Consider the following 144,179-nt stretch of genomic DNA (forward strand, 5'->3'; position numbering starts at 1 on the left):
ATTTTAGCTCTATCCACTTCAATTCCTTCTTTTGAAATTTTATGTCCAAGAACGATGCCTTCTTTAACCATAAAATGGCATTTTTCCCAATTAAGTACTAGATTTGATTTTTCGCATCTAATTAGCATTCGTTCCAGATTAACTAGACATGATTTAAATGTATCACCGAAGACTGAAAAGTCATCCATGAATACTTCCATGCATTCTTCTATCATGTCGTGAAAAATCGCCATCATACACCTTTGAAAGGTTGCAGGGGCGTTACAAAGTCCAAATGGCATGCGTTTGTAAGCAAAAGTACCATAAGGGCACGTGAATGTGGTTTTCTCTTGGTCCTCGGGTGCTATTGGAATTTGAAAATATCCGGAAAATCCATCTAGAAAACAATAGTAACTATTTCCGGCTAATCTTTCCAACATTTGATCTATGAAAGGTAAGGGAAAGTGATCTTTTCTGGTGGCGTCATTTAATTTTCTATAATCAATACATACACGCCATCCTGTTACAGTCCTAGTAGGAATAAGCTCATTTTTCTCATTTGTGATGACAGTCATGCCACCCTTCTTAGGTACGCATTGAACCGGGCTTACCCATGGACTATCAGAGATTGGATATATCAAACCTGCATCTAGCAGTTTAATAATCTCTTTCTTAACTACATCTTGCATATTAGGATTTAGTCTTCGTTGGCGTTGCACATACGTTTTATGACCTTCTTCCATAAGGATTTTATGTGTGCAATACGAAGGACTTATTCCTTTAATATCATGAATCTTCCATGCAATGGCTGGTTTATGAGCTTTCAACACAGAAATGAGTTGTGATTTCTCATTTTCAGTAAGAGAAGACGATATTATTACAGGTAATTCAGATTCACCATGTAAATAAGCGTATTCCAAATGATTTGGAAGTGGCTTTAACTCTAATTTCGGAGGTTCTTCTATCGATGATTTATATCGATATCTGTCTTCTTCTTTTAGCATTTGAATTTCTTCTGTTGTTGGTTCATATCCATTAGCTATAAGTGTAGCTAACATTTCAGCTTCATCAATTGGTTCATTACCTTCTCCTAAAGAACATTCTCCTGTTCCTTGTAATTCTGGAAATTCTTCTAATAATTCTGCATGTGCATCTATAGTTTGAATATAATAACATGTATCATCTGCAGATTGTGGTTGTTGCATTGCTCTATCAACTGAAAAGGTAACACTCTCATCCTCTATACTTAGGGTCAGTTTCTTACCGAACACGTCTATCATTGCTTTAGCCGTGTTTAAGAATGGTCTTCCTAATATGAGAGGAACTTGAGAATCTTCTTCCATGTCCAAAACAACAAAATCTACTGGGAATACTAAAGTACCAACTTTAACTAGCATGTTCTCCATTATCCCTCTAGGATATTTTATTGATCTATCGGCTAGTTGTATGCTTATTCTGGTTGGTTTCAATTCTCCAAGGTCTAGTTTAGCGTATAGTGAATACGGCATTAGATTTATACTAGCACCTAAGTCTGCCAATGCTTCTATTGAACTAAGACTACCCAGAAAACATGGAATTGTGAAACTTCCTGGATCAGATAGTTTTTCTGGTATCTTATTCAACAGCACTGCTGAACAATTAGCATTCATAGTAACAGCCGAGAGTTCTTCCATTTTCTTTCTATTCGTAATCAGATCTTTCAAGAATTTAGCATATCTTGGCATTCCTGAAATCACATCAATGAAAGGAAGATTTACATTTATCTGTTTAAACATATCCAAGAATTTGGATTGCTCGGCTTCAAGTTTCTCTTTCTTCATTTTACTCGGGTAAGGAAGTGGTGGTTGGTATGGTTTAACATAAGGTTTATCCTTAACTGTGTTATCTTTATTAACCTTTTCAACTACCGGTTCTTTTTCCTTATCTTGATCAGGTTGTGGTTCTTGTGGAGTAGGGATAGTTTCATCAGAAGTTACAGGTATTTCAGGTGGTTTAAGTGTTGTACCACTTCTTGTGGTAATAGCTTTAGCTGTTTCATTCCGGGGGTTAGCATTTGTATCACTAGGTAAACTTCCCGGTTTTCTTTCACCTATTAACCTTGCTAGGTTACTTACTTCTTGTTCCAGATTTTGAATAGAAGCTTGTTGATTTCTAAATGCTTGAGCATTTTGTTCATTGGTTTGTTTTTGAGATGTGAAAAACTGCGTTTGAGTTTCAACTAGCTTCGTCATCATATCTTCTAAATTTGGCTTTTTATCATCGGTTTGTTGTGGTGGTTTGTTTTGAAAATTCGGTCTTTGCTGATTATAAGTATTATTGGATACTTGTTGATTGCTAGGACCTTGTTGGTTGTTGTAAGGAATATTTCGGTTATAATTCTGGTTTTGATTGTAAATCGGTCTTGGCGGTTGATAATTATTCTGATAATTATTTCCAGGCCTTTGGTTTATGTATGAAATATTCTCTCTTTGTTCCATTGTTAATTCAATACTGAGACAATCTTTTGTCAAATGTGGTCCTCCACACTGCTCACAACTAATTCGTATAGCATGAATATCTTTAGTCATCTTTTCCATTCGTCTCTCGAAAGCATCTATCTTTGCTGAAATGGAATCTAAGTCATGGCTAGAATCGGCTCTAGCTGCTTTAGATGATCTAATGATATCTTTTTCTTGGTGCCACTCATGTGAGTGGGAAGCAGTGTTATCAATAATTTTGTAAGCATCAGTTTCGGTTTTCTTCATAATAGAACCACCAGCTGCTATATCTATGTCTTTCCTTGTAGTGATGTCGCATCCTTGGTAGAATATTTGTACTATTTGACAGGTGTCTAAACCATGTTGCGGACATCCTCTTAACAACTTTCCATATCTTGTCCACGCCTCATATAGAGTTTCATTTGGCTTCTGTGTGAACGTAACAATTTCTGCTTGAAGTCTTACGGCTTTAGATGCAGGAAAGAATTGTTTAAGAAATTTATCAATTAAAACGTCCCATGTATCGATCGCCCCTTCAGGTAACGATTCCAACCAATCTTTGGCTTCTCCCTTTAAAGTCCAGGGAAATAACATGAGATATATCTGTTCATCCTCCACTTCTCGGATTTTAAATAGTGTGCAGATCCTATTAAAGGTACGTAGATGTTCATTTGGATCTTCCTTCGGCGCACCACTAAATTGGCATTGATTAGTCACCATGTGTAGAATTTGTCCTTTGATTTCATAATCTGGCGCATTAATGTCTGGATGAGTAATTGCGTGACCTTGGCCAGTGCGTTTAGCTCTCATTCGGTCTTCCATACTTAAAGGTTCCAGATTCTCCATAATTGAATTTGTTGACTCGGTATCACTAGATGCTTCAGATTTAATGGTTCGTTCCTCAACAATCTCTGTTTGAATGATTGGTGGTTCCGGAGGAAAGTTTAATGGTTCAGGATCTATGAACCGTTCCTGAATATTTTCTGGATTCTCAATTGTGAGGTTTGTTTCAAAAACTGGATTATCGGAAATTTGAGCTGAAGTACTTGGTCGACTGGATGACGATTCTAAAGAAAAATCAACGGCGGTTATATTTGTTAAACGATGTCTTGATCGAGTTACAGGTGGTGAACGTACAAAAGGTGATGAACGTCTTGCTCGGTGCATTCACTGAATATCTTATTAGTTTTAAAAAGGAAAGAAAAATTATAATAAGTTATCCAATCAATAGACTTTTCTGATTTTGCCCACGTTTCGAATAGCCAAAAGATGCAGCAGAGGGGCAGGATTCGTTTGGTCTCAATATAATTGAGGACTGTTTGGCTCCAATAACCCGGTCCACGTACAAATCCAACTATTACTACGAACCAGAAAATTTTGATGTCTATCAATTTAACCACTTAAAATAAATTTTCGTAATTTTAAGAAATTTAGATAAGAAGTAGAAAAAAATTCTAAGTCCTAAAACTAGAATAGCGAGAAATAAGAGAGAAAAAGAGTTTGTCGATAAAGGTTGAAAAAGAAAAAATGGTTGAAAAATAAAAGATGACGGAAAAATAAAAGAAACTTATAAAAACTTAAAAATACTTAACTAACCTAACCTTATTACTACAACTAACTTAAAATTATAATCGCAAATTGAAATTACTAATTGTAATGATAATTGGTACATAGTAAAAGGTGTAAAAATATTAAAGCTTACAGGAAAAACTAAATCCCAAATGGAAATAACTTAAAAAGAAACTAAAACTTAAAAAGGCGTCGCAAAATTCTAAAGCACCTAAATCTTAGTCTAAAGAAAAAGCACTTAAGGAATTCTACGGCAAAGCCTAAAAATCTAGGATTAAAAATAACTATAGCAAAAACTAAGTTTAAAATTAAATATGAGCTAAAAAATACAAATATTACACTACAACGATTAAAAAGGTACAAAATATAAAAATATACAAAAAGTTGTAAAAAGTACAATTTTTATAAAAATATTATTTTTATATTATTTATTTTATAAAACTATTAATTTTACAATTTTATAAAACTAATTTAACTAAAATATATAAATAAAAAGTAAAAGTAAAATTAAAACTAATAATAATAATAATAATAATTAGGTTTTAATAATAATAATTAAAAATTAATAATATCCCGTAATTAATGCTCGATTAGGGCTTCCTTGTCGCCTGTCAGAAACCCTCCGCGAGTCGCGGCAAATAAAGAAGAAAACCCCGCAAGTCGCGGGGTTCAGGAATTCAGTTGACAGCTTTATCTTTTTACGCGTTTTTCTTTTTATTATTATTTTTTTTTATTTTATGTTTTCTGTTTTTAATTTAAATAAACGATTTTAAAATAAAACTTATATTTTTATAAACTAAAATAGAAATAAAGAAATTTATAAAACTTAAATATTTACAAAATCTTAAAAATACTTATATTTTTGTTTTTATTTTTTATATTTTTCAATAATTAAAACGTATTTTTACAAAAACGAATTTTAATAAAAGTAGATAAAAATCTTTTTTTTTTTTATATTAGCGTTGCGCTTCCGGCTTTTAAGATAGATCCCCGGCAGCGGCGCCAAAAATACTTGATGTGCAGCGGGGTAGTATATAAAATAGCTTATAATTTTACTAGGAAAATACTATTAAATACGATACAATTTTACACAAGATATTTATTTATTTATAGAATGGATATACTTAAACCTTGCTACAACACTTATAGGCAGTGTACCTAATCGTACAGTAGTGTAGTTTTTAGTAAGTCCGGTTCGTTCCACAGGGAAATATTTAAACAAAGCTCAACGCTATATTAGTTTACTTTTATAAAAATACAAATTTATATATAAGTAATATTATTATTATAAAGGGGGTTTTTACCGTTTAATGACCGGTTTGTCGATTTTAAAACTTTAGTCGCAGTTAAAACCTAATGTAAAATATAAAATAAATACAAGACTTTAAATTAAAGCGTAAAGTAAATAACGATAATGAAATTGCGAATAATAAAAATGCGATAAAATTAAATTGCGATAATTAAAAGTACGATAATTAAAAGTGCGATTAAATAACAATAAAAGTGCGATAATTAGAAGTGCAATTAAATATAAAATAAAGGAAATAAAATATGAAATAAAAGAATTATGCTTATTTAAACTTCCGTAATCATGATGTTTGACGTGTTGATTTTAGTTTTATGCCCATGGGTTAATTGTCCTTTGTCCTGGATTATTCAATATGTCCGTCTGGTTTTTGTCCATAACAGTCCATCAGTCATAAATATAAATTGCAAGTGTCCTTGTCAAATTATTATTATACCCGAAGATAAATATTCCAACTAATTGGGGATTCGAATTGTAACAAGGTTTTAATACTTTGTTTAATGAATACACCAGGTTATCGACTGCGTGTAAACCAAGGTTTTACTACTTTGTTAACAATTACACCAATTACCCTTGAATGTAATTTCACCCCTGTTTTAATTATTCTAGTGGCTATTAATCCATTCCCGTGTCCGGTTAAATGAACGATTATTCGTACATATAAATACCCCGCCCATCGTGTCCGATCGAGTGTATATGGTAATTTATAGGGACGCCCAATTGTAAATCTTTATATTAACATTAACAAACTTTCATTTAGTTAAACAAATATAAAGCCCATTAATAGCCCATAGTCTAGTTTCCACAAGTGTCGTTCTTTTATCCAAACCCTAATTATGGTACAAAGCCCAATTACCCAATTTTAGTAATTAGCCCAACATCATGATTACTTCGTTTTAAACAAGCATAATAATTACTTAGCTACGAGACATTAATATAAAAAGGTTGAACATAACTTACAATGATTAAAAATAGCGTAGCGTTACACGGACAGAATTTCGACTTACACCCTTACAACATTCGCTAACATACCCTTATTATTAGAATTATAATTAAAATTAAAATATAAATTATAAATATAAATATATTTACGTATGAAGAGGAAGAGAAAAAAAAATGATTAAATTTGATCAGAATTCGGTTGGCTTTATAGCCAGACTTGAAAATTGGGGCTCCGCGACTCGCGGCAAAATGGCCTTAAAACTCCGCGAGTCGCGGAGAGATATTTACAGCTCACACCCTTGGAGTTTCTTGCTGCCGACGGTTTTTAATATATATATATAATATATATATAATTAATATAATTAATTATATATTATATTATATTTATATACATAGTTAACTTGTAATTTTTAGTCCGTTGCGTCGAGCGTTAAGAGTTGACTCTGGTCCCGGTTCCGGATTTTCGAACGTCCTCGCGTACAATTTAATATCTTGTACTTTGCGTTTTGAATCTTGTACTCTTGTGATTTCGAGACGTTTCTTATCAATAATTGGAACCTTTTTGATTGTCTTTTGTACTTTTGAGCTTTTTGGTCGTTTGCGTCTTCAATTCGTCGAATCTGTCTTTTGTCTTCACCTTTTATTCTTTAAACGAATATCACTTGTAAATAGAACAATTGCAACTAAAAGCTTGTCTTTCTTGAGGAATAATGCTATGAAATATATGTTCGTTTTTAGCATTATCACTCATCAACCATAATGTTTATATATGCTATCAACACCGGTGCCGAGAGAAGCTTTAACGCTAGAGAATTTGATCATAACGTTTATAACCCTGTACCTTCCTTGGACAACGTGTACTCTATAGAACTATTAAACTGGAAAGTTTTAACCTCGTGGATGAAACAAACTGGTTATCTAATGATACAACCAAGGCAGCTACAACCAGAAGGCTATTAGAATTCCTTTCCCCGATGATAATGGTGTACGGAGAGGAGATCAGTACACCGTCATGTCACACTAATTACTCGAAGGTCCATAAGTACATGAGATGAAAATGTCTCACAACTCTAACACATGTGAGTAAAGATGAATCGACATTTAAGAGACCCGAATATGTCCCGACTATTAGAGATTGCCCTGAGGTTACACGTCCACCCCACCGTGAAGTCGAATTTCGAATTGATTTGGTGCCAGCAGCTGCACCCATTACGCGTACAATATACGAACTTGCACCTTTAGAACTACAAGGGCTCTCCATGGCGAAGAACATCAGGGTTGTAATGCCCTAATCTGTGACAGGTACTAGAAGGTGGGTCACATAACCATGAATTTCCAACTTGGAGCTCCGGTCTTGTTTGTTAAGAAGAAGGATGGGTCGATGAGATTGTGTATCGACTACAGAGAATTGAACAAGTTGACAATCAAGAATCGGTATCCGTTACCGAGGATTGATGACTTATTAGATCAGCTGCAGGGATCCAGTTATTATTCGAAGATTGATTTGAGATCCGGGTATCACCAATTGAGAGTCAAAGAAGCTGATGTCCCGAAGACAGCGTTTAGAACACATTATGGATATTATGAGTTTACAGTGATGTCGTTTGGTTTGACAAACGCACCAGTAGTGTTCATGGACCTCATGAACTGTGTGTGTAAGCTATATCTAGATAAATTCGTCATTACGTTTATTGATGATATATTGGTGTACTCCAAGAACAGAGAAGAGCACGAGTAGCATCTACGTTCGATATTGACTATGCTTAGAGAAGAGCAGTTGTATGCAAAGTTCTCTAAGTGTGACTTTTGGTTATCAGAAGTGCAATTTCTTGGCCATGTTGTAGGGGCCAATGGAATACAGGTCGATACAGCAAAGATTGAGTCAGTTAAGAATTGGGAAACTTCAAAAAACACCAACGCAGATTAGGCAATTTTTGGGTCTAGCTGGTTACTACATAAGATTCATTGAAGGATTCTCTAAGATTGCCTTACCATTGACCGCGTTGACTCATAAGGGCAAGAAGTTTGAGTGGTCAGAACCGCAAGAGACTGCATTTCAGTTGTTGAAAGAGAAGTTAACAACTGCACCAGTATTGTCTCTACCCGAGGGAAGTGAAGATTTTGTTGTTTATTGTGATGCCTCACGTCAAGGAATGGGTTGCATGCTTATGCAACAAAACAAGGTTATTGCTTATGGATCGCGTCAGTTAAAGATTCACGAGCAAAACTACACTATGCATGACCTTGAGTTAGGAGCTGTTGTCTTTGCACTTAAAATGTGGAGACACTATCTGTTTGGAACCAAGTTCACTACCTTCACTGACCATAAGAGTTTACAGCATATTCGATCAGAAATAGCTCAACATGAGACAACGACGTTGGATGGAACTACTTAACGATTGTAACTGCGAACTTCAATACCATCTGGGCAAGGCGAATGTTGTGGCGGATGCTTTTAGCAGAAAAGAGTGAGAGAGAACACTTAGGGTTAAAGCTCTTAACATAGTTGTTCGTACGAATCTCACCTCACAAGTCTGCAAAGCACAACAAGAAGCAGTGAAACAAGAAAATGTCGACGTTGAATTTCTCAGAGGAATGGATAAGAAATTTGATATCAAGGAGGATGGAACACGGTACTTTGCCAATCGAATCTGGGTACCAAAGTTTGGTGGATTGAGAGAACTAGTGTTGGAGGAAGCACACAAGTCAAGGTACTCAATTCATCTGGGATCAGATAAAATGTACCAGGATTTGAAGGCATTCTATTGGTGGCCAAATTTGAAAGCTGATATTGCTACCTATGTCGGTAAGTGCTTGACTTGTGCTGAAGTCAAGGCTGAGCATCAGAAGCCATCAGGATTATTAACTCAACCAGAGATTCCCCAGTGGAAGTGGGAAGGTATTACCATGGACTTCATCACGAAACTGCCAAGAACGGCGGGAGGTTACGATACTATTTGGGTTATCGTGGATCGTCTCACTGAGTCCACATACTTCTTACCGATAAGGGAAACTGATAAAATGGAGAAGTTAGCTCAGATCTACATTAAGGAAGTCGTCTCTAGGCATGGAGTGCCTATATCTATTATATTCGATCGCGACAGCAGATTTACTTCCAAGTTTTGGCAATCATTACAGAAAGCAATGGGGACCCGTTTAGATATGAGTACAACATATCACCCCCAGACGGATGGCCAGAGCGAACGAACTATTCAGACTTTTGAGGACATGTTGAGAGCGTATGTCATCGATTTCAGAAACGGATGGGATAAGTATTTACCACTGGCTGAGTTCTCATACAATAACAGCTACCATGCGAGCATTAAAGCTGCACCTTTCGAAGCATTGTATGGAAGGAAGTGTAGATCTCCCGTTTATTGGAGCGAATTGGGAGATAGTCAGTTGACAGGTCCTGAGATTATTCAGGAGACAACTGAGAAAGTTCTACAGATTCAGGAACGATTGAGAACGGCTTGAAGTCGTCAAAATAGTTATGTCGATATTAGACGGAAGGACATGGAGTTCCAAGTTAGTGACAAGGTTATGCTTAAGGTATCACCTTGGAAGGGTGTTGTACGATTTGGGAATCGAGGTAAACTGAGTCCTGGATATGTTGGACTGTTTGAGATAACTGAAAGAGTTGGAACGGTAGCTTACAGATTGGAACTACCACAAGCACTCAGCGGTATACATGACGTTTTCCATGTATCCAATCTAAAGAAGTGCCTAGCCGATGATAATTTGATTATTCCTTTAGAGGAACTGTGTATCGACGACAAACTTCATTTCATTGAGGAACCTGTCGAAATTTTGGGCCGTGAGGTCAAACAGTTGAAGCAAAGTAGAATTCCTATCGTTAAAGTTCGGTGGAACGCGAGAAGAGGACCAGAGTTCACGTGGGAGCGTGAAGACCAGATGAGGCTGAAGTATCCGCAATTGTTTCCCGAGGAAACTACTTTAGCGGACGATCACTAAAATTTCAGGACAAAATTTTCAATAACAGGTGGGTAATGTAACAACCCTGATTTTTCTGTTACTTCCGTTAACCTTCCGTTAGTTTTATAACGGCAATTATTTAACTTTTATGTGTTTATGTGTAATAAATGCATACTTGATCTTCGGAGGGTTACAATAATTAATATGGGTTGATATTAATTCAAATAAATATTTCGGATAATGAAATACGATAAAAACGATACGATTTTGATAATAGCTTTTTGAGCAACGAAACGCTCGGGTTTATTTTAATAATTAATTTTATTAATTATTAATTTTTTAAAATATTTAATTTATTGGGTTTTTAAGAAATTAAACGATTGGTTGCGTTTAACGATCGGGTTAGCGTTCCGGGCCTTCGGTACGACTAAACAACACTTAAAACGGACCACGAATACGCGCTTTTGCAAAACACGAGCCCGGGCACCTCTCTTGGGCCACCCTTGGCCGAAACCGAGCACCCACTCCCCATATATATATTTTTTGTGGGCTTACTAGTTTACTAGTGTGGTGTTTAGTGTATTAGGCCCTAGATATTTAAGGATAAACATAACCTAATTACTGCATTATTTTCCAAAAAAAAAAAAAAAAAAAAAACAGCCGACTCTTCCTCCCTCCCCATTCACGTCGACATCATCCTTAACCCTAGCACCAATAATCTTTGATCTTTTGCTTAAGTGTTCAACATCAAACTTGTAATTCCCTTCGAGCTCTACACGTTGGTATAAGAATTTTCGTGATCAAAGGTATAAATAGCTAACCCTAATTTTCTAAATCTGATTTTGTTAAGGTTTTATAGATTAGGTTGGTCAATTGCTCGATCCATCGCGTTTGTATGTGTTATTAATTGTTAATTCGATCGTATTGATTATTGTACATGTAAACCGAATTGTTTATTGCTTGATAAGTGAATTTTGATTTTTCAAATGCATGATATTATATTATATTCAGATTCCTTGTGAAAAACTATTGAGTTTAGGCTTTGGATTCGCTTGATTTTGTTTCCGTATGATTAAGTTATGTCAATTTGAATTATCGTTGTGTTTTTGTTGCTTGATCATAAATCTGGGTTTGATAGGTCACGAATTGGCATGTGAAACTTATACTACTGGAGATATAATTTAAAAACACTCAATTTAGACTAGGATATCATATCGTTTGCTTATGTATAGCCCGAGTTATGCTTGAATTAGTGTAAAAGTAGTTTTATACAGCACTTGCATGAAAATAACCTTTTATGATAAAATGTGTTAACTTCTGTGATTAAATCTTTGCATATTTGAAAAGTAGACAGAAATTACTTCATCTTTCATGTGGATATCATAGGCTAATTGTATCTAGATCTCCGGATAATCGCGTACGAATGTGTCTAACTAAATAAGAATCGAATCTCCAAATTGCTCACGGTTTTGTACTCTGTGGATTGTGTGAATTTCATGAGCATGTATGCTTCTGGAAAATGAAACTTAACATGATATTGTTAGTTTATGTCAATCTCTTAAACCTTATGCATTGGGCACAATAGAGCCATACTTTATGTGAATTCTAATTTGAGCTAAAAACTGAATGTTCAAATTTCACGGAAAAACTGTACAAATTGGCTAAACAAAAGTTGCTAGATTTTTTATATGTGTTACTTTGATTTGTCCTTGAACTATGGCCACTGGTCTTGTATCAATTGCATGTTCCTAACTCTGGTTATAGCCAAAATGAAATCAGTGCGCCATCAGAAACCGACTTGGCAAACCCCAAATGTATCCCTTCTGATTCCTGACTTTTAATTGTCGTATGAGTCCCTGGCTGGACTTTTTGGAATCGATTTTAAGTATATTTATGATCTGGAGTTTGACATGTTTACTTGAATTTTGTACTATGAGATAATGCGCTAAGTATGCTACGTGTTCATGAACTTTGTGCATAACGATAAACTGAAATTGTGAAAATGATCATTCATGACCTAAAACGTATTGTTTGACTTATGTTTGACATGTTGACCAATATTTGACATGAACCTACTGATGTTGATTTTAGTTGACCACATTGACCAAGTTTGACTTTTGGTTTGACTTCGGTTGACTTTGTTTGACTTGCATGATATAGTTGACTTTTACTTTGAAACGCGTCGAGTCGAGCAATAAGACAACGTACACTATGAAACCACACTTATTTAAGATACATATATTGACCAACCTAAATACATATACTTAGGTTGCATTACTCGGCTATAAACCGTACAAGTTAATTGTTCATTTTTCAATCCGAGCTTTATTCAAAGGTGAGTCTACAGTCCCGCTTTTTACATGTTTTCAGGGATGAGAATACACGCTGTTATATTTACATTTTCAAATACTTTGTATTGACATGAGTACTACACATATGCATAATGAGTTTGTTCAAAAATCCTCTAGCTTGAGTACTTTTAATACCATCGGTGTAAGCACAATTTAGATGGACGGATCCGTTAGGTTGACAACCTCACCCGCTATAAAAACTGTGGTGCATTTACTTTGAACATTAAATACATTTGAACAAATGTATAACATTTTACGAGGTAAGGCGGGTATAGTGGCTTCTATACTCGGGTCATTGCTAGTATTCAGGTGCTCGGTTTATGCAAACGATAGAATCTCGTGGTCAAGGAAACTAAACTATTTTTCTGATAACTATTTTTCAGATACTGTTACATTACTTTAAACATGTAGATTCACCAACATTATTGTTGACCCGTTTTGCGTGTTTTATTCTCAGGTATTAGTTGCTTCCGCTGTAGAATATTGCCGTTACGTAGAAGTTAAGCCAAGCACTGGGACCAGAGTTAACATTCCGTTAAATGGATTTTGACGGGGTGTTACAGTTGTGCTACATATCTTAAACTTACACTAGTGTTATGATGGTCAAACCTTGGTTAAGATAATGCAAACACATCAATGAGTTGTACACTTGAAGCTATACGCATCAAGGATGAGAACCGGGAAGAGCATCAAGCACCAAGAACCCACCGGAACACCTTTACTTACTGTTTCTGGAACTGATCAGACTACCTGGGCTACTGTAAAGTTTATTTTTAGTTAGTTCGGTTTGATTAGATGATTTTCCGTTTATACCTCATCTTAATCCGAGTTACGGTTTAGGATCTATGGCCTCCCGAAAGTCATTACACCCTTTTAACGTTGAGCTGAAATTTCTGACCTACTCGCACTTAAACCGTCACCACGGTCAAACGAAGACGATTTTGGTTCTGGAAATTGGTCAGCCTCTAGGGGACTCATATACGGAGCCATGGCCACTGGTCTCACCTTATTTCCATTTGTATAGATGTCGTGGCGACTGAACGAAGTCAGCCTTTGTTTCAAACCCTAGTCTTGACTTAAAACTTACTTTACTCTTTTTGTTTAATGATGAATGATGATGGTACTTAAGACCTAATTTATATACTTTTAAACCTTTGGGAACGATTTACTGACTTAGTAACTTTTGACTTAGGTTTAGGACCTTCCGGACCAACCACTTGCTTACTATTCCCGCGTATCGACTTTTACTACTTTCCACTGTGAGTTATAGCATCCCTTTTTACCTTAACTATTTTGAGAACTGAGAATACATGCGCATTTTACATTTTACATACTAGGCACAAGTACTTAAACTTTATATATGTGTGGGTTATACAACGCCATAAACTTTCCCCTTAGCTCGGTAATGTTTAGTCATTGGTCTTTGAACCGGAGAACGCGAATCTTAGATATGGATCCATAGGGTTTGACATCTCCACTCGGGCTAGTAGCGCTAGCATTTAACGGGTGTTTAATACTTCGTAAACATACGCACTCGCCAAGTGTACTTTTAGGGGGTGTTATTTACGTTAAGTTAGTTACCAAGTGCCCACGGTTATACATATACTTTTCATACTGTTTTGAAACGCTGTTGAAGCATTGAAATCTCGTGGCCTACCTTACATTACTGTTATACTTAAACTATAGCTCACCAACCTTCGTGTTGACATTTTTAAGCATGTTTTTCTCAGGTGCTTAAGTTTTGCTTGCTTCCGCTGTACTAGTCATGCTTTGTAGACACCCGCTGCGCTTATTAGAGATGTCACCGCATGAAACATTTAATTTGCATTCAAACAATGTTACTTTTGAAACGATGTATTTGTAACGACCTATGGGTCACGTACTATTATTGCTTGCTATTCATAGAAGCATACTTTTGGTTGTTAAACATTTGACGTTGGTTAAAACGTCACCTTTTATCATGAATGCAAACTCTTTTTGAAACAGCATATAGTATTTGACCTTGTAATGATCCTGTTGTTGATGATTCATACACGATGGTTTTGTACGGGGCATCACAAAGGTAGTTATGATTTCACTAGGCTAGAGCATTAGGATCTTGTGGTAAGAGCATTTAGTGTTTGTGAATTCTTCAAAGGGACGTAAGGGTTCATAAGTAGCGGCTTATCGAGGAGCTAGTGTTGTATCCGAACACTCCATCGGGTCTGGGTATCATAGTGAAGAAAAGTCTCAATTCTTAGAATTGGGGAGTGGATTAAGGAGAATTAGTTAACATCCTCCCGAACCACTATAAATCCTCGTGTTTGTGCACTTATATTCTTTACATACTTGCATTAACAAACACGAACGCTTCCGCACTTAAAACTTATCTTTTAATAGCTAAAGATTTCGAAAAAGTTTTAAGCAACCATTAAGTAACTATTCACCCCCTCTAGTTATTTACAATTGGTATCAGAGCGGTTGCTTTGATCTTTGCTCAAAAAACGTTTTTGTCATGTCAAAAAAAATTATTTTGTGTAAAAACCCGAGTCAAAGATCTTGGAACTAAGATCTACTTGTTTGGAGAACGCAAAAGAGATTCTAGATGAGTTAGTCTTGAATCGTGATGAAAATTTTCATATGAGAAGCAACTTCAAGACACTCGTGTGATGTAGAGTCAAGGATCGAACCCGAATGCTCAAACTTACATCCATTACTTTGAGAAAAATACCACCATTCACATGGTGAGGTAAGTTTGCTTGTTTTAGTCTTTTTAATATTTGTGTACTCTAAATGTTGTGATAATTAACAAAACTATGATTTAAAAAGAAAAGCTTGAACAAAGATACATTTTTTTAATAAACAAAGTTAATTTTTGAAAATTAAAGTATGTAAAGAAAAATGTGGGGTTGGGTTAAAATCACAACTATAGTGTACATAATAGAAGTACCTTGAAACTTAGGTCTATGTAATGTATGTGATAATTGAAATTACTTGTGCCTTGAATCCTTGCTTGAAAAATGACATGAGTTATTGCTTAATATGTGCTTGATAAATTGATCTTACATGATAGAATACGTAGGTTGTCACACATATTAGAGCCTTAAGTGATAGACATAATATCTAAGATTAGACTTTAAGCATCTCAATAAGTATTCTCAAAACTCATATAGTCAAACAAAAAGTTACTTAGGGGTAATAATAATTTGAAATTAAAATCACTAGCTTGTGACTGTTTTGAACAAGAAAAAGAATTACCTTTCTTCAAAAATGACAAAAAGTGATGATATAGTAAAAGTGATTTTTAAAGATACCAAATGAAAGACACCTCAAGTAAACCTATCACAAGCTTTTGAAAAACACACTTTATAAAACTCAACATAGTGCCAAACATGTAGGCGGTCGAACCTACGGTCGACTGTGGATCGACCGCATAGGCTCTGATCAAAATGTACTTTCGCAATTTTAAGATCGGCCATGGTTCGACACTTTTTCAATCGTTTTAAAATGATTACAATATTAGTTTTACATTGTTTATTGGTAAGATTTGAACATTTGCTAATGTGAAGCTAATTATCGTTATTAAACGACACTCGTTTAAAAGGTCAAGTTTTCAACCCGTAAGTGTTAGTGACTTTCAAACAACTATAAACATACAAGATCAATTATTCTCAATCAAGACATGAAATTGTATTTGTCAAAATTTAAAATATAAACATGTCTAAAAGAACAATACTCTACTCTTTGAGAAAGGTACAAAGATGAGTTATCGTGAGAATATTTGATACTAACAATCTCGGACCCAATAAACATTGGGTACCATGTTTTGTGTCTCTAACAAGTTGTAGGTTTGTTAACAAGTGTGGTGTAAGATGATGTAATCACAAGTACTCAAAACACATGTCCATGATAAATATGTCACACCAAGCACAAAGAACATGATGATGGTGACATAATATTGGATGGACATATTTGAGGAATAATCATCGGTGGAGGTAACTTTACTTACAAATGAAATTGTCTTAAAAGTGTGCTACTTGATCTCCATAAGTGTTTAATATGCAAATATCTTAACATGCTAGTGAAAGTCATATTTCATTTAAGAAAACATGTTACAATTAGGTAGAACGTCTTATATGCTTACAAGTGAAATTAGTGAAAAGATGAAAACATGTCAACATATGTTTTTATCAATTTGATGGCATAAAAGATTAGATCACACGTCCTTGAAACTAATCATTAGAGATCTACCTAAAAGTAATATATGATGATCACTAAGTGAGCTAACGTGTTAAAAAGATTATCCTTAACAAAGTAAATATTTGAGAAACGATGATAACTAAGAAAGGATAAATAACAAATCTTATGAGACGTCAGTAGGAGATAAATTAGATCTTAAGTGTGTAATATAAGCTCTCCGTTTTCTAGGTATAGTATATATTTTCAAAGTTCAACTTTGTAGTCTTACTAAATAGGTTGTATATGATTTCTATCATCTATGCTTAATGAGATACATTTGTGATGATAGAACTTATTCTAGGCTCATACCTAAATTGCAAAAAGAAAATGATATTATTCTTGTCTAAATTGCTAGAGCAGTAGTCATAAAAAAAATTGTTAGATAAACGCATAAGCATTTGTTGAGTTGTTAAAATGTCTAAAACACACTTAGACATATTAGGACGGATGATTGTTAATCTTTGAGATTAGAACTTTAACAATAATTAATTCCCATAATTTCTAAAATAGGATTAGGTTTGTGTCAAACGAACACCTAGAACAAACAAGTAAAATGAAAAGTTTCACTAACCCTTTAAGATAAGTGCTAAGGCATTAGACACACTGATATGGCCGAAACGGACGGTTTTATTCGTGCGGTGTCGTCGGGCCGCAGCGCGCCAGGATCATCCACCCAAGGGGAGGTACTGTTTTAAATTTATATTTAGCGGGGCCTAAATCGTACTACTCCTTAGTATGAGTAAGGGAATTATGACCTAGAGTCGTATTTTTTGAGATATCAGTAGAATCGAACCTATATTTAAGCCTAAGATAGTTAGGAAGGAGTAGTGGTTACTTAATTTTGGGATTTTCTAATTTATAAGACAGATAAAGTAAATGCAATAAAATTCGTAATTCAGATACGGTTAAAGTGAGTGCATACTATGACTTCATCAGTTATTCTGCCGAGATTATGGAATGCTGGCTCATGAATAGGAAGAGGCCTTGTATTCATTACACTGGTCCTAAACGCCCCTGTCATAAGACATGTCACTGGGTACTGCGTTAGCCTTGAAGATTCTGAATAGACAGCAACGTCTCTTACCCCCGATGCCCGTGCAGTCTGACTACAGGCATACATGTTCAGACAGCTCATCCAATTGAGCGACTCGGTTGGGTAACGTATTAACATTCCACAATGGTCTAAACTTTCTTAAGTATAATAGAATACATGGTTTACCATACCCGAGAGACGTGATGTGTTTCAATGCTTTCGTTAATGATTGGGTTTAAAAGATAGTTAGGCCCTTAAAAAGAGTTCAACCATGAAGAACACCATGGCCAAGTCAAGTTGACTTCCATGAACACGTTCGGTTATTCTAACGGTCCAATCCTTTATGTGTCTAAACAAACAGTTCCTTAATTAACTAAGAATCCCTCAAGCGGGGTGCAATTCTTGAGACTGTGTTATGGTGCAGTGTACTGATCAACACTGATCGGGTTCCATGGCCTTACTTAGCAGAGGTACAGCTTACAACAATCGTTGTGCTTCAGCGTTCACGTACAAAGTTTTATATGCTTGGTGACTACACTAGCATGGTCTGGGACCGACAATGTACTAAGGGTCTAGTCAGATGTTTCACTACGAAAGAGTCCTCAGTCGGAATCCAAAGCTTGATAGACTTACTACAACTGGTGTGTCTCAGTCGATCTTACGTTGTATCCGATAGACTTCTCTTACCAAGGGGTGATACAGATAGTGTACTCGGAATCGGGGTTCGCGACTTCCCAATAACAGAGCCAATAACTACGTTCTATTAGTTAGAAAAGTGATTGAGTTTAAAGCATAATCGGAAAGCATTTCAACAGCATACACAGACCATAATATTATTTCGGCATTATAACTGCTTACATCATAGCATACACTAAAGATAACTACTCGCTAAACATGGCAACAATATCACATAACATAATGATAGAAGACATAAAGATAAGGGATAGAAGTACCAGTAGATTAAACGAGTTTCGAATACAAAAGTGACAACTTCAAGACTCCAGACCGCTCCTAATACAATCTTCGGCGTTCTTCTCCGGGTACTAGGTATCCCGCACGGAGTCGAAGGCCTTGAGAGTATGACTAATATTGTACAAGAGAGAGAAAGAAGTGAATTGAAGAGTATGTTGGAATGAATGACAAAGACCCTTTAAATAAACAAGATTTTTACCTGCGAACGGCTGGCAGGCCGTTTGGCAGGCCGTTTTTGGAGGCCGTTTGCTAAGGCAAGCCGTTTATCGAGCCCCTTTGATCTGACCGTTTGGCAGGCCATTTGCCATACTGGCAGGCCGTTTGGCAAGCCGTTTGGCAGGCCGTTTGCTGGCCTGGTCAGCCTGATTTTCCTGGATTGTAACTTGATTTCTTGTCTTTCACCGTTTTTGCTCTAAAATCTTCGTTTTATCTCCGATTCTCTTGATTCTTTTTGCACCGTCTTCGTAATTACTTGTTCTTCAATTCTAACTGACGAAGTGGGTATTTTACCGACAAAGTTCGAATCTTTCTTGTTTTTGGGCCTTAATAACGGGGTGAAAACGTGACTTTTTAGCCGATATCACACACCTATGAAAATCAATGCTAGATTATCACTCAAAGGTGTAGGCGTGACTCTAAAGATAGGTACGTCTCTAAAATACTCTTTAGAAAGCAAAACCTATCTAGGTCTAAATAGACGTCCGAGTAGCCTTAATAAATAATCGAACATACATGATAAGGCTATATATTTGCATCTTGAAAGTCTTGATAGACTTAGGACATACTTGCTTGATCATGTGCATGAAATGGTAAGAGTTAGCAATACATTATGAGAATAAAATATTAATAAATATTCATGACTTGGTTATTGATCCAATTAACCATTTTTCTTGTGAAAAGTTCTTTGAACTCACGAATGATAATTTTGAAATATACTTGATAGAGAAACTTGAATGCTTTATTGTGTGCTTTACACTCTAGGCTTAACTCTAGACTTCCGCTCATTATACACTAGTTGTAAACTGCATAATCATTATCTCTTATATGTGCCATATATGTGTTCATTGCTTCTATAAGTGTATGTGCGACATCTACAGGCCATATTGTATGCTTATGTGTTCGTATATGTGCAAATCTACTTGTCATACTCATATGATCTTCATGCTTAACAACTTGAGTTATCTCTTTTGAACCTATGTTGCTTGAAACCACCTTGAAAGATGTTACCCTACATACTTAAAGATCATTAACTTGCTAAATTGAACTTTATTTGTGAGGGGACTGTGCTTAATATTTGCTACATCCAACATGCTATATATTTTTCATCATGCTTATGTGCTTACATGTTTATTATTTAGTAACATGTTGAAAAATTATGCTTGGATGTTTTTGTGCTCATGATCTAATAGAACACTTCAAATCGTTAACTAAAATACATGGACAATATTAACCGATTAACATTATTCATAGTCAAATTAATAACATATGTTGACATGATGATAATTATCTTAGATCATAATTGTTGGGTGCCTGATAAGTAATTGGATATTAGCTTATTTGTCATGAATTCTGTGATTGCTTGTTATGTTACAATATTTCAGTGCACTCTGGGGATATATTTGAAAAGATAACTAAATAAGTAGTGATTTAACGTATATCGTATTTTGATATGTATTGCGAGTTAAATGCCTACTCGATCTAGTTATTTAGGTTATGAATATGCTCATCAAAATTCATGCTATGGAGCATGTCTTTATTTGATCACTATATGTTATATCACACATTCATGCTATACTATTCATTAACTCTGATATGTGGTGGTTTATACGCACTTTTGATCTTACATGCTCTCTAACGATCACATATATTGGTCAAAGTGCTCGCTCCACTATCTTAGTTATGTATGACTCACAATAATTCTTATGCTTGCTATATATTATTTTATGTGTGCACTAACCCTTGATTGAAGGTTTATCTAGCTCGTTGAGTTCATATAATTCCTTACTTATGTTTCAAGGAGGAGCAATACGGTTCAAGGGGGAGCATTACTCTAGGGCGCGCTTAGTTCCAGGGATAGCTAACCTTTTTGCTTAGACAAAAGGGGGGAGAAAGTGTATGGTAAGTGATGTTAACACATGTGTTGTACTATACGCTTAAGCACACTTACATAGGTTTGTCATCATCAAAAAGGGGGAGAATGTTGGTTAGTGATCCAATATTAATATTTAAATGTTAACCACTTTGTTTTGATGATGACACCAAGTCTTGTGTGCTTAAACAACGTATAGAACAACACAAGTTCACAAGCCTACACTACCTCTAGCAAAAGACCAATTCACAATAATAAAATTGGTAAAAATAAAACACGGCTGATCCACGATATACCGTAGGCCTGACCGTGGATGCCCTGTACAAACATTTTCAAACGATTTTTGAAAATATGATCCACGGTCGACCTCACGGCTGATCGTGGATCGACCGTAGTTCTTTCTGTTACCAAATCCATTCACTTTGAATTAGACAACTTTGAGGCATCTATAATTTACAAAACCTTTCTAAATATACTTAGAATAGTTGCCTGCTTTGTTTTCAAAAGAGTTTTGAACTAAAAGATGTTAATCTTGATTAATCACACCTAATGACACCTTAATGACAATTTAACTTGAAATAAGATTAAACACACAAGTGTTATATCTTTTTATACTATTACATAATGTCATTTAAACATACTAATAATGGTCATTAAAGTCCCAATTAAAGAGGTGCTTTCCCATTAGTTTTAAGTACCATTGTATTGTATGTATGTAAATATAATTAGTTCAAGCTAGTCAAGGTTGTAACAAGGATCATTAAGTTCCAACTAGATTCAAACTAGTTCATTTGAGATGTAACAATGTTCCAAAGAGCAAGATACTTCCATCAAAGAAAAGACAAGTTGGTGAAGACATGGGTATGAGGTTTGGAATGTAGTGATGTATCTTTGTGATTTGTGCAACTAGTCAAAGTGTTCTCAAACTAGTTCAATGGAGTTGTAACAAGGTTTGAATGGGAAAGATACTTCCATCAAAGATGAAGACAAGGGTTTAAAGATTTGGGTAATGAAGTTTGGATGCTAGTGGTTTGTCAAGGGACAAAAATATGCATTTACCTTATTAGGAAATCAATGACAATGGTCAAGGACATTGGACTTTCCTCTTTAGCTAGCCCATGTCAACCTCCATGCATATGTCCAAGATCAAAGGGATAATGGAGTTAACTTCTAGGTGTATTAAGCAAATTTTGAAGGCTCTATATTGGGTAAAGAAGCCAAAAATTCAAAGAAAAAGGAGCTCCAACGGATATGTTGAAATGCTTACAGAAGTTGTACGGTCACCCGCACGGTCGACCGTGGATCGACCGCAGTTTTATCTGTCAATATTTTCTTGGAATATAAATACACCACTTTGCCAAACTAGAAGACCACCTATTTCCAACATTTTTTCAAAGTCATATCAACTGATCTTCCAAGCCTCAAGCACATATTTATTGAGAGATTATAAGAGAGAAAGAGATATTCTACTTACACTAAGTAGAATTGAAATGTAAACTTTCTACTTATCATTTGTATCTTTAAGTTTACTTTGTAAGACACTTCCTTAAGGGGTCACGAAAGTTAGATAGTTCTTATTGTTAGAGGATTATGTTAGGTCCAAATCCAATATGTATTATGAGCTTAGTGTCCATTCGGGTTTCATTAGGTTTAGGTCTTGTACTCTATAAATAGTTGCTTATGTGATTAATAATATTCACGGGGTTTACACTTTAACATGGTATCAGAGCTTAAGGTTTAATCCTGAGACCTAGTCGGCCGTCTTGTGCCGCTGTCTCTATACCGCCCTGTCAAATCTTCCTATCTCCTTCTACCACTACCCTAAAGAGAAAAAAAAAAGAAAAAAAACATCACGACAGCCATCCGTAGCTTCTTCAATTCCCAGTCTATTCGATGCAACAAATGAAAAAAAGTGTTTATTTTATTTCTTTAATTTAATATTTAGTGTTTTATTTCAGTTCGAACTTTCGCGATTTTGCCGTTCGGACTGCGGGAAAGTGTTAGACGATTATGTTAGGCTCAAATCTAATATGTATTGCGAGCTTAGAGTTCATTAGGGCTTCATTAAGTTTAGGTCTTGTACTCTATAAATAGTTACTTATGTGATTAATAAAATTCACGGGGTTTACACTTTAACACTTATGATAGAAAACACCATCTATCTTAATTATTTAACTTCTTTAAAGGGATCTTGGAAGTTGATCAATTTCATTGGAAATTAAGTTGCTGTGACCTGTTGAAGAACTATGAGTGATTGTAAGCTTAGCTATAAGTTTACTTGTGAGCTATCTTTTTAAAGGGATCTAGAAGGTAGTTATGATTTTACTAGGCTAGAGCATTAGGATCTTGTGGTATGAGCATTTGGTGTTTGTGAATTCTTCAAAGGGACGTAAGGGTTCATAAGTAGCGGCTTATCGAGGAGCTAGTGTTGTATCCTGACACTCTACCAGATTTGGGGTATCATAGTGAAGAAAAGTCTCAATTCTTAGAATTGGGGAGTGGATTAAGGAGGATTAGTTAACATCCTCCCGAATCACTATAAATTCTCGTGTTTGTGCACTTACATTCTTTACATACTTGCATTAACAAACACGAACGCTCCGCACTTACAATATCTTTTAATAGCTAAAGATTTCGAAAAAGTTTTAAGAAACCATTAAATAACTATTCACCCCACCTCTAGTTACTTACAGTTTTTTTTTCTCGTGTACGCTTCTTTTGTGTTTCGGTTCTTCAAGGCTCGTGCTTAGTTAGCTTAGGGTCTTTGTTTCGTTTAAGGTATGTTTAATGCTCCCGAACCTTGATTTGCATTTAGATCAGTTGTATTTTGTTAGTCTTTATTATCAATTAATGAAAATATTTGGTTTAATGTTAGCGTTATTTTTGACAAAGGAAATATGTATAATACAGAGTACTAATAAAGCATTTTGAATTCACTTTTGATTTTAGTTAATACTCAGTAGTATAGTAATATTAATATTAATTTTAGAGTGCGTTTGATAAATCTGAATGATTAAGCATTGAATGGTTCATAATCTGAATGATTTAGAGGTTCTTAAGTTCTGAATGACAATAAGCTGTTTGATAATCATTTTGGATAACACAATATGAACGGATTAAATCAGCTTATTAACGTTTACCATTAAAGAATACTTCAATATACTTATTTGATAAGCGTTCTAGATACAATTTAAGAAGAATTTACATAAAATTTAGGCTATTAATGGTTAAGAGAGTGTTTCAACTCTGAATGGTTCAGCACTGAATACTGAATCGTTCAGCACCATATGTCATTAAGAGGTCAGAAACAAGCACACTGAATGCTGAATGGTTCAGCATTCAGTACTGAATTATTTCATTAAGGGGTAAACAAACGCACCCTTAATTAATATAATATTAATATCTCGAGGTACCTAGTCGCCATTCACGCAAATCATATGGATATTACAATAACAACAATAATGTTTGAAAAGTAATGATTCTAAATAAATTTCGAATATATTGTTTTCAAAATATTGGTTGTGTAATTTTGGTCTTTTCTTGTAATTGTTTATTTTATTTATAATTTGTTGTTATTATTTTATAATCTAAATCTAATCTAATACTGTATTCTCTTGCGTCTATCGTAAGGATCACTCATTAATTGATTAACAGGAAGAATTATTGATCGATAGCCGTTGTATTGGTATTTGATGGCTTCACACACTCGGAAAATGATTAACAACTAAAATCTTTAGCCTTTCTTGTGGAGCATTTTTTTTCTTTTAAAAAACCATATATTATATTATATTATATTATATTATATTATATTATATTATATTATATTATATTATAACAGAATCAAAAATTAACAAATACAACCGATACGAGAGAATCTAAAACAAGTCCACCATACTATACAAACCTAAATATACAGTTTTATTAGAAGGGTAAAAAATACATGTTAAGAAATAAAATAAGACTAAAGCAATAACATATAAATACAATAACATCAGTTATACTAAATTACGAACAAACAAACAAACTACAATAATTAAAAGAACGTTGGCCACAGAAAAACACGACCAACACCACAACAAAACAGCCTCACCAACCAAAACGTATCAGATATCGTTGCTTAATTGGTCCCAAAATCGCCAAAAACTGGTTCCACCTCTAGATTGGAACCAGATCTCATAATGGGACATCGTCGTCTGGTCTCAACACGAAGGCACCACCGGAAAGGAAATGACCCAATACAAACGACAACAAGCAACCCAAACCCATGACCAGAACCCACCTACCATTACCTCCACCGTAGCTATTAACCATAGATAAGCCACCACCAACAGGGTGGTGATTCACCCGACCAACCCACTGATTTCAGATCAACAACCTCCACCATTTGGCCTCCGACATTGGCAACCACTAAGGCACCAACTGCATGGTGGACCAAAAACCACAGCCTTCGAAACACGAAAAGTCAGATTCAAATGCGCAACGACAACCTTCAGTGGCCACCACACGCCGCCGATGCTATGCACCATAGACGAAAAATAGTACGAGAAATAGAGGTGATGAGCCAACCCACCAAACAACAGCCGATGGCCACCACCAACATGGTAGTGAACCACTAACCGTCGTTGTTTAAAAGTAGCTCCGGTGAGTACCGGTAACGAAAAAAAGCAAACCCGGCGTCAGAGCAACCTCCGACCACCGGAAGGACACCATGACACGTCCGGAAATGTTAAAAAAGATAAAAAGAGGCCACACCACCGGTGAGACGCCGGTGGTTTGGAGAAGAAGGCAGCAACAACGATAAAATGCAGAATAAAGAAAGAACGGATGCAGATCGGAGTGGAGAAAAGGTGGCTTCGAAAGAAGTGAAAAAGAGCTTACCGAAAATAAGGGAACGTTTGAAATGGTATAAGAAATTTATGGAGAGTTGTGCGATGACTAAACGGAGACGAAAAATGGAACAAAGCATATCTGAGATTGAAATGTGTCGGCGGGCGAAAAATCAAATTAGTTCTTATGGTGCATTTGATAAAATAAAATCAAACATTGAATGAAATTTTAAATATTCTGATTATAACACATTTGAATGACAATAACCTGTTTACTGTAATAATTTTTCTAGAACACTTTAAATGATGTAAAGTTATTGTAGTGATAACTTTTTACAAGAATAAATAAAAGAATATAATTGTTTAACAAATATTCTCGATATAATATAATAAGGGTATAAAAAACTGTGTAATGACTAGGGATATGTTCAGTTGTGATTATTCAACGCGATTTTTTTTCATATTGTACTACTTATCATTTAGAGGTTACAAACAAATTTGTTGAATGATGAAAAATTTAGTATACAACGTTGAATTATTACATAAAGAGACAATGAAACACAACTTTAATATAGAGTTTATCCATTGTTATAGGACATGATTAGAGTTTTTAAGGGAGCTTATATGCCAAGTTTAGGTATAAGCCCAATAAAATATGGAGATGATCCTCACATATCATATCTTGATTAATACACACTTAACTTATTATTATACCTTTACTTATACTTAGAATAAATATATAAGTTTAACTTTCTAGAATAATCTAGAGGTATAATTGTAAGTTTATGATACAAAAATGTGTATGGATAAAAAATTGGTGTGTGAGAATCACCTCAATAAAATATGCCTATCTTCATTAATGAAAGGGAATGTATGAAGGGAATCTATATTTAATCTTTTTAGAGTTATTACAAACGCAAAGACTATATGTTTAGGGAGGTGTTTGGCTTAGCGATTTGAATGTGATTATTTAACTATTGCGTTTTTAGTTCGTAAATAAATAATAAATAGTGTTTGGTAAATTCAATTTGAAAATCAATTAATTTCGTTTTTAGAGACTCAAAACGTGAAAATGAAAAAGCAAGTCACCCCTTACTGCAGCAAAACGTGATTATTTGATTATCTGATTATCTCCTTTTTCCACTATTTTTCTTCCTATTTGTTTCTTAATTTATCAAATAATTAAATTTAAAAAACAAACAACATAATCAAATCTAAACATCATTGATTTATACCACGTTTTGCTACAACAGATTATTTAATTATAATTATCTAAAATGCATAATCAATTTTTAAAACGCAAATCCAAACACCCTCTTACTATTTATGTTGTATATGTATGGGTGATTAAGTAAAAACGAATATTTTGTATTTAGCAAAAACTATAATAAATGTTTTTTACGTTTTTTATTAGGTAAAGGTGAAAAACTCTATCCTTTTTCTCAAATTCAATTGATTATAATAATGAAAGTCATCCGAGATGCATTAAAACCATTGCCATCGGTGACACCCTCAGGGCCAGGGGCGCTGATAGCATTATCTAGCCGTAATCGTCTTCCTACTGTCTAGCCCTGCTCCTCTCCTTTTTTTATATCTGAGCACAAGCAACATACAATATAAAAAAATTAATAATAATGAGATAGTTTTTTGCAACCAAATAAAAACATTAAAATTCTCAGCAAACTACAAAATGGCTATATGCCATTTTTCTATGTTTTAATTATTTTTTGAAAATTTGACACTCTGTACACATCATATATACATACATTAAACTTAACATTTTTTCACACCCATTTAACATTTTTTTTTACTCCAAGCTAGCCAACATTAGCAAAGTGGGGCTTCATATACATTTATTATGTTAAACGCGAGTTGTAACATCCTCAGGTCGGACTTAGATGTAAGATGACATTTTTGCTCTTAGGCATAATTGTGTGATTATTTATGCCTTTATTTCAATTAAATGTTTAATATTATTTTATAATGTGGTTAAGACCAGTTTGTGACAAGGGTCACAGAACATGTTTGTTTATTTAATTTGGACTCCGTAGGGCTGTAAAATTAAGTACTAAAGTTATCAAATAACTGGTAAATACCCGTGTGTATTGGGGTATTATGTTTTAACACCAATATAAACCTTGAACCAACTCATTTTTATGTTTTTTCAGATTCTTCATCTCACCAACACCTAACTCTCTCTTACTTGAAAACCCTAAGTCTTGATCTTGTTTTTAGATTTGTTATTGTGTTGAAAAGCTTGGTAATACTAATTTTCGTGATCATTTAAAGGTAACAATTCAGGATTTTAAGTTTCAAATTGATGGATTTGTGTGATTTTAAGTTAGGTTTTTATCAAGTTGGATTTTGAGTCAAATCTTGCCAAATTGGTGTTGTTAATGCTTAAAACTAGAGGGTTTAAGTTCCTAAGCGTTTTCCTAACTTGTTGTGTGTGGATTTAGGTCAAAAACAAGTCTGGAAACGAGATTGAGTGATTTTGGTTCGAAACCCGTCAGTTTCTGTTGCTGTTGCTCGATGAACACAACCGTACGGTTGCAGCTTGCAACCGCACGGATATACTGTGCAACCGTACGGGTGCATGTGCAACCGTACAGATGCAGTGGTGTTGGTGCAACCGAACAGTGAGTGTGCAACCGTACGGATACATGATGTAACCGTACGGATAGACTTGTAACCGGACGGATGCATCTGCAATCGTACGGATATAGATCAGTACTGCATTGTTTTTTAATTTGGCTGTTTTCAATCTGTTATGCTGCCCGCGTGACTTATGATAATAAGAATGTAAATTCTGAAAATGCATAAATGTTAAGTATACTTTTAGTGGCACTTTTGATACTGATTTGTTGTGTTGTCCTGTCTTGTGCTAACGAACGGAAACTAATTTGATTTGCCTTATGTTCAGGTGATAAGAATAAGGAAGCAGCTCAGTGATAGATTATCTGAGCTAGTTGCTGGTATTCGGTGAGTGGGTCTATCTCCGGATAGAGTATTAAGTAGCTAACACACTACTTGTTCAGACTCTTTATTATTATGTTTATGCTCAGTATGAATACCATGTGTTGTTAGATATTGCCATGCTAGTTAGGATGATTGCATGACTGATTATCTGTGATCTTTTGTGTGCACTGTTAGTTAGACACCAACCGAGGGGGCAAGGTTGGGAAGCCACCGAGGCGGCAAGGTAGGGTTTGTGTGAGGTCGACCGTGGTAGCCTGGTCGGGTTATGATGTTACTAATTGTTCAGTATAGCATAGAAGGACGCATGTGTTGCGTCTGGACGATTATGCAGTGGATTCAGTAAAGCTGATTATCGGTAGACTGTAGCCTTATCAGCTAAGTCGTGTGCTCGTACAAGCCATCGATCCTCATATTATCATTTGTTGTTATATGCTAGTCCAGGACGTAGCATATTTGTGACCCTTGCATGTTCAGTTGCTTATGCTTGGTCTGTTAGATAGTATCCATTCACTTAGCAGTTGTGCTAATTCTCACATATTTTCCACCTTTGCAGGTTTAGGTATTGCTGTAGGACGGGTGTTGCGGACGGGTTAGAAGACATGTTTGACTATGAGCTTAACTCTGATGTTTTTTGGTTTGTAATGCTTTTATGTAACACCGTCGTTTTGGAATGTTGTAATGAATGTTAACTAAGTTGATTTGTTAACTATGGTTTGTAAACGTTAACCAGGGTTATTTTGGTAAATACATGTACTTCTGCTGTGATAAAAAAAAATCAAGGTGTTACAACTTGGTATCAGAGCGTGGTTTAGCAGCAAGTACGTGTGCGTAATTGTTCCTAAACCCTGAGTTAAGTCAAACAATGTCCGTGGGATGGGGGCTAAGTGAATGTAGGATGTTGTGCATGTTAGTATTTAGTAAACTAACAGCTATGCACTAAGCTTTTGTGCGAGTGTTTTGTAGCACAGATGGCAGATAACAGGGATGTGAACGCTACAAACCCGATCTACCCCGAAACGTTCAGTGCTCCAGATGAGGAGGATGAGGCGGAGGTTTACCAGGCTGAATATGTGCACAAACTTGAAAGTAAACTCAAAGATTCTCAGGATAAGGTTGTTGAGCTTGAATTAGCAAGAGAGACGGGTAATGAGGATAAACCACTGGGTTTTTCCACTGCTCAATCGCGCATCATACCACAAATACACCAGTACCAATACCCATTACAGAATCAATTCCCTCAGTACATCACGCCACCACAGATTAACTACCATTACCCAAATCCAATGATTATGAACCAAGTCCAGACACCCATATATCAACAATCGTTCCCACAACAACAATTCCAACAACAGTTCCAACCACTAAAAATATGTACCTTCAAATAATTCTGAGATTGTGAACCTTCTCCCTACTCAAGAAGTTCTGACCCAACCACGACTCTCAACTGGTTACAGGAGGTTGTAAAGGCATTTGAGGCATGTCAGTGTGAGCCAGAATTAAAGATGACTTATGCTAGCAGGTTGTTAAAGGATAGGGCTATGGTGTGGTGGGATTTTGTGATAGCCAGTGTCCCTCCAGAGTAAGTTAGAATGACCACTAGGGAGCAGTTTTACGTGAAGGTATGTGAAAAGTACTATACTTTGTTCGACATGAACAGAATTAAGATGGAGTTCCTAGAAATGCGGATGATGTCGTAGATGTCAATTGATGAGGTAATTGAGAAATACATGGATAAGTTGAGGTTTGTACAACAATGGGTGTCGGATGAACAATCCCAAATCCAGCATTTTGTGAACATGATTTTTCCTGAGTATAGGACCTTTGTGAGGTCAGCACCGACCTTATCTCAGGCTTTTGTGATAACAAAGATGGTAGAAAGTGATGTTAGAGCAGTGAGGGGTATGAATATAGGGAATGTGGTACCGCAGGGTAGTCAAGCTACCAGTCAGTCAAGCTCGAGGTCTAAGAAATCGTTTGGGTTTAGACAAAAGGGTAAAGGTAATCAAGCAAGCACGGGGTCTGGTTCGGGAAAGAGAGAATGTTGTAAGGGTTGTAAATCTTCTCATAGTGGGCTGTGTTCTGAGGCAACGAGAAGATGTTTGAGATGTGGTATGGTAGGTCATGAGTCTCAGGGGTGTTCCTTCATGGAAAATGTTTGTTGGAGTTGTCATCAGCCGGGTCATCGTTCAGCAAGTTGTCAGGCGTCAAAGGGCGCAAGTTCTAGGGCAGTGTGAGGGGCGCGTTCGACATCTGTCGGGGTTCCACAGCCTCCAGTGGACAGAAGAGGAAGAACTCATCGACTGCAGAGGCAAGAGCCTTTCAGATGACAGTTAAGGCCGCTACTAATACCAATGACGTCATAACCGGCATGTTCTTGATCAACTCAATACCTACTAGAGTATTGTTTGATTCAGGCGCAAATAAGATGTTTATGTCTATAGATTTTTGTACTAAGTTAGGGTTACCTACTACTGTGCTGCCTGAGCCTGTTAGAGTAGAGGTAGCTGATGGTAAGACGATTCCAGTAACAATGTATGTGTCTGTAGCTAGTATAGAAATTGACGGTAGACCATTTTCCATGTCCTGTTTAGTGCTGCCTATCCCTAGTTTTGACGTAGTATTAGGGATGAACTGGATGAGCCTATATAAGGCTCACATTAAGTTTGTCAAGAAGATTGTGACCTTTCGTTTGAATGATTGAACCCGAGTTGTGGCCCGAGGGGAACGGGGTGGGTTCAATTTTCTGTTGATCTCAATGATGAAGGTGAAGAAGTCACTTACTAAGGGGTGTGAATCCTTCATGGCCTATGTTATCGATGCAAAGATAGAGAAGAGATCTATTACCTACATTCCGATGGTTTCGGAATTTCCTGAGATATTTCCCGATGAGTTACCGGGGTTGCTGCCGGTAAGGGAAGTGGAGTATAAGATTGAGTTAGTTCCGGGGACAACTCAAGTAGCTAAAGCTCCTTATAGTTTAGCTCCTTCGAAAATTAGAGAGATGATGTCATACAAGAATTGCTAGATAGAGGGTTTATAAGACCGAGTTCTTCGCCGTGGGGTGCGCCTGTGTTGTTTGTAAAGAAGAAAGACGTTACTCTGAGAATGTATATACATTGTCAATAATTGAATAAGAGAATGGTTAAGAATAAGTATCCCTTACCTAGAATCAATGCTTTATTCGATCATCTTCAGGGTGCGTCGTGCTTTTCAAAAATAGACATTAGATACGGGTATCATCAGGTTCGGGTTGCAGAATCAAATATATCAAAGATAGCGTTCAGAACGAGATATGGGTATTATGAGTTCTTAGTTATGCCATTTGGGTTAACAAATGCTCTAACAGTCTTCATGGATCTGATGAACAGGGTTTGTAAACCGTATTTAGATTAGTTTATTATTGTGTTTATCGAAGATATATTGGTGTATTCAAAGATAGAGGTTGATCATGCGACACATCTTCGATTAGTGTTAGAGTTGTTAAAGAAAGAGCAGTTATATAATAAGTTCTCGAAGTGTGAGTTCTGGCTCCGAGAGGTGTAGTTTCTGGGTGATGTTATCTGTAAGGCAGGTATTAAAGTAGATCCGTCGAAAATAGAAGTGGTAATGGGTTGGAATTCGCTAAAGATGCCGACAGAAGTAAAGAGTTTCTTGGGTCTTGCGGGATATTATCGCCGGTTTATAAAAGATTTTTCTAAAATAGCGGGTCCGTTAACCAAATTGATCAGAAAAGACGTAAGTTTTCGATGGAGTGGCCAATAGGAACAGGCTTTTCAGACGCTCAAACAGTTGTTGTGTCAGGCTTCAGTGTTAGCGTTACCAGAAGGTTCAGATGACTTCGTGGTTTATTGTGATACGTTAATTGTCGGGTTGGGGTGTGTGCTGATGCAGAGAGATAAATTTATTATGTACGCTTCTCGTCTGTTAAAGACACACGAACGTAATTATCCGGTTCATGATTTAGAAATGGCAGCTGTGGTATTTGCATTGAAATAATGGAGACACTACTTATATGGTACAAAGTGTGTGATATGTACTGATGTGTGAAATCTAGTATATAATTTATCTCTGAAAAATGCCGGTTTAAAGATTACTACACACTAACGGGCAGTGTACCCGATCGTGCAATAGTATAAAGTTAGTAATTCTGAAATCGTTCCAAGGACAGTTTCACGTGAGAATTAAGATTGTAACTAATAAAAATAGACTAAGTTAATCTATGAAAATTGAAAGTACGAGATAATTTGTTTTGTGGCTATTTAACGATTAGCCAAATCAAGGATAGATTAAAAGTAAAAGACAACATTTTTATGTTTTTAAGTTTATAGAAAATAAATGCAGACTCAACAAAAAGTAAAGATATTTGAATTCAATAGATAACAGAATGTTCACCTGGATCTCCTATTCACAGTGTCGGATGATTTGTTATTAAGCACTAGTTCTATTTATCAATACATGCAACTACAGAGTCAGTTTACCCAGAGTTCTCTTTTAGCAAACACGTCAAACTAGGATTTATTGGCTTAGGGTTCCCTTTCACTAAAGACCTCTTTCGTTTGTGACTAGTAATTAGCTAATTATAAGATTAAGATTCAATTGGTTACGCGTTCGCTCCACACAATTCACCCCTATTTTGTTCAATCTGTGTTATCCGGTCTACCCCTTGGTCCAGTAAGCACCCAATTGATTAAAGACTAATCAATTGGAAATTAGTTCACTAAATTGAAACATGGTTCCCTTTGCTCAAACAAGATCACTAATCAAGCCTAGTAACAATAATCAAATCCCATAAGAATGGTTCTTAATCAAAACTCACAATTATCATGCATTAATCACATAAACATTAAAGTATCATCCAAACACATACGAATATTCAATCTAGACAAACATTAAAGTGCTTAGCCAACAATAATGGCTAAAACCAAAATCTTAAATAAACAATTAAGAGTATTCATTATGATGATAAGAATAAAACCTAATGAAAATTGTGTTCTTGAATGATAAAAGGATCGAGACGCGTTTCCGGAATGATTGAGGTGTTAGAATGATCTTGGGATTCCCCAAAAATCACCCTTTTTCGTGAAAAAGCTGCTGGAATTCGTCTGGATGCAATAATGATTAATTAGGGTAAAAATTCGGGCTTTAAATAGATAAATTCTGAACCCGGCTGAAGGTGGAGCGGCGCTCCATATATGGAGCGGCGCTCAACATGATGTCCACCTGATCTGGTGAAACGACCCGTCCATATTACTATAAACGCAGTACGTTCGCATTGGTCCCATAGCGAGGTATTTGACCTCTATATGATACATTTTAGAAAATATTGCATTCCTTTCATAAAAAGCATATCATTATTATACATAATGCATGTTTTAAACAAGTGGGCGATTATTTAAGAAATAATCCCCAAAATACATCGGTTTCCAAATACTACACACGTGACGTAACAGTCGAATATAATGCATGACAAAGGTTTTATTGAATGCAACACTTTATTTAAATAAAAGTATGAGACTCCATGCACAACTTGCTTGGATAATGCAACAGCGGAAGACTTTCTTAAGGACCTGAGAATAAACATGCGTAAACAGTCAACATAAAGGTTGGTGAGATATATAAGTTTATCATCGATATAAATATAGACCACAAGATTTCATAGTTATAAATATATCTACACTCGCAAGTGTATAAAAGTATACTATAAGTTGTTGAGCGCTTCGGTAACCATACTTAACCATTAATGTGGCATATTCACTTTATTATGAAATCTCCCTACACTGTACCAAGTATAGTAAAAACGAAGTACTATGCAACCGTTTACGATACTAGAGCGACTAGCCCGGTTGGGGTTGTCAAACCCGATAGATCTATCAATAGGATTCGCGTATACATGTTCTTACAACATGTAAATATTAGTTACCAAGCTATTAGGGAAGATATGCAAAGTGGTATAACTCAATGTAGAATATATTTTAAGTACTTGTGTCTATGGCGTAAAACATAAAATTCATGTATTCTCATCCCAAAATATTTGTAGAGTTTAAAAATGGGACTATATACTCACAGTAGTAAAAGTATATTAATAATAAGTTTTCAACTTATTAAAAATATGACCGTCGTCCTTGGATTCACGAACCTATAACAATAATAACGATTCAGATAATAATACGACATATGAATAAAATAAAGCAAGTTCATAGAATACTTATATAATAATTTTTAACATTTTATGTTAGTAGTCCATTGTTAGTAGTCCTTTGTTAGTAGTCCAAAATAGTCCGAAAAGTCCAACAGTCCAATAATCGGTATATATATATATATATATATATATATATATATATATATATATATATATATATATATATAATCTTAGAATTGCCCCACGACGTATTGTATATGTATTGTCTTTGCATCAACCCAGAGACGTATTGTATATGTATTGTCTTAGAATTAACTAAGACATATTGTGTACGTATTGTCTTAGGATTTATCAAAACATATTGTATACTTATTGTGTTAGGACGTACCAAGAATATTATTATACATATATACAATCACAGAATTAACCAAGATTATAATATTTTGTTATACTACTGATAACATGTCCAAATATATATAGGATATAAGAAAAGTTAACAAGGATATGGTAAATATAGTTTTTATAATATAAATTTCGTCCATATAACGTTAATTTTAGCAGATTTTGTTTTGCTCGCCAAATATTCATTACAACTCCGTTTAAAGTGAATCAAATTGCTATGGATTCATTAAGAAGTAAATTTTACAAAACCAATTCAAAAAGTTCATCCCAAGTAGTAATTTTTAGAGCTTTACCCTCTTTTTGTGTCAGTGGACAGATTTGGAAAAATCCCGGCATCCACCCAATATATGATTTTTGATAAAATACTTCCACTTTGTCTAAAATCATGAAAAAATACTGAAAGTCTTATTTACATATATTAACATAGTTCCAAAGTCTTAGCCTCGAACTCAAAGTCTAAGATAGGTTTTTAATTCCCAACCCAAAACAGCCCGCTTTTTACCGAATGGATTTTAAAGGATATATGTTAAGTTTCAAGGTGTTCTTCATATGTACAAGTTATAAGTTCTTATATTAACTTAATATAACATCGTAATACATATAAATAAGTTTTATTAGAGTTAAGTTAGAAAGATTATATTAGTTTTTCAAACAAGCTTGGTGTTCACCAAAACAAGTTCTAGTTTTTACAAGTTTTATAAGTATAATAAGATAGCAACTATACAAGGAATTGAACAAGGATTTTGAGAAGTATTTACCTTGATTATGAATAGGAAAGTTGCTGAGATTAAAGTATGATATGAGAACATTCAAGTGTGTGTTTTTAGTTTAAAAAAATGTGGAGTAAAAATGAGTTAAAATGGTCCTTATTTATAAGCTTATAATTTTGGCTTTTAGTGAAAATATCTAAGATAACTTAAATTGTATTAAGTCATGCATGACATATTAAATTGATTAGGTCATGGATGACATATTACACAAATAATTGCAGATTTCTATTGGTATTTACCAATAGTAAATACTTCTAGAAGCTGTGTATAATACGGGTAAAAATACCGTATGAATGTAAGTAGAATTCTTTGAGGAAATTGAACGGAAATACGAGTATAGCTATCCTTTATATATATTGGTATATTATAAAGTGTATTCAATACTTGTAAGGATGTATTTATACTCGTAATACATTATATGTAAATACATTTTAACATAAGTTAATTACGTCGTTTAAATAGTAATATATATATTGTTTGAAAACTCTTTAAATTAGTAGTATGAAAATATATATATATAATACTTTGTTAATATACTTAATGAGATATTTAATTATCATATTTTCAAGTTAAATATATATAAATCCATATATATACAAAATAATTAAATAATTAAACAATTAAATCAAGTTATGACGTTCGTGAATCGTCAGAATAAAAGGGTGACCAAAAGCTTGTGGAAAAACTCTTTTCGGAGGTTCAAGATTTATTAAAATTCATTGTTTATCAAGTCAGAATTATATAAAGATTAAGTTTAAATTTGGTCGGAAATTTCCGGGTCGTCACAGTACCTACGCGTTAAAGAAATTTCGTTCCGAAATTTGATCGAGGTCGTCATGGCTAACAATAAGAATGTTATTAAGACGAATATAAGTTGATTCATAAGGTTTTATCATGATTGAGAAATATGGATAAAATAATTCGATTACTCGAAACGTATGAGTGAAGCTATCGTAAAAGAGTGAAATGAGAAAATAAGGATTCGTCTTATCTTTTGACGTCATCACGGTTGATCTCCGGATTAAAGAAAGTCTTTGTAATCTATATAAGATTTGATTCTTCGGAGATTAAGGAAATTATGATCCTCTTCTATTTAATGCAATAATCTGTCTCGATTTCTCTGTCGGATATTTTACTATAAATCAACCTCCTACGTTTCATTATTTCCACATCTCCCATCTTTTATACTTTCTTCCTTTCTTCGTAATTCCAAAACATTCGTCAATATGCTCCATCCAGTTTTAATTATTGATATATTCTTGACTATCATATCTGTCATTCTTCTTTTTCATCTTCCACCGGAGGAATCCATTAATTCCTACTATGCTTTTGGGTTTATAGTGTTCTTAGTTTTCCCGTGTCTTTATATTGCTATACGCATCGATATACACGGTTTGTAGTTGTCTTCGTGCTTATATTTTTCCTTATATTTTGGAGTTTCATGCTTTCGTCTTCTTTTCCCGACTTCAAGTCAAGCGAATAATGGTCTAGAATTCATAGATATGAAATTCGGAATGAACATAGCTAATGCTCTAAGAGAGAAATTGTAATAGCACAATTTGACTTGTGAAATTACCAGAATCCAAAGGAAAAGATAGAACTATCAATATAATATGTTCTTTATATGTTTAGAGATTAGATTGAATGTAAGAGTCATGTAATATGGCACATGATGACGTTATGGTCTGTGAATCATTACGTTCCATTTAGAAACTCAACATGACTTACTTTAATATAATCACGTTGATCAAGTGTCATTATATTATACTAACTCATGCTTCAGTTCCCAACATTACTTCAAAAACATTCATACTTTACACTCAGAGGTTTCAGATATTTAGAAACTAAAAAAGTTTTCTTTATGATGTGATACAGATAACGCGAAGGAATAAATGATTTCAGATAAGAATGGTTATTAAAATATCTTTAGAAATATGAAGGATATTTATAATGGAAGATACGATGATATCTTAGAACATTTAAGATAAGAGGATGATGAAGAATATTATCCGCAAGGGTTTTAGAGTAAGGAGCAAGGTATTTGCTAAGGATTTTAGCAGACACCGAATCATTTGGATTCTTTGAAGGTAGATTTCGTCCTTGTGATTTGTCCACAGCCTCCTTCAGGGTTTGCTTAATCCGTTTTCCAGTTCCAAACCTTCTCTTTTTCTGTGCTTTGCTAACACAATATTCTTTATCATCAACTTTTGACTGTTACGGTTGTCTACAGTTTCTTCTGCTTCATTTAGCTTTTTCAAAACTTCATAGTACTGATTCGTAGGCTGAAGTGCTATTCCGGATTTCAGAATTATAATTCCAGGAAATAACGTTATATGTATATGCAGAAATGATGTGAGATTCAAGAATAATTATTGATGCTTCCTGGGGTTTGGTATGACAATTATTGTTACAAGATGTAGATGGGTACATGACAAAGTTTTATAGTGATCTTTCAGAGAGATTTAAGTCAAAGAGCAATAAAGTTGCTGGTAAGCTTACTACTAATGTGGTGGAATATAAAAGGTTCCCCAGTAACGATGGTAAAAAGACAACGTATATATCAAGGTTATAATAAGGCTACTCCGGATGAAAAGTCGAAGTTGTCTTTTTGGAGCTGTGATAAAATTTGCTATTTTGAAAAGGGATTGTAAAGTTATTTTGGATAATAATAATGCTAAAGGATCTGACACAGATACGTGTTGAACCTTTGCTTAAGTTCAAGTGTCCTCCGAATGCATATCTATATGCATATATTCTTCGTATGTATCGTGTGATTGGTTCATTCTCTCGATTGTTCCTTAGTTGAGATGTTTTCAAGAATTTTGAAGGGTTTAGACGCAGGTTGTCATCGTCAATATCCGTATAATGAATTCGTTGTGAATCTTGAATGATACGAATATCTTTATGAGTTCTGTGAATGAAAGTGATGTTCTAGTATAGTTTGAATTTAAAGTATGATTTTGAAGGATGTAGGAATTTAAGATTGATGGCACTTCTTAAATCATGACTTGAGATTTTGATCTGTCAAAATCAGAATATGTAATTGAATTGGTATGGAAAATGGTTGTCTTGAATTTTATGAAATGACGTATATTGCTATGAAAGGAGAGAGTATAATTAACGATTGTCGAAACATCATTGAAAATGTACAGTGTAACATATTAATGTGAACTTAAGTATTTCTCGGGTATTACCTACCCGTTAAAATAAAATTTCACAAGTAATATTTTGTACAAAATAATTTTTATTACAGTCTTTATGAAAATATATGTATGTATATTTTCTTCAGATGTAATATGGATTTAATGAGTTAATATTATATTAATCTCATTTGGTTTACGGTTGGAACTAGAAATGAATAATCCCTAAAACTTTAGAGATTACATAATCGCCGCAGAATATTTCTTCAACGTAAATGAAATAATGAATTAATACTTCATCACTTATTATTGTTGGTATCCCTTAGTGCCTGCGGTGCGTATGATGTTGATGCTCGTAATGCGGCTTGCGATGTTGAGGCTTGTGATGTTGTTGGTAATGCTGCTGTTGGTGCTGGTAGTGGTTTGATGTGAGTATAGATGATGAGAATTTGTTTTGTTTTGTATTGTGAAAGAAGATGTTTAAAGTTTCTTGAATAAAAAGAGAGGTCAAGAGGTTTATAAAGGGAATGAAATGATGTAGGATGCACTTGCTAATGAATTTTTGCTTTTCATGACAGTAATTTTTTTTTATTTTTATTTTTTACTAAATAATTCACAATGCAAGATACGGAGTAAAGGTCAGATAGCCTCAATAATATTAGTAATATTATACTCGTTGCGGCATATCCTGGAAAGGAGAGAGAAAATGGTGTTACGAACGGGTTCGCCGGTAAGTGCCTCATGTTCTTCACCAAGAGGACAATGTGGTGGATGGAAGGGATCACCTTCTTCTTGTCTCCAACGATTAAGTAGACTACGAACCCATCCCCAATTCATCCAAAATAGATGATGGCTAATTGGTTGATCCATTCCGTTCACACTGCTTTCGGAGCTCGAGTGAAATTCCATATCGGAATTCGAGGGACTTGAACTAGTGGAGAGTTCCATTTTGTACGATTGAATAAAGGATTTTTCGATATGAAATGATTTTCGGCTATCAGATGGTATCTAATTACATAGAATATCTATATATATATATAGAGCAAAAGATTTCATAGATTACAGAGGAATTTACGGAATATGTTAGGCAAAGTTTACAGTAACAGATACGCTAAGATATGAATTAGCATATACGTTAAAATATGAACTTTGTCTATACACTATTTATGCAATCAATGCAGTAAGATGTGTCTAAACTAAGAATGATAAGCATGTAATTTTCTAAGGGTGATAAGCAGATGATTTCCGACTAGAAATGATAAGCAAAACTTTTGACATGCAGTAAAGGTCGAAGTCCAAACTCACTAATGCATCTTAATAACTATCTGTTAGACACACTAATGCAAGACATGGTTCGCTAAGACCACCGCTCTGATACCAACTGAAACACAGTGGGGACGTATCCCACTCAGTGCCTTCCCAGCTAACCGCCTGGCGACCACTGAGCGTACCTCAGACACGGATTTTACGGCCCGCCTCACGGCGAAAGCCAACCATATTCAGACCGCGAGGAGTAAGAGCCAATGCTTCGTCACAGGTAACACTGTGAGAACCCCCTCTACGATTAAGCCGACGACACAGCTTAAACCAGCTCTGATACCAACTGAAACTACCCGTCCATATTACTATAAACGCAGTACGTTCTCATTGGTCCCATAGCGAGGTATTTGACCTCAATATGATATGTTTTAGAAAATATTGCATTCGTTTCATAAAAAGCATTTCATTATTATACATAATGCATGTTTTAAACAAGTGGGCGATTATTTAAGAAATAATCCCCAAAATACATCGGTTTCCAAATACTACACACGTGACGTAACAGTCGAATATAATGCATGATAAAGGTTTTATTGAATGCAACACTTTATTTAAATAAAGTTATGAGACTCCATGCACAGCTTGCTCAGATAATGCAACAGCGGAAGACTTTCTTAAGGACCTAAGAATAAACATGCGTAAATAGTCAACACAAAGGTTGGTGAGATATATAGGTTTATCATCGATATAAATATAGACAACAAGATTTCATAGTTATAAATATATGTACACTCGCAAGTGTATAAAAGTATTCTATAAGTTGAGCGCTTCGGTAACCATACTTAACCATTAATGTGGCATATTCCCTTTATTATGAAATCTTCCTACACTGTATCAAGTGTAGTAAAAACGAAGTACTATGCAACCGTTTACGATACTAGAGCGACTAGCCCGGTTGGGGTTGTCAAACCCGATAGATCTATCAATAGGATTCGCGTATACATGTTCTTACAACATGTAAATATTAGTTACCAAGCTATTAGGGAAGATATGCAAAGTGGTACAACTCAACGTAGAATATATTTTAAGTACTTGTGTCTATGGCGTAAAACATAAAATGCATGTATTCTCATCCCAAAATATTTGTAGAGTTTAAAAATAGGACTATATACTCACAGTAGTAAAAATATATTAATAATAAGTTTTCAACTTATTAAAAATATGACCGTCGTCCTTGGATTCACGAACCTATAACAATAATAAAGATTCAGATAATAATACGACATATGAATAAAATAAAGCAAGTTCATAGAATACTTATATAATAATTTTTAACATTTTATGTTAGTAGTCCATTGTTAGTAGTCCTTTGTTAGTAGTCCAAAATAGTCCGAAAAGTCCAACAGTCCAATAATCGGTATATATATATATATATATATATATATATATATATATATATATATATATATATATATATATATATATATATATATATATATATATATATATATATATATAATCTTAGAATTACCCCATGACGTATTGTATACGTATTGTCTTTACATCAACCCAGAGAAGTATTGTATACGTATTGTCTTAGAATTAACTAAGACGTATTGTGTACGTATTGTCTTAGGATTTATCAAAACGTATTGTATACTTATTGCGTTAGGACGTACCAAGAATATTATTATACATATATACAATCACAGAATTAACCAAGATTATAATATTTTGTTATGCTACTGATAACATGTCCAAATATATATATAGGATATGGGAAAAGTTAACAAGGATATGGTTAATATAGTTTTTATAATATAAGTTTCGTCCATACAACGTTAATTTTAGCAGATTTTGTTTTGCTCGCCAAATATTCATTACAACTCCGTTTAAAGTGAATCAAATTGCTATGGATTCATTAAGAAGTAAATTTTATAAAACAAATTCGAAAAGTTCATCCTAAGTAGTAATTTTTAGAGCTTTACCCTCTTTTTGTGTCGGTGAACAGATTTGGAAAAATCCCAGCATCCACCCAATATATGATTTTTGATAAAATACTTTCACTTTGTCTAAAATCATGAAAAAAATACTGGAAGTCTTATTTACATATATTAACATATTTCCAAAGTTCTAGCCTTGAACTCAAAGTCTAAGATAGGTTTTTAATTCCCAACTCAAAACAGCCCGCTTTTTACCGAATGGAGTTTAAAGGATATATGTTAAGTTTCAAGATGTTCTTCATATGTACAAGTTATAAGTTCTTATATTAACTTAATATAACATCATAATACATATGAATAAGTGTTATTAGAGTTAAGTTAGAAAGATTAGATTAGTTTTTCAAACAAGCTTGGTGTTCACCAAAACAAGTTCTAGTTTTTACAAGTTTTATAAGTATAATAAGATAGCAACTATACAAGGAATTGAACAAGGATTTTGAGAAGTATTTTACCTTGATTATGAAGAGGAAATTTACTGAGATTAAAGTATGATATGAGAGAATTCAAGTGTGTGTTTTTAGTTTAAGAAAATGTGGAGTAAAAATGAGTTAAAATGGTCCTTATTTATAAGCTTATAATTTTGGCTTTTAGTGAAAATATTTAAGATAAGTTAAATTGTATTAAGTCATGCATGACATATTAAATTGATTAGGTCATGGATGACATATTACACAAATAATTGCAGATTTCTATTGGTATATACCAATAGTAAATACTTCTAGAAGCTGTGTATAATACGGGTAAAAATACCGTATGAATGCGAGTAGAATTCTTTGAGGAAATTGAACGAAAATACGAGTATAGCTATCCTTTATATGTATTGGTATATTATAAAGTGTATTCAAAACTTGTAAGGATGTATTTACACTCGTAATATATTATATGTAAATACATTTTAACAAAAGTTAATTACGTCGTTTAAATAGTAATATATATATATTGTTTGAAAACTCTTTAAATTAGTAGTATGAAAATATATATATAATACTTTGTTAATATACTTAATGAGATATTTAATTATCATATTTTCAAGTTAAATATATATAAATCCATATATATACACAATAATTAAACAATTAAACAATTAAATCAAGTTATGACATTCGTGAATCGTCGGAATAAAAGGGTGACCAAAAGCTTGTGTAAAACTCTTTTCGGAGGTTCAAGATTTATTAAAATTCATTGCTTATCAAGTCAAAATTATATAAAGATTAAGTTTAAATTTGTTCGGAAATTTTCGAGTCGTCACATCTGGGGACTTCCAAAAACTGTCGAACTGATTTTGCTGCCTACTGGAGCGGCGCTCCATGTTTCTGAGCGGCGCTCCAGGCCCTTTTTGCTGATTCCGGACTGTAAAACTCAGTAAAACCACCCAAACTCGACCCGAACCGATCTCTTTCACTCGTTTACATAGAAAATAAATAAAACCATCAAATAACTTCAATTTCATCTTCTTGGTCTTAGAACTCGAACACTTATCGAAATAACACCAAATCATATCCAAAAGGACCAAAATGTGCTCGATATCGCTAAGGAAAATGCGTATTAAATATGCGATATCAAATAACTCCACACTAGAGTTTTGCTTGTCCTCAAGCAATTAAACTCGAAAATAATCTCCTACCGTAAAGTAACATCTTCAAAAGTATATGTAGAACCAAATGAACAACCAACAAACCATCATCTAGCATGGGCATGATTTAGAGTAATTACCAACCATACCTCCCACTTGCATTCCCCCGAAATTAAATTCCCAATCCTCAAGCAATCAAATATGAACTAAGTAGCTAAATATAGTCTTGAATAGCGTACCAAATAAAATGAGGCAAAGAATCTCGAACCATAATGTAAGTCTTCAAAGGAACCGGGAATCAAGTGGGAGCCAAACACCAAAGATATGACAATCGAACACATGTGCCAAAAAGAACGCACGGGCTACCCCGCAATTGGTCAAGCCAATGCCTCCCACAGTACCTAACATCGTGAGATGTCGGTAAGAAAATAATGTGCTTAGGAGGATACACATTACGTCCAGATATCATCGATAATCATGAGGTAATCCTCTAATCTGTTAAGTCAATCATAAAGATTGAGGTTCATCAGGCTTAAAAGCTGATATCTTACCTTTCCGAAGGTTATCCAACTGGGAATCTGATCAATCACAGAATTGTGTATCATGGTGCGCTTCCTATTTGACGAGACAGATCTCCCTCATCGAGATAAGTATGACTACCAGTTTTCCTGTTTGATGTTGAGGCCTGGTAGATTTCCAGTCAATGTTAGAAATGACTTTTCAAGATTTTTCGTCACCCTACAACTGGTCTGAACTACTACTTCTGAAATAAATCAGCAAGTGTGTCGACTTGGAGACTTTACTCTTCGGGTTATATAAAGTGGTCGGGTGCAACATTGTCCTTGTTAGGAGAAACAATGAAGATCGCCCTATTAAAGTTTTTGATCTAGCGCATGGCCCGGTTTTGACCACACGATCCAATCACCATTCATACGGTTGACACCCGCCTTGGTGCAAGTGACCTACAATTGAATTCTTAAAGAATTCGTAGGATTTCACATTCAATGGTAATGAACGTGGTTGGAATTAATTCCAAGTTGTCTACTTCCCACATGACAAGCTGTTCTACTTGTTTTAAGAAAGGTAGGAAGTAGATACTACCCTTCCAATAAATCCCAAAAACCTTTGGGTGCCATAGCTTTTGGCTATGGGTTGTGTTGTCTAAGCAAACACAAGCACGTAGCTACTATTCCTAAAAAGGACAACACTGGTGAAGCTCAAGGCTCCTCTTCCCTCAGTATCACACCATTAGATGATGTAATAATAAAATGGTATAGTTTCGGAAGTCTGCTATACCAAGTAACCAAAAGTTTTTGATCTGGCACGTGATTCGGTCACAATCACGCTATGCAATCACCGCTATCTCACGGTTTACACCCGTTTTGGTACATGTGACCTACTATTGAGTTCCCCGAACTCGTAGGATTTCATGTCCAAGAAAATGAACATGTGGAACAATTTTGGCTTCTTTGAAATCACGAAATATGCCATAAAATACCAGGCCATATCAAAACCAATTTTCATAACAAAGGTTTTGGCCGAATTTTCAATTGTTTTTCTACTTTTTTTTATATTTTTAAACTAACTTTTCTATTTTTTTTATTTTTCCCCTAATTTTTCATTTTTTTTTACAACCAAAACCCGTGAAACGTCAAGTCTTTTTAGATTAAAACTACTATGATGATGATTCCATTAACAACCAACCCGAGAGATTTTACATCCCTCACCCCACACTTGAGATCAAGTAATGTCCCCATCACTTGAGATCAAAAATAGATTAAAATCGAAAGGGTTATGTCAGAAAGAAAATATAAAAACTTATCGAGTTTAACCACTAATCGTGGAATGCCAGTGACAGATGGAGCTGAACTGACTGCCAGCATAAGAACATCATTAATTCCCGATCATTACACCACTATCATCAATCATGTAGTTTTGCTGAACTTAATGCCAGACTTAAAAAATCGTTTCACCAACAAACCTAAGAAAAGAAAAACAAACGAACTACATAATAGGACAAGGTGGCACCACCCGATGCCTAAACGCCTTGCCCCAAAAATAAGTTTTCAAAGTACATAAGCAGAATACATAATTATCCAAATACAGACCAAAGAAAAGGAAATAGTTTTAAACAAATTACAATAAAAACATGCGTAATGACCCATCATTCCCTCGGCCACAAGTCTCTGAAAGGGTCCCAATCCACACCATATGTGTCCTGGTAAGCCTGATACGGGTCATACGATGGATCTGGTCTCGGAGGATTAATGACTGTATAATCAAGAATGGTAGTCCGCGTCGGAATGTAAGCTTCCGGATTCTGACGCATCTGTCTCTGAATTTGCCTCTGATGCATCTCCCACTAATTGTGAGCCCGAATCCCCCTCACATCATACTCGACCCTATCAACTCGCTAACCCAAACGATCAACCTCCATTCCGAACTGTCCCAAGACTGTGTTAATCGTACCATAACTATTCTGGTGCCAAACCCTCATATCCTCATTATGTATGCGTTGCTCCTCCAACATCCTCTGATTATGCTCAACCTGAGCATTATACGCTGACCGACTATCCCGATACTCTATATGCATCCCATCTACACTGTTTACAGAGAATCCCAACTTTCTTCACTCAGTGCCCACGTACCTTTGCACTCGAACTGCCTGCTTCATAAGTGGATTGACTACCACCACGCCCGCTACCACGTCCAACACCGCCACCTGGTTATTGTTGTTCATCCTCCCATAAAACCTAACCTGATGGACCTCTTCTGATAAATTCGGCTTTAGAGAAAAATAGAATATTAGTGGGCATCGCCTCAACCCCCAACATATTACACCTATTAGTCGGGACTGAAAATGCCCGAGCAAACCTAGTCACCAAATGCCCACCTAACAACGGGCGTTCCGTTCATTTATCCATTCCAATCTCTTGTAACCACACTCCTAAGATACAAGGGACATCAATTCGCTCTCTCAATTTAATCTGCTGTAGAATCCAAAGATCCCTTCGGTGGACCTTATTCGCATTTCCTCTAGCCATGAACATATGAGCAATCATCTTGAAAATCATTCGGTCCTCCGGAAGTCGAAACATTGACTGAACACTTCTACTTGAACTAAAAGCACCCACGTTATCTTTCGCCACAGTTGGCCAATACTCACTCTCACTAAAGGCTTCTTGCCCGAACACTTTGCATTGAATCAAAAACCACTTTAAATCATTGTCATTCAACTCGAGATATAAATCCAACGCCCGAGCTACCCCAATCTTACTCATGCTACGCTCTAACCCGCCTAACCGAAATGTCAAGAAATTCTCCTCGGTCTGAGAGGCTCACGGTCGACAATTCACCGTTGAAAAGAACTCGATAGTCAATTGCTCAAAAATATCTTCACGAATTTCAAATAACCTTTCGTATGGCCTCAACCCTTGACTCGCATATGTTACCCACAAATATTCACGCAATGTTCTAACAATATTATTACCCAACGCTGTAAGTTGCATCCAATCCAAATAATATGATCGTTCGATCGGATGGGCGCTAACTATCGTAAAACGTTCTTCTAATTCCTCATCATTAGCGATTTGGGACAACCAAAGTTCCGGGTTATTTGGTGGTTGTCGTGGTTGTTCCGTTTTTCCTCTCGATCTCTACACACATGAAACAAATAAAGAAAACAAAACACCAAACTCAAAAGTTAGTGTTAGTCAAAATAATAAGAACCAAATACCCATCACAACCAAACCATGTTGCATGTTAATCCACCACAAAGACAATCACCAAATTAACCAAGTAACACATGTAAACATGCCAAGAGCTCAAAACTAACGCATATCGCATTATCTCTTAAAACCTAGCAACATATCAACCATACGCACATAACAACACAAACAAAATATGACAAACATGATTACATATCACTCTTTTAAATTCCACAAATCTAATAAAATCCATCATGTTTGCTAACTTTTACCAATTCAAATTACCACTAACAAAATACTCATCACATCACAAAACACATGTTAGGTTCCCTCTAGCATGGCATCATAAATAAATAAACCAAATATAGCACAAGTCATTCAAACCAACATGACCCGCCCATATGAACACAACCCCACACTAGCTCAAAAGCATATCAACAACTCAAGAACAAGAACAATTTCAAGTAAGCAACTCTTCTATCACTTACAAATTCGTATTCTCAAACACACAAACCCTAGGTTCAAGTATGACTTCTAAAAACACCAAATTAATCATGAAATCAAAGCATACAAGCATAATCTAACAATACCCATTACTAATTAAAACACAAAACCCCAATTAGACAAACCCCACATTAATTCATCAGGTAAATCAAAGATTAAGCAAGTAACTACACCTAATTAGATGAAATAAGCAAGATAGAAAACAAATTCGGACCTTAGTGGGAGCCATTCTTGTGAGATGTGGAAGTAATTTGAACAAGAAATTGAAGTTAATTAAATTAGGGTTTGTAGATCTAGGTGTTTGTAGGTGTAAGAAAGTTGGATGGAATGAAAAGAATGAGAGGGTTGTGTGTAAAATACAGCTAATTCCCATCGCCTATTTGTGTGGTTGTGAAAAATTCATTTTTTTATAATAAAAGCAAATCGGACAGCCTGCCAGCAATCGGAGCGGCGCTCCAGTTAGTTGAGCGGCGCTCTATATCAGCGCGCGGCGCTCCAAAGTCTCGCGCGGCGCTCCATTAGGCATAAAATTCGTGTCGAGGGGTTTTAATAATCTGGCATATCAGGTACGTACAATCTGAGCGGCGCTCAAAGGTTTGGAGCGGCACTCCAAGTGCTGATAACCCAGTATTTCGCAATTTTAAGCCATTTTAACCCAATTTCTCAACCTAAAAACCAACAAACAACCACAACAAAAAGCCGAGCACGATCACATTGCACATATCATCAAACAAGCACAAAAACATACAAACTCTACAACAATGTGAAGTTTATTACCGAGTCATTCACAAGACTCGTCCCCAACTTCAAGTGACGTTAGGATCGGGTTTAATGTGAACCCCGTCATCAATCTCCAATGGACCATCGAAATATTTCTTCACTCGATGTCCGTTAACTTTAAAGGTAGTACCACTCGCATTTTTCAACTCAACCGTACCATATGGGTACACCTTAACAACCTCAAATGGTCCCGTCCACCGGGACTTAAGTTTTTCGGGTAAAAGCTTCAATCTAGAGTTAAACAAAAGCACTCGATCGCCCTCATTAAACTCTTTCGGACCCTTTAACCTTCTATCATGCCATTGCTTGGTTTTCTCCTTATAAATCAACGAATTTTTATACGCATCAAGGCGTAATTCACCAAGCTCATTCAATTGCCCCGCCCTTAGGCGTACGGCTTCCTTTAAATCCAAATTACACTTTTTAAGTGCCCACATCGCCTTATGCTCAATCTCCAATGAGAGATGGTACGATTTTCCATAAACCAACCGATAAGGAGTGGTACCAATCGGTGTTTTGTAGGCGGTTCTAAACGCCCACAAAGCTTCATCGAGCTTAGTCGCCCACTCTTTCGGATTCAACCCCACAGTTTTCTAAAGAATTTCTTTAAGAGCTCGATTGGTATTCTCAACTTGCCCGCTCGTTTGGGGATGGTATGAAGTAGAAACTTTATGGAGAACTCCATATCGCTTCAACACCTTCTCCATTTGGGCGTTACAAAAATGATTACCCCTATCGCTAATTAATGCTTTAGGAGTTCCAAATCGAGAGAATAAATGCTGAAGGAAAGAAATCATAACTCGTGCATCGTTTGTGGCAAAAGTTTGCGCTTCGGCCCATTTAGACACGTAGTCAATGGAAACGAGTATGTAACTATAATTATGAGATTTTGGAAATGGCCCCATAAAGTCAATTGAAGGTATTTCATATGCCCAAGAGACATATTAAATTAATGTGGCTAATGTGTTATGATCTAAGTCGGGTCATACCCAATAACAAGCTTACCAACACTTTATATGTATTTAATCTTAACGACTTGATCGTTAAATAAATACGCGACACTTGAACTTTAGGAAATCGATTTTCTGAAATGTTATTACTTGAAACAAATTATTTGGATAATTTGTATTTAATTATTTATAGGTTTAAATAATTATGTTGTGTTATATTTTATAAAATTGGTTTATAAAATAAGTGATTTAACAAATGCATACTTTATATAACAAGTTTTATATAATTACAAAGTATTTTATAACAAGTTTTATAAAATATAAACCTTGTTATATAATTAATAGTGTGCAGATTTTGGAGTCTCCAAGGAGACACCCATGCTTTGTTTTGTCACTTTTAAGATAGCACAACTCCTTAGGTACATGATTAAGTAGTCTACCAAGGTCTTGACTCAAGTGAGACATGCAATACACATCAAAAGATCAAAGAAAAACTGCACAAAAATTCAGCTTCTTTGCTGCCTGCTGCCGTGGCCTTTTGGTGGTCAAAAGGAGTTCAAAATTTGATCTTTGCAAGCTCTAATCAAGTGTCATTAAATCCTAACTAAAGTACTAGGTGTTGGAGGTTGGCTTGGGGTATTATCTCTTGAGGTTTCATAGTTTTGGAACTTACATTCGACATCATCTTTGGAGCCTGCTGCTGTCCAGTTTTTGGGGTGAGAAAGGAGTGGGTTCCAAGCTTAGTTTGCTAGCTCATTAAGGTTCTAAAGCCTAACTATATCAAGGGTGTATTGGTGCATTGTTTCATCATCTTGTAACCTTGTAAACTACCCTCAATTTACTTGAGGAGGTACTACTTCTTCCTTAATCTTATTTGTAAGTATATTTCAAGACTTGATATCCACTTGGAATTCAAATAAATGGTTAAATATATACACTTGTTTTCTTAGTAACTCATGCTTCCGCTTGCTATATATCTTACTAAATTGGTTTAGTAATTATGTTAACATTAAGAACATGTTGTTATATTGATTTCCAACAATGGTATCTAGAGCCGAGGTCTTTGGAATATGCTTCTTATATGGTTAATAAACCCATGAATTTTGTAATCTATAAACATGCATGAAAGTAGATTGCAAAAACTTTTCGGGTTTGGAGGGTTGCTTGGTGAAAGGACCCGTTCATATACATTATAAATGATTCACAATAGTTGATTACATCGCGAGGTATTTGACCTCTATATGATACATTTTACAAACATTGCATTCGTTTTTAAAAGACAAACTTTCTTTACAACGAAAGTTGACGGCATGCACACCATTTCATAACACATCCAACTATAATTGGCTTAATAATAATCTTGATGAACTCAATGACTCGAATGCAACGTCTTTCAAAATATGCCATGAATGACTCCAAGTAATATCCTTAAAATGAGCTAATGCACATCGGAAGATTTCTTTAATACCTGAGAATAAACATGCTTTAAAGTGTCAACCGAAAGGTTGGTGCGTTCATAGGTTTATCATAACAATCATTTCAATATATTAATAGACCACAAGATTTCCGTTTATAAATATATGTACACTCGCAAGTGTATAAAAGTATTCTATAAGTTGTAGGCACCCGGTAACAAGCCTTAACGTTCGTGTTTTACCCTCTGAAGTACACCAGATCAGGTGTGTTTAAAATAACCTCGAAGTACTAAAGCATCCCATAGTCAGGATGGGGTTTGTCAGGCCCAATAGATCTATCTTTAGGATTCGCGCCTACCGTATATAGACAAGTAGTTTAATGTTACCAAGCTAAGGGTATATTTCTGGTTTAAACCCACGTAGAATTAGTTTTAGTACTTGTGCCTATTTCGTAAAACATTTATAAAAACAGCGCATGTATTCTCAGTCCCAAAAATATATATATAAAAGGGAGCAAATGAAACTCACAATACTGTATTTCGTAGTAAAAATACATATAACGTCATTTAATAAGTGCAAGGTTGGCCTCGGATTCACGAACGTATCAATATTGAGATTCAATATTGCAGGAAAGTACGTAGACGCAACGGAGATGATAAACACATCAATGAAGTTGTTGGTAAGTTTATTGCTAATGTGGTGAATATAAACGATTCCCCGGTAACGTTGGCGAAAGGGCAACATATCTATCGAGGTTATAATAAGACTGTTTTGATTGAGAAGTCGAAGATGACTTGCTGGAGCTGTGACAAAACTGTCTATTTTGAAATGGAATTGAAAAGTTATTTTAGCTAGTAAATGCCAAAGGGTCTAACACGGATACGTGTCGAACTATGACTTGGGTTTTGAGAGTTTTTTAGGTGTATAACTGTGGGTAACATGTGGTTGGATCATCATCTCGATTGTTCCTTAGTTGAAGTGTCTTCAGGAATTTCGAAGGGTTTGAGCACATATTGTAATCGTTAATACACATGATGTTCTAACACAGTTTTGAAGTCAAAGTATAGCTTTAAAAGATATAGGAATCTAAGAGTGATGATACTGGTTATATTTCGAATTGAATTATGCGATTTCAAAATCAGAATATGTAATTGAATTTGAATGAGTATTGATTGTTTTGATTTATATGAAAGAATAGATATTGTTGTGAAAGTAGGGAGTATAGTTGATGATTGCTGAATCAGTTTCAAAAAATGTAATATATTAATTGTGAATTTATATATCTCTCGGGTATTACCTACCCGTTAAAAAAATTTTCACAATTAATATTTTGTACAAAAGAAGTTTATTACAGTCTTTATGAAAATATATGTGTATATTTTCTTTAGATGTAACATAGATTTAATGAGTTAATATTAAATTAAACTCATTTGTTTTATGGTTGGAACTAGAATTGAGTAATCCCTAATACAGAGCAAATATATATATATATATATATATATATATATATATATATATATATATATATATATATATATATATATATATATATATCAATTGAGAGAGTTTAGAGAAATATATTTTCAAGTTTCTATGAAATAATAAAACCTATTGAATTCTATTTATAATAGATTTTTGAATTATAAAAGTGAATTATTAAAGTATGAATTATTAAAGTGAATTATTAAAGTATGAATTATTACAGTGAATTATTAAAGTATGAATTATTAAAGTATGAATTATTAAAGTATGAATTATTAAAGTATGAATTATTAAAGTTAAAGTAAAGTAAAAGTAAAGTAAAGGTAAAGTTAAAGTATAGTAAAAGTATAAAAAACTATGTACGTATAATACGCGTATAAATATATATAATATTAATTTAAATCGTTATATATATTTAATGAAATAAAATATAAATATCGTTATATTTATTATACTGGTTAAGTAATGAGTTGTCAAAAGTGATTCTAGATATTTATAAAAGTTATATACGTTTTAATAATAAAGTTCTTTTTAAACTGAAAACGTCTTTGTACGTTTGAAAATAGATTAATAGAATAATATGGAAACCAATTCTCCACTAACTTTTGTCTAACTTTCGTAAATGACACTTTTTGTTTTTATTTATAAATAGCTTTACAAATTATTCTGAATATCGTTAAGAGGAATAGATTTTCTCAAATCATAGTGGACCTCTTAACAGAGACTTGTAATCATAATTCAATGTTTCTGATAATTCAATCATTTAATATATTTTTTTCGTCGAAAATCATATTGAAACAAATACGTTCGTGTAAAGTATTATACGTTTAATACTTTATTAATATTCTCAAGTTATAATATATATATATATACATATACATATCTATTTATATATAACGGTTCGTGAATCGTCGGAATTTGGTCGAGGTTATAATGAATGTATGAACACAGTTTAAAATTCTTGAGATTTAACTTAACAAACTTTGCTTATCGTGTCGGAATAATATAAAGATTAAAGTTTAAATTTGGTCAGAAATTTTCGGGTCGTCACACTTGGTTTGGCTGAATTCTTGGACACCCAATATGGGTTTTGGGTTGTTCCATTTTGGTCATATTTGTTGTTCACAATCATAGCCACGACCTTGTGTTTGAATGGATGTTTGTTTGGTTGATTTATTCATTCATTTGGTTTGTAATAATTTATTCAATTTGGTTTGTAATAATTATTCATTTGGTTATGTAATTTATTTTATATTTGGTATGTAAAATAGATTAGGTTGTATTTTCATTTTCTAGACAAAATGTATTAGGATATATTTTGTAACAAGACGAAGATACAAGAAGAGGCAAATGAAGGACATAAGAAGATGCATTTGGATGCAAGATTAAGTGAGAGATTTGAAATCTCCTACTTTGTGTTATAATCCCTTAACCGGTGACATTTGTTTTCAGCTAAATAAATGTCTACCAAAATGGCTTGATTGTGAACACATTAATTTTGCATGCATGGTTGTTTGATTTTGCATTATATGTTTGTTGCTACAAGTTAATCACACAAGTCAACAACTAGAAAATGGCAATTTAATTGGTTAAATTAAAACATTATTAACGACATGCAAAACGTCAATTTAAATGGTTAAATTAAAAATGGTTAAAAGGACATTAATAAACGGTTATTAACAACATGATAAGGATCATATATATAAAATGGTTTATATCAAGTAATTGGCTAAAATTACAAGACTTGAAAATGGATTTCAAATGAACCATACACTAAATGCATGTTGGTGTATGGCATGATAGTTTTCTCAAACTAGAATTAATGAAAACTTAAAATCCCTTATTAACAAGGCAAACAAGTTAAACGCCATACTTTTGTGTGACACTTGAAAATATTAGGGAACTCAAAATGGGATAAAGGTCACCTAACCGTTATGAGCAAACTAATATGATTGAGGAAAATTTCGCACACTTGTGGGATAAAGGTCACCTAACCACTTGTATGTTAAATTTACACGTTTACACAAGTAGGACAACTTGATTTGGGAATCAAGAACTTAGGGTCACCGAAGCATGAGGAACAAATTGGCGTTGATGGGATAAATATGCCATGCAAAAGGATTGCATGATCCCATAACTTAGAAGTTGCAAAAGGATTGCAATTGTCATATAATGACTACCTAGCTAAATCAAATGACGGGATAAAGGTCACCTAACCGAAATTTGGCTTACCGTTGGATTCTAAAATTTAATATATATATATATATATATATATATATATATATATATATATATATATATATATATATATATATATATATATATATATATATATATATATATCAATTGGATTTAAAGGGTATTGATTGTTAAATTAAAATTGATACTTAAACAACTTTGTTAAATTTTGTAGATGGCCGCCAATAACAACAACATTCCAAACGCACCAATAAACTTTAACAACCTATCGTTGAGGTCAATCCTCGAAAAGGAAAAACTCAACCATACGAACTTCATGGATTGGTTCCGCAATCTAAGAATTGTCCTCAAAATTAAGGATAGGGCGTATGTATTGGAAGACCCCATTCTCGATCAACCGGACGAGGATGATACGGAAGGCATGGCTTATTGGGAGAAATATTGCACCGATTCGTTGCAAGTTTCTTGCCTTATGCTTGGGACTATGATACCCGAACTCCAAAAGGATTTTAAGCATCATAGTGCATATGACATGATCACACAGTTGAAGGAGATGTTCCTTCAATAAGCTCGTGTCGAGCGCTTTGAAACGGTCCGAGCGCTTCATGCATGTCGGATGGACGACTCCTAATCCGTTTCATCTTATGTCCTTAAGATGAAAAGCCTAATTGATCGAGCAAACCGTCTAAATTGCAACGTGTCTAATGAGTTAGCCACGGACCTTATTCTCAACTCATTGTCAAAAAGGTTTGACACATTTGTAATGAATTACAACATGAATGGTTGGGATAAAAGCATTGGCGAATTACATGCCATGCTTAAGACGGCAGAAGCAAGCATGGGTAAAAGGGCTTCACCCGTGTTTACGATCAATGAAGGCGGGTCCAATAACAATAACACTTCTAAGCCGAAGGCGGCTAAGAGGAAAGGACCCACCTACCAAGGCAAGGTCAAGGGAAAGGGGAAGATGGTTACCCCAACCAAGAACAACAAGAAGCAAAAGGTTGCCGGAAAGGCTAACCCCAAGGAAGATCCGTGCTTTGGTTGCGGTGAAATGGGTTACTGGAAACGCAACTGCCCGGTCTACCTAAAGGAGTTGAAAGAAAAGAGGGATGCAGGGCAAACCTCAGGTAATGTATATATGGTATACATTGAGCTTAGTATTACTTCTTCTAATACATGGGTATTAGACACAGGATGTGGAACTCACATTTGCAATTCTATGCAGGGGTTCAAAAGAAGTAAACAAGAAGTGGGAACATCAAGTCTCTACATGGGTAATGGAGCTAAGGTGCACGTAGTAGCTCAAGGAGACTTTATTCTAAAGCTTCCAAGTGGTTTGGAACTTATTTTGAAAAATGTTTTGTATGCACCCGATTTATCGCGAAACATTATTTCTGTATCCCGTTTGAAACAATATGGTTTTAATCTTAATTTCGTTAATGATGATATCCATGTTTCTTTAGATAATGTGTTCTATTTTAAGTCTTCACCTTCAAATGGTATTTATGAATTGGTTCATGATGACACATCATACAATAGCTCAATGTTCCAAGCAAACACCAAGAAACTCAAAAGGGATTTGAGTGATTCCTACTTATGGCATTGTCGCCTTGGTCACATAAATAAGAACCGAATGCATACACTTCAAAAGAATGGACTTTTGAAATCAAATGATATAGACTCGTTTGATGTATGTGAATCTTGTTTACAAGGCAAAATGACTAAAGCATCTTTCAAAGGGACCTATGAAAGGGCTAAAGACTTATTGGGATTAATACATTCGGATGTATATGGACCCTTTAAGCCCATAACTAGGAATGGTGAAAGATACTTCGTCACTTTCATTGATGACTTTAGTCGTTTCGGATATGTCTACTTATTAAGACACAAGGACGAAACTTTTGAAGCATTCAAGGAATATCAAAACGAAGTACAAAATCAACTCAATAAGACAATCAAGGTACTTCGTACCGATAGAGGAGGTGAATACCTAAGCGATGCTTTCCAAGATCATCTTAGAAGTTGTGGGATTATCTAACAACTTACTCCACCCGGGACACCACAACTTAATGGAGTTTTCGAAAGGAGGAACTGAACCCTAATGGATATGGTTCGATCTGTGATGGCTAGAAGCTTGTTACCTCTATCATTTTGGGGTTATTGTCTATGCTCCACGGCTCGTATTTAAAATATGGCCCCAACCAAGAATGTAGAACGAACACCTCATGAGATATGGTTTGGAAAACCTCCATCTCTATCATACTTAAAGGTATGGGGATGTGAAGCTTATCCTAAGCGTTACGTCCCTAATAAGTTGAATGCTCGATCCACGAAGTGTATCTTCATAGGATATCCCAAGGATGATATGGGATACTATTTCTATGATCCAACCGAGCAAAATGTATTTGTTGCTCGAAAGGCTGAATTCCTTGAAACTAAGTTCCTAATGGAAGGAAATAGTGAAAGGAAGATAGATCTTGAAGAGGTTCAAGATCAAGTAGATGACACACAATTGGTTGACACTAGCACTCAACATGAAAATGTTGAGAGTGATCTAATGGATGATCAAAATACACAAGACGTTCGCAGATCTGGTAGGATTAGTAATCCTCCTGAGAGATATGAGTTTCTCGTAGATGGTTGTTACGTGCTTGATTTGGATGAACCAACAAACTACCAAGATGCTTTATCAAGGATTGATAAAGATAAATGGCAGGAAGCCATAAACGCTGAGATGCAATCCATGTATGACAACCAAGATTGGGAACTTGTTGAACAACCTACTGGCTCAAGGCTAGTTTATTGTAAATGGCTTTTCAAAATGAAAACCGACATACATGGAAACTTGGATACATATAAAGCTAAACTTATAGCAAAAGGTTTCACTCAAACTCAAGGGGTTGACTATGATGAAACTTTTTCGCCTATGGCAATGCTAAAGTCTATTAGGATATTACTTGCCATTGCTGCTCATTATGATTATGAAATATGGCAGATGGATGTCAAGACCGCTTTCCTAAACGGACATCTTGAGGAAGATGTCTATATGGTTCAGCCTGAGGGGTTTGTTGATCCGAAATATCCTAAAAAGGTATGCAAGTTAAAGAAGTCAATCTACGGATTGAAACATGCATCTAGAATGTGGAATCATCGTTTTAATGAGGAGGCCAAGAAATTTGGCTTCATTAAAAATGGTGATGAAGCTTGTGTATACAAGAAAGCTAGTGGGAGCACAATCACGTTTCTTGTACTATATGTGGATGATATATTGTTATTTGGAAACGATATTCCGGCAATGCAAGGAGTTAAAACTTGGTTAAGTAAATGCTTCTCCATTAAGGATCTTGGAGAAGCACAATACGTTTTGGGGATTGGGATCTACAGGGATAGATCCAAGAAACTGATAGGTTTGAATCAAAGTTCATACATTGAAAAGATCTTGAAAAGGTTCAAGATGGACAACTCTAAGAAAGGTTTGGTACCTATTCAAAAGGGAACACTTCTCAGTTCATCTCAGTGCCCTACCACGAAAGATGAATAAGAGAGAATGAAGAATGTCCCATACGCATCTACTATTGGGTAAATCATGTATGCAATGATATGCACTAGACCGGATGTGTCATGCGCTCTTAACTTGACAAGTAGATACCAGAATAACCTAGGAAACAGTCATTGGATTGCTGTCAAAAGTATATTGAAATACCTTAGGAGGACTAAGGATATGTTTCTAATATATGGGTCTGGTGAGGAGGAACTCGCTGTAAAAGGTTACGTGGATGCGAGTTTCCAAACTGATCGAGATGATTCTCGATCACAATCCGGTTATGTCTTCACGTTAAATGGAGGTGCGGTCTCTTGGAAGAGTTCAAAACAGGATGTTGTTGCATTATCCACTACAGAGTCGGAGTACATTGCCGCCTCATTGGCAGATCAGGAAGCTGCATGGATGAAGAAATTCATCGACGACTTAGGAGTAGTCCCTTCCATTCAGGACCCTCTTGAGATCTTTTATGATAACGAGGGTGCGATTGCTCAAATCAAGGAACCTCGTGCTCACCAAAAGACCCGTCACATTGAGCGGAGATTCAACTACATAAGGGATGAAGTTGAAAAGGGAAAGATATGTATTCGCAAAGTTCACACAGATCTTAATATAGCAGATCCACTCACGAAGCTCTTACATGGTGCAAAACATCAAGGGCATGTTAGTGCATTAGGGCTTCGATATTCTAGTGATTGGTTGTGATCTGTTTTAAGTATTGTAATAGAACGAAATTGTTCAAACTCATTAATATAATTATGGCATTAATTTATTTTGAGTTATGTTCCTATTTGCATATTTTATCCATGAATAAGTAATTATTCTAAATTCCGTAGTCGATCACATTTGTGGGAACAAGTATGAGGTTTAGACTATTATGAACTTGGATTGGTATACATTCACGGGATAAATATGGGGCAAGGTTGCAACCAAGGTTCATAGATATTTGTGGGACACGAATATTGGAAGACCCGCTCTCAAGACTTACAAAATGGAGCCTTTGTGGTTGATCACATGTAATCTTGAGTAAAGGCGAATATCATTGTATCCTCTGACCTGAGATACATATTGGGTTCGGATATTTACCAAGTATTGTACCTTGATTCTTTCCTTCGCTATTCTGAAATATGGTAGTTCATAAGGAAGAGTTCAGGTATAATACAAAGTACATATTTAGGATGTATGTAGTCAAGATGGAATTTGTCCCTCTTGTTCGTTGAGAGTCAGATGTCTAAGGCCTGATAAAGTTAAATCTAAAAGAGAGTGATCACTCTGTATCTCTTGGAATTAACATGACATCTAGGACGAAAGGATATAATGAAAAGATTCACCTATTCATATTAGATATGGGAACTCGAAAGGGATGATGTTATTGAATGGCACAAAGTCATAACATATTGGGGGTGATGGACGGTCGTTAGGTGGTATCCATCACTTGCATTAATTTCTTATGTTTCTCGTGCAAGTGGGAGATTGAAGGTATTTCATATGCCTGAGAGACATATTAAATTAATGTGGCTAATGTGTTATGATCCAAGTCGGGTCATACCCAATAACAAGCTTACCAACACTTTATATGTATTTAATCTTAACGACTGGATCGTTAAATAAATACGCGACACTTGAACTTTAGGAAATCGGTTTTCTGAAATGTTATTACTTGAAACAAATTATTTGGATAATTTGTATTTAATTATTTATAGGTTTAAATAATTATGTTGTGTTATATTTTATAAAATTGGTTTATAAAATAAGTGATTTAATAAATGCATACTTTATATAACAAGTTTTATATAATTACAAAGTATTTTATAACAAGTTTTATAAAAAATAAACCTTGTTATATAATTAATAGTGTGCAGATCTTGGAGTATCTAAGGAGACACCCATGCTTTGTTTTGTCACTTTTAAGAGAGCACAACTCCTTAGGTACATGCTTAAGTAGTCTACCAAGGTCTTGACTCAAGTGAGTCATGCAATACACATCAAAAGATCAAAGAAAAACTGCACAAAAATTCAGCTTCTTTGCTGCCTGCTGCCGTGGCCTTTTGGTGGTCAAAAGGAGTTCAAAATTTGATCTTTGCAAGCTCTAATCAAGTGTCATTAAATCCTAACTAAAGTACTAGGTGTTGGAGATTGGCTTGGGGTATTATCTCTTGAGGTTTCATAGTTTTGGAACTTACATTCTACATCATCTTTGGAGCATGCTGCTGTCCAGTTTTTGGGGTAAGAAAGGAGTGGGTTCCAAGCTTAGTTTGCTAGCTTAATAAGGTTCTAAAGCCTAACTATATCAAGGGTGTATTGGTGCATTGTTTCATCATCTTGCAAAATTGTAAACTACCCTCAATTTACTTGAGGAGGTACTACTTCTTCCTTAATCTTATTTGTAAGTATATTTCAAGACTTGATATCCACTTGGAATTCAAATAAATGGTTAAATATATACACTTGTTTTCTTAGTAACTCACGCTTCCGCTTGCTATATATCTTAATAAATTGGTTTAGTAATTATGTTAACATTAAGAACATGTTGTTATATTGAATTTCAACAGTCAATTCCCCAAACATCGAATACGTCGCATACCTGGATGCTTTGTTGAGGCATCTCATCCCGTTTGGTTACTTTACCAGCCCTTTGACAAGAATCGCACGATTTACAAATCAGGTGGGCATCCTTGAAGATTTTCGGCCAAAATAAGCCGACATCATAGACCTTACTCCCCGTGATTTGGGGTCCAAAATGCCCACCGATAGGCCCACTATAGCACTCGGTTAAAATTTGCATACACTCTTCGCCGGAAACACACCGGTGGATAACCCCATCGGGACAACAACGAAAAAGATAGGGATCCTCCCAGAAATAGTACTTAAGATCACTAAAGAATTTCTTACTCTTTTGATGTGACCACCCTTTTTCCAAGAATTTCCCAACGAGATAATTAGTAATGTCCACATACCATGGCTCGTCCACCTTGTCCATCTTCATGAGATATTCATCGGGAAAATCATCATGGATGCTCGACTCATGAAGGACTTCGAGATTGGATTCTCGAGTCTAGACAAGTGGTCGGCCGCGAGATTTTCAGCACCTTTATTATCCTGGATCTCGATATCGAATTCTTGCAAAAGCAAGATCCATCTAAGCAGTCGAGGTTTGGCATCCAGTTTGGCGAAAAGGTACTTAAGAGCAGAATGGTCCGTAAAGACTATAGTCTTAGATAAGAGTAAGTAGGACCAGAACTTATCGAACGAAAAGACCACCGCAAGGAGCTCCTTTTCAGTGGTTGTATAATTCAATTGTGCTCCTTGCAAGGTCTTGCTTGCATAATAAATGGGTCGGAAGTGTTTCTCGACCCTTTGGCCCAAGACAGAGCCAACAGCAAAATCGGATGCATCACACATAAGCTCGAATGGAAGGGACCAATTCAGAGCAATTATGATAGGTGCATTGATGAGTTTCTCCTTAAAAAGTTCGAATGCCTTTTGGCACTCTTCGGAGAAGTTCCAAGGTGTGTCCTTTTCGAGGAGTTTGTTCATCAGGTTAGCGATTTTGGAAAAATCCTTTATGAACCGCCAGTAAAAACCGGCGTGCCCGAGAAAACTCCGAACACCCTTAACATCGGTGGGAGGTGGAAGGTTCTTAATAGCCGTTACCTTTGCGGGATCCACCTCAATACCGTTCCTAGAAATCTTGTGCCCGAGGACGATGCCCCCTTGTACCATGAAATGGCACTTTTCCCAGTTGAGCACAAGATTAAATTTCTCACACCTTACCAACATCCGCTCTAAATTAAGAAGGCATGAATCGAAAGTGTCACCGAAGACCGAAAAGTCATCCATGAACACCTCCATGCAATCTTCTATCGTATCATAGAATATGGCCATCATGCACCTTTGAAAAGTGGCCGGAGCGTTGCAAAGGCCAAAGGGCATGCGACGGTATGAGAATGTGCCATATGGGCACGTGAAAGTGGTTTTCTCTTGGTCCTCGGGCGAGATAGGAATTTGAAAATAGCCCGAAAAACCATCAAGAAAACAATAAAAGCTGTTTCCCGCTAACCTCTCTAGCATTTGATCCATGATAGGTAACGGGAAATGGTCTTTGCATGTGGCGTCGTTCAACTTACGATAGTCAATACAAACACGCCACCCCGTGACAGTCCGAGTGGAAATTAACTCATTTTTATCATTGGTGGTAACAGTCATACCACCTTTCTTAGGTACACAGTGTACGGGCTAATCCACGGACTGTCAGAAATCGGGTAAATCAGACCTGCATCAAGGAGCTTAATGATCTCTTTCTTCATGACATCTTGCATGTGCGGGTTCAACCCCCTTTGACGTTGCACCACAGGTTTAGAGTTATCCTCCATTAGAATTTTGTGGGTGCAATAGGAGGGACTAATACCCTTGATGTCATGAATGATCCACGCAATGGCCGGTTTATGGGCCTTTAGCGCACAAGTTCAGTTTTCTGACCTGTAGTAAGAGAAGAAGAAATAATTACCGGGAGCTTAGATTCCTCCTGCAAATAAACGTATTCCAAATGATCTGGAAGTGGCTTCAATTCTAACTCGGGAGGTTCTTCAATTGAAGACTTGCTCCGGTAATCCACATCACGTTCGAGTTCTTTGAACTCCTCCTCCGTCGGCTCATAACCGTTTTCCATCAAGGCGGTTAAAATATCCACCTCCTCAATCTGCAACTCTTCATCAATTTCAACCAATGAGCATTCTCCTGAACCCTGTAACTCTGGGAATTCCTACAAAAACTCAGACTGGACATCCACAGTGTTAAGAAAATAATATGTATCATTAGTGTAGGCAGGGTATTTTAAAGCATGGTCGATTGAGAATGTTGCACTCAAGTCATCTATCCTAAGGGTCATCTTTTGGCCATAAACGTCGATGATACACCTAGCAGTATTCGAAAATGGCCGACCCAAAATAAGTGGAATCCTTTCATCCACTTCCATATCCAAAACCACGAAATCAGCCGAGAAAACCAACGACCCAGTCTTAACTAGCATATTCTCTATAATTCCACGAGAGAATTTAATAGAGCGGTAAGCTAGATGAATAGCCATACGCGTGGGTTTTAACTCCCCGGGGTCTAGCTGTAAATAAATAGAATAAGGAATTAAATTTATGCTAGCCCCCAAATCCGCCAACGCCATCACACAATCTAAATTACCAAGTAAACAAGGAATGGTAAAACTCCCAGGATCCTCAACATTCTCGGGAAGCTTGTTCGCAACTACAGCTGAGCATGCGGCATTCAACCTGACTGAAGACACGTTCTCCAGCTTCTTCCTGTTAGTTAGCAAATCCTTCAGAAACCTTGCATACTTTGGCATACCTGCAATCACATCAATAAAAGGCATATTTATGTTAACTTTTTTAATCAAGTCTATGAACTTGGACTTTTCCGCCTCAAGCTTCTCCAATCTCTGCTTCCTCGGGAATGGGAGCGGTGGTTGATACTCTTTAACGACCGGTTTAGCAGCAACGGTTTCCGGTACCCTCATAACTTTCTCAATCACCTGTTCCGGCTCCTTTTCCCCCTCCGGTTCACTATCCTTAGCAAACGGCACTCGCAAATCATACTCATCGGGCTTCCGCGGTGAATCATATGCTAGACCACTTCGGGTGGTGATAGCATTAACGTGCCCATTCTTCGGGTTAGTATCTGTTTTACTCGGTAACTCCCTCGGTTTTCTTTCATTGCTCTGATTAGCAAGTTGACCAATTTGTTTCTCCAGATTCTGAATAGCCGCTTGTTGATTTCGAAACATTTGATCATTCTTCTCATTATTTTGGGTAACAGTAGTAACAAGCTGAGTTTGAGACATCACAAGCTTTTCGATCATCGCTTCAAGGTTGGACTTTTTCTCTTCGGCTTGGGGCTTCAGAAAATATTCGGGAGCTTGCTGTTGATTGAAATGTCCCGTTCTTATTGATTAAAAACGTTCCATATTAATTGATTTCGTTGCGAGGTTTTGACCTCTATATGAGACGTTTTTCAAAGACTGCTTTCATTTTAAAATAAACCATAACCTTTATTTCATCAATAAAGGTTTAAAAAGCTTTACGTAGATTATCAAAATAATGATAATCTAAAATATCCTGTTTACACACGACTATTACATAATGGTTTACAATACAAATATGTTACAACAAAATAAGTTTCTTGAATGCAGTTTTTACACAATATCATACAAGCATGGACTCCAAATCTTTTCCTTATTTAAGTATGCGACAGCGGAAGCTCTTAATAATCACCTGAGAATAAACATGCTTAAAACGTCAACAAAAAATGTTGGTGAGTTATAGGTTTAACCTATATATATCAAATCGTAACAATAGACCACAAGATTTCATATTTCAATATACATCCCATACATAGAGATAAAAATCATTCATATGGTGAACACCTGGTAATCGACATTAACAAGATGCATATATAAGAATATCCCCATCATTCCGGGACACCCTTCGAATATGATATAAATTTCGAAGTACTAAAGCATCCGGTACTTTGGATGGGGTTTGTTAGGCCCAATATATCTATCTTTAGGATTCGCGTCAATTAGGGTGTCTGTTCCCTAATTCTTAGATTACCAGACTTAATAAAAAGGGGCATATTCGATTTCGATAATTCAACCATAGAATGTAGTTTCACGTACTTGTGTCTATTTTGTAAATCATTTATAAAACCTGCATGTATTCTCATCCCAAAAATATTAGATTTTAAAAGTGGGACTATAACTCACTTTCCCAGATTTTTACTTCGTCGGGAAGTAAGACTTGGCCACTGGTTGATTCACGAACCTATAACAATATATACATATATATCAAAGTATGTTCAAAATATATTTACAACACTTTTAATATATTTTGATGTTTTAAGTTTATTAAGTCAGTTGTCCTCGTTAGTAACCTACAACTAGTTGTCCACAGTTAGATGTACAGAAATAAATCGATAAATATTATCTTGAATCAATCCACGACCCAGTGTATACGTATCTCAGTATTGATCACAACTCAAACTATATATATTTTGGAATCAACCTCAACCCTGTATAGCTAACTCCAACATTCACATATAGAGTGTCTATGGTTGTTCCGAAATATATATAGATGTGTCGACATGATAGGTCGAAACATTGTATATGTGTCTATGGTATCTCAAGATTACATAATATACAATACAAGTTGATTAAGTTATGGTTGGAATAGGTTTGTTACCAATTTTCACGTAGCTAAAATGAGAAAAATTATCCAATCTTGTTTTACCCATAACTTCTTCATTTTAAATCCGTTTTGAGTGAATCAAATTCCTATGATTTCATATTGAACTCTATTTTATGAATCTAAACAGAAAAAGTATAGGTTTATAGTCAGAAAAATAAGTTACAAGTCGTTTTTGTAAAGGTAGTCATTTCAGTCGAAAGAACGACGTCTAGATGACCATTTTAGAAAACATACTTCCACTTTGAGTTTAACCATAATTTTTGGATATAGTTTCATGTTCATAATAAAAATCATTTTCCCAGAATAACAACTTTTAAATCAAAGTTTATCATAGTTTTTAATTAACTAACCCAAAACAGCCCGCGGTGTTACTACGACGGCGTAAATCTGATTTTACGGTGTTTTTCGTGTTTCCAGGTTTTAAATTATTAAGTTAGCATATCATATAGATATAGAACATGTATTTAGTTGATTTTAAAAGTCAAGTTAGAAGGATTAACTTTTATTTGCGAACAAGTTTAGAATTAACTAAACTGTGTTCTAGTGATTACAAGTTTAAACCTTCGAATAAGATAGCTTTATATGTATGAATCGAATGATGTTATGAACATCATTACTACCTAAAGTTCCTTGGATAAACCTACTGGAAATGAGAAAAATAGATCTAGCTTCAAAGGATCCTTGGATGGCTTGAAAGTTCTTGAAGCAGAATCATGACACGAAAACAATTTCAAGTAAGATTTCCACTCGAAATAAGATTGTTATAGTTATAGAAATTGAATTAAAGTTTGAATATGATTATTACCTTGTATTAGAAAGATAACCTACTGTAAGTAACAAAGGTTTCTTGATCTTGGATGATTACTTGGAATGGATTTAGAAAACTTGGAAGTAAACTTGCAATCTTGGAAGTATTCTTGATTTTATGAAACTAGAACTTTTGGAATTTATGAAGAACACTTAGAACTTGAAGATAGAACTTGAGAGAGATCAATTAGATGAAGAAAATTGAAGAATGAAAGTGTTTGTAGGTGTTTTTGGTCGTTGGTGTATGGATTAGATATAAAGGATATGTAATTTTGTTTTCATGTAAATAAGTCATGAATGATTACTCATATTTTTGTAATTTTATGAGATATTTCATACTAGTTGCTAAATGATGGTTCCCACATGTGCTAGGTGACTCACATGGGCTGCTAAGAGCTGATCATTGGAGTGTATATACCAATAGTACATACATCTAAAAGCTGTGTATTGTACGAGTACGAATACGGGTGCATACGAGTAGAATTGTTGATGAAACTGAACGAGGATGTAATTGTAAGCATTTTTGTTAAGTAGAAGTATTTTGATAAGTGTCTTGAAGTCTTTCAAAAGTGTATGAATACATATTAAAATACTACATGTATATACATTTTAACTGAGTCGTTAAGTCATCGTTAGTCGTTACATGTAAATGTTGTTTTGAAACCTTTAGGTTAACGATCTTGTTGAATGTTGTTAACCCATTGTTTATTATAACAAATGAGATGTTAAATTGTTATATTATCATGATATTATGATATATAATATATCTTAGTATGATATATATACAGTTAAATGTCGTTACAACGATAATCGTTACATATATGTCTCGTTTCGAAATCATTAAGTTAGTAGTCTTATTTTTACATATGTATTTCATTGTTAATACACTTAATAATATATTTAATTATCATTTAACATAATTAACCAAGTGTATCAATATCTTAATATGATTCATATGTACCTAGTAAGACGTTGTTATAACGATAATCGTTATATATATCGTTTTGGAGTTTCTTAAATTAGTAGTCTCATTTTTATGTATATAACTCATTGTTAAAATACCTAATGAGATACATACTTATAATAAAATCATGTTAACTATATATATAACCATATATATGTCATCGTATAGTTTTTACAAGTTTTAACGTTCGTGAATCACCGGTCAACTTGTGTGGTCAGTTGTCTATATGAAACCTATTTCAATTAATCAAGTCTTAACAAGTTTGATTGCTTAACATGTTGGAAACACTTAATCATGTAAATAACAATTTCATTTAATATATATATATATAAACATGGAAAAGTTCGGGTCACTACATTGATAACCTCCACTAGATCCTAGCTGGAACCTCAATCCTTGATTTCCTTGAGGATTATAGGGATGCTTGAAATTCCTATTAAACTGCGCACTGAAAGGACCCGTCCTAATCCATCCGGACGAAGTCCATATTGATTATAAACGATTCACAATAGTTGATTACATCGCGAGGTACTTGACCTCTATATGATACATTTTACAAACATTGCATTCGTTTTTGAAAAGACAATCTTTCATTACATCGAAAGTTGACGGCAGACATACTATTTCATAATATATGTAACTATAATTGACTTTAATAATCTTGATGATCTCAACGACTCGAATGCAACGTTTTTTGAAATATGTCATGAATGACTCCAAGTAATATCTTTAAAATGAGCAATTACACAGTGGAAGATTTCTTTCGTACCTGAGAATAAACATGCTTTAAAGTGTCAACCAAAAGGTTGGTGAGTTCATTAGTTTAACATAAATAATCATTTCATAACTTTAATAGACCACAAGATTTCATATTTCCATTTCTCATAAACATACGTCTCATGCATAGAGACAAAAATATCATTCATATGGATTGAACACCTGGTAACCGACATTCACAATATGCATATAAGAATATCCCCATCATTCCGGGATCCTCCTTCGGACATGATATAAATTTCGAAGTACTAAAGCATCCGGTACTTTGGATGGGGCTTGTTGGGCCCGATAGATCTATCTTTAGGATTCACGTCAATTAGGGTGTCTGTTCCCTAATTCTTAGATTACCAGACTTAATAAAAAGGGGCATATTCGATTTCGATAATTCAACCATAGAATGTAGTTTCACGTACTTGTGTCAATTTCGTAAAACAGTTATAAAAGTTGCGCATGTATTCTCAGCCCAAAAATATAAAGGGTAAAAAGGCAAATGAAACTCACCATACTGTATTTTGTAGTAAAAATACATATAACATCATTGAACAAGTGTAAGGTTGGCCTTGGATTCACGAACCTATATTAATTATATATATTTATATGTCGGTCAAAATTTGTCTAACAATTTAGGCCAAGTCATAGTGTATCACAATCCTAATGCTCAAGTCTAATATACAAAGGTCGACAAAAATTAGTTTGACTCAAAATGATTTCCAAAATTTAAAAATGATTATTATATAATTTTAAATATCGTCGTTTTATATTTTTAAAAATATTTTTAAAAGATTTAATAGAGTAAATAATATAATTCATTTATTAATAAATACAATTTTATATTAAAGTATACTTTTATATATTTTAAGTAATAAAATTTATAAAGTGCATTTAATATCATAAAAATATTGTGATAGATTCTATTGATGTAATTATATAATTTATATTACATTTTTATTTGATAAACTAGCATTGATAAATATTATGATAATGAATATACTAATAACTATTTTATGTGATAATAATAATAATACTAATTATAACTTTAACGATAATAATTATAAAAATAACAATTCTTAATGATAATAATAATAATAATAATAATGATAATAATAATAACTATAATAATAATAATAATATTAACAATTATATAAAAAAATTAGAACAACGATATTAACGACGATAATAATAATCATTTTTACGAAATTTCAATTGGCTATAATTTCTAATCCGTCCATCAGATCCCTTTGGCATCTAAAGGAAAAGTTATTAATTTTTCACTAGCTTTCCAATGACATGCATATCTTATACCTTATTTCATCCCTAGTATAACAACCTTTAAGATTCAACATAACTTATCTAAGGGTAATATCAAATATACAAGCATGCACACTCCTATTTTCTCGAGCACTAGTTAGGGATACACTATTAATATGTAAAAATTAATTTAAGAGTACTCACGTATCAATATTGAGGTTCAATATTGTAGGAAAGGTACGTAAACGCAACGAAGATGATAAACACTAGTTTAACCTCACGAGCATATCCCCGATCCATACCCATAACCTCCTTAGCTATAATCCATAATTTCCTTAGCCCTATCCAGCTCATAAAACCAGTTTTGAAATAATTCGCTCATGACCTCGTCGTAATATTTTATGTATATCTTAATATTACTAATAATAGTAATGATAATAATACACTAATATAGAATAATAATTTGATGTTAGTATGTGTGAGACTGGTTGAACTAAATGACATATATATAACAAATACAATTCAACTCACGTCCCCATTTCCTGTCATTCTAAACATCACCTTTACACGTTAAATGGATCCGTGAATTAGCCACTTTTCCCTTTTTTTTTAATATAATAATAATATAATAATATAACATATTAATATAATAAATAAATAAAAACGTGTAAGAATATAAATTTAGCCACCGTACTTTTTCTATTACGCATCATATTATTTAATATATTAATTATAAATTATTATTTAATCTATACAATTAATTATATATTATATTATATTTACGTTCATGGTAAGAATATAATTTTCACAAAAATGACACGGTCGTGGTCTCACGACTCATGTACCACTTTCGATTTTTCGGGCGCACTTTCGTACATTTAGAAAACTAGCCTTTTACGTTACGTGACGCGTACCTTTTACAAAAAAATAGACTTACTCAACAATAAATTACCTTTATAAAAATATAACTTATAAAATTGAGCGTTGTGGTCATTTCCTTCTATAAATTAAAGTCTCGTTGTTTGTCAAAATATTTTATTTTAAATTAAACGTTTTGTGACATGTACCTTTATTAATAACTAGACTTAAATTAATTAAAAACTAACTCACTCAGAGTGTAACTTAATCTTTTGAGTGTTTTGGTCATTTACTTTTATAATTCATACCCCCGTTAGTTATCGAAGTATATTTAATAACATTAACTTAAACCAAAACGTCTTTTGACTAAATTAAAATATATTTATAATATATAGGTTTGAAATACTTTAATAAAATATTTAGATTTTAATTATATTTCAAAGTATATTTGAAGATTGTTTATAATATTATATCCTATAACGTTTATACTTTAAAAAAATATAATTTCCTTATGCGTCAACGTTTAGTTTGTTTTCCTTAAACTTTCTAAATAATATAACTATATTCCCAAAGTTTCACTTTCACTCTAAATAATACGAAGGTTAACTAGTTAACGTTTATATAGAAAGTCGAACAGAAAACTCCACTAACATTTGGCTAGTTCCCGTTAATTGACACATTTGTCTTCACTTATAACTCACTTTACCATTTTCCGAATACGGTTAATAATAAGGGTTACCTAATTCAAAGTGAACCTCATAACAGATACTCTTAATCATAATTCAATGTATCTGATAATTCAATCATTTGATATTATCTTTTAATCTCGTCGATAAACTTACATCGAACAAATACATTCATGTAAAGTATTATCTATTCAATACCTTGATAGCATTTTCAGGTTCATAAAATAGATCTCATAGCTTATAATCATATCCACTAATCCGTTCGATGTTTTATATAATATATCCCAGTTTAATAATCACACATATGTATATGTATATATAATTGTTCGTGAATCGCTAGGCATGGTCAAAGGGTAATTGATTATATGAATATAGTTTTCAAAACTTTCGAGACTCAACATTACATATTTTTGCTCATCGTGTCGGGAACATATAAAGATTAAAGCTTAAATTTGATCAGAAATTTCTGGGTCATCACAGTACCTACCCGTTAAAAGAAATTTCGTCCCGAAATTTGATAGAGGTCGTCATGGCTAACAGTAAGGATGTTATTATGACGAATGTAAACTGATACATAGAGTTTTATCTCATTGAGTAATATAGATAACCCAATTTGATTATGCGAAGAGTATAAGTGAAGCTATCGCAAAAGAGTGAAAAATGAATAAATGCAGGTTTGACTTAACCGGCGGCGTGTTCAAGATTGCTTTCCGGAATTTAAGGAATTTAGAAAAAATCTTCATAATAAGATTTGATTCTTCGATAATTAAGGAGATTTAGATCTTCTTTGGTTGAACACGATAATCTGCTTCGATTGTTCTGTCGGATATTTCCCTATAAATCCGCCTTCTCTATTTCCTTACGACTCACACCCTCTATTCTTTCTTCCTCAATTCATACTTTAAAACATTTGTTAATATGCTCCATCCCATCCTGATCCTTGATATCCTCTTAACGTTCATATCCGTCATTCTTCTTTTTAATCTGCCACCAGAAGAATCTATTTACTTTTACTATACCCTAGGGTTTATAGTGTTTTTAGTTCTCCCGTGTCTTTACGTTGCTATATGCATCGATATATACGGTTTGTAATTTTTCGGGTTGTTGCTAGATTTTTATATCTTCCCTGATATTTCGATGTCCCTGCTTCTGTCTTCTATAATCATCATCATCCATAGTTAATGCTCTCTTCTATTTGCTGCGGTTTATACCCCACATTTCCATTTCGAAGCTTTGTCCTTTCGTTTCTTCTTCTTGCGATTAAATAGCTCTTGTAATGGTCCGGAATTCATATGTATGGATTTAAGAAGGAATATAGTAATTGTTCTAAGAAGGAAAGGGTAATGGTAAATCCTGATTTGTTAAATTACCAGAATACCCTGAAAAAGACCGAATCATCAAGAAATATTTTCTTGATATATTTAGAGATTAGATAGAATGTAAGAGTCGTGTAAATGGTACATGATGACGGTATGTCCTGTGAATCATCACATCCATTAGAAACTCAGCATGAATTACTTTAATATAATGACGTTGATCAAGTGTCATTATATTATACTAACTCATGCATCAGTTCCCAACACTACTTCAAAAACATTCATATTCAAATTTTTCAGAATTTAGAAACTAACACGGTTTCTTTTATGTTGCAGATATTACGGAGAGATAAATGATACTTGATAAGAATAGTTGTGAAAATATCTCCAAAGATATGGAGAATATGTATAATGGAAGATACGAAGATATCTTATAACATTTAAGATATGATGATGATGAAGAATATCTGTCTGTGAAGGTTTAGAATAAGAAGTAAGGTGTTTGCTAACGAGTTCAGCATGCACTGAATTATTTGGATCCTTTGAAGGCAGATTCAGTCTCTGTGATTTGTCCACGGCTTCCTTCATACTTTGCTCAATCCGTTTTTCAGTACCAAATCCTTTCTTTTTCTGAGCTTTACCAACTCACTATCTTTTATCATCAAACTTTTGACCATTTAAACCATCTACCATTTTTATGTTTCCTGTGCATTTAATGCTATAATATTTGAATCTCTGGTTATCAATCCGAGGTGGGTTCAGAAGAATCGTGTTTTAGATGATTAAACGCTGGTGGTAATATGGTGGAATATGAAAGGTTCCCCAGTAATAATGATGAAAGGGCAACGCATCTATCAGGGTTATAATAAGACTGGTCCAACTGAAAAATCGAAGTTGACTTGCTGGAGCTGTGACAAAATTGGCTACTTTGAAAAGGAATCGAAATGTTGTTTTTGCTAATAAATGATAAAGAATTCGACGCAGGTACATGTTCGATTATGACTTTGGTTTTGAGAGTTTTTTTAGGTACAAAACTTCGGGTAACGTGTGGTTGGATCATTATCTCAATTGTTTATTATTTGAAGTGTCTTCTAGAATTTCGAAGGGTTTTAATTGCAGATTGTCATAGTCAATATCCAAATGATGAAATCGTCCTAAATCCCGAATGATTTTTCATATCCATCTTATGTGTTACGATTAAAAGTGATGTTCTATCACAGTTTTGAAGTCAAAGTATAGCTTTGAAAAATGTAAAGATCTAAGAGTGATGATTTTGGTTATATCTCGAGTTGAATTCTGAAATTCCCAAAATCAGAATATGTAATTAGATTTGAATGAGTATGGTTGTTTTGATTTCTATAGAAGAATGTATATTGGTTTAGTTGATGATTATTGAATCAGAATTGAAGAATGTAACATATTAATTGTGATTTTATATATCTCTCGGGTATTACCTACCCGTAAAAAAAAATTTCACAAATAATATTTTGAACAAGAATTCTCATTACAATCTTTATGAAAATATATGTGGGTATATTTTCTTCAGATGTAATACAGATTTAATGAGTTAATATCATACTAAGCTCATTTGATTTTCGGATTGAATTAGAAATGAATTTTCTCTAAAACATTTGAGATTACATAATCTTTGCGGAGTATTTCACTAATGTAATCAATGCTTCAATATTTATAGGTATTTCCTTAGTGAATCATGCTGATGCTCATAGAACTCTTGCTAACTTCGCAAGATACGAATGTTGTTTTCCCGTAAATTTCGGGTATATCAAAGATGAAAGTGTATAATCAAACATGTTATTGAATGATACACTTGATTTATTATGAAATAAAATTTATTGAGTTGAAGCAGAGATTGTAGTTAACAATGATTAAATTGTTAACGAAGAATGTACATCATAGCAAATTAGTAATATGGATTAACCAGATAGTTAAGTTCCATACATAATAGCTTAGTACAGAAAGATTTATTATGGTTAAAATTTTTATATATATATATATAGAATATAAATATAAATTCTTTGGAGAGACTGAGTTAATACTTCATAACTCGTTGATACAATATACTCGTTATTAATTCGTAATGGTTTCCATAGTGATTCTTAAACTGGCGAGATTTGTGAGGTTGGAGGTGCTGACGATTCTAACAATGTTGACAGCATTGACTGTGTTGGTGAGGCTATTGGTACTACTGATGTTGTTGGTAAAACAAGTCTAGCTTGTACCTTACGCACTAGTCTTGTTAGGGTTTCGCTTCTTCTCTCGATCCTCTCTGTCCACTCATCTAGTTTTTGGTTAAGGCTGAGATAGATAATCTCTAAAACTTTAGAGATTACATAATAACCACCGAATATTTCTCCGATGAAGTTATGAATCAATACTTCATCGTTTGTTGTTGTTGGTATTCCTTGGTATCTTTGGTGCGTGTGACGTTGATATCCGATATATAGATTGGGATATTGAGGTGTGTGATGCGGATGTGATTGTTGGTGGTGGTAATGATCCTGTTGTTGATGGTGGTGCTGTTGATGCCGGTGATGTTGCTGAAGCTGGTACATTTTGCACCATATTCTTCGAATTGATTATTCGAGCGCGAAGTTCGTTGACCTATTACTCCAGGATGATTGTCGGTCGGGACGAGCGGATGAATAAGGTTCAGAATTGTGGATAGAATACAATCTTGTCGAGTTACCCTGAAAATGATACTGAAAATGGTGTCTCGAATAGGTTCGCCGGTAAACGCTTCAGATTCATTGTCAAGAGGTGAATTCGGTTGGTGGAAGGGATTGCCTTCTGCGCGTTTCCATTAATTAAGTCGACTACGAACCCCTCAGATGAATTGATAATGGTTGATTGGTTGATTCATGCCGATGACGCTGTTTTCGGAGCTTAGGTGAACATCTATGTCGGAATAGCTATCAGAATAACTATCGGAATAGCTATCGGAATCTGAGAGACTCAAACTGGTTGAGGAATTCATCTCGTACAATCAGATGAAGGATTTTCGATAAGAAATAGATTATAGGATGTAGATTAGTACCCTGCAATATATAATTTACATATGCATATACAATACTAAATTCCTATAAGTTACGGAGGAAATTAAGGAAACGTGTCAGATAAAGTCTACAGTAACAGATACGCTAAGATATGGATTTGTCTATACACTATTCATGCAATCAATGCAGTAAAACGTGTCTAGACTAAGAATAATGAGCAGGTAATTTCCTAAGGATGATAAGCAGGTAATTTTTGACACAAAATGATAAGCAAAACTTTTGACATGCAGACACGGTCGAAGTCCAGACTCACTAATGCATCCTAACAACTTATCAGTTAGACACACTAATGCAGACATGGTTCGTTAAGACTACCGCTCTGATACCAACTGAAAGGACCCGTCCTAATCCATCCGGACGAAGTCCATATTGATTATAAATGATTCACAATAGTTGATTACATCGCGAGGTACTTGACCTCTATATGATACATTTTACAAACATTGCATTCGTTTTTGAAAAGACAATCTTTCATTACATCGAAAGTTGACGGCAGACATACTATTTCATAATATATGTAACTATAATTGACTTTAATAATCTTGATGATCTCAACGACTCGAATGCAACGTTTTTTGAAATATGTCATGAATGACTCCAAGTAATATCTTTAAAATGAGCAATTACACAGCGGAAGATTTCTTTCGTACCTGAGAATAAACATGCTTTAAAGTGTCAACCAAAAGGTTGGTGAGTTCATTAGTTTAACATAAATAATCATTTCATAACTTTAATAGATCACAAGATTTCATATTTCCATTTCTCATAAACATACGTCTCATGCATAGAGACAAAAATATCATTCATATGGATTGAACACCTGGTAACCGACATTCACAATATGCATATAAGAATATCCCCATCATTCCGGGATCCTCCTTCAGACATGATATAAATTTCGAAGTACTAAAGCATCCGGTACTTTGGATGGGGCTTGTTGGGCCCGATAGATCTATCTTTAGGATTCACGTCAATTAGGGTGTCTGTTCCCTAATTCTTAGATTACCAGACTTAATAAAAAGGGGCATATTCGATTTCGATAATTCAACCATAGAATGTAGTTTCACGTACTTGTGTCAATTTCGTAAAACAGTTATAAAAGTTGCGCATGTATTCTCAGCCCAAAAATATAAAGGGTAAAAAGGCAAATGAAACTCACCATACTGTATTTTGTAGTAAAAATACATATAACATCATTGAACAAGTGTAAGGTTGGCCTTGGATTCACGAACCTATATTAATTATATATATTTATATGTCGGTCAAAATTTGTCTAACAATTTAGGCCAAGTCATAGTGTATCACAATCCTAATGCTCAAGTCTAATATACAAAGGTCGACAAAAATTAGTTTGACTCAAAATGATTTCCAAAATTTAAAAATGATTATTATATAATTTTAAATATCGTCGTTTTATATTTTTAAAAATATTTTTAAAAGATTTAATAGAGTAAATAATATAATTCATTTATTAATAAATACAATTTTATATTAAAGTATACTTTTATATATTTTAAGTAATAAAATTTATAAAGTGCATTTAATATCATAAAAATATTGTGATAGATTCTATTGATGTAATTATATAATTTATATTACATTTTTATTTGATAAACTAGCATTGATAAATATTATGATAATGAATATACTAATAACTATTTTATGTGATAATAATAATAATACTAATTATAACTTTAACGATAATAATTATAAAAATAACAATTCTTAATGATAATAATAATAATAATAATAATGATAATAATAATAACTATAATAATAATAATAATATTAACAATTATATAAAAAAATTAGAACAACGATATTAACGACGATAATAATAATCATTTTTACGAAATTTCAATTGGCTATAATTTCTAATCCGTCCATCAGATCCCTTTGGCATCTAAAGGAAAAGTTATTAATTTTTCACTAGCTTTCCAATGACATGCATATCTTATACCTTATTTCATCCCTAGTATAACAACCTTTAAGATTCAACATAACTTATCTAAGGGTAATATCAAATATACAAGCATGCACACTCCTATTTTCTCGAGCACTAGTTAGGGATACACTATTAATATGTAAAAATTAATTTAAGAGTACTCACGTATCAATATTGAGGTTCAATATTGTAGTAAAGGTACGTAAACGCAACGAAGATGATAAACACTAGTTTAACCTCACGAGCATATCCCCGATCCATACCCATAACCTCCTTAGCTATAATCCATAATTTCCTTAGCCCTATCCAGCTCATAAAACCAGTTTTGAAATAATTCGCTCATGACCTCGTCGTAATATTTTATGTATATCTTAATATTACTAATAATAGTAATGATAATAATACACTAATATAGAATAATAATTTGATGTTAGTATGTGTGAGACTGGTTGAACTAAATGACATATATATAACAAATACAATTCAACTCACGTCCCCATTTCCTGTCATTCTAAACATCACCTTTACACGTTAAATGGATCCGTGAATTAGCCACTTTTCCCTTTTTTTTTAATATAATAATAATATAATAATATAACATATTAATATAATAAATAAATAAAAACGTGTAAGAATATAAATTTAGCCACCGTACTTTTTCTATTACGCATCATATTATTTAATATATTAATTATAAATTATTATTTAATCTATACAATTAATTATATATTATATTATATTTACGTTCATGGTAAGAATATAATTTTCACAAAAATGACACGGTCGTGGTCTCACGACTCATGTACCACTTTCGGTTTTTCGGGCGCACTTTCGTACATTTAGAAAACTAGCCTTTTACGTTACGTGACGCGTACCTTTTACAAAAAAATAGACTTACTCAACAATAAATTACCTTTATAAAAATATAACTTATAAAATTGAGCGTTGTGGTCATTTCCTTCTATAAATTAAAGTCTCGTTGTTTGTCAAAATATTTTATTTTAAATTAAACGTTTTGTGACATGTACCTTTATTAATAACTAGACTTAAATTAATTAAAAACTAACTCACTCAGAGTGTAACTTAATCTTTTGAGTGTTTTGGTCATTTACTTTTATAATTCATACCCCCGTTAGTTATCGAAGTATATTTAATAACATTAACTTAAACCAAAACGTCTTTTGACTAAATTAAAATATATTTATAATATATAGGTTTGAAATACTTTAATAAAATATTTAGATTTTAATTATATTTCAAAGTATATTTGAAGATTGTTTATAATATTATATCCTATAACGTTTATACTTTAAAAAAATATAATTTCCTTATGCGTCAACGTTTAGTTTGTTTTCCTTAAACTTTCTAAATAATATAACTATATTCCCAAAGTTTCACTTTCACTCTAAATAATACGAAGGTTAACTAGTTAACGTTTATATAGAAAGTCAAACAGAAAACTCCACTAACATTTGGCTAGTTCCCGTTAATTGACACATTTGTCTTCACTTATAACTCACTTTACCATTTTCCGAATACGGTTAATAATAAGGGTTACCTAATTCAAAGTGAACCTCATAACAGATACTCTTAATCATAATTCAATGTATCTGATAATTCAATCATTTGATATTATCTTTTAATCTCGTCGATAAACTTACATCGAACAAATACATTCATGTAAAGTATTATCTATTCAATACCTTGATAGCATTTTCAGGTTCATAAAATAGATCTCATAGCTTATAATCATATCCACTAATCAGTTCGATGTTTTATATAATATATCCCAGTTTAATAATCACACATATGTATATGTATATATAATTGTTCGTGAATCGCTAGGCATGGTCAAAGGGTAATTGATTATATGAATATAGTTTTCAAAACTTTCGAGACTCAACATTACATATTTTTGCTCATCGTGTCGGGAACATATAAAGATTAAAGCTTAAATTTGATCAGAAATTTCCGGGTCATCACACGCACGTCCCTGAAACTGATTGTTGTTCTGTTGACTAATATAAGCGATCTCTTCTTTCTGGTTCATAGTCAAACCTGCATCACAATCTTTTCCTAAATTTAATCCCCCACAAAACTCACAACCAACCTTAATACCATGCATGTCATTTTCCAACTTCTCCAAGTGTCTACCGAATTTGTCTAACTTAGCATTAATAGACCCATAATCATCATACGCACCAGTGGTTTCGGTTCTCTTAACTGAAGCTGAACGGGTTGACTCATGATCTTGATGCCATTCGTGAGTGTAGGAAGCTTTCTTTTCAATTATCTCTAACGCCTCTTCTTCCATCTTATCCATTAACGAACCACCTGTCGCTTGATAAATACTCTGACGCGTTGGTATGTCACAACCCGTATAGAAAATCTGTACCTTTTGTAAATCATTCAACCCGTGTTGCGGACACGAGTGTAACAGATTAGAATAACGGTCCCAAGCATCAAATAATGTCTTATTGCTCTTTTGTCTGAATTGCGAAATATCTGCTTGAAGTCTAGCAGCTCGAGACGCAGGGAAAAACTTTGCTAAAAACTTATCTACCAAAACTTCCCAAGAGGTAATCGCTCCCTCTGGTTGCTTATCTAACCATCTCTTAGCTTCTCCCTTAAGAGTCCAGGGAAAAAGCCTTGTCTTGATCGAAGTATCGACAACCTCATGCAGCTTGAATAAGTTGCAAACATTATTAAAAATACGAAGATGCTCGTTAGCATCCTCACTATCCTTGCCATGAAATTGGCAGTCAGAAGAAATCAAACTCAGAATTGGCCCTTTGATTTGAAAAGGCTGAGTGATGTTTGGTTGAGTAATTGAATTGCCTTGGCCAGCTCGGGTGGCCTTCAACTTTTCTGCCATAGTCTGAGGACGAGGTGGTTGATCGGCCATCTCTTAAGTCTCAAAAATATCTAATGAAACGTAAGAGTCTTCTGCTTCGTGGATTTCAGGTGGTGTATCGGGCACCACAGTCTCAGCACTACTACCCAAATTAATTAAATTATCACTTGAAGAAGCTGATGAATCCACTGTAGACTGTTTCTCTTGACTTAACACTCTGAATAACTCTCTTTCGAGTTCGTCAAATGGTTGAAGAATAGGAGAATCAGAAGAACGCGTATGTGGCATGCACTACCTGTTATCTGCGAAATCACAACTAACAACTGATTAAACGCGCCAATTCAACTGAAAATAAACGAAAAGTAATAATAAACTATAATTAAAACTAAACTAAGAACAATTAGATAACAATCTTAATATTCGACACAACTGTCCCCGGTAGCGGTGCCAAAAACTTGATGTGTGAAATATAGTACCATTTGACTGAATTTAAAGATAAAACAAGTTCAAGCCCAAGCTTTATTAGAGGAGAATTTAAAGACTGAATTGATGACCAAAATCTAGGACCAATTGACTGACGATTCTCGTGGACTTAAGACGTTTAAGAACCGAATTTGGGTACCTATGCTTAGAAACTTAAGGAAATTGATTTTAAATGAAGCACACAAATCAAGGTTGACTGTCCATCCGGGTAGTTTCAAGATGTATAATGACTTAAAACCGATGTATTGGTGGCTAACGATGAAGAAAGATGTTGCTCAATTGGTAGAAAGTTGTCACTTTTGCGCTCAGGTTAAAGTTGAACATCAGAAACCCTATGGTTCGTTACAACAGTTGAAAATTCCAGAGTAGAAATGTGATCATATTACTATGGATTTTGTGACGAAATTGCCCAGAACTCTGAAAGGTAATGATATGGTTTGGGTAATTGTTGATCGACTGACAAATAGTGCACACTTTTTAGCAATAAAAGAGACAGCCTCGTTGAGTATTCTGCCAAAATTGTACTTGAAAGCGATAGTTAGTTGACATGGGGTTCCGTTATCCATCACATCTGACAGGGATTATAGATTTGTGTATACCTTCTGGAACAGTTTACAAAAGAGTTTGGGAACGAGGGTAAATCTGAGTACAGCGTATCATCCACAGACCGACGGTCAAAGTGAACATACAATACAGACACTAGAGGATATGCTTAGGTCCTGTGTGTTAGAGTATGGTGGTCCGTGGGATATACATCTACATTTTATCGAGTTCGCTTACAACAATACTTATCATTCGAGTATTGGTATACCGCCTTATGAAATGATATATGGTCACAAATGTAGAACACCGAGTTGTTAGTTAGAAGCTGGTGAAAAACAGTTTGCAGGTCCAGAATTAGTTCAGATAACAGCCGACAAGGTAGCGATAGCACGCGAAAAGTTGAAAGCGGCACGTGATAGACAGAAAATGTATGCCAATTCAGACATCCGATAAACTTTAAAGTGGGAGATCGTGTTTACTTAAAAGTTTCACCGTGGAAGGGAGTTATCCAGTTTGGTAAGCGGGGTAAGTTAGCTCCAAGATACATTGGGTCGTTCAAGATTATTCATAAAGTTAATGATCAGACAGCTGTGTTAGAACTTCCGAAAGAGTTGGCAGGAATACACAACACTTTCAACGTATGTTACCTTAGGAAGTGTAAGATCGATGTTGAGATGCAACTGGTTTCGTTAAGTGATTTGAGGGTGGACCTGAATCAAATGTTAGTTGAAGAACCGGTGAGAATTTTCAATAGAAAGGTGACAAAGTTAAGAAAGAAGGAGATCTGAATGGTGCTTGTTGAGTGGAAACATAGTTTAGGATCGAACCTTACGTGGGAGACTGAAAAGCTGATAAAGGCTTGTTACCCACGTCTATTTGATCATGACCATATTTCGAGGACGGAATCTCTTTAAGGGGATGGATTTGTAACATCCTCAGATCGGGCTTAGATGTAAGATGACCTTTTTGCCCTTATACATAATTGTGTGATTATTTATGCCTTTATTTTAATTAAATGTTTAGTATTATTTTATTATGTGGTTAAGACCTCTTTGTGACAAGGGTCACAGAACAGGTTTGTTTATTTAATTTGGACTCCGTTAGGGCTGTCAAATTAAGTACAAAAGTTATCAAATAACTGGTAAATATACATGTGTGATGGGGTATTGTGTTTTAACACCAAATAAACCTTGGACCAGCTCATTTTTATGTTTTTCCAGATTCTTCATCTCACCAACACCTAACTCTCTCTTATTTGAAAACCCTAAGTCTTGATCTTGTTTTTAGATTTGTTATTGTGTTGAAAAGCTTGTTAATACTGATTTTCGTGATCATTTCAAGGTAACAATTCAGGATTTTAAGTTTCAAATTGATGGATTTGTGTGATTTTAGGTTAGGTTTTTATCAAGTTGGATTTTGAGTCAAATCTAGCCAAATTGCTGTTGTTAATGCTTAAAACTAGAGGGTTTAAATCCCTAAGCGTTTTCCTAACTTGTTGTGTGTGGATTTAGGTCAAAAAAAGTCTGGAAACGAGATTGAGTGATTTTGGTTCGAAATCCGTCAGTTTTTGATGCTGTTGCACGATGAACATAACCGTACGGTTGCATCTTGCAACCTCACGGGTATACTGTGCAACCGTACGGAGGCATGTGCAACCGTATAGATGCAGTGGTGTTGGTGCAACCGGGCGGTGAGTGTGGAACCGTACGGATACATGATGTAACCGTACGGATAGACTTGTAACCGTACGGATGCATCTGCAACCGTACGGATGTAGATCACTGCTGCATTGTTGTTTAATTTGGCTGTTTTCTAGCCGTTATACTGCCCGCGTGACTTATGATAATAAGAATGTAAATTCTAAAAATGCATAAGTGTTAAGTATACTTTTAGTGGCACTTTTGATACAAATATGTTGTATTGTGATGTCTTGTGCTAACGGGCGGAAAGTAATTTGATTTGCCTTATGTTCAGGTGATAAGAATAAGGAAGCAGCTCAGTGATATATTATCTGAGCTAGTTGCTGGTATTCGGTGAGTGGGTCTATCTCCGGATAAAGTATTAAGTAGTTGGCACACTACTTGTTCTGATAATGCTAAAAACGAACATATATTTCATAGCATTATCCCTCAAGAAAGACAAGCTTTTAGTTGCAATTGTTCTATCTACAAGTGATATTCGTTTAAATAATAAAAGGTGAAGACAAAAGACAAATTCGACGATTTGAAGACGCAAACGACCAAAAAGCTAAAAAGTATAAAGTACAATCAAAGTGGTTCAAATTATTGATGAGAAACGTCTAAAAAATACAAGAGTATGAGCCGCGAAACGCAAAGTACAAGATATTAAATAGTACGCAAGGACGTTCGAAAATTCAGAACCGGGATCAGTGTCAACTCTCAACACGCGACGTAACGGACTAAAAATTACAAGTCAACTATGCACATGAATATAATATAATATATAATTAATTCTTAAAATTATATATATATATTATATTATATATTAAAACCGTCGGCAAACAAGAAAACAAAAGTTATGTGAGCTGTCCCTAGACTCCATGTGATCGCATGGCAAATGCAAAGGAAGCCCATGCGATCGCATGGCCCTGAAATGCTGGCCACATCTATAAAAGGCGACGAATTCTGCGCCAAAAATATCCATCCTTTATCAATCTCTCTCTCACAGATATATATATATATATATATATATATATATATATATATATATATATATATATATATATATATATATATATATATATATATATATTTTAATTTTATATTTTAATTTTAATTTTAATTTTAATTTAAGATTAATAATAATAAGGTTATGTTAGCGAATGTTGTAAGGGTGTATGTAACAACCCAAACCGTAACCGACCAAACACGACGAAATTTCAAACAAAAAAAAAAAATTTTCTGGTGCAGGCCATCTGCGCGGCGCGCCAGGTGGCCGCGCGGCGCGCCAAACCACCTGGACAGCCCGCTGTCCCCGGAAGTCAATTTAATGAAAATGTTTGACTAGTTCCCGACACATTTAGCTAAAACGCTTTTAACCATGACTTCATATATGAAAAACTAGCACGTTTAATTAATAAAATCAAATTTACGAAGCGGGTCCCACATCGACCCAAATTACCCCTTGAGTACCAAAATGCAATATTTGACCATAAGACTTTTAATACAAAACGAAGCCGAGCATGGCGATTGGGGATACGCTACCCAATCCTAAACAATCCAAAAGCAAGTCTCTAAAGCAAACTATGCAAGTCTTCTAGTCATCGCGCTTACCCGAGCCACCAATCCGCATGCAATCTATAAAAAGAGTCAACAACGAGAGGGTAAGCTAATGCTTAGTGAGTAGAATAAATATATACATGCATATACAACTTACCTACTCGCATCCACGACATCACATAAATACACATAAATCACTTACCTCATCGTACCAAACGCTAGTATCATCAAATCGTATAACTAGCAACCTCCTAAGCAATCAATAGCTAGTAACGTCAAACCGTACAACTAGCAACATCATTAGCATAAATAAATATATATAATAAATCAAATTAAATGCTAGCATCAACAATTACAATTCATGGTTAACCAATCTCTTCGCTAGGGGAACGACTTCGCGAATCAAGTCATCGATGTTCATAACATTCGTTAGCTTCCAAAAACGGCTATGGCATGCTAACCCCCCCGAGGTGTTCCAAAAACGGCTATGGCATCACCCCTCAAGTGTTCCAAAAACGGCTATGGCATCACTTGCTCAATGTGAGTAGAACACGGCTATTACTCACGCTTTCGTACACCAACACGGCTATGTGTACGGGTAACTCAAATAACAACGTGGGAGTAAAACACGGCTATTACTTGCCACTAAATGCACAAACACGGCTATTACTTGCCACTAAATGCACAAACACGGCTATGTGCCTTAGTACAAAACATGGACTAATACGGCTAAGTCCCACAACCTTGGTCACAAAACGGCTATGTGACACCATCAACACGGTACATAAATCATATACATACATATATACATATTCCACTCACAATAATCATTATGGACAAGAACGGCTATGTCCCACCACTACGGTCACAAAAACGGCTATGTGACATCATTACTACGGGCAACTATCATTGTGGACAAAATGTCTATATCTAACCACTATGGTCACCAAACGGCTATATCCCACAACTATGGTCACCAAACGGCTATGTGACACCATTTCCACGGGCACATAAATCATATACATACATATATAGATATTCCACTCACAATAATCATTATGGACAAGAACGGCTATGTCCCACCACTACGGTCACAAAAACGGCTATGTGACATCATTACTACGGGCAACTATCATTGTGGACAAAATGTCTATATCTCACCACTATGGTCACCAAACGGCTATATCCCACAACTATGGTCACCAAACGGCTATGTGACACCATTTCCACGGGCACATAAATCATATACATACATATATAGATATTCCACTCACCTTGAAGTCTTGAAGAATGCTTCCAAGTAATCCGCAACTCGCCAATGGAAAGTACCTATTCCATTACCACAATTACAATAATACACTTAGAGTGGATTTACAAATCAACCCAATTCGTCACTAAGTGCAATTTCGACCCAAATGCACTTCCAAGCACAAACCGTGCCCAAACTAACCAATAGTCACTAACACAAGTGAGAATGGTCCTAATATGCCAATTAAACCCGAACTCAAGTGTTAAACACGTGTCATACCCATTTTGACACTTAAACCCTAATTTTGACCCATAAAGGTCAAAATCTCATTCTTTGCAAGTTTTGACACCAAAACACATTTAACTCGGTTTTATACTTCAACTTAATCCATTTTAAGTTTATAAACTTCATTAAATCGCCAATTGGGTCATAATCACCACGAAACCCTAATTTGACCCAAAGTCAAAGTTAGTCAACCAAATAACCCTAAATGGGTTCCAATACTTCCATAATCACTAACTTAAGTGATTAAACTAAATTTCAAGTTCTAAACATGGCCAAATAGTTCACCAACCCGAAATCCACCAACAATTAACAACAAACCCGATTACTAGCATCACTAAACCCATTTCATCACCAAAAAGGGTATTACAACAAATTAACTCAAAACCCTAACTTGAATATCAAATTAAATAGATGAAATTCGGAGTTTGAGCTTACCAATACTATCACCGTGTAGCCGAGAACGAAAGGAACAACTTCAAAACCCGAGACTTTGAACGATTCGAGCTTCTTCTTCACCAAAACCTCCAATCTCTCTCTAAATATTTGGAAGGGATGAATGGACATGAAAAATGATCCAAAACTGATCCAAAGTAGCTAATATGGCACACAAATCCGGCCCCATGTGATTTTACCCTTTTACCCCTCATTTAATTTAAATAAAAACAAGGGAGTTCTGTCAGCAGCAATCGGCGCGGCGCGCCCCTACCCCGCGCGGCGCGCGGCCTCTCTGAAACAGATTCTTTTTCATTTTAAACTTTATATAAATAATCCGCGAAACCCAATCTCGAATGTCTTAATGCACAAACAAGCAAGATAAATATTCGGGTCTTACAACTCTCCCCCACTTAAAATCGATCACGTCCTCGTGATCCTCGTCACTTAACCAAACGGACCACACTCCACGGTCCTCAACATAAGTCTCAATCCGACTTTCCTAAGCAATTCTTCCCGACGAATCGCCTTCCACAACTAAATCGTCATCCACGATTTTTCTCAAATCCACAATCCGAGCACTAAAACCATACTCATTCCCTCGCATCGGGAAACTCATCCCATCTCTAACCGAGATATCACTCCTCTAGCGTACCATTACCAAGTACCGTGCTAAAGCAACCAAGTCTCAACCTAAGGTCAACAACCCGAAACGAAGAAGACCGAACCAAACGAATCCTTACGGATAACACCAATCACTAAACATCCCTTGTAGCGTATAATACAACCAATACGCAACTACCGTAACATCATACGCGAACGACTAGAACCGCTAGCGTCCAATCGACTATAACAACTTAAAACCCTAGGCGTACAAAATCGACCATTGTCACGCCCGTAACGACATGTGAGCGAAATACGGCTATCGCATCAGTAATCACACAATACGGTCCTCACGATCCCACCATAGGAGTATAAAACAACTGATAGATCACTCAACACCGGATGAAGTCAGCGGACCCGAAAGTCATGCTTCACCGATATAACAATACCTCATGATGAAGTCAGCGGACCCCGAAAGTCATGCTTCACCACTATAACAATACCTCACACAACGAGTAGTGCAACATCGCGCTCCGCTACACTATAGTGAACCCTAACGGATACCGCTAACCGTCCACACTATCGAGCAAGAACCACCTATATCAAACATAGGCACAAAACAATATTTCTCTAGAAGAGAATCCGATACGCACATCCCTTAACCGAGGGATTTCACCTTGCTCGCCAAAACACGTCCATTATCTCTCGACGAGATTCACCAAACTTACCACCTCGGTGGTAATTTACAAATCCAATATCATAAGTACCAATGAGCCAAAAATTGTACTCTACCACCAATTGACCAAAACTAGGTCTCGACCAAATTTCCGGATCTAACAAAAGCATCATCCGAAATCTCACACTAAAACCTCCTCGTGCGGGAGTGCCACTCCCTCACTTGGAACTACGTTCCATATCCACAACTCGTACAACCGTACAATGCTACCAAAGGTAGACTTTACAAACAATTGGGTTCACACGACCAGTTACCATACCTTGCTCCAAACCTTGAGCACACGAAGGACTTGACCAATCCTTAAACACTTTGAACGAAAAGTGTACCACAAATACCCAAACTATACCCTCGCAATCATCCAATTTCATTAGTTTGTCACATTCCACCTAGTCACTCATGTAACTAAGGGTTTTACTCCGGTACCCTAAGTACAATGCAACCACAACCATAACCTAGTCGGAGTCGAACACCACGCTAGTAGGTATAAAAGAGGCACCTAATGTCGCGTCATAGTGACTCCATTACCGACATACATCGAGATTTCAAACACTCGATCTCAAGGGTTCCAATCACCCGGCGAACCTCATGGTTCATCACTTCAACATAAAAGCGAACACGCGCTTAACAATCGGACACCAAAACCATTTCCGTGGCTTGGTAGAAACATTTCCCAAACAATAAGGAATGCTTGGTTGCACCAAGTCTTACGCCCTTCACCAATCAATTAAAACGTCACCATAGGGTACTTCCATTAGGAACGTCACCCATAACAACAACATGCACAACACAATGCATCTAACAAATCCGAACCTAAACGCCACATAAATAAATATTCAAAAGACATATTTATTAAAACGAAACGTACCTCAACGTCTCCTTGCGGCATTCGCCGCCGCCAACTCGGGACAATCCGGCTTGCGATGTCCCTCTTTATGACAATAGTAGCACATTCCGTCATCACTTCTCGGCATTGTGCATTCCCACAACTTGTGACCCCTAACGCCACAATTTAAACACCTAGGCGCACGAGAATCCACCGCGCCCTTTACCACATTACTCGTACTCGCACTCGGACCCTTAGTCCTCTTACTCGGAGCACCATAAGTAATAACCCTTCTCTCACTTGAAGGTTCGGCCTTTTTCGATCGCGTATAAGACTCGAAACCTCTAGCCACCGCAAATAACTCCGCAAACGACTTCGCGTAACCCCGGCTAATTTTGCTTTTCAAGTCATCGCTCAAAGTTCGATAGAAATCCTCCATCAACAAACGATCGTTCCCCAAATATTCCGGGCAAAAACGAGCCTTCGACATAAAAGTCGTCTTTAAAGTATTCAAGTCCATAGAACCCTGTTGCAAATTTCGCAACTCACAACGCAATTCCGATAAATCGGCTGAATTTCGGAACTCCTCGAAGAATCCCTCCTTAAATTCGTCCCATGATAATGCCATAAACGTTTCACCACCAACAAGATCAATCTTACCATCCAACCAATCCCTTGCCCTACTCCGCAACAAACTTGTCGCGAGCCTCGTCTTCTTCTCGGGAGGGCAATCAATCGTGCGAAAACGCCCTTCGACATCCGAAATCCAAGTTGTGCTTACCAATGGATCCGGTTTCCCGTCGTACATCGGTGGTTTAGTCCTCATGAAGCTCTTAAGATAACGCTTCATTTCGCCACTACTTTGAAGTTTGGAATACTTCCTATCCATTTCTTCTCGAAACGCTCTCATTTGCTCCGCAACGGCAGCCGCAACTCTAGCGTTAAACTCCACGTTATTCGCCTCGATCTCGTTTCGCGTCGTCAATCTCAAAATGCAAAACGATTAGATCACGAACGTATAAAATCGCACGCACAACTCCATCCCATCTTGCTAAACACTCGTCGTACATCACTCGTTAGACACGATTTGCACCCGTAATAAGGTCTGCAAGTTCTTATTACGCACACACGCCGCATCGACTTGTTAGTACAACGACCGCCTCGCTCGATGATATAAACAAACACAACCAAAATTCTACGCGGTACAAACACACGCGAGAATTACTATCACAACACAAGAGCATATTAATAATATCCGCATTACTAATATAAACGTTAGTCAACCTATAAACAAGGCACTAACTAAACCCATTCCGACCCGTAATCCTACAAGTCCCGCAACAAATTAAGCACACACAAAAGTCTAAGTCTAGGCACCTATCTCAAGTCACCTAAATCCCTTAGACCATGCTCTGATACCACTTGTAACAACCCAAACCGTAACCGACCAAACACGACGAAATTTCAAACAAAAAAAAAAAAATTTCTGGTGCAGGCCATCTGCGCGGCGCGCCTGGTGGCCGCGCGGCGCGCCAAACCACCTGGACAGCCCGCTGTCCCCGGAAGTCAATTTAATGAAAATGTTTGACTAGTTCCCGACACATTTAGCTAAAACGCTTTTAACCATGACTTCATATATGAAAAACTAGCACGTTTAATTAATAAAATCAAATTTACGAAGCGGGTCCCACATCGACCCAAATTACCCCTTGAGTACCAAAATGCAATATTTGACCATAAGACTTTTAATACAAAACGAAGCCGAGCATGGCGATTGGGGATACGCTACCCAATCCTAAACAATCCAAAAGCAAGTCTCTAAAGCAAACTATGCAAGTCTTCTAGTCATCGCGCTTACCCGAGCCACCAATCCGCATGCAATCTATAAAAAGAGTCAACAACGAGAGGGTAAGCTAATGCTTAGTGAGTAGAATAAATATATACATGCATATACAACTTACCTACTCGCATCCACGACATCACATAAATACACATAAATCACTTACCTCATCGTACCAAACGCTAGTATCATCAAATCGTATAACTAGCAACCTCCTAAGCAATCAATAGCTAGTAACGTCAAACCGTACAACTAGCAACATCATTAGCATAAATAAATATATATAATAAATCAAATTAAATGCTAGCATCAACAATTACAATTCATGGTTAACCAATCTCTTCGCTAGGGGAACGACTTCGCGAATCAAGTCATCGATGTTCATAACATTCGTTAGCTTCCAAAAACGGCTATGGCATGCTAACCCCCCCGAGGTGTTCCAAAAACGGCTATGGCATCACCCCTCAAGTGTTCCAAAAACGGCTATGGCATCACTTGCTCAATGTGAGTAGAACACGGCTATTACTCACGCTTTCGTACACCAACACGGCTATGTGTACGGGTAACTCAAATAACAACGTGGGAGTAAAACACGGCTATTACTTGCCACTAAATGCACAAACACGGCTATTACTTGCCACTAAATGCACAAACACGGCTATGTGCCTTAGTACAAAACATGGACTAATACGGCTAAGTCCCACAACCTTGGTCACAAAACGGCTATGTGACACCATCAACACGGTACATAAATCATATACATACATATATACATATTCCACTCACAATAATCATTATGGACAAGAACGGCTATGTCCCACCACTACGGTCACAAAAACGGCTATGTGACATCATTACTACGGGCAACTATCATTGTGGACAAAATGTCTATATCTCACCACTATGGTCACCAAACGGCTATATCCCACAACTATGGTCACCAAACGGCTATGTGACACCATTTCCACGGGCACATAAATCATATACATACATATATAGATATTCCACTCACAATAATCATTATGGACAAGAACGGCTATGTCCCACCACTACGGTCACAAAAACGGCTATGTGACATCATTACTACGGGCAACTATCATTGTGGACAAAATGTCTATATCTCACCACTATGGTCACCAAACGGCTATATCCCACAACTATGGTCACCAAACGGCTATGTGACACCATTTCCACGGGCACATAAATCATATACATACATATATAGATATTCCACTCACCTTGAAGTCTTGAAGAATGCTTCCAAGTAATCCGCAACTCGCCAATGGAAAGTACCTATTCCATTACCACAATTACAATAATACACTTAGAGTGGATTTACAAATCAACCCAATTCGTCACTAAGTGCAATTTCGACCCAAATGCACTTCCAAGCACAAACCGTGCCCAAACTAACCAATAGTCACTAACACAAGTGAGAATGGTCCTAATATGCCAATTAAACCCGAACTCAAGTGTTAAACACGTGTCATACCCATTTTGACACTTAAACCCTAATTTTGACCCATAAAGGTCAAAATCTCATTCTTTGCAAGTTTTGACACCAAAACACATTTAACTCGGTTTTATACTTCAACTTAATCCATTTTAAGTTTATAAACTTCATTAAATCGCCAATTGGGTCATAATCACCACGAAACCCTAATTTGACCCAAAGTCAAAGTTAGTCAACCAAATAACCCTAAATGGGTTCCAATACTTCCATAATCACTAACTTAAGTGATTAAACTAAATTTCAAGTTCTAAACATGGCCAAATAGTTCACCAACCCGAAATCCACCAACAATTAACAACAAACCCGATTACTAGCATCACTAAACCCATTTCATCACCAAAAAGGGTATTACAACAAATTAACTCAAAACCCTAACTTGAATATCAAATTAAATAGATGAAATTCGGAGTTTGAGCTTACCAATACTATCACCGTGTAGCCGAGAACGAAAGGAACAACTTCAAAACCCGAGACTTTGAACGATTCGAGCTTCTTCTTCACCAAAACCTCCAATCTCTCTCTAAATATTTGGAAGGGATGAATGGACATGAAAAATGATCCAAAACTGATCCAAAGTAGCTAATATGGCACACAAATCCGGCCCCATGTGATTTTACCCTTTTACCCCTCATTTAATTTAAATAAAAACAAGGGAGTTCTGTCAGCAGCAATCGGCGCGGCGCGCCCCTACCCCGCGCGGCGCGCGGCCTCTCTGAAACAGATTCTTTTTCATTTTAAACTTTATATAAATAATCCGCGAAACCCAATCTCGAATGTCTTAATGCACAAACAAGCAAGATAAATATTCGGGTCTTACAGTGTAAGTCAAAATTCTGTTCGTGTAACGCTACGCTATTATTAATCATTGTAAGTTATGTTCAACCTTTTTAAATTAATGTCTCGTAGCTAAGTTATTATTATGCTTATTTAAATCGAAGTAATCATGATGTTGGGCTAAATATTAAAGACGGGGTTATTGGGCTTTGTACCATAATTGGGGTTTGGACAAAAGATCGACACTTGTAGAAATTAGACTATGGGCTATTAATGGGCTTTATATTTGTTTAATTAAATGATAGTTCATTAATTTAATATAAAGATTTACAATTGGACGTAATTATAAATAACCACATACACTCGATTGGACATAATGGGCGGGATATTTATAAGTACTAATAATCATTCATTTAACCGGACACGGGAATGAATTAATAGTCAATGGACTCATTAAAACAGGGGTGGATTACATGCAAGGACACTTGGTGTAATTGATAATAAAGTATTAAAACCTTATTACAGTTTAAGTCCCCAATTAGTTAGAATATTTGACTTCGAATATAAGGATAATTTGACGAGGACACTCGCACTTTATATTTATGACTGATGGATTGTTATGGACAAAAACCAGATGGACATATCGAATAATCCAGGACAAAGGACAATTAACCCATGGTAATAAACTAAAATCAACATGTCAAACATCATGATTACGGAAGTTTAAATAAGCATAATTCTTTTATTTCATATTTCATCGCACTTTTATTTACTGTCATTTTATTTATCGCACTTTTAATTATCGTACTTTTTAATTATCGCAATTTTATTTATCGTCATTTTATTTATCGCACTTTAAATTATTGCATTTTAATTATCGTCATTTACTTTACGCTTTAAATTAATTTATTTTACATTAGGTTTTAATTACGACTTAAGTTTTAAAATCGACTGTCACACCCCCAAAATGGACCAGGGGTAATTGTGACCAATCATATCATAACACAGTTGTATAAGCGAGAACGACTCTAAATGAGACGTTTTATTTATTAAATAAACAGCGGAAGCATTATTCAAAGTTTTACATCATAAGAGTACAGTAAATGGAAAATGTCTTAAACAAAATGATAAATATGAATGATGGACTCCATGCAAGCAGCAAAGCATACATCAATCATCTAGTAGCAAGTAGCAGCTAGCTCAATCATCACCTGAGACAAAACACGCTTAAAGTGTCAACCAAAAAGGTTGAGTGAAATTCATAGCCCCACTTTTTACTGTTTCATAACTGTTTTATGACTTTTGGGGTGAGACACATGCTTGCTTTATAACTGTTTTACGCTTAGACACAAGTACTAAATTGTTAACTATGCTGTCATGCTTTGATTCATGCTAAATCCCTACCGTAATATCGTTAATTGCTACATTTAAATGCAAACTTAATTATTGTGAGTAGGCCTATTGAGAGTAACGTCTCTAACCATTCGACCGTTGGTCTTTAGTTACATAATAATGATTCCACGACACTGACAGTACAAGGTGTCATAGGGTAAACTTGTTTAGTAGCGATATTACAAAATACAACAACACTTTTAGATTGATATTTCTATATCAATCAACTTTAAACTAAATCTTGTGGTCTAAAACTTTGGATATTATTTATAAACCTATGAATTTCACTCAACCTTTTTAGTTGACACTTTAAGCGTGTTTTGTCTCAGGTGATGATTGAGCTAGCTGCTACTTGCTACTAGATGATTGATGTATGCTTTGCTGCTTGCATGGAGTCCATCATTCATATTTATCATTTTGTTTAAGACATTTTCCATTTACTGTACTCTTATGATGTAAAACTTTGAATAATGCTTCCGCTGTTTATTTAATAAATAAAACGTCTCATTTAGAGTCGTTCTCACTTATACAACTGTGTTATGATATGATTGGTCACAATTACCCCTGGTCCATTTTGGGGGTGTGACAGATTGGTATCAGAGCCAGGTTGTTGTAGAGAACCAGGATTGCATCTTATGTGTGCCTTATACAATTAGGTACCTTAGCAATGTAGGACTACAACTTCCTTTGACTATAGTGCCTTTAATTGTTGCCTTTAACTGTTAAATGCTACACTATACTTTAGAAACTTTACTTATCTTAGAATGCCGAGCCAATCTAAGAACTCTGCTCATTCTCCTAAGTAGTATTCAATTCCGCCACCACATTTAAATGCGACACCGTTCTCGACATTCCTATGTCATTTATCATGGTTTTGTGTATTACATATGTATTACATGAAATATTATCATGAATTTTTGAAACTCCTATATTTGTTACTATTCATACTCAAACGTATATAACTCCCTGTTATATCACGTACCTATATGCTTTATGCCTTTATGCATCAGTTTGCGAACCAAAAAATGTCATTGAGTTATCGAGAATCTCAAAGACATTATAATGTCATCACTACTCATATTCATTACTTTTATACCTTTTATTTCTCGTTATTGAATTTTCTTGACGGATGGCGTCTACGAAACTCTAGAATGAAAGGGTTTGGATTACCGATTTAAAGGATCCTATAGCTCAAGCCCCTAGACCTGAATAGGCCATTACGAATTAAAAGTCTTTAATCGAAAGATAATCAGATTACATATCATTTTATGATCTCGACACGTCATACTGCTATTATTGGATTATAGACACATTATATCTTATTATATCTTATCATATATATCTTAATAAACTTTGTCTAACACTTTTCCTAAATTTCCTCCGTAAATTACGGAAATCTTTTTGCAATATATACGTATATCAAGAAGACAAATATATCATTCAATATTCAACACTCATCTCATAACAAAAACCCTTATTCCGATCAGATAATATGGATTTCTCACATGATTCCTCGAACTCCTCGAGCTCCAATGGCAGCGTAACCGGAATGAACCAACCAATTAGTCATCATCTATTTTGGATGAATTGGGGATGGGTTCGTAGTAAACTTAATCAATGGAGACAAGAAGAAGGTGATCCCTTCTACCAACCGAATTCACCTCTTGGTGAAGAACCAGAAGCACTTACCGGCGAACCCGTTCGGAACACTATTTTCACCCTCATTTCCAGGGTATCCAGTCACGAATATATAATATCTAAAATTCTAGATCTTATTCATCCACTTGTCCGAACCACCAATCACCCCGGAATAATAGAAGAAGTCAATGAGCTTCGCGCTCGAGTGGTGGCTCTGGAGAATATGGTGCGAAACCTACGAGCACCAGCAGCAGCACCAGCAGCATAACCAGCATCACCACCAGTACCAACAGCATCACCACCAACAACATCAGCTTCACTAACAACAAACACCATAATCTGTACCTCGGATATCAACATCATACACCCCATAGATACCAAGGAATATTAGTAATAATGAGTTAAGATGTATTGACTCATTCTTCCTGAAAATTATATATGCATACTTTATATATATATATATATATATATATATATATATATATATATATATATATATATATATATATATATATATATATATATATATATATATATATATATATATATATATATATATATATATATATATATATATATGGTTTGGAACAATAATAAATCTTTTCGTATTAAGCTATTACGTGTGAATCTTAAATAGTATGTACTACTTGGTTAATTCATATCACTAATATGCTATGATATACATTCCTCGTTAATCACTGCTTCATCACAATAAACTCCATTTCATAATAAACTAAGTGTATTATTCAAATACATGTTTGGTTTTACACTTTCATTTTCGATGTACTCAAAACTCTTTAGAAAACATCATTCGTGCCTTGTGAATTTCACAAGAATTCCACGAGCATCAACATCATATACCGAGGTATATCAATAACAATGAACGATGGAGTATTGATTCATAACTTCATTAAAGAAAGATTCTGCGATGATTATGTAATCTCTCAAGTTTTGAAGATTATTTATTCTCGCTTCAACCGCAAATCAAATGATTTTAATAGTATATTAACTCATTAAATCTATATTATACGTGAAGAATACATATATGAACGTATATCTTTATAAAGATTGTAATTAAAAATCCTTTTGTACAAACTGTTAATTGTGAAAATATTTTAACGGGTAGGTAAAACCCGAGAAATATTTATATCTCACATCAATATCTTACATTGTACATTCTTCAAATTCTGATTCAATAATTAGTAACTATACTACTTACATCCACATATGTATCCGTTCACTAAAGAACAACCATTTTCATACAAATTTAATTACCTATTCTGATTTGGACATATCGGAATCCAAGTAAAGCTTTAGCAAGTGTAATCTTCCTAAAGATCACTACATTCATGAATTATATTCATTTGTATTCTATGATGAGTTATCACATCAAACCCCCGAAATTATCGTTCATTACTTTTGAAATCAACAACGCCTATTCATCAACCATTAGATCCGTTGACGATTACAATCAGCGTTTAATCATCTAAAAATGAAATTTCTTGAAACCATCTCGGATTGATAACCGATGAATCAAATATGGCTGCATTAAATGCAGAGGGAACAGCAAAATTGTAGATGGTCTCAATGGCCAAAAGTTTGATAATAAAGAATGGTACGTTGGAAAAGCTCAAAAGAAAATTTGAACCTGAAAAATGGATTGAGCTAACCATGGAGGAGACCAAGGACAAATACAAGGACCAAACCCTATATTCAAAGAATCCAAGTAATTCTGGATCCGATGAAATCTTTAGAGAATATCTTGCTCCGAAGTTATGTTAAAAGCTTGCGGAAAATTTTTATTCATCAACCTTCGAACTTAGAAATTCCAAAATGTCGTTATAAATATCCTCTATATTTCTGAAGATATTTTCATAACGATTCTTGTCCACAATTAAGTATCTCTTTGCGATATCTTTATAAAGGAAACTATTTTAGTTTCTATATTCAGTAAAATTCAAGTTTAAATTATAAATGTTTTGAAGAAATGTTGGAAATTGAAGCATGAGTTAGTATAATATAATGACGTCAGGCCAACGTGATTATATTACAGTAAGTCATGCTAAATTTTTAATGGAAGATGATGATTCATAGACTTTATAATCATTATTTGCCATGTTACACGACTCTTACATTCTACTTAATCTCTGAACATATCAAGAACATATATTCTTGATAGTTCTATCCTCAGTAATTCTGGTAATTTACCAAATCAAATCGTGATTTTACGCTTAGAACATTAGGTTCATTCGAAACTTCATACCTACAAATTCTGGACCATTACTCGCTTAACTTAGAGTCGAGAGCAGAATAAAAAGGTAAAGAGCTCCGACATATAAGGGAAAATACAAAGCCCGATAACAACACGGAAATTACAAATCGTGTATATCAATGCGTATAGCAACATAACGACACGGGAAAATTAAAAATACTATAACCCCAAGAGCATAGTAGAAGTAAACAGATTCCTCTGGTGGTAAAAGAAAAAGAAGCATGACTGCATATATGGTCAATATAATAACAAATATCAATACGGGATTGAGCATATTAACAAATCTTTTGGAAGTATGAATCTAGGAAGAAAGTATAGAAGTGGTGAAGATAATGAAACGGAAGAAGCTAATTTATAGCAAAATTTCCAAACACATCAATCGAGGCAATTCACCGCATTTAATCAAAGAAATCCCAAAATTCCGTAAATACCGGATAATCAAATCTTATAGATTACGAAGATTTCCTTTAATCCCTTGAATTCCGGAAATCAATCGTGACTACGTCAAAAGTTAAGGTGAATATTTAATTTACTCATTCACTCTTTTACGATAGCTTCATTTATACTCTTTCTATAATCGAATCGTTCTATCCATATTATTTAATAGTGATAAAACTTTATTCTTCAACTTATATTCATCATTACAATATTTTTGTTGTAAACAATGATGATCTATATCAAACTTCATGACTATAATTTTCATGAACTACTCTCTGTTTTGTCTATCCTAACATTGTGGCATAAACACTCAAGGTTTAAATGAGCTCGATATTATTCATAACACATTTTATATATCCAATTTACTGAAATGACTTGTATAACATCATCATTTTGAATGATCTCCGCATTAATAATAAAATGCACTTCGTAGAAGAACTTGTAGAAATTATGGTATGTATGATTTTAATTCTTGAAACAGAACAATATTCTATCCGTTGGAATTCACGCAAGGCCCCGAGCATATAAAATGTAAATATCCTCGTCAATGTACGAACAACACCGATTAATGGCAACAACTAAATTTCGGGACGAAATTTCTTTTAACGGGTAGGTACTATAACAACCCTCATATTTCCATACCTGAATTGACTAATTTGACTATAGGGTTGTTATCCATACGTAATATATAATTAAATTCGACGTTGATCAAATATTTATTTTTAGTCGACATGTTCTGTTAACTAAAGTTTACACTAATTATATAAAATAACTTTAGTTAATATTAATGCGTATTATATTTAAAACTATATGTAACATAATTATTAATTAAATGATAAGTTATTTTAATCATTATATATATTTTTAGCTTATAAAAAAAATAAAAATAAAAAGAAATAAGATTTTTTTATAAATTAAATAATGAGCCCATGAATTTTGACTAAATATTTTCAAAAACAAAAACTTATTAAAAACATTTTTAACATGTTTTTATTATTTTGTCAAAATTGGCACCTTTATTTTATTATTTTTTTTTCTTTTCACCAACCATTTTTTACCTATAAATACATGGCTCCTCATTCATTTTTTATTGCCAAACACAAAAACTTAAGTTATTCTCTCAAAACCTTGAAGAAAATTTGAGGTACTTTCTATTTTTATTAAATTTTTTCAATATTGTCATTTATATTTATATTTATTGTATGTTCTTTGTAAAATTTGAAATTAATTATGTTTATATGTTATAATTAGTATTATAAGTGTTATGATGCATAAAAATAATTTTGATAATTTATGGAATATTATTTATAATTAAATACGAATTATGTAGTGTTTAAACGTAAAAACAATGTAAAATTCGTAATAAATACTTTTAACCAAAAATAAAATATATATAATTTTTTTCTGAGTTTTTAAAACTTATATAGATCTAAAAAAAATTATAAAAATAATTACTTGGGTCGAATTGGTATTTATTATATAATTAAACTCTATTATTATGTAATTCGAAGGTAAATTAAGAATAAATATAAAATAATAAAAAATATTTTTTTAAATATTTTTCTACAGGTTATTAGACTGATAGAAACTTATAAAAATTATAAAAACAATTATTTGGGTTTATTTAGTAATTATGTAGAATTAAAATTGTTTTATGAATACATTAAGGGTAAAAACAAAAATAAATACAAAAATATAATAAAAACATTTTCTTAAATTTTTCTACTAATCTATATGATTAACTAAGACTATAAAAATTATGTATGTAATTTTTAGATATTTAATTTATTATTTAGACATTTTTGAATAATGTTCGATTAATAAAACACTATTATTTTTGAAGTAATTTAGGTATTTATTTAAAGGTAATTATATTTAATATATATAAGACATACTAAGGTATAATAACTAAATATTAAATAATACTTAGGTTATATTATCACATATATAATTATTAAGTACATTAATAATTCGTTGTGTGTATACACCTAAAGTGAAGGTTAATCAAAGATAATGTATAATTCATGTAAACTTCATCGCTACTCACGGTAGTAAGTGAATGATGTCTAGGTTGCCATTTATGGGTAAGCTTGTGGATCTCGAATGCCATGACTTAGATTCTGGTCAAGAGTCCTGGGCCCCCGGTTACATATGGTCATTCCTGACTTATTTTATAGCAACGAAGTTTGAGTAAAGTTGTACAACGTCTTGCTAAAGATTAACCCGAACTTTCTAAAATTGGAAAATTACTATAAGTGGAAACTTTCCATAAATAGTAACCTTCCGAGAATGGAAATTCTTTAGTGAACCATTACTATCAATATAGTACTATATACTATTGTCTGTTAGGCAATGTCTGATCATACGTTCTATCTCTAGGTTGAGATCTCGGTCACGTCCTTCCATTCAATTCTTTCGTGGAATACTCTTTTGTGCTACTAAGGTGAACTTCATAGCCCCACTTTTTACTGTTTCATAACTGTTTTATAACTTTTGGGGTGAGACACATGCTTGCTTTATAACTGTTTTACGCTTAGACACAAGTACTAAATTGTTAACTATGCTGTCATGCTTTGATTCATGCTAAATCCCTACCGTAATATCGTTAATTGCTACGTTTAAATGCAAACTTAATTATTGTGAGTAGGCCTATTGAGAGTAACGTCTCTAACCATTCGACCGTTGGTCTTTGGTTACATAATAATGATTCCACGACACTGACAGTACAAGGTGTCATAGGGTAAACTTGTTTAGTAGCGATATTACAAAATGCAACAACACTTTTAGATTGATATTTCTATATCAATCAACTTTAAACTAAATCTTGTGGTCTAAAACTTTGGATATTATTTATAAACCTATGAATTTCACTCAACCTTTTTGGTTGACACTTTAAGCGTGTTTTGTCTCAGGTGATGATTGAGCTAGCTGCTACTTGCTACTAGATGATTGATGTATGCTTTGCTGCTTGCATGGAGTCCATCATTCATATTTATCATTTTGTTTAAGACATTTTCCATTTACTGTACTCTTATGATGTAAAACTTTGAATAATGCTTCCGCTGTTTATTTAATAAATAAAACGTCTCATTTAGAGTCGTTCTCGCTTATACAACTGTGTTATGATATGATTGGTCACAATTACCCCTGGTCCATTTTGGGGGTGTGACATCGACAAACCGGTCATTAAACGGTAAAACCCCCCTTTTTATAATAATAATAATAATATTATTTGTATATTTATATATTTATACAAATATAAGTTTTAAAAAAATATAGCGTTAAACTTGGCTAGTTCCCTGTGGACAAACCGGACTTACTAAAAACTACACTACTGTACGATTAGGTACACTGCCTATAAGTGTTGTAGCAAGGTTTAGGTATATCCACTCTATAAATAAATAAATAACTTGTGTAAAATTGTATCGTATTTAATAATATTTCGTAATAAAAATATAACAATTTCGTATACTACCCTGCACACATCAAGTATTTTTAGCGCCGCTGCCGGGGACTTCTTAAACACCGAAAGCGAAACGCCATAAAAAAGATTTTTATTAAGTTTTAATTTCTTTTTGTAAAAATACGTTTTAAATATTAAAAATACAAAAATATAAAAAGAAAAACGAGATATATATATTTTTAAGAGTTTGTTTAAAATATAAAGTTTTTCTATTTCTATTTTAGTTTTTAAAAATTAAGTTTTTATTTATTTTATATAAATAAATTAAAAACAGAAAAATAAAAAAAAATAAAAAAATAAAAAGTATTCTGGCTACACTGTAGCAGCCCAACATTTGATCTGGAATTCAGGCCCATGTGACCGCATGGAATGGAAGACTAAAACTCATGCGACCGCATGAGGTTGTCTGACACGCCTGATCTGATTCTGGTACTGCATTAATTACGGAGTATTATTAATTATTATTATTATTAAACCCTAATTAGGGTTAATTATTATATTAATTAGTTTTAGTTTTATTTATTTTGTATTTTTAAGTTATAATTAGTTTTATTAATATATAAAAGTTAATACTTTTATAAAAAATAATATAAAAATAATATTTTTATAAAAATTGTATTTTTATAATTTAAGTTTTATTTTTATACTTTGTATCTTTTTATTAGTTTAATTTGTAATTTATATATCTATCGTTCGTAATTAGTTTTAAATTTAGTATTTTGCCGTACCCATTTTATATTTCTAGATTTTTAGTCTTTGCCGTAAAATCCCTTAAGTGCTTTTTCTTTAGACTAAGATTTAGATGCTTTAGAATTTTGCGACACCGTTTTAAGATTTTAGTATTTTTTAAGTTATTGCCGTTTTGGATATAGAATTTCTTTTAAGCTTTAATTCCTTTAGACGTAAGGTTTAATATTTAGTTTTTAGTACTTTTTAAGTTTCGACGCGCTATTTACCTTTTATTTTTCGACCTCTTATTTTTCGACGCACTCTCTTTCTTTCTTATTTCTCGATGCTCTAGTTTTTAGGACATAGAATTTTCTATTTCTTCTCTAAAATTACGAAACGAAAAATTATTTTAAGCGGTTAAATTGATAGACATCCAAAATTTTCTGGTTCGTAGTAATAGTTGGATTTGTTAGTGGCGAGTTGTGGGCTTCCGATTTAAAGGGTCCTGGCTACCTGCTGCATCTATTGGCTATTCGAAACGTGGGCAAAATCAAAAAAGTCTATTAATTTGATAACTTATATAATTTTTATTCTTATAACTAATAGAATATTCAGTGAATGCACCGAGCAAAACGTTCATCACCTTTCATACGTTCACCACCTGTAACTCGATCAAGACATCTAGCCAATATTGTCGCTGTTGATTTTTCTTTAGAATGGTCATCAAGTCGACCAAGTACTCCAATTCAAATTTCCGATAATCCATTTTTTGAACCCGACCTCACAATTGAGAATTCGGAGGATATTCAGGGACAATTCAGAGATCCTGAACCACTAATCATTCCTCCTGAACCACAAATCACTCATCCAGAGATTGTCGAGGAAGAAACCATTAAGTCAGAATCCTCTAGTGATTCAGATTCAACAAATTCAATCATGGAAAATCTGGAACCTCTAAGTATGGAAGACCGAATGAGAGCTAAACGCACTGGCCAAGGTCACGCAATTACTCAACCAGACATTAATGCGCCAGATTATGAAATCAAAGGACAAATCCTACACATGGTAACTAATCAATGCCAATTTAGTGGTGCGCCGAAGGAAGATCCAAACGAACATCTTCGTACCTTTAATAGGATATGTACTCTATTTAAAATCCGAGAAGTTGAGGATGAACAAATCTATCTCATGTTATTTCCCTGGACTTTAAAGGGAGAAGCCAAAGATTGGTTAGAATCGTTACCTGAAGGGGCGATTGATACATGGGACGTCTTAGTTGGAAAATTTCTTAAACAATTCTTTCTGGCATCTAAAGCCGTAAGACTTCAAGGAGAAATTGTTACGTTCGCGCAAAAGCCAAATGAAACTCTATATGAGGCATGGACAAGATTTGGAAAGTTATTGAGAGGATGTCCGCAACATGGTTTAGACACTTATCAAATAGTACAAATATTCTACCAAGGATGCGACATCACTACATGAAAAGACATCGATATAGCAGCTGGTGGTTCCATTATGAAGAAAACCGCAACTGAAGCTTACAAAATTATTGATAACACTGCTTCCCACTCACATGAGTGGCATCAAGAAAAAGACATCGTTAGATCATCTAAAGCGGCTAGAGCCGATTCTAGCCATGACTTCGATTCCATGTCTGCAAAGATAGATGCTGTCGAGAGACGAATGGAAAAGATGACTAAGGATATTCACTCAATACGAATTAGTTGTGAGCAGTGTGGAGGACCACATTTGACAAAAGATTGTCTCAGTATTGAACAAACAATGGAACAAAGAGAGAATGTTTCATACATGAACCAAAGGCCTGGAAATAATTATCAGAATAATTATCAACCGCCAAGACCAATCTACAATCAAAATCAGAATTATAACCGAAATGTTCCACGCAACAACCAACAAGGTCCTAGCAACCAACAAGTATCTAATAATACTTACAATCAGCAAAGACCTATTTTTCAAAATAAACCACCACAAACCGATGATAAAAAGACAAATTTAGAAGACATGATGTCGAAGCTAGTTGAATCTCAAACGCAATTTTTCACATCTCAGAAACAAACGAATAAACAAAATGCTCAAGCATTTAGAAATCAACAAGCTTCTATTCAAAATTTGGAACAAGAAGTAAGCAACCTAGCAAGGTTGATAGGTGAAAGAAAATCGGGAAGTCTACCTAGCGATACAAATGCTAACCCCCGGAATGAAATAGCTAAAGCCATTACCACGAGAAGTGGTATTACGCTTAAACCACCTGAAATGCCTGTAAATTCTGATAACTCTATTACTACTCCACAAGAACCACAACCTGAGCAAGGTAAGGAAAAAGAACCGGTAGTTGAAAAGGTTAATGAAGATAACATAGTTAAGGCTAAACATTATGTTAAACCATACCAACCACCACTTCCTTACCCGAGTAAATTGAGAAAAGAAAGACTTGAAGCCGAGCAATCCAAATTCTTGGATATGTTTAAACAGATAAATGTCAATCTTCCTTTCATTGATGTGATTTCAGGAATGCCAAGATATGCCAAATTTCTGAAAGATCTAATCACAAATAGAAAGAAAATGGAAGAACTCTCGGCTGTTACAATGAATGCATATTGTTCTGCAGTGCTGTTGAATAAGATACCAGAAAAACTCTCTGATCCAGGAAGTTTCACAATTCCATGTTTTCTGGGTAGTCTTAGTTCAATAGAAGCATTGGCAGACTTAGGTGCTAGTATAAATTTAATGCCGTATTCTTTATACACTAAACTAGACCTTGGAGAATTGAAACCAACACGAATAAGTATACAACTAGCTGATCAATCAGTAAAATATCCTAGAGGGATAATGGAGAACATGCTAGTTAAAGTTGGTACTATAGTATTTCCAGTAGATTTTGTTATTCTGGACATGGAAGAAGATTCTCAAGTTCCTCTCATATTAGGAAGACCATTCTTAAACACGGCTAAACCAATAATAGACGTGTTCGGTAAGAAACTGACCTTAAGTATAGAGGACGAGAGTGTTACCTATTTTGTTGATAGAGCATGCAACAACCGCAATCTGCAGATGATACATGTTATTATAATCAAACTATAGATTCACATGCAGAATTGTTAGAAGAATTTCCAGAATTACAAGAAACAGGAGAATGTTATTTAGGAGAAGGAACTAAACCAATTGATGAAGCTGAAATGTTAGCCACACTCATGGATAATGAATATGAACCAACAACAGAAGAACTTCAAATGCTAAAAGAGGAAGACAGATATCGATACAAATCATCGATAGAAGAACCATCAAAATTAAAGTTAAATCCACTTCCAACCCATTTGGAATACGCTTATTTACATGGTGAATCTGAATTACCTGTAATAATATCGTCTTCTCTTACAGAAAATGAGAAATCTCAACTCATTTCTGTGCTAAAAGCTCATAAACCAGCTATTGTATGGAAAATTCATGACATTAAAGGCATAAGTCCTTCATATTGCACACATAAAATCCTTATGGAAGAAGGTCATAAAACATATGTGCAACGCCAACGAAGACTATATCCCAATATGCAATATGTTGTTAAGAAAGAAATTATTAAACTGCTAGACGCAGGTTTAATTTATCCAATCTCTGATAGTCCATGGGTAAGCCCAGTTCAATGCGTACCTAAGAAGGGTGGCATGACTGTCATCACAAATGAAAAAAATGAGCTTATTCCTACTAGGATTGTAACAGGATGGCGTGTTTGTATTGATTATAGAAAATTAAATGACGCCACCAGAAAAGATCATTTTCCCTTACCTTTCATTGATCAAATGTTGGAAAGGTTGGCCGGGAACAGTTACTATTGTTTTCTTGATGGTTTTTCCGGATATTTTCAAATTCCAATAGCACCTGAGGACCAAGAGAAAACCACATTTACGTGCCCTTATGGTACTTTTGCTTACAAACGCATGCCATTTGGACTTTGCAATGCCCCTGCAACCTTTTAAAGGTGCATGATGGCGATTTTTCACGACATGATAGAAGAATGCATGGAAGTTTTCATGGATGACTTTTCAGTCTTTGGTGATACTTTTGAAACATGTCTAGTTAATCTTGAATGAATGCTTATTAGATGCGAACAATCAAATCTAGTTCTTAATTGGAAAAAATGTCATTTCATGGTTAGAGAAGGCATCGTTCTTGGACACAAAATTTCAAAGGAAGGAATTGAAGTGGATAGAGCTAAAGTAGATGTAATTGCTAAACTTTCACATCCCACCAATGTTAAAGGAGTTAGGAGTTTTCTAGGGCATGCCCGTTTTTACCGACGTTTCATAAAAGATTTTTCTAAAATTGCCACTCCTATGAATAAACTCCTAGAAAACGATGCTCCATTCATCTTTTCGGATGAATGCATCAAATCTTTTAATATTCTTAAAGAAAAACTCACTAATGCGCCAATCATGATAACTCCAAATTGGAATCTACCATTTAAACTTATGTGCGATGCAAGTGATTTTGCAATGGGAGCCGTTTCAGGACAAAGGATTGAAAAATGATTTCAACCTATTTATTATGCTAGTAAGACGTTACAAGGAGCACAAACGAATTATACAACTACTGAAAAAGAACTCCTTGCTATTGTCTTTGCTTTTGACAAATTTCGTTCATATCTAGTTCTAGCTAAAACGGTGGTTTATACCGACCATTCTACTCTTAGATACTTATTTTCGAAACAAGATGCCAAACCACGATTAATTCGTTGGATCTTACTCTTACAAGAGTTCGATATTGAAATCCAAGACAAAAAGGGAGCAAAAAATCTCGCAGCTGATCATCTTTCTCGTCTTGAGAATCCCGAATTAGAAGTTCTAAATGAATCGGCTATACAAGATAACTTTCCTGATGAATATCTATTGAAGATCGATTATAATGAAATTCCATGGTTTGCAGACTATGCAAACTATTTAGTATGTGGATTCCTTGAAAAAGGGTTGTCGTACCAAAAACGAAAGAAATTCTTTAGTGATATAAAATACTTTTTTTGAGAAGATCCACATTTGTTTAAAAGTTGTCCTGATGGAATAATACGCCGATGTGTATTCGGAGATGAAGCTAGTCAAATCTTAAACCATTGTCACACAAGACCAACAGGAGGGCATTATAGAGCTCAACTCACAGCAAGAAAAGTCTATGACACTGGATTCTATTGGCCTACAATTTTCAAAGATGCACACCTTCTTTGCAAATCCTGTGATGCTTGTCAAAGGGCTGGAAAAATAAGTCAACGTGATGAAATGCCATAAAATGTCATTCAAGTATGTGAAGTATTTGACGTTTGGGGTATTGAATTTATGGGTCCATTTCCAAAATCTCATAATAATCTCTACATTTTCGTTGCCATTGATTATGTATCTAAATGGGCGGAAGCACAAGCTCTCCCAACTAATGATGCACGAGTTGTAGTCAACTTCTTAAAACGTCTCTTTGCAAGGTTCGGAACACCGAAAGCTTTAATAAGTGATCGGGGTACTCATTTTTGTAAAAATTAACTTGAGAAAGTTCTCAAAAGATATGGAGTAACTCATAAAATCTCAACCGCTTATCATCCACAAACAAGTGGACAAGTTGAAAATACCAACCGAGCTTTAAAACTTATTCTAGAGAAAACCGTAGGATCAAATCCGAAGGAATGGTCCATGAAATTGGAGGATGCACTCTGGGCTTTTAGAACAGCCTACAAAACTCTAATTGGAACCATACTTTTCAGACTCGTTTACGGAAAAGCATGTCATCTTTCAGTAAAAATTGAGCACAAAGCATTTTGGGCTTTGAAGACATGTAATCTTGATTTACATGAAGCCAGACGTCTACGGTTAAGTCAATTAAACGAATTAGAAGAATTGAGACATGAAGCATGCGAAAATTCGTTAATCTATAAAGAAAGAACGAAGAAATGACATGATAAAAGAATCAGAAGTACAAAAGAATTTAAAGAAGGAGACAGAGTTCTTCTTTTCAATTCAAGATTCAAAACTATTTCCTGGAAAATTGAAATCAAGATGGTCTGGACCATTCATAGTCAAAAGAGTTTTCCCGTACGGAACAGTAGAATTAATAAATTCAAATGGGGTTGAATTTACGGTTAATGGTCACAGAGTTAAACATTACATAGATAGTCCAATGGAAGTTGAAGATGAAGTTAATCACAATTTTGACACCATAGCTAACTAAGTGTAGGAAGGTTCGAATATTTTTAAGGATAATATATATTTCTGTTAGAGTTAGATATTCTGTTCTCGTGTAGTTTCCAAGAATGGAATCCGAATGGTCTTTCCCTAGCAGACCCTAAAGAACTAGTCTTCTCCCTCCATTCTGAATTTTTATTTTTTTTAGGTTTTACGAGATGAAGAATTCTTTTGATCTGAACCATGGTCTACTACTACACGCTATGATTACTAAACGTAATAATAACATCTTCTCGAGTGAACTGGTATCATTCATAAGAGGAAAAATGGACGAAGTAAGGAAAGAACTCAGGAAAGATCATCATAAGACACATTTTGGTAAAGGAAAATCAAAATCCGCAACAAAAAGAAGAGCACGACATCTTGAAAGATGTCATAAATGCGAAAAATGGTCACACGAAGGTAAATGTTCGAACAATCAAACATATTCAAATACCGTATTTGTTACTCTATGCAGAGAAGGACCGTTCATATGTTTAGAAGAAAAGTTATTGAAGAATCGAGGTTATGCTTATGTAGCTATGGAAAACCAAATCACACGACTCTCCTATGAGTCGGCTAAAGCAGGTCTCTGAGAATTCTATCTCACAGGTAAGTATGTACAGCTTTTATTTATTTTTATTTTTATTTTTATTTGCTTTTAACCTTTTGATAATAAACGTTGAATCGTTCACTATAAAGTATTAAATTAATATTCAATAAAATTAGGTATGCGAAACCGAAATTATTGATATCATACAAAAATTTATTACATCACTGCGAAATTTACCGTTTATTCTTAAGGTATAAATATCTTTAATCAATCAATCCAAAATATTTCAGAAATTCGTCAGGAGTAAAACTAGGTTATGGAGCCGAAATTACTTTACCCAAAAGAGGGGCGTATATTTTTGATAATATTTGATTGATTAAAGTGGGATAAAAGAACAAAAAGATTTTTAATTTTAATTTTTACCTTATTTTTAAAATTAATATATAAATATTAAATTATTATTGTAAATTTTTAAAATCAATATATTTAAGTTTTTAAGTATTTTAAAAAATTAATATTTTTAATATAAGTTTGTAAAATTAATATATAAAAATATTAATAATATTAATATAAATTTTTAATTTTATGCATTTTAAATTTAAATTTGGTGTGAATTTAAAAAAAAAAATTTACTTTATTTCATTAAGTAAAAAATTTGATATTTAAAATTCGTCGTGAGTTGAAGACTAGGTCGTTGAACCGAAATTGCTTTAGCCAAGGGAGGGACGAGAAATTTTGTTATCATTATTTTTAATCTTATTGAATTAAAGTTTGCCAAAAACATTAAAAAAAACCCAAAAATCTTTGCTTTTAAAACGACGCTTAAAAAGTGACAAATTTTAAAATTTTGTCGAGAGACGGATTAGGACAACGATCCGAAACGCCCTCATTCTTAAAAGAAACAAATTTTTAAAATTTATTAATTTATGTTTTATTAGTTAAAGGTTTTTATTAAAAAAAAAAAAGGAAATAACCCCATGCGATCGCATGGGGTTTGTGCTGGAAATCCATGCGATCGCATGGAGGCCAAAAACTGGCCAGGATCAAAAAGAGCAGCTCGCTGTTCTGACTTCACAAATACACACACACATTCATACGAAACTCTCCCAAAAATCACCCAAAAATTCGCCATTTTTCACCAAAATCAACCAAATTTCTCACAATAATCCGCTATAATCATGCCTATATTCAGATGGGGAGGCAGGAAGGTAAAGACTTCACCTCTAAAACTCTTTAAATTTGAATTTTAGTGTTCTTGAGGTAAATTTTACCTAATTTGATTCTGTTAATTTCTAGTATAATTAGAGTTAAATTGTTTGTATATTATGAATGTATAACCTATATTGATGCTATTTGTCATGATTTGAAGCCAAAAACTTCAAAAAATTTAGAAATCTAGGGTTTGTGTTCTTGAGCAATTTGGGGCTTTTTGATATAAACAGGTTATGGCCAATTTTTGTCATGAATTATTGCTAAATTAAGTAGTGTAACATGTTTAGGCAGCTAAATGATCCAAACTTTCATCCTAAACATGATTTTTGAGAATTAAAGTGGACTTTTTAAGTCTAAAATTCATGAACTTGATTAAATTGATGTAAATGCTATTTGAAACTTGTTTAATTGCTAGTAATGGTTATTTTAACATGTTATTTGAGTTGAATGCTTATGAACTTTGTAAACATTTTCATATATGCTTATTTGAAAAAGTATAGAATTGTTAAAATTGTGAAAATGTGTATAAGTTTAATTTTGATTGAACATGTTATTTTAATTGTTTTAATTTGTTATTTTGCTAACACTAATGCATATTTGGATGCACAAATTTTGTGTTTAATGTGTTTTGCAGAAAAATACCGATACTGATGGTGCATCATCATCATCTAGGCAACCTGCTCCGGAACCACAGCCAGAGATACAATATCACAAACCGGAGCAACAACAGGAACAACAATATCATAATGATTAACACATACCGTATTATGATCCGCAACAAGAATATGTTAATGCCTAAGTACAATTTCTGATTCATCCAATAATAGAACACCCAACGATTCATGAAGAACAGTTGCATCCCAATTTGAGATTTGATCGAAGCTGGAGAGATTACCCGACGTACTAAAGTAACAAATTTAAATTGGTACCAAAAAATGTAGAAGTACCGAGGGTAATCGATTGGGAGCCTTTGGAAAGGGTCCAACTAGCTAACTCAGTTAGGCAGCATCTGATCCAAAGGTACGGGAACTCTTCTTTTCCCGATTGGGAACGTTTATTCACCATTCGTAGGCCTGTATATAAAGAGTGGTGTTTTGAGCTTATGAGTACTATATCACTTGATGTGGATGTAGTTAGGTTAGACGATATGAATTTTCTTAGATTTTTACTTGGCCGTAAGATGTATAGGATGTCCATGCTGGACATGGCCAGGGCTTTACAGATTTACACTCTTGGTGAATTACTATTACCTAATTGTACAAATTTGATTTATCATGGTGAAAGGGTAGATAGGAATTTTGACGCTGACGCCGTCTGGAGGCGTATGTCAAATTATAATGTTTTTACACGGGGAGGAAGACACTCCTATTTAGATATTAACAAAGCAAAGCTTCGTATTATACATAGATTTTTAGCTAATTCGATTACACAAAGAGGTAACAACAAGGAGAAAGTGACTCAACACGATTTATTTTACCTTAAGTTTATTCGAAACACTAGAAGCTTTGTTAATATCCCCTACTGTGTTGGTTTTTATCTGTCTATAATGGTGGAAGGAATACAGGACGGGGGAATAATAGGAGGAAGTATTTTTGTTACTCTCATTGGAGAGTATTTAGGTGTAGATAGGGATCAAGGGGGTCCACTGATGGTATGTAGGGAACAGGTTGAGACTTTAGGATTGCGGGTCTATCAGGGTGCAAAGGTATTAAAGAGCATACGTAATCAGGCAGTACCATATGAGGGTCGTCATCCACAGGTAGAGAGAGGTTCAGATGAGAAAATGGAGGAAGCGGATGACATTAGGGATGTCATTAGGGAGGTTGTAACTGACGTTTACCAGCGTATAGATGAGGTAGAAATGACAAACGAGACTAGACATAGTCAGTACGAGCAGTGGCACGCCGAGAATGTGTACGAGAATTCCAGGCAACGACAGCATGATAGATGGCACTATCATCAGCATCAGATCATGAGCCAGCTATCACCTCAGGTACCAAATAACTACGTACCAACCCGACCTGCTTACTATCCGCCACACCAGCCCGATATGCAACCATCATTTACTCTCTACGACCCCAATCAAGCCTATCAGTACACCTATAACCAACCGTGGAACCCGACCGAGGACATGAACTGGAACCCTTATCCAGATTGATACAGTTCCCGTTGGTGATTTTTATCTTTTATTATTTTTATTTACTTATGTTTAAAATATATAAATATTGTGATATTTTTAATGTAATTTTTAATATTTTTATTATTTTGTACTAATATTTCATTTTTGTAATTTGAAAGTGAGATATTAAGTCCCATTTCAAATTACCATGCATGTTTATATTTGTATTGTATGTATTTTATTTCATGTACACAACAGGGTAAAACAGCGCATTTTTAAAGACTGGCATTAAGTTCAGCAAAAGCAACTAATTTTGACGACAAGATGCAAAATATATGTGAAATAACAACTGCAGGAATGAACAAATGATGTGCACCATTTATCATTCAACAAACAAAGGCCAAAATGTTTGGAAACTTTGGTAAAATTTAATCATTTTTCTACGCTAATCACCCTCAATAATTTAAATTGTTACTGATTTCTTGCAAATGAGGGCATTGCAAGATCTTAAGTGTGGGGAGGGGTTAAATTCTTTCAGATTTTTAAAATTTTAATTTAAACACTTAGTTACCATTAAAAATACTAGTAACGCAGTAGTTGTATTAGAATTTAGTGCTCTCTGATAATAAATAACAGCCCTAGTCTTATATACTAACTACCCAATTCTAGTAAAATTTTTCAAAATTTTCAACTAAATGAACTCAAAATCATGTTTATACATATTTATGAACGATAAAACTAGGTGTTAACACCGAAATTATTGTTACCTCGTAAAGGACATAAATTGAGAAACAACCCAAAATGTTAGAATTCATTTAAAATGGAATAGAGAAAAATAAAAAGGCAAAGAAAGAAAAATAAAAGCCAAGTGTGGGAAAAAATTACCAAGTTATTTAGAACATATATCACATATTTTTGTACAAATAATTAAAGATACTTTTGTTTTGGACAATATTAATCAGTTTTACCCAGTTTATTATAATATAAATGAAATTTAAAAGGAAGTAAAGTCTTCCGAGAAAAAAACACGCGCTTCTTGATTTAGGTCAGGAAGTTGTCATCCAGACCAGTTGTAGAGTCTACGAAAAACCTTGAAAAGTTTTCTCGAAAATCAGCTGGAAATCCACGGACCTTAGCATCAAACAGGGTCGCCAAGTGGTCAGACTTTTCCTAACCATGAGAGGATCTGTCTCGTACAATGGAGGGGCACCATGTAAATTAGCTTATAAGACTAATGAATCAGATCCCCAGAAAGGATAATCTCCTTAAAGATCAAAAATCAGATTTTAAGCCTGATATTACTCAATCCTTGAGATTGACCTTAAAGATTGAGAATTACAAACTCATGGAATTCGATGATATCTAAACTCGAGCTTGAACGAGAAAATATTTTGATCAAAATTACAAACCGATTTGTTTTCTGAAAACCCATTTTCAATGCGTTCGTTACCATTGAACGTAAAATCTTAAGAATTCACCGGAATTCATTAGGTCACCTGAACCAAATCGGGTGTCAACCATAAGAACGGTAGTTGCATAGCATGGTCGAAGACAGGACCTTGTGCAAGACCGAAAAACTATAGGGTGATCTTTACTATTGCTCCTACAAAGGATAGTAATTGCATCTGACACGATATAGACCATAATCAAAAGCATGTCACGGGACATTGCCTCAACAGTTGCTTGTTCAACGCTTTCCTTTACAACCGGACGGTAGTTTACCAAAAGGTAATATACGGAGCAAGTATACTGGACGTGTTGCTTTCCCAATACAAGGTTAGCAAGTGGGTGACACAAAACCGCAAGTTTTAAGCTAAAATTTTCAAATCTGAAACCCACAAAAACAATTTCGCAAACACCGGTGACGTGTTATTCCGGAAAACTTATCTAGGGTAAAAGCTAGATTGAATTTTCAAAAGATCAAATGTTTTCATAAAGATCCAATTTCCTAAAGGATCTAAGTTTTCATAGTCATGGGGACTGTAAACCACAACGTTACTATCATTGTTCATACCGCCAAATCGAAATCACTGATGTACAAAGTGTGAAGAATAAAGAAGTGATTCTTGTATTTTTATTTCAAGACTATATTGCTTGAGGACAAGCAACGCTCAAGTGTGGGAATATTTGATAATGCTAAAAACGAACATATATTTCATAGCATTATCCCTCAAGAAAGACAAGCTTTTAGTTGCAATTGTTCTATCTACAAGTGATATTTGTTTAAATAATAAAAGGTGAAGACAAAAGACAGATTCGACGATTTGAAGACGCAAACGACCAAAAAGCTAAAAAGTACAAAGTACAATCAAAGTGGTTCAAATTATTGATGAGAAACGTCTAAAAATTACAAGAGTACGAGCCGCGAAACGCAAAGTACAAGATATTAAATAGTACGCAAGGACGTTCAAAAATCCGGAACCGGGACCAGAGTCAACTCTCAACACGTGACGCAACGGACTAAAAATTACAAGTCAACTATGCACATGAATATAATATAATATATAATTAATTCTTAAAATTATATATGTATTATATTATATATTAAAACCGTCGGCAAACAAGAAAACAAAAGTTATGTGAGCTGTCCCTAGACTCCATGCGATCGCATGGCAAATGCAAAGGAAGCCCATGCGATCGCATGGCCCTGAAATGCTGGCCGCATCTATAAAAGGCGACGAATTCTGCACGAAAAATATCCATCCTTTATCAATCTCTCTCTCACAGATATATATATATATATATATATATATATATATATATATATATATATATATATATTAATTTTAATTTTAATTTAAGATTAATAATAATAAGGTTATGTTAGCGAATGTTGTAAGGGTGTAAGTCGAAATTCTGTCCGTGTAACGCTACGCTATTATTAATCATTGTAAGTTATGTTCAACCTTTTTAAATTAATGTCTCGTAGCTAAGTTATTATTATGCTTATTTAAATCGAAGTAATCATGATGTTGAGCTAAATATTAAATACGGGGTTATTGGGCTTTGTACCATAATTGGGGTTTGGACAAAAGATCGACACTTGTAGAAATTGGACTATGGGCTATTAATGGACTTTATATTTGTTTAATTGAATGATAGTTCGTTAATTTAATATAAAGATTTACAATTGGACGTAATTATAAATAACCACATACACTTGATCGGACACGATGGGCGGGATATTTATAAGTACTAATAATCGTTCATTTAACTGGACACGGGAATGAATTAATAGTCAATGGACTCATTAAAACAGGGTGGATTACATGCAAGGACACTTGGTGTAATTGATAATAAAGTATTAAAAACTTATTACAGTTTAAGTCCCCAATTAGTTGGAATATTTGACTTCGGATATAAGGATAATTTGACGAGGACACTCACACTTTATATTTATGACTGATGGACTGTTATGGATAAAAATCAGATGGACATATCGAATAATCCAGGACAAAGGACAATTAACTCATGTTAATAAACTAAAATCAACATGTCAAACATCATGATTACGGAAGTTTAAATAAGCATAATTCTTTTATTTCATATTTCATCGCACTTTTATTTACTGTCATTTTATTTATCGCACTTTTAATTATCGTACTTTTTAATTATCGCAATTTTATTTATCGCCATTTTATTTATCGTACTTTAAATTATTGCATTTTAATTATCGTCATTTACTTTACGCTTTAAATTAATTTATTTTACATTAGGTTTTAATTGCGACTAAAGTTTTAAAATCGACAAACCGGTCATTAAACGGTAAAAACCCCCCTTTTTATAATAATAATAATATTATTTGTATATTTATATATTTATACAAATATAAGTTTTAAAAAAATATAGCGTTAAACTTGGCTAGTTCCTTGTGGACGAACCGGACTTACTAAAAACTTCACTACTGTACGATTAGGTACACTGCCTATAAGTGTTGTAGCAAGGTTTAGGTATATCCACTCTATAAATAAATAAATAACTTGTATAAAATTGTATCGTATTTAATAATATTTCGTAATAAAAATATAACTATTTCGTATACTACCCTGTACACATCATGTTCAGACTCTTTATTATTATATTTATGCTCAGTATGAATACCATGTGTAGTTAGATATTGTCGTGCTAGTTAGGATGATTGCATGATGATATTGGCTAAAATGTCACGTTTTCACTTCGGTATTAAGGCCTAAAAACAATAAAGTTTCGAACTTTATCGGCAAAATACTCGCTTCATCGGTTAAAATTAAAGATCAAGTAATTACAAAGACAGCACAAAACAAATCAAGAGAATCAGAGCTAAAACGAAGATTCTAGAGCGAAAACGGTGAAAGACAAGAAATCAAGTTACGATCCAGTGAATTCATCAAACTAGGGCAGGCCAAACGGCTTGCCAAACGGCCTGCCACTAGGAAAAACGGCCTGCCACACGGCTAAGGCAAACGGGCACAAGAAACAGGTAACCTAGTCAAACGGCCCCTGCAAACGGCCTGCCAGCCGTTTGCAGGCAAATTTCAAGTCTATTTAAAGGGTCTTTGTCGTCCATTTTTACACACACTTCAATTCACTTCTTTGTCTCTCTTTTTACAATATTAGTCATACTTTTAAGGTCTTCGACTCCGTGCGGGAAATCTAGTACCCGGAGAAGAACGCCTAAGATTGCATTAGGAGCGGTCTGGAGTTTGAAGTTGTCACTTTTGTATTCGGAACTCGTTTAATCAACTGGTACTTCTATCCTTTGTCTTTATATAATGTTTTCCATTATTATGCCTTGTGATATTGTTGCCATGATTAGCGAGTAGTTATCTTTAGTGTATGCTATGACGTAGTCAGTTATAATGCCGAAATAATATTATGGTTTGTGTATGTTGTCGAGATGCTTTCTTATTATGCTTTAAACTCAATCGCTTTTTCAAATAATAGAACGTAGTTATTGGCTCTGTCATTGGGAAGTCGCGAACCCCAATTCAGAGTACACTATCTGTGTCACCTTGGTAAGAGTAGTCTATCGGATACAACGTAAGTTTGACTGAGGCACACCGGTTGTAGTAAGTCCACTGAGCCTTGGATTCCAACTGAGGACTCTTTCGTGGTGAAACATCTTACTAGACCCCTAGTACATTGTCGGTCCTAGACCATGCTGGTGTAGTCACCAAGCATATAAACTTCGTACATGCATGATGAAGTACAACAGTTGTTGTAAGCTGTACCTCTGCTAAGTAAGGCCATGGAACCCGGTCGGTGCTGATTAGTACACTTCACCATAACGCGGTCTCAATCATTGCACCCCGCTTGAGGGATTCTTGGTTAATTAAGGAACTGTTTGTTTAAACACATAAAGGATTGGACCGTTAGAATAACCGAACATGTTCATGGAAGTCAAAACCGACTTGGCCATGGTGTTCTTATGGTTGAACTTTTTTAAGGGCCTAACTATCTTTTAAACCCAATCATTGACGAAAACATCGAATCACATCACGTCTCTCGAATATGGCAAGTCCTGTATTCTATTATGGAGTTGAACTCTTTTAGTGGTAAGTTTACACAATGTGTGCGTAAAGTTGCAACATATTTATTAAAGTTATCGAAATAGTATTGTAGCTTTGTTTTGCTATTTATGATAATAACATTTTAGTAGTAGTATTTTTTATAGGTATTGAAAATGTTAACGTATATATTGGCTAATTTCTATATATCGAACATGGACAAATAAATTAATGAGACGACCATGTATTTAAGTAATTAAAAATATAACATCATAAGAGATGAAATGTGTGTTGATGCGAGAAATGATTTCGCTCTATACATTTGTAATTACAATCCGCGTATTGACGGTTGAACAAATGAAAAGAAAAAAAATACATTTATACTAAGTTTATAAAAAGAAATTCAATATATATTCCATATATAAAAAGTTTATTTATTTCAATTTAATTTGTATTATCATGTAATCTTCTAAAAACTTCAGGGTCCGAAACATAAGTTCATAAACAAAGTCACACGCGACGCAAAAAATAATAAAAATTAAAAAAGTTTATACAAATTACTTTTCAGTTCGAATTCTATTGTCCATTATTCCTTTTTAAAATGTCTAAAATCAATTGTTCACTTTAATGAATGAATAAAGATAATATTGTACAAAAAATTTGTGTCTCTACTTTATACATGTAAGATAAAAAGAGAGATAAAAAATAAGAGTTAAAACTGAAAAGTTAATAAAAAAAAAATTATATGCGTCAGTCACTTTTATTAAACTGTGTATTTTTTGTCAGGTACAATAAATTTAAGACTAAAAAATGATTGTTACTCCGTATTTATGTACGGTTGGCTAATACTCCCTCCGTCCCAATTTAATAGTCCACAGATAAAAAACACACAGTTTAAGAAAAAAGTGACTGTAACATGTACTTTTTGCCTACTTTTTTCTTACTTTTCAGTTTTACCCATTACTTTTTACCTATACTTTTGTCTTACTTAAATAAAGCAAGACTATAAAAGTACTTTAACTAATTATTCTTTTCCACTTATAGAAGTGGACTATTAATTTGAGACGGACGGAAAAGTAAATGTAGACTATTAATATGGGTCGGAGGGAGTAGTATAAATAGAATGAGTCACTAATAATAGTAGTAAATATGTTCTAATTGTTGGCTGATAGTTTAAACTAGTCCAGTTTGGCCCACCCGATGCGGCGGGGTATTTTGACCTGCATATTCATTTTTAACATAGTGTTGTGTACGTACAGATGGGGAAACGGGTAATGTGTTAAGACCCGTTTTAAATGTCGGTGTTTTTAGCATTTTTTGAAAAATTGTCCGTTTCGAACGTAGTTAGTCTAGTTTTATTCGTAAAATTATTTTAAGTTTAATGGTGGTAGCGGTGAAATTTAACATGCGTCGAGTACGGAGATAACGGCCGTGAAAAATTATGGTGGGTGTTGTTTTTTGATTAATAATAAAAATTAAAATTTACCGTTTATACCTATGAAAAAGTGTATAAGTTAAATTGTTTGAGGGTGTGGAATGAAACTTTATATTGTGAAAGTAAAGTGTGAAATGACAATTACTCCAAGGGGCATCTCTTTTAGTATGTAGAGGTAAAGGTAATAATAAGAATGGGCCAATAGCCTAGTGACGAATGACTCACTCTCCCTTAGGGGAGGTGAGGGTTCGATTCCCACTAGGTGAGGATTTTTCAAATAATTGGATCAAAAATCATTCTTACCGGGCCCAAATGATCCCTTGATCTCACGCATGCGAAGATTGAAACAATGACAATGCAGGTTCGTTTATCGGGCCTGGCATGCTGTGGGAAAATAGGTGATGGTGTTTCGCCAGGCTCCAGTGGGCTACCGGGGACCGCTGGATGGGTTGACAAAGTCAACACAGGGCTAACATGTCCCTGCCGATACACATGTTTTTGAAACAATGTAGAGGTAATAATAATAATAATAATAATAATAATAATAATAATAATAATAATAATAATAATAATAATAATAATAGGTTTTGCTATTGCTAGAGGTGTGGAGGCCCAGATTGTCTCTAGGCTTCCCACTAATTTTTTGTAAGTTTTAAAACTTTTAAATTTTTTTATAATAATAATAATAATAATAATAATAATAATAATAATAATAATAATAATAATAATAATAATAATAGAATGAGTCACTAATGGCAGTAAATATGTTCTAATTTTGTTTTAGACTAGATAGATGTCTTGGGAGTGGCCCATATAAAGTGGGATTTGCGTCCTAAAAATATCAATCAAGAAGGAAACCTGTGAAAAGCCACCGACACTTTACACATCACTCTCAATGTCACAACTTCTCATAGGTGTTAGACGAGTTGTAGTGGTGTGGGTTGATGTGGCAGCTCGCGCTTCCCCTTTCTTGGCCTATCAAGCGTTGCAGAAGCAGAAATGGGTTGCGTGTGTGGGCCTGCAACGGATCAGGCAACGGGGTGGGAGGGGGAATGGAGTACACGTGTCGCGAAATGAGTGGGGGAGGGGTTTTCTTTAATTTTTCTATTAATTTAACAATGTTATTTTATACCCTTTTTAATACTTAACCCAATAATATTTTAACACATCATCACAATACACTATAAACCCACACCACCACTACTTCACACAAACAACTCACACATCTTAGTCATCAAAAAGTAACTCACGCTCCCAACCACTAGAACAAGTCTTACAACATTCAAAGCATATGTTTTTTTATCCTAATAATATACCGTTTCTTTTTATGACCTTGATGTACACCGACAGGGCAGCATCATACATTAATCCAAATGAGTTGTCTCATTGGAAGTTGTAGCCATAACACATGTTTATATACAACATATTAATTCCAATTTTCAACACTAATCATACAATTTTCATTCTTAATACAAGTAACTAGACTTGATTGGTCGTTATCCTTTTTAACACTTTTTAAATGATGAGTGTTGAAATAATTTTTTTACACTATTAAATGTGTTGTATAATATACTTCGTAATACAATTAATATTACAAAGGACAATCAATATTGTACAAAAAAAAATTTACTCTGAGTTTTTTTTTTCAGCAGAAAGGAATGGAAAAGAAATGAGATGAGAGTGTTTTACTATCCTTCTCGATCCGTTCAAATATGGGTGGAGAGTGTTATTAACAAAATATTAATTTACTATCATTTCTAATCTTCTACTATCCTCTTCTTTCCGCTTAAAATAAATACTCGAAAATCACTATTATTTTTTAATCTATCTATTTACTTTCCTTTCTTTTCCTTTCCTTTCCATTATAAAAAATCTCTAGAATGCAACGTTAGTGATATACGATTTTATCACCCTTCTTCTTAAATTAGTGATCGACTCATATTTGAATGAGATCAATTCCTAATAAATCCAAGACAGGTCAGTTAAAAATTAGTCAAATAGAGGATTTTTCATTTATTAAATTAAATAAATATGATAAATTGGAATAGAAATAGTCTAATTCGAAAGCATCCTCTGCACCAGATTGTTTCTAGCTATTGCTTCTGTTCGGGTTACTTCTTTCGCATTCAGCCTTGCTTTGTCTTTTATGTATAAGGCTTACTGTAATATATGTGTACATTCGAGTATTTCTTAATGAAAACAATTATTGCATTTCAAAAATAATAATCATAAAAACAGTTTATGTGGATATAAATCAACGTTAATATGTTTAATAAACTATAATGATAATAATAACATGATTCACTTTTACAAACGTAAGGTTTAACCAATTACGATGCTCTCATCCCACCTCTTCATCTTCTACCGCCGGTAATCTCTCAGAGTCTCAGGCAACCTGCAACCTTTTTTCCATCAATCTTTTACGTTTTTGGCATTAGATTTAGATTCCTTTCATCTTTTTTTTTTCATCTGCAAACATGCCCAACATCACCCTATCCCCATTCACCCCCATATCACAGAATAACCAGCAACATCCGAAACCCTTCATCCTCAATGATAACCATAACATCTCATACAGACCGATCAATGAAGGCGTGTGGGTTAAGGTGGACGGAAAAAAGCAACACTTATCGGCCAAAAACCCTAACCCTAATGCCAATAACCTGCACGTCAATGCTCCCCATCACAGCCGACACTCCTCCAATCCTAACCCTAATATTTCTAGGCTAAATACATCGTCACATCAGATTTACAATAACTTTAAACACCGTGAAACATCCATCAATCTCATTAAACGTTTTGGAAACCCTAGCTACGTTTCGACAAACCCTAACACAAAACATAATCCCGAACCGATCCATAAGTCAAGGATAACCTCCTACCTATTCCACAATTTCCCCGATAATTGGCGTTCCTTTGATTTTTGGGACATATTCAAAAAATACGGCAATATCCATGAGGTTTACATTCCAAAGAAGACTTTAAAAAGTGGTAGGAAATTCGATTTCGTTAGATTCCTTGATGTCCCTGAATATCACAAAGATTCACTTGCAAGGAGACTCAATCTTATAGTGGCCGGTGACTACATGCTTAAGGTGTACAAAGCCCGTGATATTGATGTTAAGAAACCTGATGTACAACATAAGGCCTCGAATGCTACCCCTGGTAACAAAACTCCTTTTCTGTCCATCGATTAAGGTAAACTCTAACGCTGAACTTATTCAAATCCTTGGTCAAGCCGTCATTGCTAAAGTAAAAGATCTTGAATATTTAGAGTACTTTAGCGAAATATGTGAAAGCGAGAACCTTAGTGGTTTTACAATCAAATACTTAGGTGGACATGATATAATGCTTATATTTGATGAATCCGATCCTGCCCTTGATTTGATTAACAACTCGGAACACCCACTATGGAAATGGCTCGAGGATATTAACCCATGGGACCCCGAGGTCTATAAATCTTCTGGTAGAATAGCATATATTAACATTCTTGGGGTTCCTATTACTTGTTGGTTAGAAACCACTTTCATCGATATTGCAAAAAATTGGGGTGATGTTATTGAAACGATTAATTGCTCGATCACCAACGAGAATAACCAAGACTTATCACATGGTTCGGTTATTGTCAAAACTAATAATTTCTCACCGATAAATGGTCAAGCTATTATTAATCCAGGCGACATCAATCAAACTACGATTTATATCACTGAAGTCCAAAACTTTTCAATGTTTAATTTATACGGGGATATCGATGATTCTTCAAACTGGGATGATGAAAGTCTCTCGGATGATCAAATCTCAGAAGAAGAGTCTCATCTGGACTGTGATAATCTTGTTGAAGGAAAAAAATGTTATGAACTATCATGCAAGCAACCACAATTCCGAACGATCACATACCCCCATTTCACCTGAAAACCACACCACATCCACCTCCTCCAAATGCATGGATACTATACAATTCCAAAATAAAGATGATAACCTGCCTCAAAATTCACCTATTACCTCGAATCCCATCATTTATGACGACACCATAAAAGCACACAAGCAAAACACACCTGTCACTACAACCGAACCTATTGTTGACGAGCCACCCCCATTCCTAACTTTCCTGTCCATGAACCTTACTTCAACAATCCTAGTCCATCAGATAATGAAATGACCACTCCAAAGACCGTGAACACTTCGCAGCTCACCAATGTCGAGCCCAACCCAACTACACAGCCCCTATGCGCTGAAGATTCACCTAGGCCCAATAACTTGTCACCTGATCACCTCGTTTCTAACAGCAATGACGTACATAACACAAGGGTTAGTGAATTTCGTGACAATTTGGAGCGTGTTCACGAACTAAGTAATTCCCAGAACACTAAAGACGATCCAATTGACACTTCTAAACCACTTGAAACTCCCCAACCAAACTCCCCGATTAACTTTATGCCCGCTCCAAATGACACACAACAAACCAACTCCGATCCATTCGAGCTAGATGCATTACTCTTTACCGGTAACGTTATTGCTAAAAAGAAAAAAAAACATTTATAACGTTACCAATCCTATCCCTAACCCAAAACATACGTCACACACCTTCAAAAGGGTTAGAAGAGAAGACACTTCCAAATCCTCTTATGACAATTCCCATATCCCCGATAAAACAAGACCAAGGTCCAACATGCTCTATATTAAACACCTTACGAGAAGCGGTCAAAAACTTAGAATCTCGCACTTGGCTAAACGTTGTAAATCATCATCTACTATCGGTGGTAACTCTTCACTTTATTCTAGAGGATCTAACAATGATAGGACGCGGGCCAAAATTAATAATAATTCACGTTCTACTAATAGCATCAGCTTGGACACAAATGAATTCGGAAAGTGTATCGGGATCCGCCGCAACATCCAATGATTTCATCCTCCGTTGCATCGTTAATTGTAAGTTTTCTCAAGTGTACGATCTCTTTAAACATTCGGGGTATTGGGCAAACGGGTAAAATAAGTTGGCTTAAACGTATTTGTAATATCGAAAAACCTACGATTTTAGGACTCCAAGAAACCAAATGTGGACAAACACGTGACATCACCATTGAATCCTTCTAGGGTAATTCTGATTTTAAATTCGTCCAAAAGGATTCGGTTGGTGCATCCAGTGGTATCATAACTATTTGGGACACTAATATCTTCTCATTCAAATACGCTATCGAGCGTGAATTCTTCTTAGCAATTTGCGGATCATGGGCGGGTTATGATTCTGAAATTGCTTTCGTTAACGTATATGGTCCTCATTCCATCTCGAAAAAATAAAGACTCTGGATCGAGCTTTCATCTCTAACTAATTCCCTCAACATCCCTCTTATCATCTTTGGCGATTTCAGTGAAGTTAGAAACAAAACAGAACGTATGAACACTGAATTTAACCAACACTGGGCAGATAACTTTAATAACTTCATTAATAACTCATGATTAATTGATCTTCCTCTAGGTGGTAAAAGATATACAAGGATATGTGAAAAAACAATGAAGTTTAGTAAACTCGATCAATTTCTTGTCTCCGATGGCATATTTTCAATCTGGCCTAACATATCCTCCAAAACTCTAGATCGTGACCTTTCTGATCATTGTCCCATCATCCTAAGAAACAACCCCTTCGACTCTGGCCCCAAACCTATACGGGTGTTCGACACATGGCTTGACCTTAAAGAGGCCGATACCGTCATAGAAAGGGCTTGGTCGATCCCAATAACCGGTAATAGACCTGATTGCATCTTCCGTAATAAGCTAAAAAATGTTAAAATGGAACTTAAAAAACATAGTAACCATCTTGTTAACATAGACTCACAAATCCGCGAGCATCTAACCGAATGCAATAATCTGGAACAAACCGCTGAAAACAGACCATTATCTGAACTGGAAAAACAAAAATGGATTGAAGAAAAAAATGCAATATATGGCTAAAGAAAAAAAGAAAACTATTATGCTTAAACAAAAATCAAGAATTAAATGGGCACTTGAGGGAGACGAAAAATCAAAATATTTCCACAATTATATCAAACGCAGAACAAGTAAAAATAATATCCACGGTTTGTCAATAAACGGTTCATGGTCCAAAGATCCTTCCTTAATAAAACAAGAAGCATACTCATATTTTAACAACCTCTTCCAATCCAAACACCTCCGTGAGGAATGTCCATTCGATAATGTTTCGCATCTCGAATATATTACCTCTTTGGACAATCAGATCTTAGAGTCTAAATTTAGTGAAAAAGAAATATGTGAAGCTATAAATAATTGTGATTCTTCCAAAGCACCTGGCCAGGACGGTTTCAATATAAAATTCTTTAAAAAAGACTGGGAACTGATCAAAAACGACCTCATTAAATCTCTCGATTGGTTCTAGTCCAATTCTGAAATATCAAAAGGATGTAATGCTTCTTTCTTCACCTTGATCCCGAAAAAATCCAATCCTATCGGTCTAAACGAATACAGACCAATTTGTCTTATAGGTAGTTACTACGAAATCCTCACCAAAATACTATCCAATCACCTTGCCAAAGTCATTCACAAAGTCATAGGTTCCGAACAAACCGCTTTCCTCAAAGGCCGCAACATCCTAGACAGTGTTCTAATTGCTAACGAAGTAATTGATGAATTAAAACGGAAAAAACAAAAAGGTCTAATCTTCAAAGTTGACTTCGAAAAGGCATTTGACTGCATTGAATGGGATTTTCTATTTAAAACCATGCAATACATGGGCTTTGGTTCAAAATGGATTAGCCTTATTCGAGCATGTCTTTCTTCTTCATCTATTTCCATATTAATCAACGGCTCACCCACCAGAGAATTTAATCCCGAAAGGGGAATTCGACAAGGTGATCTCATATCGCCGTTTCTTTTCATCATCGTCGCCGAAGGTCTTAACATACTTGTCAAAAGAGCATTATCCAATGGTCACCTGCAAGGTTTAAAAATTGGCCATGACAATCTCGTCATCACACACCTACAATACGCGGATGATACAATCTTTTTTGGTGAGTGGAATAAAAGAAATGCCACATACATCTCCAAAATCCTAAAATGCTTTGAAAATATATTAGGCCTCAAAGTCAATTTTCGCAAAAGTAAACTTTATGGTATTGGAACATCCACCATCGAAACCGAACAAATGGCCAGCTATATTAACTGTTCTGCGGGTTCTACCCCGTTCTCCTATCTCGGTCTCCCTATTGGTGTACCCACTTCACACGCATCCTCTTGGCAGCCAATCATTGAAAAATTCGACAAAAGATTATCGGATTGGGCTGCCAAATCTATCTCTTTCGGAGGTCGTCTTACGATCATCAAATCCATCTTAAGTAGTATCCCATTATACTACTTCTCATTATTCCATGCACCCGCCGCTATCCTTAAGGTACTTGAATCCAAAAGACGGAAATTCTTCTGGGGGGGTTCTTCAAATGATAATAAAATTAATTGTATTAAATGGGATCAAATAATTTTGCCATATGAAAATGGAGGACTAAACGTGGGGTCCCTTTTTGCTAAAAACATATCACTACTATGCAAATGGTGGTGGCGCTTTAAAAACGAACATAATGCTCTACGGGTAAAAATCATAAAAAGTATTTACGGGCCGGGGGGGGTTGGATACTAATATTTTATGCAGGAATATTTCAGGTCGCACTATTTGGAAAGAGATCCTTAAAGCCGGAAAAGTCGCAGACAAATTAGGCACTTTCTTTACATCTTCGATTTCAAAATGTATCGGAAACGACACATCGATTAGTTTCTAGCATGACATATGGATCAGATCTGAAAGTCTCAAAACACTATTCCATAGATTATTCATGTTGGAATCTCATAAAGATGCAACTGTTGCCGACAGAATTTTGAATGTCAACTCGATTTCAATCGGAAATTGGGATTGGTCCCGGTCACCTGGTGGTCGGGCATTGGATGAACTTACGGAACTCAATAATCTAATATCATCCGTAAGTATTTCGGATCGCCCTGACTCATGGAAATTCTCCCTTGACACATCCGGCACCTTCACTACATCTTCATTATCGAATTTGATTAACAATCTAAAATACGGCGTCCACTCTCGAAACATACTATTACCCCGCAACAAATTCGTTCCACAAAAGGTCTTCATATTCTCATGGAGAGTCATACAACTAAAAATCCCGGTTAGAAGTGAACTTGATAAAAAAGGAATTGACCTACACACCATCTTATGTCCCTTATGCGACCACCATATCGAAACCATTGATCACGCTTTAGTTAATTGTCATAATGTGTCTTCAATTTTGACACAACTGCTCGACTGATGGAACCAAAATAACACAACAATTTCTAGCATCAATGATGTCATCATCTCCGACCAAGGATTTTCACATAACTCCATCGGATCTTCCTTATGGCAAGCCACCAAATGAATTGCGTGCTATATAATATGGAAACATAGAAACTTAAAAGTCTTCTCACGTAAAGTGTGGAATCCCGCCATGAATATCTCCGAGATACAAACTCAAAGCTTTAGTTGGATCTCAACCCGTTCTCGGAAGAAAAAACCTATCGATTGGCATCAATGGCTCCTTAACCCTTCCTTTTTTGTGGCATCGCCTCCAAATCGCATGGGTATCGGTTAACATGACATTACATAAATCGGGTAGCGTTCGCAGTCCCTTCTTAGCTTATGTGGGTTAGATTAAAAGAGATGGTTGTTTGGCAACTTTGTCGTCGCTTGATCGGTACTGTTGTCTCCTCCTTCCCTGCTTGTTTTTTCAAGTTCGTTCCCGCTTAACGTTAAGTTGGCTTCGTCGCTCCCGAATCTTAATTACATTATTGTTTATAATCCAATTCTCCCGATTGTTCCGATATTATTCATATCATTGTATAGATGTGTGTAGGGATTTGTACTATTATATTCCAGATAATAATAAAAATACTTTTTGCTTTTAAAAAAAAAATGATAATAATAACAATAAGAATTCCAAAATCTTAAAAGCCTAAAAATATTATTTTCCATGGACCAAAAGTTGTATCATTAGAACCGAGCGAGTAGATTTGGACATTAATTAGTTCATATTTTTATATTATATATATGTATCATAATTAATCAATTTAATATATATATATATATATATATATATATATATATATATATATATATATATATATATATATATATATATATATATATATATATATAAGGGTAGGATCAAGAGGGAAGTAACCAATCGGGGGGAAGCGGGGGGAAGCAAAAACTTTTTTTTTTTCGTTTTTTGAAAAAACTTTGTTCACGAACATTATAGATGAGATGAAAATATGAACATTTAGTAGAGACACTTTGTGATAAATGTTTTTATTTTGGCGGGAAAACGCTCGAAGAAGTAATATATAACAATTATCGTGTTTTTCGAGCGTATTTTGAGGTTTTAGCTATTGGGGTTTAGATATTAGGGTTTAGATATTAGGGTTTATAGGGTTTAGATATTAGGGTTTAGAAATTTAGGGTTTAAGGTTTAGATTTAGGGTTTAGATTGAGTTTTTAACACGAACGGTTTAGAGTTTAGGGTTTAGGGTTTGGTGTTTTGGGTTTATGGAATAAACCCAAAATACCAAACCCTAAACCCTAAACTCTAAATCGGGCTAAATTTTACTTCACAAAACATGAAAAAAAAAACGTTCATATTCTTCACGAACAATATTATCTTGAATGTTATTTTTGTCGAATGTTTTCCCGCCTAAATAATAACATTCATCACGAAGTGTCTCTTCTAAATGTTCATATTTTCGTGTGATCTTGATGCCGGAAAAAAAATTTCAAAAAAAACGAAAAAAAAAATTGCTTCCCTCCGCTTCCCCCCGATTGGTTACTTCCCCATTGATCCTGCCCCTATATATATATATACTATAGTTCTTTTTTTTTTTTTTTGATAAGCAAGGAAACCCTCCTATGAACGAGCACATTGGCTTCCCCATAGAAGGTAAAACCTTGGGTAATCAAGCCCCCCGAGCGCGAGACCTGGTACCGGATGAATTGCGCATTATGCACGACCTCTACTCATACTCTCTTTTTGAACAATTTGACATAGCCAAGGATTATAGTGTAGTTCTTACACTCAATAAAACCCATGATTGCAACAAAACAAATACAACTAGGTGTACCACAACATGTTACTTTATAACATAAACGGGGCAAAATGTGACTGATAAAAATACTCAGTATTTTTTTTTACGACAAACTCACGTACTAAATACAAATTTTTTATGAATATAACACTAGTTTTTAATAAAAATAATTTAATATTCATATCATTTCATCTTTATTGTGGACTAATTTATTGTGGACTAATAATAAACGGAGTATATACTTATATTTCCCCTAAGATTGCCAAAATGAATAAAAAAAACTTTAGGAACAAGCCTCTAATAACATGGGAGTAGGTTCACGTGACACACATTTTTGTGGCACGTTGATATATGAGAATAACAGCTGACCTCCACATGTCTCTGTTATTTTTATTTAATTATTTATATTTATAGTTATGATGATTAATATCGTTATTATATTATATTATAATTATAATTAGTAATTATAATAATTATAATTATAATATTAGTAAAATATTATATTCCCTGTTGATATTTATGGAAGACCCAATACTAACCACACCTAGGGTGTTCAAAATATCCGAATCCGAAATCCGAATCCGAATTATCCGAAATCCGAATCCGAAAATATTCGAAAAATCGGATATCCGAAAATTCGGATATCCGAAAATCGGATATCCGATTTTTCGGATTCGGATATCGGATGGAGTTTTTATAATTTTCGGATATTCGGATATCCGAAAATTTCTAAAAAATCCGTAAAAATCCGAAATATCCGAAAAATATCCGAAATATCCGAAAATTATCCGAATATCCGGAAAATTATCCGAAAATATTCGAAGTTCTTCAAAAATATCGGATATTCGGATAATCCGATATCCGAATCCGAAATTTCGGATATCCGAAAATCGAATATCTGAAATTTCGAATTCGGATTTCGGATGGGGTTTTTCACTATCCGAATTTTCGGATAACCGAAATTTCGGATATCCGAATTTCGGATATCCGAAAATGAACACCCCTAATCACACCTACCTATTGCTCACAAAAACACTATACCCAGATCCCAACAAGGTAATAACTCATAAAATGAGCCAATGGATACATGGTGTATGGTGTATAATTGCATTAAATTTAATTATAACCCTGATGATTTTATTTGAAATGTTGATAAAATAAAAATTGCACTTTAAGAATTATGAGAATTTTCACAAATATGACAATTATTAATTGGGTTAAAGCCAAAAATAGGCTACAAACTTACAAAAATGTACCGATGTCGCCCACAAACTCATTTCCGTCATAGTATCGCCTACAAACTTTCAAAAAGTGTACCGATGTAAACAAAAATTTCAAAAAGTATACCAATGTAAACAAAAATGACTTGCTACCGGCTAAACTGGTTCAAATCAACACGTGTCGTTCGCGGATTCGATCTTATTTCTAAAAAAAAAAAAAAAAAATTATCAGGTCAAAATTAGTATGTAACAGGTCAAAACTATAAAATGTTGATATTAGCACATTTTTTGAAAGTTTGTAGACAACAGTAGGATGGAAATGAGTTTGTGGGCGACATCGGTACATTTGTGTAAGTTTGTAGCCTATTTTTAGCTTTAACCCTGATCATGCATATATTTTCCAAGAAGTCAATATGCATATTCGATACGTTTTAAAGGGGTTTAAGGATCTTAGAACTTAGCTCTCCGGTCCGGCTACCGTGAATAACCCTGGCCGACATGATGATGTCGGCGGGGTGGCTAGGTGATTAAGTCCACCTTTGATGACGGTCGTCGATCGAAGGCCCAAATAAGGCTGTAGGAAACCGTCGAGAGTGACTAACCTGTTAACCTTTGATGAACGATGATAATGATTACGTATTGTAAGCCTACGTAAAGTGTGATGATACTTGGAATGATAATTAGGGTTAGTATATATAGGCCAACCCTAATTCGAGAACCATCCAGGATAATGGTAATCTCTTCCATAACAAACTCCCCCGAATCTCGGATGTAATTATGGAAAAGATATCAACTTGATGACCAAGTAACCGCCGCACCGATAATGAAGGTATTCAATACACCACCGCATGCCGCATACCGCATATAAAGTATGCGCATACGCACGCCGGCATTTGCCCGCATACGTATAGTATGCGCATGCGGGTTGCGGTATCGTTATGTCCCCCCAGTTTGATGTTATATGACGCAAGACATATGATATCAAACTATTAAGCTAAAAAGAAAAACAAGAAAACGGCCAGCATTAAATTTTTTGCGTGCGTTTCGAGGTCATTAAATGCCTGTCATTGTCGCAGAAGCCCATTTGGCTGACAAGACATAAAGTGACAGTGAGCAGGCGCGTGTGAGCTACGCGCTCAACATTGGATACAACAAACAGAAACCCACGCGCATACAACAAACATCGACCGTCGGTTGTATAACACGTGTACGATCCTGATTAACTTTGCCACCACACGTTTGCCTATAAATACACGCAAAAAACCCTCATTTCTACCCTTTCTTCCAAATCGTCTCCAATACGCTGCTCAAATCAATTCCGATTAAAAGTCGTATATTTCCGGCCGTTCATAGAAGGTCAGTAAATCTCCGATCACCCTTATTAAATGATGAAAGCTAACGAAACCTTTGTAGATAGTGTAGAATCTGTCATTGAGCAGAAACATATAGATTCTTTAATTAAGCAATACCCTCCGTTAGCACAGCATAATCCGGTGCCACCCCTAGCCCACCAACGCGCCCATGAGCCACCGGAGAAAAATGTGGCCATTTACGAACACGCGTTTAAGCACGGAAACTTTAGGGTGCCACCATCAGACTTTTTCCTAGATGTGTTAGACCATTACCACGTAGGGTTAGGGCAGTTACATCCATACGCAATAGGAAAAATAGTCCTGTTCGAAATGTGGTGTGCTGCTCTAAACAAGGTACCCATGGTCAACGTGTTTTGCCATTTATACCGTCTCGCCACGCATCATAAGTCCTGGTTTACGTTTTTCGCACGCCAAAACTTCACAAAAACACCCAAATCAAATGCCGGCCAATGGAAAGAAACCTTCTTCTTTATTGACCAAACTGTCGTGGGCACGAGTTTCCCGCAAACCTTAGTTTGGTGCGACGGGGTAACAAAAGATGTAAACAAAACCCCAAAACTGAATGAGGAAGAAACCAAGCTACTCACGGAGTGCGCAAACGCACAGCTTGTCCACCGCGCCTATGGAAACGTGATCCTGTGTCTGGGGAAGATATCCGCCCATTGGCCATGGGAGGATCTGCGACCAGCCATAGTCGCACCGAATGGCAAGGGTAGGAATAGTAACGTGTATATCTATTTTACGCAGCCACATATGTCTGTGATTAACCATCATTTATGTATGCAGAGATGAAGATGAAGAAGGTGTTAACCGCAGAGGAGATTGCGACGATCTCCTTTCGCAAACAGAAAATAAATGAGCCCCTTGAGCAGGAAAAATCATGATAGAATGAGGTACTTGCCCCGCAAACATCGGGAAACAAACGGAAAACGACCGCAGACCCATCAACTACCGTATCCAAGAAGAAGAAACTGACTCCGAAATAAAGAGAGGATATGCGGAATGACAACTTCATTCCCGTAGAGCAGCCATCCACAAATCTTCCACCTCCAACCACGGGTGAGCATCACATTACCACTGCTTCTATTAAGTTATGACCATATTAACTAACCAATGCATCTGCGCAGAACATCTGGACGACACGCACCACACGCCACCGCAGGCAAATCCAGACCTTGAAGCCACCGCCACGTCAAGAGACAAAGTTATACATCTTGATTCTGATTCTACACCAACTCCACCATGCGGTAGCTTCCGCCTCGCTAACCTGGCCCAGCTTACCCAATCCTCCGCAGAGAATGCCGCTGAATAGTCTGCTTTTCTGCAACAAATTTTCCCGGTCGAATTCCGCGAGCAACTAGCCGCACTGCCCTTCCACCAAGCGAACAACGCCTTTATCCAAAATGGCCTTGTGTTTTTTGGCATGTTCACGGATGGAGTACGCCGTGCTACGAATTTGTACTAGTTGGCCGTGCGGAAAGAAACTGTGCTAGGCTTGCTACAAGTGGGTGTTGATCAGTTGAGGAACGATAGAAGAGACGTAGAGGAGGCACGCAAGGCTGCCAAGGAGTCTGCAGATGAAATGAAAACTTCCTTGATTGTGGAAAGGAAGAAAAATCAAGAGCTGATGGGGGCCGTTGACCAGGCCAAGGGTGAAGCAGAACGTTTGCGGGCTGACCTAGACAGGGTCAGCCGAGAGAAGGATGACGCGGTAACTGGCCGCGAGCTGGCAGAGGCGGACTTGTTGAAGCTGCGCACCTCCCTCCCCACCATTGCGCAAAAGGTAATGGACTCGGACCCCATGTCTGTAAAATTCAATGCCTATGTCGATGCGGTGAAGGAGCATAACCACAATAAGGTGATGCTCGAGGTGATTAAAGGATGCGACCTTACGCTACCATACCCCCAAATTGTACAGAAATATTTGAAGGAGGGTACAGCTAAGGCACTCCTTGAAGCTGAGCAGGCCATCCAGTCCATCCCTATCCCCTTAATAAATGATTTTGCTGCGGATCCGAACATGCCGCTTGATGGCCTCCTCAAGGAAGAATTTTAATTTGAACCCTTAATTATCTGCGTCGTAAGTCCTATGCTTAGGCAGGCAATTGTAATTATTATTTTTGAGCCGTAAGTCCCGTGTTGGGCCGGCGTTTGGTTGTAATGGTATATTTAAACGTTTATATTATATTTGTATCTTTTGCATGCGTCTTTGTAGTATTGTTTGTATATCGCGAATCAAAACAAAATTAATACCGCATGCCTATGCGCGTAAGTTAACCAAAACTCACGCGCATACACGGGTGCTGCGTAAAATAAACCAATACTTCAGTTATTACACCCTTAGTAGTTTAGACTCAAAAGCTACTGCGTTCTTACTTTGTCATGTGCTAGAGGTGCACTGTAGCTGTATGGTAAGCAACGCAACTAAAAACAAACCAATGCTTTTACACTGAAGAGTTCCTCAAACAAACCAATGCGAGAGTAACCAGGCACAAGCAAACCAATGCTTGTATTTTTAAGTCGACTTGGCAGCCATATAGTCTGCGTGGCGCTTGGTTAGGGGAAAACCAATTCCCTTTACCTGCCGTTACTGTCTAGCCTTTTAACCAAACAGGCTTCTGCCGCACAGGGGCTAGAGGACACCCCTTATGTAGGCAGGAACCGCATACAAAAAAGAAAGATATATGAAAAGAGTATGTGCGAGTAAATATTTTAATTGACATTAATCATGATTACAACCGCGACACATCCAAACGGACATAAATTACATAGATAAAAAGAAAAAATAATATGCTAGAATGTATTGGAGTGATCAAGTCCAACCAGCTACATGTAACATTTCTTTAACAACGTCGCGTGCCAAGTGCGTTTCACAGGTGTGCCATCTAATGTTGCCAGACGGTATGCCCCTGTGTTGCTTGCTGCCACTACCCTGTATGTGCCTTCCCAGCGGGGGCCCAATTTTCCAGTATCTTCCACATGACTTGCGTCATTCTAACGCCAAACCAGATCCCCGCACTTATAAGAGCGCGAACGCGCACGCTGATTATAATACTTAGCAATTTTCTGCTTATTATTAGCTTCGTTAATTACCGCAGAGAGCCTTCGTTCTACCAGCAAATTAAGATTCTCTGGTAAAGCTTCTGAGTTGTTTTGTACATCAAAATTCTGTACGCGAAACGTTGGTACCCCAATATCTGCGGGTACAACAGCTTCTGATCCATAGACCAAACTGAACGGAGTCTCACCAGTGCTTGTTTAGGTGTTGTTCTATGCACCCATAAAACCTTCGGTAGTTCGTCCACCCAACCAATGCGACCGTGGCCCAATCTAGCTTTAATTCCAGCCACTATATCCAGGTTGGTGACTTCGCACTGACCATTCGCCTGCGGATGCGTAACGGATGTAAAAGTTTGCTTAATATTAAGCTCCACGCACTGTAACATCCTCCAGATAGGGCCTGGAAGAATAACGTCACTAAATATATCAAATCACAGTTGTATAAACGAGAACGACTCTATATGAGTCGTTTTATTGAGTTTTGCAGCGGAAGATAAATAGATTACATTGTATTTAATGAACAATGAATTAAATATCTTTAATTGGTATGATATGTAATGAAGACTCCAAGCATGGCAAGCAATCATCATCAAAACTGCAGATATACAGCGGAAGCAATATTTAAGTACCTGAGAATAAACATGCTTAAAGTGTCAACACAAAGGTTGAGTGAGTTCATAGGTTTGTCATAAATAATGATTTCAGTAATAGTGTTAGACCACAAGATTTTTGTTTATAAGCTTGGTCTCACAGGGACCAATTAGTAGATCTCGCAGATTCAAAAGTTGTTCATAAAGTTGGTCTCGCAGGAACCAAAAAGTAGATCACGCAGATTCAAAAGTTATTCATAAGCTTGGTCTCGCAGGGACCAATTAGTAGATCACGCAGATTCAAAAGTTGTTCATAAGCTTGGTCTCACATGGACCAATTAGTAGATCACGCAGATCCAAAAGTTATTCATAAGCTTGGTCTCGCAGGGACCAATTAGTAGATCACGCAGATCCAAAAGTTGTTCATAAGCTTGGTCTCGCATGGACCAATTAGTAGATCACGTAGATCCAAAAGTTGTTCATAGTTTGCCCCAAAGACAAGTTGTGTTTATACTTGTCGGTTAGAGACTTAGTCGGACATAGCCGGGTATAGCGTAGTTTAAAGTTGGTACTTGTGTCTAGCGTGTAAAACAGTTATAAAAGTTGTGCATGTATTCTCAGCCCAAAAATGTAAAGAGTAAAAGGGATCTATAAACTCACCAAAAATCAGTTTTAGTATTTGTATTCATTTCATAAAAACAGTTATAAAAGTTGCGCATGTATTCTCAGCCCAAAAATATATATAAAAAGGGATCTATGAAAACTCACCTTAAATAGCAGTTGAAGTATTCCTTGAAAGGAATGAAATGAATGGATATAAGTGACCGGGATCTCAACGTATCAATATTGTGGCTCAATATTGCAGGAAAAAGTATGCAGATGTAACGGACATTACAAATGCTAGGTTGACCTCACGAACAATACCCATAACCTCCATAGCTATAACCCATACTTTCCTTAGCTCTATCCCGCTCATAAAACCCGTTTTGAAATGACCCGCTCATGACTTCGTCGTAGTATTTTATGTATAAATAATAATATGTTATAATTCAGTAAGCTTATAACTACCTTTAGTGGTTTGATTATGTTATAATTCAGTAGGCTTATAACTACCTTTAGTGGTTTGATTCTTGATTAAGAATACTAATAATGAAGTGTAAGAACAAAGATGATAATGGAGAGAAAGAAAGAAACACTTTGTAAGTGTGAGAAATGGTGCAAGTTTAATGCTTGCATTTATGAGTATTTATAGCCTAAAATTTTCAATATAAAAATTCATACTTTATGTACCAAAATTGACTATATGTATACTAGTTTATAATTTTATTTTTAGTCAACATAAGGATGTACTAGTTTATACTCTTTTATTTATTTTTAGTCAACATAAGGATGTATTTGTTTAGGATTCTTTTTAGTCTCATTATTATTATTATTATTATTATTATTATTATTATTATTATTATTATTATTATTATTATTATTATTATTATTATTATTATTACATTTACTACATGATAAGTATTATTTTCTTTTTACTAATTCATTACATTGAATATATATATATATATATATATATATATATATATATATATATATATATATATATATATATATTTTCATTTTGAAATATATATTTGAAATATTTATTTAATATTTAGTTTTTCAAAATCAATTATATTTTAAAGTCTATTTTAAAATCGTTTAAATAATAGAAATTATTATAACACGTAACATTTTTAATTAATATATATATATATATATATATATATATATATATATATATATATTTACATCAAATTGTTCGTGAATCGTCGGAATCATATAAAAGTTAGGTTTAAATTTAGTCGGAAATTTCCGGGTTGTCATAGTACCTACCCGTTAAAAGAAATTTCGTCCTGAAATTTAGTTGTTACCATCAATCGGCGTTGTTCGTACATAGACGAGGATATTTACGTTTTATTTGGTCTTCACGTTCCCAGGTATACTCGGGGCCTTTCGTGAATTCCAACGGATAGAATATTGTTTTGTTTCAAGCGTTTAAGTCATACAACCATAATTTCTACAGGTTCTTCTACAAAGTGCATTTTATCATTAATGCAGATGTTATCTAAAGGATTAACAAGAGTGTCATTTGACTAGGTTATCCTCAAAAAGGATTGATGATGTTTTATAAGTCATTTCAGTAAATTGGATACATGAAATGTGTTATAAATAGTATTGAGCTCATTTAAAATCTTAAGCGTTTATGCCGCAATATTAGGGCAGACAAATAGAGAGGAGTTTATGAAAATCATAGTCATGAAGTTTGATAGAGATCGTCATTCTTTACAACAAGAATCTTTTAATGATGAATATAAGTTGAAAAATAAAGTTTTATCATTATTGAATAATATGGATAAAACGATTCGATTATAGGAAGCGTATGAACGAAGCTATCGTAAAAGATTGACTGAGAAAATTAAATGTTCGCCTTAACTTTTGACGTAGTCACGATTGATTTCCGGAATTCAAGGAATTAGAAGAAATCTTCGTAGTCTATAAGATTTGATTCTCCGGTAATTAAGGAATTTTGATATATCCTTGATTAAATGCGGTGAATTGCCTTGATTGTCGTGTCTGAAATTTCGCTATAAATTAGCTTCTTCCGTTTTATTATCTTCACCACTTCTATACTTTCTTTCTCGATTCATACTTCCAAAAGATTTTTCGATATGCTTCATCCAGTTCTAATTCTGGATATTTTTCTGATTATCGCTTCTGTCTTTCTTCTTTTTCATCTACCACTGGAGGAATCTGTTTACTTCTACTATTACCTTGGGGTTATATTGTTTTTAATTCTCCCGTGTTTTTATGTCGCTATACGTATTGACATACACGGTTTGTAATTTCTGTGTTGTTATCGGGCTTTATATTTTCCTTATATGTAGGAGTTCTATGCTCTTATTTTCTCTTCTCGACCTTGAGTAAAGCGAGTAATGGTCCATAATTTGTAGGTATGAAGTTTCGAATGATCATAATGTTCTAAGTAGAAAGGAACATAATATCATGATTTGATTTGTTAAATTACCAGAATTACTTAGAATAGAACTATCAAGAATATAGGTTCTTGATATGTTTTGAGATTAAATAGAATGTAAGAGTCGTGTAACATGGCAAATGATGATTATAAAGTCTATGAATCATCATCTTCCATTAAAAATTTAGCATGACTTACTATAATATAATCACGTTGGCCTGACGTCATTGTATTATACTAACTCATGCTTCAATTCCCAACACTACTTCAAATAATTCAAAATTTAAACTTGTATGTTACAGAAATATAGAAACTAAAACAGTTTCCTTTATTATGTAACACAGATAGTGCGAAGTGATAAATAATTTCAGACAAGAATAGTTATGAAGGTATCTTCAGAAATATAGAGGATATTTATGATGATATTTTGGAATTTCTAAGTTCGAAAGTTGATGAAGAAAAATTTTCTGCAAGCTTTTAACATGACTTCGGAGCAAGATATTCTCTAAAGATGTCATCGGATCCAGAATTACCTGGATTCTTTGAATATAGGGTTTGGTCCTTGTATTTGTCTTTGGTCACCTCCATGGTTAGCTCAATCTGTTTTTCAGTTCCAAATCTGAGCTTTTTCAATACGTCATTCTTTATCATCAAACATTTGGCCATTAAGACCATCTATAGCTTTAGCTGCTTCGTCAACATTCTCAAGGTTAACGAATCTGAATCATTGATTATCAATCCGAGATGGTTTCAAGAAATTTTATTTGTAGATGATTAAACGCTGATTGTAATCGTCAACGGATCTAATGGTTGACGAATAGGCGTTGTTGATTTCAAAAGTAATGAATGATAATTTCGGTGGTTTGATGTGATAATTCATCATAGAATACGAATGAATATAATTTATGAATGTAGTAATCTTTAGGAAGATAACACTTGCTAAAGCTTTACTTGAATTCTGATATGTCAAAATCAGAACATGTAATTGAATTTGTATGTAAATGGTTGTTCCTTAGTGAACTGATACATATATCTTGTGAATGTAAGTAGTATAGTTACTGACTATTGAATCAGAATTTGTACGATGTAACATATTAATGTGAGATATAAATATTTCTCGGGTTTTACCTACCCGTTAAAATATTTTCACAATTAACGGTTTGTACAAGAGGATTATCATCTTTATGAAGATATACATTCATATATGTATTCTTCAGGTATAATATAGATTTAATGAGTTAATATAATATTAAACTCATTTGATTTGCGGTTGAAGCGAGAATAAATAATCGTCAAAACTTGAGAGATTACATAATCGTCACGGAATATTTCTTTAATGAAGTTATGAATCAATACTTCATCGTTCATTGTTTTTGATATACCTCAGTATATGATGTTGGTACTCGTGGAATCCTTGTGAAATTCGCAAGGCACGAATGATGTTTTCTAGAAAGTTTCGAGTACATCGAAAACAGAAGTGTAAAATCAAACATGTATTTGAATAATACACTTAGTTTATTATGAAATGGAGTTTATTGTGCTGAAGCAGTGATTAACGATTGTTAAGTCATTAACGAAGGATGTACATTATAGCATATTAGTGATATGAATTAACCAAGTACTAGTTAAGATTCACACGTAATAGCTTAGTACGAAAAGATTTATTATTGTTCCAATCCATATATATATATATATATATATATATATATATATATATCAAGTATACTTATATAATTCTTCAGGAAGAATGAGTCAATACATCTTAACTCGTTATTACTGATATTCCTTGGTATCTATGGGGCATATGATGTTGATGTTTGAGGTACCGAGTGCGATGTTGAGGCGTGGGATGCGGATGTTGTTGTTGGTACTGGTGCTGTTGGTGGTGATGCTGATGGTACTGGTGGTGCTGGTTATGCTGCTGGTGCTGCTGATGCTTGTAGATATTGCACTATATTCTCTCCAGAGCCACCACTCGAGCGCGAAGCTCGTTAACTTCTTCTATTATACTGGGATGATTGGCGGTTCGGACAAGGGGACGAATAAGATCTAGAATTCTAGATATTATATAATCGTGGCGAGCTGTTCTGGAAATGAGGGTGAAAATGGTGTTTCGGATTGGTTCGTCGGTAAGTGCTTCTGGTTCTTCGCCAAGTGGTGAATTCGGTTGGTGAAAGGGATCACCTTCTTCTTGTCTCCATTGATTGAGTCGGCTACGAACCCACCCCCAATTCATCCAAAATAGATGATGGCTAATTGGTTGGTTCATTTCGGTTACGCTGCTATTGGAGCTTGAGGAATCCATATTATGTGTTTTGAATAGGGTTTGATATGAAATGGGTGTTGAATATTAAATGATATCTTCGTCTCCTCGAATAGTATATATAGCAAAAAGATTTTCGTAATTTACGGAGGAAATTTAGGAAAAGTGTTAGACAAAGTCTATTAAGATAGATATGATAAGATATAATAAGATATGATTGTCTATACTCCAATAATGGCAGTATGACGTGTCGAGATCATAAAATGATAAGTATGTAATCTGATAATCTTTCGATTAAAGACTTTCAATTCGTATACTGTGATAACCCAATGACATTTTTTAGTTCGCAAACTGATACATATAGGCATAAGGCACATAGGTACGTGATATATAACCGGGAGTTATATACGTTTGAGTATGAATAGTAACAATTATAGGAGTTTCAAAAATCATGGATAATGTTTCATGTAATACATATGTAATACACAAAACCATGATAGATGACATAGGAATGTCAAGAACTTCAGAAATCATGGTGTCGCATTTAAATGCGGTGGCGTAATTGGATAATACTTAGGAAAGTTCTTAGATTGGCTTTGCATTCTAAGATAAGTAAAGTTTCTAAAGTATAGTGTAGCATTTAACAGTTAAAGGCAACAAGTAAAGGCACTACGGTCAAGGAAAGTTGTAGTCCTACATTGCTAAGGTACCTAATTGTATAAGGCATACATAAAATGCAATCCTAGTTCTCTACAAAAAACTGCTCTGATACCAATCTGTGACGTCCTCTAGATAGGGCCTGGAAGAATAACGTCACTAAATATATCAAATCACAGTTGTATAAACGAGAACGACTCTATATGAGACGTTTTATTGAGTTTTGCAGTGGAAGATAAATAGATTACATTGTATTTAATGAACAATGCATTAAATGTCTTTAATTGGTATGATATGTAATGAAGACTCCAAGCATGGCAAGCAATCATCATCAAAACAGTAGATATACAGCGGAAACAATATTTAAGTACCTGAGAATAAACATGCTTAAAGTGTCAACACAAAGGTTGAGTGAGTTCATAGGTTTGTCATAAATAATGATTTCAGTAATAGTGTTAGACCACACGATTTTTGTTCATAAGCTTGGTCTCGCAGGGACCAATTAGTAGATCTCGCAGATCCAAAAGTTGTTCATAAAGTTGGTCTCGCAAGGACCAAAAAGTAGATCACGCAGATCTAAAAGTTATTCATAAGTTTGGTCTCGCAGGGACCAATTAGTAGATCACACAGGTCCAAAAGTTGTTCATAAGCTTGGTCTCACATGGACCAATTAGTAGATCACGCAGATCCAAAAGTTATTCATAAGCTTGGTCTCGCAGGGACCAATTAGTAGATCACGCAGATCCAAAAGTTGTTCATAAGCTTAGTCTCGCAGGGACCAATTAGTAGATCACGTAGATCCAAAAGTTGTTCATAGTTTGCCCCAAATACAAGTTGTGTTTATACTTGTCGGTTAGAGACTTAGTCGGACATAGCCGGGTATAGCGTAGTTTAAAGTTTGTACTTGTGTCTAGCGTGTAAAACAGTTATAAAAGTTATGCATGTATTCTCAGCCCAAAAATGTAAAGAGTAAAAGGGATCTATAAACTCACCAAAAATCAGTTTTAGTATTTGTATTCATTTCATAAAAACAGTTATAAAAGTTGCGCATTATTCTCAGCCCAAAAATATATATAAAAAGGGATCTATGAAAACTCACCTTAAATAGCAGTTGAAGTATTCCTTGAGAGGAATGAAATGAATGGAAATAAGTGACCGGGATCTCAACGTATCAATATTGTGGCTCAATATTGCAGGAAAAAGTACGCAGATGTAACGGACATTACAAATGCTAGGCTGACCTCACGAACAATACCCATAACCTCCATAGCTATAACCCATACTTTTCTTAGCTCTATCCCGCTCATAAAACCCGTTTTGAAATGACCCGCTCATGACTTCGTTGTAGTATTTTATGTATAAATAATAATATGTTATAATTCAGTAGGCTTATAACTACCTTTAGTGGTTTGATTATGTTATAATTCAGTAGGCTTATAACTACCTTTAGTGGTTTGATTCTTGATTAAGAATACTAATAATGAAGTGTAAGAACAAAGATGATAATTGAGAGAAAGAAAGAAACACTTTGTAAGTGTGAGAAATGGTGCAAGTTTAATGCTTGCATTCATGAGTATTTATAGCCTAAAATTTCAAAATAAAAATGCATACTTTATGTACCAAAATTGACTATATGTATACTAGTTTATAATTTTATTTTTAGTCAACATAAGGATGTACTAGTTTATACTCTTTTATTTATTTTTAGTCAACATAAGGATGTATTTGTTTAGGATTCTTTTTAGTCTCACTATTATTATTATTATTACATTTACTACATGATAAGTATTATTTTCTTTTTACTAATTCATTACATTGAAATATATATATATATATATATATATATATATATATATATATATATATATATATATATATATATATATATATATATCCATTTTGAAATATATATTTGAAATATTTATTTATTATTTAGTTTTTCAAAATCAATTATATTTTAAAGTTTATTTTAAAATCGTTTAAATAATAGAAATTATTATAACACGTAACGTTTTTAATATATATATATATATATATATATATATATATATATATATATATATATATATATATATATATATATATACATCAAATTGTTCGTGAATCGTCGGAATCATATAAAAGTTAGGTTTAAAT

Source organism: Rutidosis leptorrhynchoides, chromosome 8 (genome assembly GCF_046630445.1).
Source record: "Rutidosis leptorrhynchoides isolate AG116_Rl617_1_P2 chromosome 8, CSIRO_AGI_Rlap_v1, whole genome shotgun sequence".
Lineage (NCBI taxonomy): Eukaryota > Viridiplantae > Streptophyta > Magnoliopsida > Asterales > Asteraceae > Rutidosis > Rutidosis leptorrhynchoides.